Source organism: Lathamus discolor, chromosome Z (assembly GCF_037157495.1).
Source record: "Lathamus discolor isolate bLatDis1 chromosome Z, bLatDis1.hap1, whole genome shotgun sequence".
In the NCBI taxonomy this organism is placed as follows: Eukaryota; Metazoa; Chordata; class Aves; order Psittaciformes; family Psittacidae; genus Lathamus; species Lathamus discolor.
Window position 1 is genome coordinate 11,822,804 of NC_088909.1, and position 106,989 is coordinate 11,929,792.

At 39.5% G+C, this 106,989-nt stretch overlaps 3 protein-coding genes across 8 annotated transcripts; 1 reads left to right on the forward strand and 2 right to left on the reverse strand.

The window, feature by feature from the left end:
- The first annotated feature begins 18,616 nt into the window (after nt 1-18,616).
- GARRE1 (granule associated Rac and RHOG effector 1) lies at nt 18,617-81,852 on the forward strand. 4 transcript variants are annotated; one of them, XM_065662099.1, is made up of 16 exons: nt 18,659-18,699; nt 34,930-35,046; nt 38,158-38,274; nt 49,266-50,604; nt 59,088-59,294; nt 61,466-61,606; nt 61,877-61,972; nt 62,090-62,251; nt 63,157-63,315; nt 67,773-67,870; nt 69,039-69,164; nt 69,661-70,652; nt 76,527-76,692; nt 77,364-77,498; nt 78,520-78,598; nt 79,142-81,852. In XM_065662099.1, the coding sequence occupies exons 4-16, from the start codon at nt 50,110-50,112 to the stop codon at nt 79,463-79,465; spliced, it is 3,180 nt and encodes a 1,059-aa protein (XP_065518171.1). In that variant the 5' UTR covers nt 18,659-18,699; nt 34,930-35,046; nt 38,158-38,274; nt 49,266-50,109; the 3' UTR covers nt 79,466-81,852. The 4 variants fall into 4 exon arrangements, with proteins under 4 accessions (XP_065518170.1, XP_065518173.1, XP_065518171.1 ...); XM_065662098.1 differs by lacking the exons at nt 34,930-35,046; nt 38,158-38,274 and having other exon boundaries at nt 18,617-18,699; XM_065662100.1 differs by lacking the exons at nt 18,659-18,699; nt 34,930-35,046; nt 38,158-38,274 and adding an exon at nt 20,608-20,626.
- Nucleotides 81,853-82,181: 329 nt separating this feature from the next.
- SS18L2 (SS18 like 2) lies at nt 82,182-84,129 on the reverse strand. Its single transcript, XM_065662102.1, has 3 exons — nt 84,011-84,129; nt 83,807-83,883; nt 82,182-83,035 (listed from the first exon to the last, which is right to left on the reverse strand). The coding sequence occupies exons 1-3, from the start codon at nt 84,077-84,079 to the stop codon at nt 82,948-82,950; spliced, it is 234 nt and encodes a 77-aa protein (XP_065518174.1). The 5' UTR covers nt 84,080-84,129; the 3' UTR covers nt 82,182-82,947.
- Nucleotides 84,130-84,301: 172 nt separating this feature from the next.
- LSM14A (LSM14A mRNA processing body assembly factor) lies at nt 84,302-106,666 on the reverse strand. 3 transcript variants are annotated; one of them, XM_065662110.1, is made up of 10 exons: nt 106,383-106,666; nt 96,926-97,089; nt 95,422-95,554; nt 94,178-94,300; nt 92,211-92,387; nt 91,814-91,876; nt 90,634-90,813; nt 88,931-89,102; nt 87,084-87,312; nt 84,302-86,093 (listed from the first exon to the last, which is right to left on the reverse strand). In XM_065662110.1, exons 1-10 carry the CDS (start codon nt 106,501-106,503, stop codon nt 86,070-86,072), a joined length of 1,386 nt encoding a protein of 461 aa, XP_065518182.1. In that variant the 5' UTR covers nt 106,504-106,666; the 3' UTR covers nt 84,302-86,069. The 3 variants fall into 3 exon arrangements, with proteins under 3 accessions (XP_065518182.1, XP_065518180.1, XP_065518181.1); XM_065662108.1 differs by having other exon boundaries at nt 94,178-94,297; nt 106,383-106,588; XM_065662109.1 differs by lacking the exon at nt 91,814-91,876 and having other exon boundaries at nt 106,383-106,588.
- Between the last annotated feature and the right edge of the window lie 323 nt (nt 106,667-106,989).

Consider the following 106,989-nt stretch of genomic DNA (forward strand, 5'->3'; position numbering starts at 1 on the left):
TTCAATTTTCATGTGAAATTTGAATCCTATGTTCTTATGCAGCACAACTGCCCAACTGTACCTCAGTCCAAGTTTCACCACAGCTCTCTTCAATTTTGTTTCCCCCTTGCTGTCATTTTTTATCATAGTCCTTGCACTATTTGATTTGTCTCCAATCCCTCCAGATGTTAAACCTTGAAGATCTTCAATTTTATTTGATCCAAACCCAAAGTCAGCAGGATTTTGCTGGTTTAACATCCCAGATCAACAAGCATTCTTCTCATACTTAAATATATCTGTGAAAGAATGTATAGGCTCAAGTAATCAATACCATAATCAATAACGTATTAATTCTAGTTCACAGTACTGACAAACTATGAATGTAACATCACTGCCTTCCTACTGATTCCACTTTCTGAAGTGCTGATTTTATTACCTGTGATTAATGTGCTTGTTGATTACATAATGTAAATTCCATTTACTTTCTTTTGTAACACTTTATTCTAAAATTTTGAGATGTTCTTTCTCATTTAATTAACCTTCAAGTTTATAAATTACCTGCCATTCATATTTTCTTTTCATAGATTCCTTTGGTGCCAACACTTCCTTCTTCTTTCCCTAGGATACACACCTCAGAGAGTTTTAGAGTTCAAACTATTCTTGTAGCAGATTATGCAAATTTATGACACATAAGAAAGGTTTCCAGGCCAAAGTCCTAATTCTAATCTTCAAAGACCACAGGATGGGTCTGTAGCTGTTCTAGGAGTTGCTTGTCTCTCCATAAGCTGTGCAACAGCTGACCACTACATTACAGGGACAGTAAGGCCTTGTCTACACTGAAAAGACCAACTGATTTCATTGTAGAGGGCAGGAGGAGGATTTGGACCTGGAAGTTCAATAGTTAAGACAGCTGTTTCTTTGACAGCTGATAGCTGTCATACCAATTTCCCTCAAGATTAATTTTAAGGCAGCTCTAATGTAGATGGAAGTGATGATGTAGAATCAAAGCAAACCCATAAACTAATGGAAGACAGATAGTATGAACATAGCGGTGCTTTAGCTCTTGCAAAATAGACGTCTTAAACACATTCTTATTCCAAAAAGGCCAAAGGCTATCATAGCGAGGGATGACACCCTTTGGGGCTGAGAAAGGGCATTTTAGTAATGGATATTCTGTAATTAACGGAGATAAATTTTGTGACTGATAGGAAAAATGGTGGATTTACCATTTTACAAATGCCAGTCTCTATTAACAACAGCTGCACAATGACCTACTTATAAAAAAGACAAGTGAAAATTCCATTTTGGAAGACAGCTGCATAGAAATTAATATTTCCAAATGAATGTGGAGAGCCTAAATACTACTGCCTCAGGCACTTATGCCAGAAAGGTTAAGTGGCACATTTAATAGATAATCTCTATGATTAATTTATCAGAAAGAACCAAGTGGCTAATTTCCCCTAATTGAAATTTTCTGGCATGATAAAAAAATTTCATATATAATTCCACCTCCACTTAAGTCCATTGTACTAACCTATTTTGTTATGTAAAAGCAAACAAAACTACAGACTTCTGTTTTCTGCTAATGAAACAAACTACATGAGTGACCACAGAGAAAGCAGCAGAATGGATTCTTCTGAATAATAATAGGACCAGACTTACAGATCCAGTAGTATGTTTCAAATACAAGCAAGAAGCCAGATTTGCAGAGAGCTTCACAAGCAAGTTTCACCAAGCTTTTGGTTTTAGGAGTAGGAGAAACCCAAATGCACACTCACTACATGAACTGGTTGGAACAGGGCTCACTCAGATCAGCAAAGAAACATACTTTTTTTGAGACTGGAGGAGGCTTTGGGAAAAAAAAACATATAACAACCTAAGGCCAGGACTGACTGTCAATGTAGCAATTCTGAAATATTTGACCTGATTGTTTATACCTACATTTTAAAGTATTTCTAATAAACTAAGTGCTCTAAATTTTTAAGAAAAGGGCAGTTTGCAAGGAGAAGTAATCTTTTTACTCAGACTGTGATAGTCAGATACAAACACACAGAGCAAACTTTACGGTAAGGATAGACAGGAAGAAATTGCTCTGAATTAACTTTGATAGGTAAATTAGTTAAAAAATTTGAGGGAGGAAAAAAAGCATACCTGGCATCTGCAACAGTGGAGGAAACTTGCAAGGAGAGAAGTAATGCGGGTCTTATCCAGAACAGCAGTTACATGTTTCCTTTGGGCCATGAAGTAGCATGTGTGTGGAAAATATTGATATATGGTCAATGTCAATGTCTCCATTATATCCATGTTTTTTCTGCCCTGTCATTTTTGTTCCTGGGTTTGTCTTCTCAGAATACTTTTAAAGACTTTTCTGATGGTCAGGACAGCAACCACAGGTGGTGATTGTTTAAGGCTCCTACTGCTAATTCTTTCTATGTTTTATTGCTTGTCTATTTGAATTCATTAATGTCTGTAGTAATTTTTTGGTTTATTTATTTGCATGGTTCAGTTCATATAGTCCTCATAAGGGCTTTTGGTTCATCTTTGGCTTAGATAAAACAAAAGTTTAGAATCTGCATGTTTAGAAAACATGGATATTGATGGATCTTGAGCAGAGGTATCAGCTCTTGAACCCAGCATACAGGTGCATGGCACTTCTGAAACTTGCTGCAGAGCATCTCAGCTTGGCAGCACTGGAAAAGCAAACCTCTACATGATTCTCTAAGGGCTTCCTAATGAGTTGCTGGAACTGGAACTCCATATGCTTGATTCCAGATCTCACACCATATCTTTTGCACTAAAAAGTATTGCTGTTGAATAGATTTATGATACACAAACATTTCTTGGCTAGAAAGTAGAGCTGTGTTTTTAATACGCTTTTTATCTGTCACAGGTTTTACAGGTTTTAAAACTCATGCAGAGAAATTTTGCAGATTCCACTTCCTTCTCTTCCCTCCTTGGAGGCATGGGGAAGAATCTTAAATTATCCTGCTACAGACCTGCCTGGTCTTCACAGAATTAGGCCTGGGTAGTAGCGTCAGATGCAGAAGAGGGCCTGAACAGTCTGGATCAGAGCTGGGAGCCAGAGGCCCCCTGTCCTGTCCTGTCTAGCCACTTCCCCAGCAATGCAGCAGTACAGCGCAAATGCCCTGCCAAGGACGCGCAGCTTCTTGGCAGAAGAAAACAGAAATAATCTACAGCAAGTCAGTGTGGCAGTTAATCGACCAAGGCTCGGTAGCAGTTCTCCTGAAGCTTTCCTAGGCAGTTACCAACAGATGGCAGTACTGCACTGAGGAATCGGTATCTGTATGCGGGTGTATGGACTTCCTTTCCCCTGCCCTTCCCAAGGAATTTCAGAATGGTTACTACCTTGTTTTAAACTTCTCTCATTCCTCGCAGTGTTCAAGGCCAGGCTGGAGGGGCTTTGAGCAATCTGGTCTAGTGGAAGGTGTCCCTGCCCGTGGCAGGGCTCTGGAACTAGATGAGCTTTAAGGCCCCTTCCAACCCAAACCACTCTATGATTCTATAATTTCTTCTAAAACGTAATTATGTGAGCCAAAATCCCGATAACACTGTCAAGATAAGAACATCAACTGTACTATGGTGGGAAAGGGAAAAATATTTCCAATTATGTCAGAGGCCTGGTCCATAATAGAGGTATTTTCTCTAAGTTTCTTATTACTGGTAGCTTTCCATCTATGAAAAAGGGAGCCAGCAGTATAAATGAGCATTAAACCACTGTATTTTAATTAATTGGCATTCTAAAAAGAGTAATGGCAATAAGTCTGAAACACAGGTAGGAAATGGTCTATCTCAGAGACACAAAAATTGTCAAACTAGAGCTTTTTTATATTGGAATTATATTAAGAATTTTACTAAGTAAAATAATAGTTCTGTGTAATTTAATATATTTATTACTGATCTGGAAAGAAAGCAAATATCTGAAAAGGGAGCAACAAAATCTGTAGAGGACAAGTTCTTTATATTAAGTTTAGAGAAGACTAGAAAGAATTTCAAAAGACCCAATTAGTCAACATTATATAGACAGACTAATGGCATGCAACATTCACTTTTGGTAACTACGAAGTATTGTACTATGGAAGCAAAGAAAAGGAGTTATTTATATCATTCACAGCATTCTAAAAAAGCGTATCAGCTTAGAAAACGGGCTGAGGTCATGTTTAGCAGTGGCCAAAACAAGTAAATGAAACGTTGGGATGCATAAGAAAAGTGATAATGAGTAGGTTGAAGAATGTTAGAGAAACCGGTATTGATATCTTCATCTAGAAGGAAGTGTAATGATGCAGTCTGCAAAGATCTTGATAAAGGATACTGCACAGCTAGATGAAATTAAAAGAAGAATGAGAAGAATGAACTGGACCAGTGAAAGGGCAAACTGAAAGAAGCTTAGTTTTTTACCCTTAAAATGAATCAGGCCTAAAAGGCCTGTGATAAAAACCCCATAAAAATTACAGATTACAGAAAAGATAGATTTTGAACTTCAGTCCTTGCTATGGAAATTTGTTGTGAAATGCAAAAATAACAATAAAATATGCATTTAAATATATTACAAAACCTCTTGCTAAGCGAAATCACAGAGACTAACAATTTCGTGAGATTCAGTGGTTAAATTGTTACCAATAATAACTCAAAAGTAGATTTTTTTGAATAAAAATTTGTGGGAAGTATATAAAGATTCCATGCTTCAGGTTTTTAACATTCAAAACAGATTTAATAGTAAGTTGAGATCTCGTATGTGTATCAGATTATTATTATGGGTCTTCTACAACTTTCTCCAAATCATCTGCTGATGGCTTCTGCTGGAAACCATACATTAGGCTAAGTGTACATTAGCTGAACAATTCCTATACCTACACAGTACAAAATTTCTGCAGTGATGATGTTTTTTAATTATACTGAAATCACAAAGAGATTTCAAGCCTGTGCAGAGATGCATTTCAGTAGACCTAACAGTGGCTTCCCAATTTTCACATTATTTACCCTAGCAGGCTACTTTCTGGGAAGAAGGAAGGGAAGGGAAAGGGAAAGGAAAAGGAAAAGGGAGAGGGAAGGGAAAGTGTATACCTAAGTGATGCAAACCTTTACTTTCTTGCAGAACAGCCAGCAATGTCTGTGTTCTTTCCTTGAATATGCAACTGCTTCAAATCCTTAACAATACTACCTGGCTTCTTAGCTATCATATTCGGACTCCTCAGCATCCAACACAAAGCTTCAGGCTGCATTAACATGCTGCTTTGGGTATGACTGAAGTTGTACACAGTCTCTCCCAAAATTGTTCTTGCTCCTTTTGGGCTAACTTGATGGAAGACCCATGGAGATGAATACTGCATAAGCAGTTAACATCTCTGTAAAAACCTGCTAGGGAATACACATGGAAAAGAACCCCAATCTCATCCTTTCTGAAGAGCCTAGTATTTCCATGCTTCAGTTATCAGCCCATAAAATGACTGTAATGCTAATGCTTTACATGAATGGTAACTAGTTAATTAACATTTCTTAAAGTCCTGAAACCTCAGATTAATAGTACTCTGGAGTATAAAGACATAATATTATTTCATTGAGCATTTGTCATTTAAAAAGCTCTATGTCTAAAGCTTTAATCAAACTGTATGATGGCAGCAATTTCCTTTTTGTCACATTTGGGTCTCTTGTCTCTGCTAAGATGCATGTGTAATTAAACTATGCACTTCTTTTGAGAGGAGCACTTGGTCCTACTGTTTATATGATCACAGAAGCCAAACTTAACAGTAGAATCCTACGCTTGAGAGAGGTGCGTAGTTGTTTTAAGAGTTATTTTTAGAAGATACGTTTTCTGAATGAACAAATTGTGACACTATGTAGCTTCTGTTAGCATAGAAAAACGTCTCCTCTTCAGATAACTATTGTTTTGTAAAAGCTACCAAGTCACAGTGTCTCAGTTCTAACAAAAACTGCTATTTTTTGTTGCATAAAACAATTAATGGCTACCAGATTTAAATATGTTTTGGTAGCATAGGAATAAATTAATCTTGGGTACAATTCCTCTATACGCAATGGATTTTAACAAGGCAGGAAATAAATTTATAATACTACAAAAATCAAGGGTATTCTTAGAATAATGAGCAAAGAGCTATAAATCTTCAGTAATGTCCACGGCTACAGAAAAGCTATCAGAGGCTTTAGCAGTGGCCAAGAACACTTGAATAGTACAAAAAAAAAAAAAAAAACAAAACACTTCAGATACATGTCTGTGTAGCTTGAGGCTGAAATTTCATGGTCATTTGGCAACTGTGCCATAAACATTAATAAAAGAACACAGCTTACTTCAATGGCCGCAGAAAGCGGGCCCCATGCAATAGTTTTATTAAGCTGCAGGTGACACTGTAGAGCATCTAACTGCTTGGACTCCAGTGTCTATGCAAAAATATTTTCCAAAAGACCTCTGGGGAAACAAACAAACAAAAAGACAACAAATAGCAGAAGATTGTTACTCAAGCCTCATCATGTGCTTTAGCACATAGCATCAAGAACATTCCTGCATGTACAGCACAAGCAGCAACGCAGGCTGAGGGCACAGCTGCTTTTAAAAGGAGTGGGACTGCTCCTTTTAAAAGCAGCTGAGATTTCTCCTCCATCAGAAAGACTGCGTGATGATGGCCTGCAATTGCTCAGGTTCCACACAGCTGGTTGTGCTAACACAAGCAGATCTGAGCACACATATTCTTTTTGTATATTCTGTGAAGCCAACTGTATGCAGAAAGGTTTTTCTGCCTTTCTTGTGTAATCAATACTGACAGGTAAATTCCTTCTGACATTACATGTAAACTTCACCCAGTCTCTCACAGTTCAGAGTTTCTTTCCCTTTACAAGCAAAGAAGCTGAAATTGGATAATTACTCTGAACAGCAATGGTGCCTCCTCTGATTTTTATATATTCTGTTTACAATTTCAGTAAAGATCTATTTACTAGTTGTCAGCCTGCTCCATTTAAAAGTTACTATTTCTGACTTCAATATGAAAATTAATAAAAATTCAGGAAGTATAATTAATAATTCTGCTAATGAAGTGATGGTCAGGAAGTTTACTCTTTCATAACTGTATTAGTGGTCACATTAGCTGCCAGACATACTGGCAGGAAAAAATACTCATCTAAAAAGAAAGCAAGCAGATATAATTTTTTTTTCCTCATGGAAGGGTAGTAAAGTTGTTAAATTATATATCCCTTTTTGATTATATTCACAGGGAAAGCATTTGCCAAGTTCTCAGAGGAAATCATTGTGCCAGCCTGGTTCGCACGTCTGTGATCAGCCATCCTTGTCTCTTGTTTTTGTAAGGTGAGCCCATCAGTTAGGTAAAATATGGCGCCACTCGAAATACTGGGAAATTAAAGTTGATGTTAGCAGAAGTATGTCAGTTCCCATAACTATTACTTTTTCAAGTAATTGTATTTATTATACTCTGTGTTAGCATTAAATAGTATTCTTATAATGTGCAATTACATAAATATTACACATTGTATTTATTTTGCACATATACCATACAATAGAGAGGAAAGGTCTTAAAACATACTATTTAGAGAAAATGGTATGTATTTCCATATTAAAAATACTTTTAGCAATGGAAATTGTTTAATACAGACATTTAAGTTACTTTGGTTTCTAGAAAAATAAATTTTTTGCAGTCATAGGGTCTGATCTACTCCTGTTAATACAAGATTGCTGCTCATACTAAAAGCCACAGAACCAAGCTCTTAAAATAAATTATTTTAAAACATGGTTACTACTTTAAATGTTCATCATAGTTGCAGTGAATTGCATATATATCTGACACCTAGGAATGTGCAGTATCAAGTAAGAAGCGACTTTAACTGTTTTGGTCACGTGTGTATTAATTCAAAGTTCTAGCAAATTCTCTGAATATGATCTTTTTATTGTAAATCAAGTCCTGAATGGGAAGCAAACACAGCTTTATAGTACCATTCACATGGAATTTTTGGCAGCTGACCCACTGAAGTGGAGTTTTGAGACTTGTGCTTTGCATTGCTATCATTTCTGCCACTAGTTTCCTTCCTCCCCTCTTAGTGAGGCTCCTGCTGGGAATGTAACACACATCACTGGAGTAGGCAGTGATGTGCCAGCCTGCATCTGCTACAAAGCAGCCTAAAAATAAATCCCAATTGGACAATGCCATTTGGTGTAGAGCAGCACATAGTCTAATAATGTAAACCAGGCTGTCAGCAAAGATAAATGATTGTTCAGCTACATGCAAAACAAATCTCAGGGTCTTAAAAAAAAGTCAGAAACAATCCTTTGATATTCATTTATAACCGTAATCTCTCAAGATTTATTGTTATTGCAATTTAATGAATTTGCATCAGTGAAAGCATAATAAGAATGTCTCATCAAAATTTACTATTAATATTTTAAGAAATCAGCCCATTTTGCAGCTTGTTTCAGTTTAAGGAAGTTCTCTGGGAATGCAGATTTTGTTTTAGAAGATGTCTGCCCTTCAGGCTGACATTTTTTCCTGTGCAAACCAGATAAGCCCGATTCTTTTGCTGGTATCTCTTTTAAAATCCCAGTTCCGTAGATGGAATCCTTTCAAGAGGACCCACATGTTAATGTTGTTCTTTTTACAAATTGTTTGAAATACCTGCCTGTGGTTTTGTTTTTTTTTTTTTTTTTTGCTTGTGTGTATTATCAGACTCCTTGAGTTTAAAAGAGTATGATCATGCAGAAAGCGCAAATTACTACAATCCAAATAATTGCAGACACTTACAGATACAACTTTGTACCTCATCCTTCTTGCTACCATTCAATTCTGCCAGGGGGAAACATCTCCAGATCTTTCAATTTTTGAGGTTTTCAAATTCCTATTGTACTGGATTTTGAGGCTATTTACAATTATTATTCTTATTAATTCATAAATTGCTGACCTTGAAACAAATGCCCACATTTATTTTATGTAAAATGGGACTGCAGTTAGACACAGATTTGAATAATACTAACTGCAGATCCTGGGCCTTCACCTGGTAAATGGATCTCACTGCAGGATCAGCACTGTGATTTTTAAAGTTAAGTAAAAACATGACCAAAACTAACAAGCCTTAAATATCTTCTGTTATTGCTACTATAGTTACAGCTGGAAATCCCCAAATTACATGTATGCCACTGTACAGCTGGAGGAATGATCTTTACAAAGATATCTGTTTATGTATTTTCAGAAAAATTATTACAAACTCTTAAAAACATAGGGTATAAAACCACTACAGTTTGAAATTCATTCTTATTATGTACTGTGCTGGTCTGCCAATTCCACATGCACAAAAAACCACAAGAGTGTCCCAAAGTATTTTGAGCTTAATTTTCTCAGCAAACAACCATTCATAGAACTGAGATGAAGCAAAACATGAACTTGCAATCAGAAGGCCAAAATTAGCAACTCTGAGAGTTATTTAATCCATATGAGGAGAAAAACACAACTCCTGACAGGGACAAATATGCCTAATCCTCAAATCCTGCTTTTCTGTAACCATGATTGGGCTCACCCTGCATACATAGCCAAGAGTTTGTCAGTTGGCACAGGGGTCATGCTCACATGTTTGTGGGTAATTACCCCAGGAAACAGCAAATCATGTTATCTCAACAAGTCTACAGATTACTTGTTTTCTAGAAACAATATTGAGTAGATTGGGCAATAGAGAGACATATTGTACATTTTAATTTTTAAGAGCACAATAATAGAAGGTTATCAATACTTTTACGATTATTATCTGACACAGTTTCTATGACACGACAGAATTGTCTGCAAATTTGTACGGAAGAGAAAATATTTGGATCTGCATTGTGTCCCCAGCTCAGAATGCTATTTATAAGCCCCAATACTAATGCAGTTTATTTACCATCTTCTTCTATTTGTAGCCTTTGTTATGGTGAAAACCAAATATGACAAATCAACTCTGCATATTTTTATCATATCAATCTTTGTAAAACCAGGTAATTTATTTATTTGTCATAATATCTGTAGTAACAATTAAAGATCGGACAAATATGTGTGTGTACCTGTGCATATACATGAGCATTTCTTTGCATGTTTTAAGGTTGTCTTTGAGCTGGATAAACCCCAATTACAGCTAGCATTAGTAAAATACCAAAAATGATGGGCTTATCATTCTGTATTACCTTTATTTCATATTAAGGTAGCATGTATTTAGCTTTGTTAGAGGAGGCTATGCATAAGGTACTTTACTGTGATAAATTCACAATAGGTTCCCTTACTAATTAGTTCCTTTACTAATTAGATTTTTTTTTTTTATTTCCTATACAACTATGCATTTCAATCTCTTTTCTTCTCCTTTTTCTTTTATGTTAAACCAAACATCTGTCAGCTACATCACCATGTCTGAAATATTCTCCCATTAAAAAGGAAGAAGCGTATACTCTGTATCATATTCTTTATTGCCTTCTCATTTTCTAACTCTTGCAATGACAAAGATCCTTGAGAAGTATACACAGTGTATGACACTCAATACCACTATCAAAGGTTAACTTTGAAAGATCTGAATCATATCACATTATTTCCTCACTTTAGCTCTTGGAATTCGAAAGAAAACTAACGTATGCAAAATCCAACAACAGAAAACAACTGCTGTATAGAATTTGTATGGCATACAGATTGCTTTATTACTCCCTTATTTTCTAATAGCTGTTGTCTTGATGTTGTATGCCTAAAGGGATCTAAAGGATATATATTTGGGTTACAGTATCTTAATCCAACAGTGTGAAATAAATTTAAAAAAAAAAAAAAGCACCTGTAGGTACTGTTTATCTGCTTTGAATTACTTAGCAGGGCACACACAATGCTGAAAACTTTCTTTCCTGTAAACTTCAATTGTTGCTACCACAGGGCTCTTGTCTCAGTCCATTGTGCTGACATACAACAACTCACACAAGAGTTGTATACTGCATATGTGCACTTCTTGTGGGACTGATGTTTTGTTTCCTACCTCTCACACAAGGGAGAACTGTGATCTGATAGTTTGATACATACCTGCTAGCTTTTTATACCTCCTTTACAGTACTGCAATTGATTAGATGTCATACAAAAGAGCTGGGAACCAGAGCTATCAATTTCAACAAGGCTATACCAAATTTATATTAAGGAGAGATGAACTGGGACCTTTGGAGCCAAGTGACAGTAGAAAGGTTTGCATGTGCCTCTTAAAACACGGAAGACATAGTAATTGACAGAGCGGATGCTAAGTGCATCTTTAACTTGCCTGTTCAGACATAAAGGGCATCTATCTGCTTTAGATGCCCTGGCACATTTGGAAGATGGTGAAGGATGTAAAATTATTGTGAAATGCCTGAGAAATAACAAATAGCAAACAAATACCCAGTGGAGGAATTCCTGGGCTGTGAAAAAGGCAACAGTAGAGTGAACCTTAAATGTTCTGAGACCTGCTCCTGCATCCCTGGCATGTGTCCAGCAGTGTGGAATGTTTTCATCTAATAACTCAGCCACTTGTGTATCATTTTGACTAAGGAAGCTTAAAAAGCAAGCAAACAAATAAATCATCACTGCCCACTGTACCATCAACTTTAGTTTAGTGATGAGGAGAGCGAGCTGCTCAAACCTGATGTTAGGTTTCTTAAGGAAAACCAGGCTCAGGAGGTGCACCACAATGCAAGCAAACTTGGCAGCAGTTACAGAGAAAGTCTGAAAGCACCAGAAGCTGACTAAACAAATCAAGAACCTGAAACCAGCTACTGATGTCAGCTACTCTGGCTTTCCTGTTGGAGCCAGAGGAAAATGGTACTCAGCCAATCAAGCATTGCTAGCTGCACTGGTCCTCGGAAAACAAACGAGACTGAGTTGCCAAGTTTTAGTAGATAAGTCGCACTCTTCTCTGTCAACATCCTGAAGGACAGACAGGTGGCCAAAGCTCCATTGTGGCCAGAGACTAGCTCATAGGCATCTCACATTTCATGATGTCACCAGGAGACCTGAACTGGTTTGGACAGGACACTCAAAAGAGGCTCTGTATTGAGGGGTTTAGCAGGAGTCATTTATGAAGGATGCTTTGTCAGTCTCTTATTTTGTTGTTCCTGAGAAATGCCTTCCTCTAAGTGGATTGCTTAAATCCCAGTCCCAGTTGTGGCATTTCAGTACTTCTGTAAGTACTTAAGAAACTATAGAGAAAAGACTGGTTCATTTGCATGCCATGCCTGCATCAGATCACAGCATTATCTACTACACTTTTCTGTATGTTATGAAGTAATTTAGTTTCACACATGAGATACTGTCTCACATGTTCCTGTTATCCTTCTGTTCAACCTACTTTCATAATTCCACATTCTCCATTACAACATTACTCCTTATTGGGCAGTTTTCCATGATACAAAATAATCCATATAGGCAAAAGGTAATAACAGTACCACTAAGGCAGTGAAATTCAGTTGCCTTTGTTACAGTGCCCTAACAGAAACTAAGGCAATGCAATAGCATTCGGTCTCCTGATCAGTCCCCCTGTGACAATCCAGTGCTGCAAGAACTACCACATAGAAATTCTTTAAAACTACCATTTAGGCTTCTTTCTAGACCACTTCAAATATTTATATATATATACCTTTATAAACATTTTTATATGTTATTTATATGAACATAGAATCATAGAATAGTAATGGTTGGAAAGGACCTTAAGATCATCTAGTTCCAACCCCCCTGCCATGGGCAGGGACAACTCACACTAAACCATGTCACCCAAGGCTCTGTCCAACCTGGCCTTGAACATCACCAGGATGGAGCATTCACAACTTCCTTGGGCAACCCATTCCAGTGCCTCACCACCCTAACAGTAACGAATTTCTTCCTTATATCCAATCTAAACTTCCCCAAGTTTTAACTTGTTACCCCTTGTCCTATCACTACAGTCCCTAATGAAGAGTCCCTCCCCAGCATCCTTATAGGCCCCCGTCAGGTACTGGGAGGCTGCTATGACTTAAATAATTCAGAAGTCATCATTCATACAGTAACATATTTAGTATAGACCATTAAAATAAGAATCGTATGTGCAATGTAAGACACTAAAAAAGTCAAATCCTGTTATCCAAAATACACATAACGCCTTATCGCAATCAGTCATACAAGGTCAAACAAACAAAACATTATCTGGCAGGTGGCCTCTAATGTCAAACATTTAGTACATGGGATACTATTTTTTTATATCTGTTTATGTTCTAGAATTATAAATTTTGTTTCATTTCTTTAATAGTGTTTAGACTCTATGATACTAGAAGCCCTAAATACCCTATTTAATAAATTGGGTCAAGTATGTAGAATTATGTTTTACTCTTAGTCACAACCTTACAATGAAATACAGTTAAACACCATATTTATTTCTAAGTAGAAAAAAAATCAAACAAAAAACAACCCAAAAAAACAAACCAAAACCAACAGAAACCGGTCTGGTTCTCATTCACACATTTACAACGTATCTGTTTTATAACAATTGTCTCAGATTCAGTTTTACAAAATGTCAACAACAGTTCTTTGTGTCTCACAAATATTCTCTCATTACCTCCATGTGTGCTGCATACTTTGAACACTTATAAGCCAGCTGCTAATGGCTAACTAATAATGCATTCATAGTCACTTGCTTCTCATCAGAATAATTTTTTTTCTTTATAAAAACCTCTCCAGTATTTATATGGCCATACAAACTATTTTACCACAGCTAGCTGAGAAGTACATTTTTGTGGTTTTGCAAACCAATTCCTTTTTTTGAAAGTTTTCAAGAAAACAAGCAAAATAAGATCCCAGACATCTGAATCACCAGACATTCAAAAAACATTATACATGTGTTTGAGTAGTTGACTTCCTAAAGCAAAAATATGAAACGCCAATGACCATTTTGTGCATGCAGTTGGGAAAAGTCCATTCCTGTGCCCATCTAGCTGGTTAAAATAGAATTTATTTCAGAGACTACTCCTCCCCTTCAGCACAACTGGAAGAGAGTTTCTTAGGCAGAACAGCAATTTAAAAACAAACACATCTTCTCCTTCATCTCTGGACTAGGGACACTGACCTTAGAAATATGCAAAATTCTTCCACTGCCTGTAAACAAAATGGACTGCAGGCAGTCATGATCATGTGTTACTCTTACAAAACATTCTTACTCATTAGCTACTTTTTCGAAAGGTTATTTCCTGTCAATCAAGTGATAAGTTCTGCTTATAATAATGGTGATGACATCAGACCTGGAGAAGAGAAGATTAGTATGGGGAGTCTAAATATATAAAGCAGAAGGTCATGGGACACATCCAACGTCAACTGAAGTTAATGGCCTCCATTCACTTTGATCAAAACTGGACTGATCCATGTAGGATTAAGAGATTTATATATATATGTGTGTGTATGTATATGTATTTATTTTCCTTATAGCTAGTATCATTGGATTGCAGCCTTGGATTTTTTAAGGTGAGCTGTATCTTTGATTTGTCTGACAAGAAGAGGTGATTGTCCCTGTTCTCATTTTTAGGTGGCTGTATATAGTCAGTCATGTTCACTCTTTCCAAAGCTGGAGTTACTCCATGGAGGTAATGGGCAAGAATTTTTCGAATCAGCAGGTTTGGGGCTCTAACCTTGTATTTCTTTTGCCATTTGGTAGTATTTACAAAGAAGCTGGGAGAGAGGCCAGTACTCATTTTAAGCCTCAGGTTTGACACAATGGTCAGTCAATGTACTGAGGGGTATAAAGCATAGGTCAGCAGCTTTCCTGTCAGGCAGCAAATAACTAAATTTCACTTGTCTGAGATAGGATTTTAGTTGTCCAGGGCTGCAGGACAGAAGAACTGTTTTCACCCTGACAGCTGGAATGGATGATCTGTGAAATGTATTTTTAGAAGTCTTATTTGTCTACGTGTATGCTTGCATTGTCAAACACGCAGCCAGCAAGAGGGAGTTAGGCTACAAGCCACGAGGACTGTGACATACTGTACAAACTGTATAACATAGCTAGATCTAAAGCTGCATTTTTGTTACTTCTCACCCTCCAACTGCAAATATACAGTCCAAATATTAATGCAACACTACTGCTGTTCTTCCTGTAGTTCAACATCCCATCGCTACAGCATTTGCACTAGTTAGTACCCACAAAGGGGAAATCGCTGCTAGTACAATAGGACATTAATGATCAAACCTGTTTTCGAAAATCACTCCAGTTTTTCCCACATTTCCTTTCCCTAAACATATCTCTATCTGACTAACAGAAACAACAACCTCTTGTAGATTAGCTTTTTCCTTTAACAGGACAACGCACTCTTGAGGGGTTTTATTACTAACATTCATCCTCCTAATCTTATCCCACACCTTGCTGATACGCATTTCCTTATTAACATTTGCACATGGCTATTGTGCCAGTGCTGCTTTTTTTCCAAGCTAATGATTTCTTCCTCCTACAGCCCATGACATCAAGTTCCAGTCATAATACATTTCAAAGCTGGTTTCCTCTCTCTCTAAACAACACTGGTACATTTTTTGTTTAAACAGTGCATGGGTTTCCTTCCCCTCCTATTCAACAGAAGTCATGGAAAGCACTTTTCACGTACACCTAACATTACTATGAAAATCATAACTGAATACCTCTAGTCTATGCTGATTTACATATGGTTTTATTAAATAATCATACCACCACCTTTCAAAAATATTTAGAATTCACAAAATAAAAAATCACTGTTGAGTATAAACACAGCATTGTAAGCATTCAGAAAAACAATTCTAATGTCACAATAGCTATACTATATATTTTCTTGTCCTTAAGAGTTTCCTCTTTATTCTGCATTGATTATGCACTTCTACTGTACTGAATGTTTTCATACCCTGTTCATATTAAAAAGTGTGAACTTCTTACTTATTTCTCAGTCTGTCTTAAATATTAGCTTTAAGGCTAGGATTCTTACTAATCTTCTGTGCCTTTATGCTCCTAATCTATAAACTTCATCTGTAATAAAATTCAAATGAAATGTGTTATCTTTAGAGGCAGAATGTGTTAAAAGTTGTTACACAGCACTGTAAAAAATTATGGCATGTAAATAAACCAGGCAAGTCAAATAAAAAAATATGCTTATTGTGTGTAACTCCACTGAAAGTGATAACAGAACCAAATTCTGCACAGATCCATGGAATACAATTAAATCACTAGGATAACAAAATAGGGAACAGATTTAGAGACCTCCTGATTGTGTGAAAGGGTATGTTTGTGTATTGCATTGTATTGAACTGCAAGACTAGGTCTGTAGAACAAATTTCTGCCTGTGAATACAGTACGCTTTAGTCAGCGTGGCTTGTGTAGTTTTGGGATCTATTGGTAAAACTGCATGTTGGTAAAACACCTAGCTTTGTTAGAAAAAGTTCTGCTGGCTGGCCATCAGCTAGTGCAACGTAATTTGTCATCAATTCATTAGCAGGAGATTGCTGTGATCCCTTGAGCACCGTATCATGCCCTGCATATGACCAAGAACCACAAGGTATGCAGCTTGGAGAGCAGAAGGGTTTCTGCAGGTGGGAAATGTGCATGGCTCACCAGAGATTCTAGATTTCTTTTTGGACAGGCCTGGACTGGACATGCAGCAAGACTCATGTGTGAGTGGTAATGTTTGCTTTAGTTACTCCTAATGGTTTGCTATGACTGTTCCAGACACTGCTCTGTGCTGCCATGTGATGCAACCTTTGCACAAGAGCAAGACCTCAGTTCCTGGATATCTGCTTGCAGGTAAGAAGCTCCAGACTAGCCACCCTGCTTCCTAAGGACAGGAAATGTAAATACCCCTAAGAAGACATATCTACATAGATGTGTTAATCTCTCTCCATTCCTTGAAAAAAACCAAACAAATAAATTAAAAGAAGGCATTTTGTGAGCTTTTTTGGTCTTCTTTCAAGGTGTAGCCTCAGTATCTGGCCTGGGAGGAAGGACAATCCATCCCAGTATTTTAATTTCTCTTTCCCTTCCTCTCCAGTTCCTTCTGACTTCCTCTAGACTCAAGTTCTTTCGCTTCATACCTGTACTTCCTTCCCATAAAAAACCTGTTGAAACCTTGTTGGAGTCTTTTTAATCTTTTTTTTAAGTCCATCTTTCATCTACCATTTAATTAAAAACATAAAAGAAAGAAAAAAAAATCAAAAGAATCAAAAAGGCACCTTCTCCAGCCCTTTATCGCACTCTGCCAGTACAAAAAATACTCAGATATCCCTCTATCTTGAGGGAGCCAACAATATGGCAGCCTTCTGTTCGGTCGTGTCTTTCCAAGTATTTCCTAGGTATCTCTTAATTACAGGACTAACTTTACTAGGATGAGACATGCTTAGCACACATGCAAGAATCAGAAAAGTTTGGAGGGAACACACTGATAAGAAGCCCAGTCTGCCAGCCACCATCTGTTATGAGAAGGAAACAAAGCCACAGATTGCTCCTAGGCAGCTCCCCGCAGACACTACTTGAGAACTATTTGTAGTTCGTGGCCAGAAGGTGTCCAAAAAATTGACAATTTCACTTCTTCCCACGGAGTTTTCTGATTAGCAACACAGAAAGTGGTGGAAATTACTATTATTTCCACTTTATTAGTACCAGATCCAAGTGTGTAGGTTTGGGTTTTTTTTTGTGGGCGAATTAGAGCCAGACAAATGGATGCTTAGCCCTGCTGACAAAATTTTTGATTACTTACATTGCAAAAATTTTTAACTACTCTCCTACTATTACACATTACCTTATTTTATAACTTCTACCAGACATTTCTGTACGTTATTAAATTCTTATTCCATTTAAAACGTAAGATTATAAATAAGCCATAACAATAAAAAATATTCACTTTCTCCTAAGACAAGATTAACATAAGACTATTCCAATGGAAATGTAATTTGAAAATGCATCGTACTGTGCAGCAAACTTTTCTGCATAAAATAAGCCCAAGAAATAATAATAAACCAGTGTAAACACAGCAAAGCCATCATAGACTAGGCCTGTTTCTGAGCAATTCCCAAAGCCGGCAGCACCATGAAAATCATGTCCGAAGGATCAGTCTGAGATAGTTGTGCATTTTACCTAATTCCCACATAAGTCCATTTAAAAGCAGTGTTGAATTCCGCAGTTTCTCCAGCCAGTGATTTTGAAGGGAAGAGGAATATCGCACTTCGCAGGTGCCACTGGCGATCTCCATCAGAAATTAGGCCACTGACTAAGGACGCTGCACCTGACCACAGAACAACCGAATGAGAAACCTCGTTATTTTAAGCAGATATTAAATATCCACGGATTACTTTTCTTCCGTCCCCACTTCTCCCCCGCCCCGCCGTGCCGTGCCGCACCCTCACTCCCCTGCGCCCCTCACAGCCGGGGCCCGTCCCCGGCGGTCCCTGTCACCCCTCGACGGGACAACCCCGCCTCCCGCCTCGCCTCCTTTCGTCCCCTTACGCCACCCGCGGCCCCGGCGGCCCCCCCGCCCCAGGGATCCCGGCGCCGGCCCCGCCCGCTTCCACTCCCACCGCCCCCCGCCCTCCCCTCGCCCCTCCGCCGGCAGCCGCCCGCCCTCTCCCGCCTTCCCCTTCCCGCTGTCACTCGCGGCTCCGCCCGCCCCCTCTCCCGGCCCCTCCCCGGCGCCCGGCGGAGGAGCCACCGTTTCCGGAGTACACAGAGCGGGGCTGGCCGCGCGGCGGGGGCTGTCGCGGGCAGGTGAGTGAACGCCGCTCCCGAACCCCTGCTCCCGCGGCGGGGGCGGCCTCCCCCTGACCCCGCCGACAGGGCTTGTCCCCGGCCGCAGCCCCGCAGCCCGGCCGGCAGGGCCCTGGCGGTGCGAGGCACCCGGGCTGGCATGGAGGGCACTGCCGCCGCTCCTCCCTCCCCGGGCGCCGAGAGGCTCGGGGCGCGGAGGAGAGCGGCCGGCGCCCTGCGGCCGCTCGGGGCAGCGCCCCCAGGGCCGCGGCTGGGGGCACCGGCAGGGGCTGGGAGGAGCCGCCGGCGGCGCCTGCGGGGAGCCCCGGCCGAGGGGAGGGCGGCGGCGGTGCCCCGGGGCGCGGCCCGGTGCTTGTCGCGGCGCTCCCTCAGCGGGGCCGGGCTGGCCTTGTGGCGGCGGGGGCAACCGCGGAGCGGGCGCTGGCCCGGGGCGGTGGCGAGGCTGCAGCCACCCCCCCCCCCCGCCGCGGACCTCTCCCGTTCCCGCCGCCGTGACCCGAGTGCGGGCAGCCCCGGGAGCGCGGCTGGGACTGCGCCTGCGGGAATTCCTGGGCACCTTCCTGCTGCACAGTGACCGCGGCCTCCCGGGGCGCTCGGCCCGCCGCGAGAGACCCCGCCGCGGGGGCCTCGCCTCCGGGCGGCGCGGCGCTGTCCGGCCCGCGCGGTGAGGCGGCCCCGCTGTCCGTGCGGGCTTCCCGGGCGGGGCCGGCCGGACCTGCCCTTCGGGAGGGCTGCAGCGTCGGGCTCCCGAAGGCACAGCTCGCCGCGGTGCCCGCGGTGGGCTTTCTTCGCGTCCCGCGGCCCGGAGGCCTGTGGGCAGGAGTGTCTCCTCCTTGGCCACTGCAGTGGGTTGCTCTTGCACGGGTGTTTCACCTGATGTTGACTGGGAGTGCTGTTTGTTGTTGTCTGGCCTTATGTTTAATGTGTTGTATCCTCACGGTAACTGCAAGCACAAGAGGGTAGCTCGTTTTGGACTGTAGCTGAAAACTTCACTACTATACCTTCTCTTTTCCCTGCTTGAGGGGTTTTATCGTTTGAGTGGGGCAGGTGTATGTATTCATCAGGTGGACGTTGGCTTAGAAATTTGAAGGGAGTTAAAAGATCTCATTTGTTTTATGTGAGAGTATAAACCTTGTTGCAGGTATAAATCAGCCCCTGTTATTGGGTTTAGAGAGGAACAGATGTCAGGTGTCTTGAAGAGCAGCATACATCAGGTGTATGTAGTCGCAGTTCACTGCTTGGCTTTTAAAGAGTCCCTCAGCCTTGTGGCTCCAGAGGCATATGCAACTGGCAGAAGGTCGAGGCTTGGTTCCCAAAGTGGCGCAGCATCTTGTAACTGCTTGTGTGGCTGTTGAATAATCTCAGGTCAAGATGTCAGGGAAAATGTTGCTGTCAGTTTTCTCAGCTCAGTGCTGTCTTGCAAAGGGGCAGTGGTGCTCTTGAGGAACTGTTGTTTTCTATGGGCAAAGGGTGGTTGAAGCTCCTGAGGAATGCTTCCCTTCACTCACCTCTCTGAGGTATGCAGGTTTTGGTATGCAGCTCATGGGATTAGGAGTGTTAGCCTGTCTTAGTATGTTCACAGGTGCTATTTGTGTATCATGGAATCAACTCAATTTTGTGCTTGGCTGGACTCTTCTACTGGGAAACATTTCTACAGGAGATAAGCTGGACACTTCTTTTGTAAAGATTTTCTGGTTTTCCAGCTCAAGACTTGTACAAGGTTTTGTTTTCTTCTTTTATTTTCTGTTCTTTACTTTCCCTCCTGGAAGGAAGGACTTCATCTAATCTGTGGTTGTGAACATGTGTTTCAGGTCAACGTATGTGTTTCTGCAGCTTTGTGAAACCTTTTGGAAGTCAGGAACTGTGTAGGAAGCAGCGTGGAGCCACTGCTGTCCATGCATCTGGTGGTACTGCTTCCTAAGTCAGTGTAAGGCATAAATCCTGTTGGTTTCTCATTCTGAAACACGAGTTACTATGAGGTGTTAGGAAACTAGAAATTATGTATATAGGGAATATTTTTCTAGTCAAAAGTCTCCTCTGAGACTCTGAAATAAATAGTCCTTCATAGAAAGTAATGTGAAAATACTTGCTACACATGTTTAGAAGATGGGTCTAGGTTTCTTCCACTTCTTGGGCATCAACTTCTCCACTTCTTGCTAGTTATTACTTTTCAACACCTTTTCCTCAGTGTACAAATGACAGCCAGTTTTATTTTACAGCAAAAGAGCTGTATTTTTGCTGTGCTATAAGTGAGCTTCCCTTTACACCTTGAATTGACTATAGTTTTAAGTGCTGCCACTTGTCTTCTGTTACTCAAAACAAGATTATCAAGAGAAATTGTGCTGCTGCTTTTGTTTATATAGTAGTACTGTAATGGGAAAAGACTTTGTTCTTGGAACAATGAATACTGGTACACCAGAAATCCTGCTAATGATAGTGATTAATGGGTGCTGCTGAAAATAGCTATCACTGCTGATATGACTAATTGTGCTGTATGAAAAGAGCTCCTTTATTCTCAGTAATCTCAAGGTGTTTCTACAGTTTTGGAGAAATGCCTGATCTGTGCAGACAGATAAATGCACAGTGAAATGCGGAACTTGCAGTGAAGTATGGCAGTTCTTTAAGGGCTTGCTGCTGTGCTGCAAAACCACTTGGGGCTGAAAATGAAGAATATTTTCTTGTGGTTACTGTAGGTAGATAGAATATTATTACTGGAATTGGATGTTAGCCAGACCAACACCCTACGTGTTGCAAACAATGCCAGGGTATTGTTAGTAGCTACAGAAGGGGTTTTATATCATACATGAAAGATGACATTTCCAGCAGCATGGGTAACCTCATCACAAAACATTGTGCTGGGGGTGGCTCAGAGGGCAACTGACTCTGCTAGGACTGATAAAACCTACAGTATAATAGCGCTGGTCTTCCTAGAGCTTGGTGATATGTCTGGATTAGTGTTTCTTAACCTTCACTGGCCTTTGAGTAGCAACAGTGTATTAGTAACATGCTATAGATGGTCTTGCAGATCTAAACCATAGAAGGTGCTGTTTCTTGATATCTGTAAAAGTCTGAAGTTCTGCCTGGTAGGATGAAAAAATATTTTGAAAGTTAAGCAGAATTTGTTAAAGATGGGTTCCAAATTGACTTAGAAGGAGTTAGTAACTGTGTTTAGTTGTGCCTCTCTCTTGGCCATGAGTTTCTTCTCTTCTGCTGTTTGTGTACCTCATGATAATTTTATGGCAGGAGGGGTGTAGGTATTCATCCCTTCTGCCCCCAGATAAATTATTAAGGGATGTGGGAAGTAGAAGGCATTCATTTAACAAATCCTGTTTTGCGGGTTGATTGCTGATTTGGTCTGACACAGTCCCAGTCTCCTAGTGTTCTGTGAATAAACAATTTTGGTTCAGTCCTCGAATTTTGCAAAAACAGTAATTAAAAAAAAAATGATTTCTTTTTTTTTTCTATGAAACTTCAAAAAGATGATGTTGGTGTTAATGAGGTGTGTATCCACTTTGAAGTGCTTCTGACATTATGTGACAATTTATTTTGAGAACTGTGGTCTTGAAATAGCCAATCTTGTCTTACTTTGCTGTAATTAATGAAAATTAGTGTTTTGATAAGATAGCATTTGGGGGATTGATCTTTCTGGTTCTATTAAGGTTGTAAACTTTGCATCAGGTGCAGTGATCTGGGTTGGAGTAGCCTTGGAGTACAAGAGAAAGAGGAGGGGGTGTGGGAAACAGCAGAATAGAGGGTCTAGAAATGCTGGTTAACTTTGAATAATGAAGAACAGCTGGAAAGGGGAATGTGAAGTACTCCAGGTGTGACAGGGGGATTGTGAGATGACTATGTGTGGAGGTCAGTATGGGTGTACGTGGGAGGCTTTAAGTATGTTCAAGAGCCTTTATAGCAAGTCAGACATTTTTCCAGCTGTTGTATCGCGTACCATCAGAAATACCTTGGCTTCAGTCTAATGATAACATGTGATAGCTTAGCAGGGCAAGAACCTATCACAAGTTTTTACTGAAACAAATCAAGTTTGATGTGGGGTGTTCTAGGGCTTTGTTTTGAAGAGCTGTTTTCATAAAGGAAATAAATGCTCTCCCTTCTAAGTAAAGACTTTCTGAGGAAAGTCCTCATAGGAGAACATGGTAGCACTAGTAAATAGAATTTTTGCTGTATTTGCTGAAAAGCAAAACAAAATATTTAAAAAGTTTTTGCTGCAAGGCGGCCATCTGGTCTTTAAAATAAATTTTTACCTTGTGTGTTTTTACTCTAGGGTCACATCAGAGAAAATAATTCTTTAGGAAAAAATCTTTACAATACAATTATGACCAATTCCTGCTTATGTTCATAATAAAATCTTCATCTTAAAATGACTATTGCATGTTCTTTCTTTAAGGCTACCTAGATTTTCACTGTCTTGCAACAGAGCTGTACTACTTCTTTGTTGTCTTTTTTTCCTAATAGTTTTCTGCTTTCCTAATAGTTTTCTGCTTTTTCAAGTGGTTAGGGTTTTTTTTGTCCATGGGACTCTTTGGTTGGTTTTATCTAGTCACGTTTCAGTGGGGTACTTGTCAGATGCTGAAGTCTTCTGGTAGGCATTTCTGACAATAGCACTGCAAAAGATAGGTTATTTGGAAAACTTCTACAGGGAGATCCATGTACCACCTTGTCAGCCGCCTCTTCTCAAGTTTAGACGTTCTGGTTTTGTTCTGTCCTGACACCACTTGTGTGTTGGTTAGAAAGTTAAAAGAGAATGTGTCAGCTGGTTGTTTAATAACAGTATTTTAGGTGCAATTCTTGTTTAGTTGTACACTCAAAGTTGACATTTAATGGCACCATCCAATTACAGAAAATTCCTCACATTCTTTGTGCAGTGTACTCTGCAATCCAGGAATTGAACAGTACTTCTCAGTTAAAACAGGAAGGAAGGACTGTAGTGGTCCTTTCCTCTACTTCTCCACAGGCATCCATGGTGTGATTCCTTCATGTGAGAGTTGTCTACTAATGAAATCTATCTTCAGTCCTGACAGTAATAGTGTTTTCAGTTTCCCAAGTAGGTTACCTCATTGTGATAATTTGCTGTGCTTGTGAGTTTCTGGATGGTATTGGGAATTCCTCTGGATTTAGGGGTAAAAGTAAGCATGTCCACACAGTCCGTCTGATACCAGGATATTCAGAGAAATATTTCTAGGGTGTTTTTTTTTTTTGCTGTTTATGAAAGTTGGTCTTCCTGCTTTTTTGTACAGATTACAGAATCTGTAATCAAGTGATTATAGATTTTCTGTAATCCAGAACTATGCATATTCCCAGGATCACTATACATTTTATTTTTTTTTTTCCGGCCTTTGTTCTAACAATTGGCATTCCCTTCCAGCACTCCATACAGTTTTCGTCAGCACATAAGTCTGATGACTGTGTGTGCCTTAGAAAAACAGTTTGGGTCCAACCACAAGAGCTTCCCTGGAGAAAGATAAAGCACCTGATTATCTACAGGTCACATTCCAGAAAAATCTGGAGATCTTGTAAGTGCTGCTTCCTCAGGGTCTAACTACAAAATAGTATTTTCAAATGTTCCTTAAAAATACTTGAAGTTGACAGTTTCATCCTGAAGAAGCTAGACATTCTTTTTCTGTGGCCCAGCATATAACAGAAATGCTGAAATCCAGTGAAAGCTGTAGTGACTGGAAAGGACAGACCCAGGAATACTCTTCTTGTTGTTAAAAGACTTTTCTTGTGTGTGCATCCTCACAGCTTGAGTAAAAGACCAAGTATCAGAGGGCAAAGGTCACTTTGGGTAAACGTAACTCTATGCCAGCCTCCAAAAGATGTGAGGAATGTAACTTCTTTTTATTGAGTATTTCAAAATTTTTCTCAGAATCCTATTTGCAAGTCTTGGGCCAGATTGTAGTATCTAGAAGGGGAAAGAGTGCATGGAGGAAAAGGCTACCTAAAAAATTCATTCTTTCAGATCTGTATGTTCTTCTGCATGCATCTTGTAGGGTAACTTCAATGTAGAGTGAATCTGTCATCTCCACATGCTCATAAAAAAAATCATGTTTGTCAGATGAAGATAAAAATGAATGCAATTTTTCAGCATTTGTTAAAGGCACCTGTGTTTAGTCCAAGATGGAAGGGTTCTGAGGATAAGAGATTTTTTTGGTGGGAGGGAAGAATAGCAATATGGCCTGCTGTTGAGTGGACTGCACTTTATTGTCCAAGCAGCAGTTGAAGGCCAGGTGTTGTAGAATAGTGTTAACTAAAACTGTGCAAATATGTTGTTACAGAATCCAGTTTCATCAGCGCATGTTTCACGGCTCCAGAATAAACTTTATTTAGCCTCTTCCCAAAGACATAGTTAGATACTGGGATTCTTTTTGGCTGAGCAGCACAGGTTGCAAATATTTAAATAATAAGGTAATAAGATATACCCTTTTTTTTTTTCATTAGATGGACATTTACAAGCAGATAATGTCATTGAGAATTATAATATGGTGCTGAAAAATAGGTCTGCTAAATATGCATGTATTATTTAGAAAAAATAATATCTTTATTAAATAAAAAACAAAAAATGAAAAAAAAAAAAAACCCCAAACAGTAAGATTTGTTAGTGATTGGAATTTTGGTTTAGTGAGTTTGGGGTAGTGCAGATGAAGTCATCAAGACTGCCAAGTGCCACTGTTGCCATCAGGAAAATGGAGGTTTAAGTGGGTACTTGTACATTCTTTACCTGCAGAGAACAAATTGTAGGTGTACTTAGCTAACGCAGAGTGGAGGTGAGCTGAACTGTTTATCTGCCAATGTAGGTACACAAGTTATGATACAAGCAAGACTAAGGTTTTGGTAGTATGATAACTTGCAGTTCTGTTTTAGCTCTTTTTTTGAAGAGAAGTTGCTGAAGTTCATGTATACAAGGGCTGGGTAGCTTAAGTAAAAAATGTATTTCCTAAATTAAAAATAAAGTGTAAGTGGCTTATTTTTCTTGAGAGACTTATGTGCTGATGAAAGCTGTATGGGGTTCTCGAAGGAAATGCCAATTGTTAGAACAAAGCCGTGGGGAAAAAAGCATGTATGGTGATCCTGGGAATCTGCATGGTTCTGTATTAAAATAATGTTGCAAGAATCCTTACTCAAAGAGCTTCCAGAATTTTTGTCAATCTTGTGTTGCTGTTGGGAAAAGAATGGAAACATTTTCTCTCTAGCAATCCTATTAGATCTCATAATGAACTTCTTTGTCTAAACACTGCAATAATTTGCAGGGCAGTGGATTGTGACGTTGAATTCAGCACTTTGACCTTGTTTCAGGTCCAAAAACCAGTGAGTTTTGGGGAAGTTGTCTTGTTACAGCTTTGGTAATTGGTGAAATTTGTATAAAATCTGGCCATGAGTTTAACTTGGGTTTGTTCACAAGTTGTTTTTAGTAAAGATATATTACAATTTCAAGTTATAAGCCCTAATTTAAATGTTCGTACAATATTTGTTCTTAAATAATAACTTAGGTTATGGGACAGCAGATGGTCTAAGTGGACAGTCTTTGGTCAAGTGCACTTACTACTTTATCCATGTGGAAAGGTAGGTACATCTGACCTTTGCTGTTTTGAAAATAATCTGTTTCATGGTTTCGTGGTCAGAAATCTATCTGCTCTGCAGATGCTGCTGGACATGCAATCTGTTGAAAACCACTAATGATACATTTTTTGTTTTTATATAGGAATGTTACATTTTTGTGGTGATGGATTGGTATGATAGAGTAAATCTGTAGTTGACACACAAGATTTAGGGAAATGTTTTTTGGGAAAAGTGCATTTTCTTCCTTTGAAGACACAGCAGGAAAGGAGATTGCTTGTGGTTTTGGTGTTTTCTTCTTTTTTTTTCTTTTTCCTTTTTTTAAAATTTTTTTTGTTTTATTTCAGTTTCTGGAGCAGTTGGGTTTTAGGAGCTCTGATTAGGATTGTCTGATGCAGTCAGACAAATGAATAACAGACCGTGATGTGCCTTTTAATTATGTTTTCCCTGAACATGTGTTTAAAGGTTCTAGCTCTTCTTTTCACTCTGCCTTCTCCTTCTGTATCACAGTGACCATGAGGGCTGCAGAGGTCCTTTTCAAATCATAGATGCTGTCAGAATGGGTTTTTGTCACCGAATCTATTTACGTTCTTGCTGGTCAGATGTCAGGGAGTTACTACTCCAAAACCTTTAACGTTGTCTTTGATTCTGGCTGCTTTTCTAAAGAGTATGCTTTAATCAGACGCATCGTTGGACTGAATGCTGGGTGTATTGAATTGCTGTGGCTTACAGATAACATTGTTCATGCATGAATAGTTCTTCTGGCTTTAAAGGAACAATATATTAAGCTTAACTTGTCTTAAAACAGCTGCACAGAGTTTGTTGCTTGTGCAGTACATTGACATGTGGGGGGTTTGTCATAATTTAGTGTGTTTTGAAACTAAACTTCTCAGGTCAGGCTCTGAGGAAATACCTGTAGATGAGCATGTTGCTGTTGGTCTTTCCAGAATCGCCTGTCCTTACCCTCTTATTGTTTTGTGTTTTATTATGTACTGCTCCGTCCCTTACACTAGGAGGATTATTGATGGAAAATGTCTGTCTAGCCTCTGCAGTCTCTTGTATTTCAACATTATTTTGCTGTGTGTTTGTTCCCCTTGAACGGCCCTCATGGCCCTCAACTTTGTGCATTGTGGGAGATGGAGAAGACTACTGCAAATACAACTGTTAAAATTTGACTTGATGTTAAGTTGTGGTTTGTTTGTTCTTTTTCCTGAGACATTGACATTTTTACGGGCTTTTTTTAGCTTCACAGTGCAGCCAGTGGATGCTTTTCTCTGTCTGATGCAGTATATTGTTACCGATAACTTTAGTTGCATCCTGAAACAGGCGAAAATTATGTAGTTGTGACTTTCTGCTGAAGAATTGCATCTGTATTTCATTCTGAAATTGTTTTAGCAGTTTGTTTTAAAAAATTCTTGTGGTTTTAGAGAAATAATATATTATCGTCTTTTCATAATGCTATCTGATTATACATATTCTGGAACATGAGTTCCTCATCTCTACTGCATTGTTTGTTTTTCACTGCACAGTAAATCATACATCAAGAAAAACAAGGGTAAATATAGTTTATGGAAATTTTCTATGCTACATAATTACGCTGTTTTTCCTATAACTTAAGGTTTTGTAGGTGATACAGTCCTCAATTACAAGAGTAGATGGGAAGGTATGCTGTACTTGTTATGAAATGCTGTATTTTGATCCAGTTGCTCAGTGTGTTGAGGAATAAATTATAGTATGAATGCAGGGCATCTTGCACACTATGTCCGTGTGAAATATTTTTCTCTCAAGTGCATTCTAATGTAAGCAAAGTTAAACTGGTGTAATTTGAAACAGTAGACTTGGGGCAAATATTACACAACAAGCTATGTGTGAATATTGACTATAGGGCTTGGTAGCATTCAAAAAACCTGATAGTGCCTCGAAGCACTGTTGAGGTAGTGGATTTCTTATTTCTTATTTAGCTGTCTCTAAAGGTTTGTGTTGTGAGGGTATGTTTTTCTTCTTTCTTTACATTATATCATTGACTTAGAACCTATAGTTCATTGGCTTTCACTTGCTGTCTGCCAGCAACAGTGTAAGGTATTTTGGCCAAGAGATACTGTTGTGAGGGACAGCACTCTATAGTCCAAGTCTGGTGATTTCAGAAGACCCACTTAATATTGTGGAAAAAAAACAGGGAATAACAATTGCAGCTGTAGAATATACTCCAGAGAGGGGAAGCATTTGACATGTTGACTTACATATACCAATATGTGTCCTCAAATGCAAAGTACCCTTGCCTTAACTGTTGTGTATTCCAGCACTCATAGGGCATTCTATATCTTCTAGATAAGAAGTAATACCTTGAAATTGGTGCTTTGTAGTTGATGTGGAAGGAAGAATTGATTTTCATTTTCACTGATGACTTCTTTTGTTCTAAAACTGATTTCCTCCATATAGAAGATACTGCTTCAGCTTGGGCTGGTGGTAAGCAGTAGGTTGTGTGGCAGGTACTTGTAGCTTCCTTGCACTGACACTGGAATGCCTTTCCTTCTGCTTTCTTCTTTTCTTGTTTATTGTCTTTTCTCTATTCAAAGGCTTTGGTTTCTTCTTAAATACCTTCATAATGAAGATTAAGGTAAGAAACATAGCAAAGCAGCTACTCATAGTCATGAATGCAATGAGTAATCATTAATAGTGCTCAATGTAATATTTTAAAATTAACAAATAATTAGGTAAAAAACCTTTTCATTTACCATGTGTGCCGGATTTGAGATTGTTATTCATAAAATAGCCAGATTTTTACAGTGTTGGCATGTGGTAAAAATCTAGATGCCACATGATTTTTCACTGATGTTTTTTCTAAAGTAGCTATGATCTAGGAGCATAATAGTATATATTTTCTTGAGTAGTTGTCTTCTCAGAGCTTACTAGTATAGATTGCTTAATATAACATTGAAATTGTTTTTATTAGTAATGAATGAGTGCAACTTCTGACCAATAACAATCCATTGTCCAAATTATGGACAAAAAAATATCTACATAAATGGAGTTTATGTGTTTCAACTTCAGAGGCAAAGCATGCCAGCATAATCACCTGAAAAGTATGAAAAGCAGTCCATGGAATAATGTTCTATTTGGGACAGAGGATAATACGTTAGCTGTAAGAGGGGATGAGACTCCATTTTACAAGTGGCTGTACTGTTTAGAACAATTTGCTGATATGCATATTGTAACTCAAAAAGCTGTAGGATGCCTTACTAATAGTGTGTGAGAGCCCTAAAATACAGTTTAATCTAATATTTGAATATCATTATATTGATTTACTGTAAAGAAAACCCATCAGTTTCATTGCCAAGCCCACGATTATCTAACTTTATTATGCTGGTGAATTCAGTCACTCTCCTCTTCTCCCTGTAATTGTTTTCATTCTTTTACTGCTTTTGTTCTGCTTTACACTTAGTTCACCTTTAAAACTCTCCTTTTTGCATGTATTACACCGTAAGGATTGGAATGTTACCTGAAAGATGGGGACAGGAATCTGCCATGCTGAAAAAGTGAAAGATGTCCTATTGTTACAAACTTATTTTGGTATGTGTGTCAGTGGCCATGCTGCTGACATGGCACAGTGTCACAGTGCTGACACAGTGTTGTGCACTGTTAGAACTCTTCTGCTGCACATCAATACATGAGTGGTAGTTGAGGGTAAAAATCCCTTGATGTATCAAATAATACTCGTGATTGTGGTTAGTCCCAGTTCTGACTTTAGAACTCACTGTTCCTAATAATAAAAGCAGAAAGTGGTGTGGTCTGCTCCAGCTGCGCAGTGTTACCGGACACTTTGAAGGAAGGTAACTATTTTATTTATTTCTAGAATGGAAATTTTGAGAAAATGACTCATTGAAATTCAACTCCTTTAATAAAGGAAAACATAAATCCTGTAATATGCATGTAACAGGTATTGCTAGGTGTATGCAGGAAATACATGTTTGGAATTACTTGCGGATAAACCCAAACATATATATACCTTAGTAAGTAGTAAGGATACATGTCTAATACTGTGGTTTTTAAGTCTGCTGGCATGAATTGAAAAGTGGGAAAAAGAAATTGAAAATAGGATCAGTGTTAATGAGTTGAAGGCAAGAAAGTAAGATATGTTTTCAGTGTTCAAAAGTTGCAGGTAAATACAAACTTAATATTATAACAATTTTTTTGAAAAGAAGATGCAGAAAATGAACACAGCATGCCTGTGTTTATTCATTGTAGTGTTCCCTGAGAGATTCCTACATATACATATTGTAGGTTTATGCAGAATATCGAAATTGCAGTTGCCTAATGGAGTAAGTCTGGAAGTAAAGTAAGATCCTTACAAGCCTTGGAAGGAATATTAGTAGTAGTAGGAACAGAGTTTTCTGGGTTTTGTCTGTGTATTACTTTGAAGAACAGGAATGGTACAATCCTTCCGTTGTGTTTGATTGTGCAGTAGTGATTGGTTCTTTCTGCTGCCATCAGTAATTCAGGAGCACAGTACATGGTTTAAGGTTTTTGTCAGAGCTTGCCTAATGGGAAAAAAATGTGGAAGAATATGTATTATCAGTAGCTGGAGAACATGGCATAAGATTACAGTGGAAGCTTGAGCCTGAGATCTTAAGGTCTAGCAGCAGGGTTCTTTCCAAACAGTTAATTGTTCTGTGGGGGGTCTGTTACTGTGGTGTATATCTTAAAGCAGATGCAATTTTTTGCCTTTGTAAAAATTTCACACACCTTCTCCAGATGTGTGTGAGGAATAGTTTCCATAATACTGGTTATGGAGTAAGAGCAGGCATTGAGTTTTGCCCAAAAGCAGTCACAGCTGCTATGTGATGCTTCCACTGGGGTTGGAAGAACTTGAAAGTAGTGAGGATGTAGGAATGTCTTAGGTAAGATCTGTGTTCAAATAGAAGATTCCTGGCTGTGGTTCTTGAGGTGTTGAATTGCCATGCTTCGTTTCTCACACGAAGGTGGGTTTCACAGTAGGCTGCAGGCTCCCCTGGCTTGGAAGCTGCATGAGGGCTCAGTCAGATGTGTGGAGGCAGTTTATGGCAGGTAGCAGAGGGTCAGAAGGCACATGTTGTCAATTTGGCCACTAATTTTATCTTAAATGTAAAGTTTACAAGGTCTTGTTAATATTCTTGTATATCATGTTGATATAGTTAATATTTAAAATGGAATTGTTAAATTATTTTTCTTTAAATTAAGAGCTATATTGTTAAATACCAAACAAAACAATTGCCCAGTTTGATCAGCATTCGTTTCTTTACATTTCAGTACTGACAGCAGTAGTAGCAGCAGCATTGCTGTTAGCACTAGGATGACTTCCCCTGGTGATACTGGAGGGCTGTAAGTGGAAGGCATTATTTTACAGAAATCCTTCTCAGAATTTCTTTTCAGAAATTTTTAACGAATTGCTATATTTTTGTAAGCTTAGATTTTTTTTCAGATGCTCATTGAGTAATTTGAATGTTTCATGTAAACTATCATGCTAGAACGGTTGTTTAAACTCAGTAGAATGTTTGCTGCATGCTTTATCCAAAATTAAGGCACAAATTAGCATGCATCTCCAGCCTTCGGCTGTACTCCAGAAGCCCTTTCTCTATGAAGTAAGGATTTCAAAATGGTGTCAACTGTGGATTTACTTTGGTACGTACTTGATTTACAGCCTGATTTACTTGAAGATGTCCCTGCCCATGGGAGGGTGTTGGACTAGATGACCTTTGAAGGTCCCTTCCAACCCAAACGAGTCTATGATTCTGTGAGTCATTCTTTATAACTAATGAAGAATATTCTTACATAACTAAAACCACCTATACTGTGTTGCTGCAAATTTATGAAAGATGGGAGTGGAAACAATTTTGAAAAGTAAAGACCTTAACGCTGTCCTCAGTAAGGACTTTAGAATTGCGACTGTAACTTTCATACTGAAGGCAGAGACTGTGGGAAAACATTTTAAAAATTATATTTACATCAACAATTACATTAGTTCTTCAATTATGTATTTCATGGACACCACAGTAATAAAATGCTAAATAAATATAATATTTTGAAAGAGTTGGGTTGTTGGACAGTGGTTGTGTGATACTGGTTTTCCATTTGAATAACAGTATGCTTTTGAAAACACACTTGCAAATATTTTCCTAGTGCTGTGATGAATTTTTGTGGTTGTCATTCATTGACATGAGAATCTTAGTGAGGTTTTCTTGAGGTGTTTCTAGTCCTCATTCCGGGCTGGGATGGAGGCGCTTTCAAACATTGATTCTTAAGACTCAGTGAAGTTACCTTTCAAAATATGGAGCATCTTTTTTTTTGCTGAGGGAAAGGCAGTCCTGACATTTCTGTTGGCAATGTAAATTTTTATTTTCTAAAGTAAAGCAAGCAAGCATTGTTACTTGTAGCCACCCTAGGAATGAATCTCATGTTGGGCTGCTGCTGATTGTATGGCTCATGTTAAGCCAACTTTTGCTTCATAATATAAATTGATTTGATAAGTATATTGATGAGATGACTCTTCAGGGTTTCTGTATTTATTGTTTTCTAGTCACTTCAAAATCTGTCTCTGCTACCTTAAAAAATTCTTACATTTGTTTTTCTCTAGTCTGATTTATGTTCACTTACCTACTTTAATTCCTAATTACTAAAGGCTGTCCTCCCACTTGCACTATTCAATTTCTGTGGACCTACCAATAAATTCAATTGATACCCTGCTGAGAACAGGATGGAAGCTGAAGGAGTGGGAGAGAGAAACTAGAACAAGCTAAGGGTATTTGCTAGAACTGCCTGTGCAGACCAGTGTGAAACAAGCTGTATTTATTGTAAAATATGTTTATAAGATGTATATAAATTCAACAAAATGTAACAATGTCTATCTTCAAGGGTTGTTACTCCTTTCCTAATTTTTACTGGTGGGCTTCAGTTGTCCCATAACTGATTATATCTAAAATATAGTTAGAAAGTAATTCTGTGGAGTATTAGCGGATATTTCTTTGCTACTAGCATCCTAGTCTGACTAATTTTTTTACTGATCAACAGAAAGTCCTGTCAGTATAGTTGGTCTTGTTTTGAAAGTCTTAACTACTAGCTTGGTGTAAGCGTTATAAATATTTTGGTATGTGGGTACAATATAATTCCCTTTTTTATTCTTTTGGCTTTTTTAAATTTTGCATGTAAGCGAAGGCACTCACTGATGCACAGTGGCCAAATCAGTACCTCTCTGGAGGGTAAGCACGCAGCCAGCGAACAGTGACAGTTGTTCCTCCACCGTCCCGTGTTTTCTGGGACTGAAATAGCCTGTTTGGGGTAGGCAGATGAGTGTGGCTCATGGCACTGCAGACGTGTACTTGTAACTGCGCAGTTCTGACAGGGCATGGCTGTGTCAGGCTGCAGCCTCCTGACTTGGGAGGCACTGTGGAAACTTCTTGTTTTTCAGCACTTTGGAGACAGAAAAATATTCTTTCATTCTTCAGGAGCTGTTCTGTATAAAAGTGCTTTTGTGGGAGAAAATGTGCATAGAGAAATGTTTTGCTGTAGCAACTGTATAAATTGTGTACAATTGATAAAAATATGAGACTTATGGATAGTGCTAATTAATGAAAAGTACGAATTTTGCCATTGTGACCTAGATAGACATCTGGTTGACTCAGCCACTTCTATTTTGGTTTGTTTAGTTTAAGAAATGTTACAGAATTGATGGCAAAGAAACAACATATCTTCTTGTTGCGAAAAACCAAACAAGTTTAAGCAAATTCCTTATCATAAATAGATGGTGTCAGATGAGAAGGCATCTTTTGTAGTAAACCCCTGTAATCTGTAAGACTTGTCCACAGATGTCCGCAGATACTCTCCAAGTATCAATAATTGCTCGAAGTTAATGCTTTGCTTTGCAAACTGCCCTGATACACAGATCTGTTGTATTTTAAGGTCTTTATCTAAACCTTCTAACAAACAGAGCTTTTTCATTGCAGTGGAGTACTGACAGTAGTGTTGAAAACCCCTTTCTCAAAGAAGGCTTTTAAAACCTATGTTGCGTAAATACGTCTCTAATGCTCTTAAAAGTGTTGCAAAATTGTCCTCAACAAGAAACATATGGTTAGAAATTATGACATACTCTGTGCTATCCTGACTATAGGAAGCAGAGTCTGCAACATGGAGGATATATAATTTAAAAAATTGGGATAAGGGTCGTGAATTGTATGCTAGAAATAGAAGATAAGATTAGAGGTTATGTTTCAGGCATGGAGCTGTCTCGGGGGGGGGGGGTGGGGGGACAGAACAAGGTTACTTCAAGGTTTGGAGCCTGGTTGGGGGATGGGGGGAAGGGAGGTAAATCCAACAGTGGCTAAAAATGGTACCTGTGTGTGTTTGTAGTAGTACATAAAGTAGAAATTGCCTTGATCCTTAGTGTTGTATATTGTAGCCTTACCGTCACCATCACTTGCTGGTGCCAGATTAGTCATGGGCAGTGCTTGTACCAGTGGAGTGGTCCTGGCTGTCAGCATGCCCTCTGCACAAACAGTCCTAGTGGCTAAAAGGTCACTTTTCCTGAATTTAATACTTAAGACATGTATTTGAAAGGGGTCTGGCCAGATCTGCAGTAGATTCATCAGCTAGTATTGAAACATTGCTTAAATGTGTTTGGCATCTTTGCAGGGTCGTATGGCTTGCAGAACTTCACTGTGTCGCAATTTCTGCAGCAGAAAGCTTTGTCAACATAAGTTACTGGGAAGGAGTGTCAGCATGGTTTAAATCACCTAAGCATCATTTAATGTAAGCCTAGTCTTTCATGTTAATAATAATTTTTACGGATAATTAACACATCAAAAAATAGCACTTAAAATTTTAAGTGTTTCTTTCTAGTCTTCATTTGTGAACAAAATTCAGCTGTGTTAATGAATACTGTGAGGTATCATTGAATGAGCTTAATTAGGTATGAGTTAGGATCTTCAACAGGTGCATACATGTGAATATGGACAGTTGGCACTACATGCTTTGGGGAGATCACACGTACGTTTTCATAAAGATCTAACAAATAATGAAAGTCTAAGCTTAACTCTCCAGGTTGCTTCTAGATGTTTGATTTTTTACTGAATAGATTAATTCATAGAATCATAGAATAGTTAGGGTTGGAAAGGACCTTAAGATCATCAAGTTGCAACCCTCCTGTCATGGGCAGGGACACCTCACACTAAGCCATCCCACCCAAGGCTCTGTCCAGCACAGCCTTGAACACCACCAGGGATGGAGCATTCACAACTTCCTTGGGCAGCCCATTCCAGTGCCTCACCATCCTCACAGTAAAGAACTTCCTCCTTAGATCTAGCCTAAACTTCCCCTGTTTAAGTTTGAGCCTGTTACCTGTTGTCCTACCATTACAGTCCCTAATGAAGAGTCCTTCCCCAGCATCCCTATAGCCCCACTTCAGATACTGGAAAGCTGGTCTAAGGTCTCCACGCAGCCTTCTCTTCTCCAAGCTGAACAGCCCCAACTTTCTCAGCCTATCTTCATACAGGAGGTGCTTTGGTCCCCTGATCATCCTCGTGGCCCTCCTCTGGACTTGTTCCAGCAGTTCCATGTCCTTTTTATGTTGAGGACACCAGAACTGCATGCAATACTCCAAGTGAGGTCTCACGAGAGCAGAGTAGAGAGGCAGGATCACCTTCTTTAACCTGCTGGTCACGCTTCTTTTGATGCAGCCCAGGATACGGTTGGCTTTCTGGGCTGCGAGCGCACAATGAAGCTGGCTCATGTTCATTTTCCCATTGACCAGCACCCCCAGGTCCTTCTCTGCAGGGCTGCTCTCAATCTCTGCTTTGCCCAACATGTAACTGTGCCTGGGATTGCTCTGACCCAGGTGTAGGACCTTGCACTTGTCGTGGTTGAACTTCATAAGGTTGGCATCAGCCCACCTCACAAGCGTGTCAAGGTCACTCTGGATGGCCTCCCTTCCCTCCAGCGCATCAACCGAACCACGCAGCTTGGCATCATGGGCAAACTTGCTGAGGGCGCACTCAATCCCACTGCCAATTACATCGTTTTAATTTTTTATGGATTAAAACATTACATCTGTTTATCTTTCAAGATGTTATAGTATTATTATACCAGCATAAATATGCCATTGTATCCTTTGCAAATTTCTTGCACAGCTCAGTGACCTGAGTGACCTGGTGACAAATCACGCTCATGATTGAGGGCTTAGTTGTTTACATAAAACAATCAGTACTTCTACATTCAGGATGTGGTAAGGTGATCTGAGTGCGCTTCATATGTTTCAAATTAGAGTTCATAATTATTTAACAATAATTTTGTTGGGAAATATTTTGAGCGTTTTTGTTTAATAATTTTAACCAAAGAACGATTTGCTTTTTTTAAAGGAAAAATCACATTACACCAGTCAGATCACATCAGTATTTATATGAACATCAGTTTGACTGTTGTATGCCTTTCCATGCCATATACTTAATGTAGCAGCTTAAAGCCGGAAGCTAGAAAGGCTGTGTGTGCTGCTGAGGCGTGCCGGCAGAATTCCATCTATGCATTTGTTAGCAAGTAGCTCTTGTGTGAAGTTATTTATATTCTTTAGTAGCATCTTCACTACATATAAAAAATGTTTTCCAAGCATGTAAACCTATTTGTGTTGAAAGAACTAAAACATTGATAAGAATGTTAACTCTGGTTTTCAAAGATGCAGGAAAACAGTAGTCTGTTTAAAATGCGAAAATCTTTGTTTTTCTGTATAAAAGGAAAATAATCAAGCTAGCCTTCTGAGGAAGAACGTATAAAATGCAAAACCCAAGTTAACTAGTTACTTTTAAGCCCAGAAGTTTCTTAGAGCTGTGTCAGTGTTAAGGAGTGGATGGAGAAGACCTAAAATTGCTCTAGTGTTCTTCAGCCTTCAGTCTGCAGCTTTTTAAGTTGACATGTGGCCTATTTTGACATTTACATTGTGTGGATAAAAGGCAACAAATTATTGCGTGGACTGAAATAGAAAGCAGGATTACTGAAGCAGCTAATGGAAGGTACTAGATGTTGGAGTCTCAAAGGGGTAAATTGTTGCCATTGTGGTGAAGGTGGGTGGCACCCAGAGGCTTGCTGAAGTAGGGCAAGAGGAAAATCCTTTTGCCTCTGGTGCATAACTTGTATTAGCACCAGTTGTTAATAGCATTTGCAGAAGATTGACCAACTTGGGTAAGGATTTTTTTAGTTGTCTGGTGTGTAAAGCAAACAGAACAACTAAGTGAGTGCTAAGCTTGAAGGAGGAAATGTTAACAGGTGTCAAGATTGGGCTATATTTGGGGGTTGGAACAAGGTTATCTTTAAGGTTCCCTCTGACCCAAACCATTATAACTTTCCCCCTGCTTTGATTTATATTAAAGATTTTTAAACTGAAAGGGTGCTACATTGGATGTTACAATTAATCATGTCATGACCCCACCTATACAGGATGAGTTAGTCCTATTTGAAAAATCTCATCTTTATTTAAGACTTACAAATTCTGGTCTTAATGAGGAGGGGAACACTGTGCCCAAGACACACAAACAGCTGGTTTTTATTTGAAAAAATGAGGAAAGGTAATATAGTATACATGCTACTGCTTCTACTATTTTAATCTTTATGATCTAAAAGTACTTGTCACCACTGTTCCTTCATCAGCTACAGAAATTAGTTCTACGTAATCTTACTAGAAAACAAAGATTTTTTTAGAAATGAAGCATTTTGACAGTTCCAAGAGTGTCCCGTTGCAAAAATCTAGTTCAAGAATGGTTTTTAGAATTAGTTAAAACTTTTCAGCTACTACTATTTATGAAATTGCTATTTACAGTAGTATTATATGATGCTTTTGGAGTATTATGTTTGCACTGATGTTTGGTTTTGTTACAGGAGGGAGACTGTTATTCACACTGGATTGCTCTGCTTTATTCATATCCTGTGACAGTGAATCAGATATTTCTGTCTATATACAGACTGAATTGCCAGCCAACTTTGAGCCCAAATATGGTAAACATAATTAAGTTCATTTGCTGTAAAAATACATTCTCCTTAGTTTAACATTTTCATGATTACAGTTTTCTGATAATTCCATAATTTTCAACATGAGAGGGATATGAAAGGCCTAATCATCATGTCCTTCTTCAGTATAGAATATAGTTTGTTTTCCTGGGCAAAACTCCAGCTGTTCAGTGATGAATCCACTGCTGCTCAAATACAGTAAGCCCATAAACTGTTTGGAAAGCCTGTTCTCAGAGTGCAGAAATTGTGGTATGAGGACATGAACCTCTGTATTACCTAGATGACAAAAAAGCTCATGGCTGCACTGTTGTGAGAGAGTAAGTGCATGTGCTGATGTCTGTTTTCCTGATAGGTACTTCTTTTTCCTATTTTTGGAAATAAAATCTGTGTCATTGAAGAATACGTAATGCTTTTCAAGTAGGAGACTTTCAATTAATGAGTTGTGGGAGAAGGCAGACATTAAAAAGCCAAAGCTTCTATGGCGTATGAATGTTTGTAAATACTGGATTATGTTTTAACTTCAGTCCCGAAGACATAGTATGCTAATACACTTTTAAATATGAAAAGGTGAATCATTTACATGTGGAAATACATGCTAATAATAGCCACTGCATTTATATGAGTGGGCTAGGACTAGCATATTTAATTCAACTAAGAAAACACATTTGCAGGGCTTTTTCTTTCTCTTTTTTTTTGGTGTAGTCTAGTGTCAAGAGAATGTTGTAGATGTATTCTGTGACAACTGTTGAGAATTCAGAAGCAGCATAGTAATTTGGGAACGGAAAGATTGGTGGTGTTGAGTTACTGCAAATGTTTTGAAAGCTTTCATCATCTTTGCTCCAAACAGGCTAAAAAAACCCAAAGGATGAAAAATCAGTGAAAGGCTTTGCAGGATTTTCTGTAGATCATCTGTCTTACGTTTCTAGGACTCCAAACTTACTTACTATGAAGAGCTTTAAATGTGTAGATGATTATAATTTTCACAGCCTTGAAATACTACTTTTGTCTGACACTACTGTGTGTACTGAGTCTACTCTGAGTTCGGGTTTTCTTTTTAAAGTTGCTTGCATCACAAACTCAGTTAATGCAGTGTAGAAATTTGGTTTAGGGATATTTATTCCAGTGGGAAAATTCAAATGTATATATGCTAATAAGTGTGAGTACTGTGGCATTTATGGAATGTAGCATCTATGTTTGCAAGAGCAGCAACATGGCTGGAAGGCTTCTCTAAAAGTTAACAGCTGATTTATCAATGAGTAAATGCTCCTGTTTCCGGAGCACTTGTAAACAGTATGCCACTGTGATATACTGCTTTCGATGATCACAAGTTAGCGTGAATAAGGAGTGAAAGTGGCCATGCTGATTCAAACTTCAAAATTGATCCAACTCAACGTTCTTTATCCAGTGGAGGTTATAAACAGATGCTAGGGATAGGCAAGCAGGATGAATCTGTGGGCTACGCTCATTTAAAACTGTCTTCAGCATTTTGCTGCATATAGGATTTCCTGAGCCTATGCTTAGGCTGTTTAGTAAGCCGAATGAACCCTTCTGTAAGAAAGAGTGATAAGGAGACCAGAACTGCATGCTAAATTTGAAATGTAGGTAAACCATGGATTTATGCAGTGGCATAATTATGTCTGGTTTTCCGTGCTGCCGTGCCCTTCCAAATACCTTAGCTAATAATTTGTAACGTCAGATTTAGTCTTCTGACTACCATTCAGCATCAGGCTGACATTTTAGCAAAACCAGTCAGTTGTAACACCAAGATCATCTTCCTGAGTGGAAATGATCAGGCCAGAGCCCATAATTTTGTATGTGAGGCTAGGATTGTTTTTCAGTGTATGAGTTGATAAATTTAACCGTAACGAATCAAGTCTCTTATTTTAGTCCCTCGTCCTGTAAAGTTATGCCACTCTGTGTGTGTGTGTGTATATATATACACTTATATGTATTAGTTCATGTGGTATGTCGTGACTGAATGCTGTAGTATTTGACTTGGGCTCTTACTCCCACTTGTCTTTCCAAGTCTTGTTTAATATATGATTTGTCTGGGGCAATGACAAGTTCCTCAGAAGACCCTCACTTTTGAAAGAAGATGTACTGATGATGACATTTATAGAATGTCCTTCAGTTACCTCTCTGAGTACTTTGCCAAAGGCTGGGAATTATTTGCATTTTTCTATGTGCAGAATCTTTTTATGCAGTATTTGAGTCCATAGACAAATCATTTTAAGCCAGTGGAAATAAAGCTCTACATAGAGCCCTCTGCTTGGTTTCTTCATCTACACTGACTCAGCAGTAACGAAGCTCTTCAAAGGAATTTCTTAAACCTCTTCAGCAAATTTAAGTGGAAATTTTTAGCACGCATATTAAAACATGTATTAAAAACCTTTCTTCCCAGTGGATGATACTGAGAAATACATACTGCATTTGCTTATGCTGGAAAGCTGCAATTCATGATTTAACAAGGAGATTTAATTTGCACCTGAGTATGTGAGGGGTACGACTAATTTTACTGGAATTAATCATATGCTTAAGTCCATTCCTGAAGTGAGCACAAAGGTTTAAGATGCTTGCTGTAAGATTACAGGATTGAATGATTGGGGGTGTGTGTGTGGGTGTGTTTGGTTGTTTTTGTTGTTGTTCTTTGTTATACCATGTTCCTCCCTACATGAAAGCTCATCTTGTGCAGAAACATGGGAAATCTTTATCTTTGTAGCTATTACAGCGTGGGTTTTTTGGGGTTATTTTTTTTTTTTATTGAGAAGTTTTAACAAAGAAATACCTTCCTAGACTCTTTGTGCTTACAGTATTTAAAAGTGAAACACTAATGAGTGACAGGTAATAGTCTAGCATAGGTAACTTCCACTGTAACTTAGAAGGACTTCAAGTGCACATGTGATGTGCTGGGTGGGTTTTGCAAGGAAAGACTTGGGAGGGAGCTCGTGGAGAGGAATTACCTCAAGTGGCCAATTGGACCATGATGCACAAACCTGACCAAGTAATATTCCTGTTCCACATATGGTTTAATTGAGTATTTCTCTAGTTCAGCCTTTTTTTCTTGCCTTCCCTTTAGCAGGAAATTACATGTGGCTGAGAAAGTTAGCAACTATTCCTATAAATGGCCTGATTCTCAGGAGCTGTCTATCCCTTCTATGAAACCATGCCTTCAGTTCTTCACTTGGTTTTGAAGAACAGTGTATTTCTTGCAGTGGCTGGCTTCCAGCATGAGCAGGCAGCTCTTCCCAAGCAGTCTGCAGGTAGTGGCCACAAAGAATTCTGTAGGTTATCTATTCTGAGAGGCAGAGCTGTGCCTCTTCTGCAGAAAGTTTGTGCTGTTCATGATCACTCTCGCTGTGGTCCCACGAGCCTTTTCTTCATCTCACAATGTTTTTCATCTTGGTTGAGAACAAGAGAGAGTGTGCTAGTGACTGACGTTAAGTGCACCTTTTTGGGAGATGGGAGATGGAGTCTTGAGTCTTCTGGCTGACAGTCCCATTGCATGGGAATTTCTCAGGCTTTGCGCAAATGCCTTGTTAGGCTACAGTATCAAAAGAATGGACATCTATTTTCATTTCCTTCAACTCACTTTCAAAAGGGGACTGATCCTGCTTTCAAAATAGATAACATAAGCACCTATTGCCAGGCGAGGATTGCAACAGTGATCCTGATCTGACACAGGCATCTATTTTTGACATTCAGGGAGGCACTCAAGTCTGAAAGAAGGTCTGGTTTAACACATTCCTTTCACCAGGTTTTCCTTTTGCTGTAATGTCTTACTTCTGAGACTTGAGTTAGTACTGTTTGGTGTGTTGCATGTTTTACTTCAAGTAAGATATAGAAGTCTCCTGTTGCATTGTAGGTTTTGCAATGAAAAAATCCAGCTCAGTACACTGACAACCATGAACATGATTCAGAGATACTTACCTTCCATGTGTGCTTCAGAGGGGGTGTAGTTACACAGTTCCGGGCTATGGACTCTTTTGGGGAATGTTAAAGGCTGGAAGTGAGGTAGTGTAGTGCTGAGTTGCAAAAACCTTCAGTCCTTACATATCTCCAGAAATTTGGTATTCTTCATCCTTTACCAGTTCTCTCTGTTTCAAAGTGGTTTTCACAACAGAGTCTTTAGTGACTTGTTTTTTTGAGGCAGGGCATGCTTGTCATTTAGGACATACAGCCTAGATGTTTCTCTAGAGTATTTTTTCAGTGTAAGTGCAAAAGACACAAATTGGCACAAATAAATTAATAGTTTTGTTTTAAGGCAGGTCATTTTGAAGGGAAGAAAAGTCTAGACAAAGACATAAATTAGTTAAGAAACCGTCTTAGGTAAGTATTTCACCAGTGAAATTGGTCTTTGAGTTAATGAAACCAAGTTGCTGGAGCTTTCCACTTAGGTTTAATGAATCTTTATGCTTCTGTTTGTCATTGCTTCAGTGGTGAATGAGATCACTTTCTGCATTAATAAGTTGTTCTGCTTAGATTTATATATATTTAAATGGGATGCTCAACTTGATTCTAGTTAAACTGCGTGAATTCTGTAGTCTCTGCAGAGTATGTGGGGTGAGCTGTGGTCTCCAGCTAGTGGGTGGAAAGACACTGAATAAGGTTTGATACTGTGGCTGTTAACATGCACCTACCCCTGGAATAGCCGTAAGAGCAGGCCAGAGCATGTGGTGAGCTGGTATTAGGAAGGAGAAACCCTGGCAAGAGGATGTTTCTAGCAGGAGCTTCACGGCTTCAGGAGGGTTTGGCTTGCCTACTTTTTTTGTTTTATTTTGTATCTTTCCTGCAACTGTTCTGGGCAAGCAGCCAGAAAGGAATCCCAGTAAGCAATTCATGAGCTAACAAGAACTAAAATGGTATTGGTAAACCAGGCTGTTTCTGTCTCTCTTGCCTTTTCTCCCACTGTCTTCCTCTAATAGGAGATTTTTATAATTTCGATGACTAAAAACCAAACGACCCTTCCCTAAAACCTCCCAAACTATACAGGAGATACGCAGCTGTTCTAGTGGCTACAGCCCATCCTGTTAGGAAGGCCTTGAAAAACGAGGCTGGTTTTCCTTTCTGGCTCTGTAGCCTGAGTTCGGGCATCTGACCAGAAGCCATTGGGGTTTGGGGTGTTGTCTGCCCCTCGGATGAGCTCCCAGGACTGTGTCCTGTCCTCCTGGTGCTCCCAGGCTGTTGGTTTCTTGGCGTGTGCCTGCATCCTGACAGCTGTGTGCAGTGAGTCCTGGGAAACAGTAAGCCTCATTTGCCCTGATGGTGAAGGAAACAATATTTGTCAGCTCCTATAAAAGCACTTGCATGCTTTTAAGTATTTCTGATGTGTTGGTAAGAAATTACAGGTGCAAAATTACTTAGCTGATGTCAGAGATTAATGCATATTTTCTGCCAGTCAGCGTTACTTGGAGTTGGCTGTTCTTGTCTACTGAAAAGTGTAATTTTTCAGAACATAGTTTCAACTCTTGTATTATTCTGAAGACTTTTGTGTCCAAGATAAAAATGAAAACAAATTTGAAAAGCCCCCACACTTAATTTTATGCATTTTCTCTTTATGGATGGATAGCATTTATTGTACAGTTGTCATTCTTACAACAATATTAATAGTATGTGGTATATTAATTGAGAGTGTTGGAGATGTAGTGGAAGTCAGAATTTAATTTCTCAGGTTGAGATTTGTTACTGAAATCCTAATAGTTTTCATATTGATCTCTGGCATGGAGATTGCAATTCCAATTTCTAGTATTTTTGAATTGATAAGTTTGTAAATGCTAAACATTCTCTAGAGCTGTAGATATAATCCATCTGAAGTTTGGGATAGTGTAAAATGAATCAACTCCCAGTTAATAGAATACTGTATTGATGTCTGTCTGAAAATTCGCCTCTGTAAGTAACTGGGACTGTTTTACTGGGTTTTTTTAACCTGTTTATTTATGAAGATCCTGAGAAGTTTGTTTGGAGGAGTTTCCACCATCTGTCTTAGTTCACTTGTATTCTTACAGTTAGTAGCCTAGAAGACAAGAAGGAAACAACCTCTTACATAACACACAGCCTGTGGCTCTTCCTTCCAGATGAAGATTATTTTAATGGCTCACTGATGCCTGGAGCTCACTGGAACAGTCTGCAAGGTCCCTATCTGGGACTAACTTTCCATTTCTCCTGTTTACTGTCTCTGTGCTTTCGTGTAGATTGTTGGTTTGAAACCTTTTTATGGTTAGTCCTCTTGATGCTGCCTTCTCCACAGTCCCTTGGTGTTGTCTCTTCTGTCCTTGCTGCCATCATGTTGCCAGTGTGGGGCTCCAGGTGAGCACAACAGCAGAGCCTGTTGTGTGGTACGATGCCAAATGTCAGTCCCAGCCAGCGGTACCTGCTTTAGGCTGCTGTGTTTCTTTGGCCAGAATGTTGGTATTGCATTGTGAGGTGTCAGTGGAGAAACTGATGTTGCTTGGGCTTTGGCTGGTAACTTTTTTTCGTTCTTAGTCAGCTCGTGATGGGGACAGTGGGAGACTGGTCTTCAGGAACCTGCGTGTGGGCTTCCCCATCCGTTCTGCTCCCAGTTTGCTGTTTATATGTCAAAGTCTGGGATGTTTTTATTTTGTTAGGGTATCCACGTTTGTACTTTGGCTGGCCCGGCCAGGTGATGGATGTGATGTACACACTAGTGACAGCAGAGCTTGAAGATAACTTTTGGATTTGCACAAGATTTGTGTAACTGAATGTGGGAGGGAACTGGTGTGTTCTCGACAGGAGGCCCGTGGCTCTAGCAGCCTGCTGGCCTTTTGGCCTCGCAGCAGGCTTTGTTTGTTCAGGCTTTTTCCTGGTAAGCAATCTGGCTGTTCTGGGTTGTTTCTTTTGGAGTTACTTTTTTTGGACATTAATTGAGTTTAGTTGCTCTCATGTTTGATTGTTTTACATGAATGGTGGTTCATCCTGGAATCTGTTTCTCATGAAATTAAAACTGGCATACAGTACCTGGAAATGTTACTTTAAAAAAGATTTTTCTTGAGTATTTTGGATCATCTTACTCATTTCTGTTATATTGCAAGTTCACTGAAAAGACAACAGGATTCACAAAGAATACCTTTGGGATCAGAACCCTTTTTAAAGCATGAAAAATTGGGTTTTTTCTATCAAGTCAATTTTAGCTGGTGTGACCTACAAAGCATTCATGTAGATGGTAAATGAAGCTGGCTGAAAGAATTTGACAGTATGGGTAATTGTGTAACTAAACTAGCTAGTGATAGACTTGTACATTTTACTCACTACTTCCTGTGCTCAATTTCCTGTGTCTATTCAGGAAGAAAGTTGCATCCTCTGCTAGCTGGGTAATCCCAAAAGTCCTGGGTGGGGGTTAGACCCATTTTTGCTGGTACAAAACAGAAACTGAGAGGTGCCAAATTCCATTTGTCTGAAAGTCTTCTGTGTTAATGTATGTCTCTTGCAGTCAGTGAAGTTGGAGAAAATGCTTTTGATTTTTCTGGAAAGTTTCTAAGCAAAAATTTTTGGATGTTACATTTAAAAACCAGTAGAGAATTTGGTTCATTTACGCACTTACTTTCGTGCAATTTCTGTTTCCTCTGTGCAAATGTTGCCATTTTTTAGAGCAACTCATGGAGGCGTCTTCTTGACTCTCTGTGGAAGTTCAATAGTAGCAGTTAACTGGCACTAACTCCTTAAAGTGAGAACATAAACAATGTGCTGAGCTTTTTCAGTAGCATTTTACAACTTTCAACAGGGTAGTGTTCAGTGTGGAGCTTGTTTTTATACTAAATGTTCTATTTATAATGTTTAATAGTACATGAGCAACACTGCTTTGGCCTTGATTACATACAGGAAGGAATAAAATTTATTAGTGGCATGCTGACTTTTTTGGGGACTCTGTACTTGTTTTCTGTGAATATTTCTGTTTTCTGCAAGTACGTACAAGCTGAAGGTTTATATTTTGGACTGATAACATGCTCTTGTATCACTAGAATGAAACATTAGTATTTGTTTTTTCTAATATGATGAGTTACATTAGCATAAAGTTTATGTAGTTACAATATGGAGCCCTCACTTTTAATCCATGCACTGAGAGCAGTGGGGGAACCTGTAGCATTGGGGGAGGGAGGGGAAAGCATGGCAACGTTCTCTGTGTCACTTTATCAGGAAAAGATGCAAAAGGAAGAATATTTGTTCTGTACATAGCATGTCAGAGATCTCATTATAGAAAGTTTAAGACGTGTAACATTACCTGCGCGCCTAGCATTAAGAATTGCAGCTTTCCTCTCTTTAGGCAAGTATTTCTTTAAATGCTGAAGGTATAAGCTGTCCTCTTGAGCTTTTGTGTTCACTTTATTACAAGGGAATATTGAAGAATTTGATAAGTACCTGCAGGTCTGACTATGAAATTATCTAGAAGCAAAACACAATGATTTATCACATTATTTTTATAGCTGTAGAAAATACGAAAACACCTTTTTTTTCCTATTCATTGCATTCATGTTCTTTAAGGATGTAGCAGTTTTATGCATTGTCTAAATACCAGACCATTTCAGATGATTTGTTCAGTGTCTTAGTTTGATCCTGAAAGACTTTGTGTGTGGTAAGAAGCACCAAATTGTAGTGTCTCTCTAATATGCTTGTCTAATTCAGTGCTTCATAACTTGAAAGCCCCTTCTTCTTAGCTTTTTCTACTTTCGGCACTAATTAACATTTAGGTGTTACATTATCATTTCTTAAATTCTTTTGCAATATTAAGTTCATGTCTACTTAGAGAAAAAAATCACCAATTTACTTACACAATGCATATAAATTAACTGACTTTTGTTCTGTCTACATTTATATGCAGTCAAGAAACCAATTTATTTATGCTTTTCCCTGTAAGGTATTATAGTTTGTAAGGAAGGAGAAGAATATTTTCAGCTGTGCATATGATATCAAGACTTCCAAGAAAATTCTACTTTTGATGGGATTTTTACATTTTGACACATTCAGTGTGAATACTGAGAGAAGTATAAAGTAGTTGGGACAGAAAGTGATCAAGAGTATTTTAATAAGGGATGCTGACATGTGTATGGGAATTTCTGCTGGGATTTATATGTTTATTGAGTTTAAAAAAGTGGAAATACAAAAGAATATTTTCTTTAGATCTCAGAAGCAGAACCATCTGCAGCAGCGACTTCCTGAAAAACTTGTCTGTTTTTTTAGTGGGTGGGAGACCATCAGCTCTATATGCTATTCTGTACTGCTGTGTCTTGCCTACTTCTTCTTTATCTGTGGGATTTTTGTGTCATATGTATGTCAAAACACATCATGAGAATGAATTAATGTCTTATTTGTTCAGACAGGTGGAAATAACAAATTTTGGCTAAAAATCTTTAGTCCCCTAATATTTTGACCAAATATAATAGCTAAAATCTTTAGTCACCTAGTATTTTGAAATAAAGAAAATCTTTAGTCCCCTAATATTTTGACCCCCAAATATAATAGCTAAAGGAACATTTTGTTGTTGAATTAAAGGGCTCATTTCTGTTTTATTTAGATTATCTTTTAAATGCTGTGGGGAAAAAAAAAATATTAGGAATTATTGTTTGATATTAGCCTTGTGTGTTGCAATTACTGCAGTAAGGAGAAGATGTCCTTATTTGATCAAATCAAGTTATGTGTATGTGTAGGAGAAGGAGAGAGTGGCCTGTAGTGTGATTAATAGCTAGGACTAGACACACTGATTTAACAAATTGTATTTCTGTACATTATATTTCCCTTTTAATAATGTCCTGACGTTGTTAATCAGTGTCTTTTGCAGTCGGAAGAAATAGAATGTTCCTCTCTCAAAGCAAGGAATGCTGTAGGAAGCTAAAGCTACCTGTTCAGGACAGTAGTATGGGATTTGCCATCTGAACCTAGCTGGTGGGATAAGAGGTAATGAGGTCAGTGCAGTTCCAGCTGTCACAGAAGAAAGGCAGATGATGGTGATGGGATTAAGTAACAAAGTATAAACTCATAGTACATTTAAAAAAAATCTTGTCAGACTTGTGTGTATAAATATATTGTATGTTTATATAAAATGTTTATATAAAGACACATAGATGAGCTTCTGGGGTAACTCCGACCAGTGTATGGGTATGTGACTCCAACCTGTAAACACGATCATGAGATACCAAGCCCTGTCCAGTTAAGACCTGTGTTTGGCTAAAGGGAAGGGCTTAAAAATCTTCATGCCCTTTTCCAGAAGCTCCAGTTCCTCCAGCCTGCCCTTGAATGTCTCCTGCTGCAAACTAACCCTTTCTCACTGGTCAGGCTCTGTTCACCTTCCTACAGATACCTTCAAGAAAACACTGTTGGCTCATTAGCTGTACCATCAGTTTGCTAGTAGGAGCAGGGCAGCATTTCCTTCCTACTTTATATCTGAGTGAGCGTGTTATTTAGGCCAATCTGTTAGGCAGGTCTGCCTCATGTAATATCTTGGTATGATAGATGTTGTACTGAGAAAAAAAATAAGGACCTGTATCTGTTGATTTACTAAATTATTAAAGTGGATGCAAGCATCGGATTTATGCAATAAACTATGGTGCATGAAAAAAGGTTTAATTGACTTCAGTCTTTAATTATTTAAAAAGGATGAGGTTAGAAAATGTGATCAGCTCTCCCTGCACTCTGCATTAATAGCCTTCCATTGTTCTTAACTGTATAATGGTTGCACTGGGGATTAGCTTTATAGCTAATAGTCTCAAGCTTGACAGTCTTAAGTTTTTAGTCTTAAGTTTGACAGTCTAGAATGGGGGGATAAATAAGAAAATAGTCAGCAGGTTGGGTTTAGCAGGATGACACCGTGTAACTGCCTTTTAGACTGTCAGTACAACTCTCCCTCCCTTTTGGTCTTGTGTGTAGTTGACATTGTATGCATAGAGAGGCATACCAGGACACTGCAGGAGTTAATCTTAAACCTTCTCATTGCTCCATAACATTTTAAACTTTTTTTTTTTTTTCCTTTACAGGAAATGACCTAGAGGCCTTACAAATACATTTGTGCATTTTTGTTCTGAGTCTCCAATTGAGGGCAAATGCAGTCTGGAAGCACCACTTCTTAGTGTTACAACGGAAACAACTACCTCAACAAACAAAGAAAGGGAAAGAAGGCTTGCAATAATAAACACTCTTATTTTTAATAGCTTACACTTGCAAAGTCTTCTGTAAACAGTGGATTATTATTTTTTCCCCCTCCAGTATTAATGAGACACTACAAGTAAATCAGTTTGGCAGACTGGATCTGTCAAGACGTTTGAAGATATTTGATCTGCTGACGTAAGGATTTATTTTTTTTTTCAAGGAGGGAGCCTCTGCACTGCTTTCAGAATCGCTGTTGATCGGTGGTTTGCTCCACTTTCCCTGATACTACTAACAGGAAAATCATATTAAGCTATTGCTTCTAAAACTGTTATTTGCATTGACAAAAATAACATCTGTAGACTTAACAGCAAGTGATGACAATATGCTCGTGAAGAAATTGTAGGCGGTAGTTTCTCTGCTCCAGCATTGCTTTTCTGTGTGCAGAGTGGAAAACCTAACAGGGGACAGAGCATTATTAAGATACATCGGCTTGCTTTTTGACTACAGTTTTAACTGCAGCAGGGCTGCACTGAATGCTGAAAATACGAAGTCAGCAAATCTGCTGCCTTTCTCACTGCTGATACAGATTATACGGAAGCTTGCCTTTTTGAAATGCCTTTTGTGAAACCTACGTACACAGTCCTCCACTGTTACTGTACATAACTATATATTTGGGGAAGGAATTTGACAAGTGATTGTTAATTCAAGGAATCTTTGGACAAGCACTCACTTATGTATTGCTGTAGTGCACAAGAAAGCAAAATGGACTATAAGCGGCGCTTTTTGCTTGGCGGGTCCAAGCAAAAAGTGCAGCAACACCAGCAGTATCAAATGCCTGAGCTAGGCAGGACCCTGAGCGCACCGCTGGCATCTACATCCCCAGCATCCCCCTTGGTCTCCTCAGCTGCTGCAGGCAGCTGCAGCCACCCTGTGTCCCATACGACTCCAATTGCAGACATCCAGCAGGGAATCTCCAAATACCTGGATGCACTCAATGTGTTTTGCCGTACAAGCACTTTCCTTACAGACCTTTTCAGCAGTGTATTTAGGAACTCGCATTATTCTAAGGCAGCTATGCAACTGAAAGACGTGCAGGAACATGTCATGGAAGCAGCAAGTCGACTCACAGCAGCAATAAAACCAGAAATAGCAAAAATGCTGATGGAACTGAGTGCAGGAGCTGCAAACTTTAAAGATCAAAAAGAGTTCAGCCTACAAGACATTGAGGTAAGTTACCTTGGGGGATACTGTTTTGCGTGTGAATTTATATAATTCCTTCTTAGTTGGATGTCTCTGCAAAATCACTTCTACACCAAAAGTTCCCTCTGCTTTGCTTTGTACTTGTGGATTGTGCTGGTAAAAAGAGAAACTCCATTTCCTGTGTTTTCTTTAAAGTAGTAAGTCATTTGCAGTGCCTAACTTCCAGCTATGTTGAGTTAGGTATTTAATAGGTATTTCTGCGTAAGAACTTGAAGTCTATTTAAAGATTTCATGAAATAAGAAACACGAGGTGCAATTATATTGTATCACCTATACATTTCTAAATGGCAATCTTCTATATGATTTAATCTTAAAACCAGCAATCCAACAACCTCTTTATTCTTGGGGGAGACTATGCTTTGTTTAAAAATAATAATGCAAAACAAGAACAAAAACCCCCAACCAACCAAACCAGTACCCTGCCCCTCAAAACCAGCTAGATAGAAGTTTTAAACAGTTTTCGGTTTTATGTTAGCTAATATTTCTAACAGTATTAAGCCATCATATTCTAAATCAACCTGTACTTTCCTTAGTGTTTTCTGTTCTAAGAGGAAACCTGAACACTGGGAGCGGCATATTGTCATCAGTGTTTGTGTAAAACTGCGTATTACGTGACTAGTGATTGAAATTGGTGTGAAATCATGTTTTATCACTCTTCGAAGCATTTTAGTATTTTTGAGCTGTTGTGCTTAGAAGAAAAATACCATGCTAGACTGAGACATTTGACATTTTGTGTTGTTAAAAATTTGTCCTGACTTTGCTATAATTTCCATACATTGGCAGCGAGTGCCCAACAGCCAGAATTTGGAGAGTCTGAAGTTAAAAGAGGATCCCCAACTCTCATTGTGCCTGGCTGGGTATTTCTCCTGTAGTAAATGTCTTAACTCCGTAACAAGCAGTGTTAGTGACAGTCACAGAGGAATCCATGGTGTTTTAAGTAGTTTCTCATGTTTTGACATATTTCTTTACTTTACAGCAGTTGTTGCAAAGTTATTCCTACAGAACTTCATCCTGAGTGGAAAACTGATTTTTGAGTTCTCCTATTTTTTATGTAGATTTCAGGTAACTTTGTAAGGATAAATGTTATATACACAACGTATATCTGCTTTCTTTAACTGCACAACTTATGAAGTAGTTAAGTAGAGTATTATTTGTAGTACATAATTGTAGTGAGAAATACGGCTGCTTTCAGTGTTTTATACTTAGTGTAGAGTGAATTAAGATTTGCTGTTTATTTGTTATAGTTGTCTTCTGTGGACTGATATTTTTGAAGGCAATCTAATAACATCACTATTTTTAGATATAGTATCTGTATACTACTTTTATAACTCAGTCAAGCAATTCTAGGTACTAATTTGGACCTTGCCCCACACACTGCATGGAGGGTGCTTCTTCGGCAGGGAGTTCACCAGCAAACCAAACCATTGTTTGCTTAAGTTGGCTGTGTGTCCTGCCAGCTTAAAGCAAAGATAGAGAAACTTGCTTTAGTCCCTGCTTCACCTGTATAGACCTAACCCGTAGTCCTGAGCAACATGTACACCTGCCATGCTCTTCTCAACAGGCAGCTCTGTGGTAGGCAGAAAAGTAAAGAGAATGCAGGCAAAACCAGCTGGATTGCTTGGTTCTGGTTTTCGGCATATCTTGTAGAAATTGATCATTTGTCATTGTACTTTTACCACAGAATCCCAGACTGGTTTGGGTTGGAAGGGCCCTTAAAGCTCATCCAGTTCCAACCCCCTGTCACAGGCAGGGACACCTTCCACTAGACCAGGTTGCTCCAAGCCCTGTCCAGCCTGGCCTTGGACACTGCCAGGGATGGGACAGCCATGGCTTCTCTGGGGACCCTGTGCCAGCGCTTCACTACCCTCACAGGGAAGAACTTCTGCCTGATGTCTAATCTAAATCTCCTGTCTATCAGCTTAAAGCTGTTCCCTCGTGTCCTGTCCCTACAGGTACTTGTAAAAAGTCCCACTCCAGCGTTCTTGTAAGCCCCCTTTAGATATTGGAAGGCTCTGCATCTTGCATATAGCTTTTTTAAAAAAAGAACCCAAGATTCACAGGAATTTTTGTGTAGTGAGGCAAGTACTATGATCTGCTTTTGCTTCAGGACCAGCAAAATTCAAGGTTTTGACACTGACTCAAGTGGTGGTTTTGTAAATCAGCCAGGGAGCATGGTTTAGATGACTTAAATATATGGGCAAGCTAGTTGGGTGATTGTTCCCAGGAAGCCGTTATCAGTGCTCACTGTCAAAAAGGACCTTGGCAGGTCAGTGTAGAGAATATGTTTTAAGTTTGTAGATGACTTGGAAAGCATATGGTACAAGTATACTGGAAGACTGGCTGAATTAAAAATAATCTTGAATTGAGCAAATGAGTTTTCAGTTTGGGTTAGAATTCAGAGGGGAAAATGTAATGTTACAATGTTTGAAAAGACATTTTCAGCCTCAGAAGTGAAGCCCCCTGGGAAGCCATTCTGAAGAACTGTTCTATGGCTTGTGGTAGTCGTGTTGAGTAGGAGTCAGTATTGTGTGGTTGCAAATAATACATCAGTGTTGTTGATACTGTGCAAAGAGGCAGTTGTGCATGTAACATGACTGTAACCTGCAAGAACCATGAAAGAAACATTCAACTCTCTTCACTGGTTATTATGGCCTTAAACACAGCAGTGCCCCCATGTACCACTGTTGCAGTAGTTAGGGAAATAGTGAGCAACTGGAGAGACACCAGAGAATAACAAGAGCAATCAGACATCCATGAAATAGGACTTCAGAGGACAAATTGAAAGGACTGACCCTACAGAAAGAGAAGACATAACAAGGAAAATCAGAATTGTTCAGGTACGTAAGAAGATGCAAGAAGATGTGGTATTGTTTTGTTGTTCATGTCCACTTAAGGTGGAGCAAGAAGTAATGAATTTACATTTCAGAAAGCAAGATTCATATTAGATGCTGTGGAAATACTTTGTAGTGTTAGTGAAGCACTGACGTGGATTTGTACAAAGGGTAAGGAGCCTACATCATGCATAACTTACAGAACAGGTTAAACCTGCATCTAACAAAACTAACCTAGGTGAAATTGCTCCTTGCTTGGGACAGTAGGGTGACCTTCGAGAGCCTCTCCCGCTCTGTGTTTCTGTGATTTGAAGACTGAGCTATTTATGCTGAAATTTTAATTTAAGAAAGTGTGGCTTAGGATTGTTTCCCGGTATCTGTAGAAAATTTAACATTTTTTGAAACTATCACCAGGATTAAAAAGTTCACAATGGAAACAGAAAAACATGAAGGGCTTGCCTGATTTCATCAGAGTCCACTGACCAGGGAAACTGAGGGCAGAAGAGTGTGACAGCCAGTGTAACTGTTTCTTTAGGAAATACAAGGGGGAAATAAAGTAATATCTGAAGTTGCTTTTGTAACATCTGTAGTGAAAGAACTTACAACTCAGAGATTTGAGTGATTGAGTGACAGTTGAAAGTCTGAGTGGCAGCTCAGTGATATCCTGTGAAGAGGTACTCCAGACCCACGTATTTGAGGGATTGAGTCTGGTATTACAGAAACAGTGGGAGGTGAGTTGTACTTCGTGGTATGGTGAGAGGACAGAACCCCAGATTCCTGAAGAGGACATGGGAGCAAGGCTTTTTCTATGAGTGAGACCAGCTAAGGAAGACATATTTTTCCTAAGCCTGCCTCATCAAAGCCAGTATGTCTTGAGGAAGAAAGAGAAAAAATAAGCAGAGCAGGTTTGTCTTTAGAAATTTATCAGAGAGCTATAGCTTTTTATAGTGCCACACAGACATAGTTTTTATCTAATGTAGTGGGCTTTAGCCCCAAGGGCAGGCAGATCAAGAAAACTTCAGGTTTTGATGAACACACTTGGATTTGGACTACAAAAAAGGTGGTGCAGCCTGGACTGTAGTAGCAGTGGATGAGGGTTTTAATTAATTTACTGGGTTTTAGCAGAACAAAGCTTGTTAGTTCAGAGTTGTCTGCCAGGATGTGCAAGACGATGACTTCTCTTGATCAAAGTGTTGGTAACAGATGGAGTTTTCCAAGGTTTCCTAATTTCAGAAATGTAAATGCTGAGTTTTGTTTTCTGCCTTTCATTTGCTCTTTCAAAAAATTTGAATTCTCAGGTGTTTTGTGCTTACATAGGTGAGAAACAGCTTGGAAATCAAGGGGAAAAAGTGTGCATTTTATGTTAAGTTTGCCAGCTCTGTTGTAAGCTGGAAGACTGCAGTAAAACTGCACTCCTGTTAATAAAAGTGCTAAAGGAAATCCGGGGGGGGAGGGGGGAAATTAAAACTGGAAAAAAGTCTGTGAATTTCCTCATCTTTTGTGAAGTTTTGCAGCAGCCTCAGTACTACAAAATGTGAAGAATGAATATTGGTTTAGCTCATGGAGCTTGTGTGTTGTCTTAGAAGGGGTAGTAATGACAGAGATGTACATGCTGCCTTCCTAAACAAAAGGGAAATGTGAATGGGCACAGGATGTTTATTTGGATACTTGTCTTTGTACTAAACAGTTATATTTTTTTGGCTTTTATCTGTATAGTAAATGAAGATTTTTGATCAAGAAGCTTATGGGACAAAAATGTCTAAGTAAATACAAAATTTAGGCTGTCTTTAGCAAACATTGTAAAGCACATTTTTAAATACATTTTTTAAAATTAGTATTATCTTTGCTGTTATTTGCAGGGATTGGCTTCAGACTTTCCCAAGTTGAGAAACTATCAGTAGCAAAAAGCTGCTTCAAATCAGCACAAAATGCTATGGCTTGCTGCAGTGCTGTTGTCCTCTTGTCTTGCTCTGCAGTCTCATGGTCTGCTCTTAGATCTGTTAGCATTGTCTTTAGAAATGCTTCGTACTACATTTTAATGGCTTTTTATTTTTAAAATGCTTAACACTGAAATGCTTTTTTGCTAAATCATAGTTAGCATTTTAGTAGCTGTCAATATCAGATTATCACTACTGATTGACTGTTAGCAGAAATGAATCTGTCGGGTTGCCCATGTGTGCTAATACCATAGCTGTAATTCTGCTGGAATCTAGTTTGTCTTGTAGGTACCACTTCTTTAATGAGCAGGACTGTGTCTTCCCTTGGAGGTGTTTTGGTCATGAGATCACTCTTGCAAACTGCAGGGCACTGCTGCATAGTAAAAATGAATAATATTCTTCCCACTTTCAGTAATATGTGGGAAAGGGTGCAATTTCATCATCTGGTACACTAGTTTGACTCATACCTCCTTGTTAGCTTCATTATGTTGCTATTTTAAGCTGACTCTTCAGTGGGTGGATGGGTTGTGCACAGGCTTATCGTTACCCAAGCCATTAAGAACTCTGTTAAGGGAAAAGGAGGTAGTAGGAAACCACTGAAAAGTGTGTTGTGGTGTTTTGTTTTTTTGAGTGTTTTATTTCTTTAGGGAAATAGGCCCCCCCCCCCTCCCCCCAGTAAAAAAATTCTGCTATGTAACATGGTACTTGGAACTGCAGGTCAGCGTTTGTATGAAGTATGGAAGGCTGACACTGATTGTTAACTTTATTAGTGGCAGTGTTCTTTTTTTAAAGAAGCTGTTGTGTAAGATTTGTTTGCCAGGGAATTTGCATAACATCACTGCTTAGAAATGAATTCTGGTGATTTTGTATGTGCACTTTGTCCAGCAAAGTACTCCAAAGTTGACTGTGTGCCCCCATTACAAGAATGGTATAGGACAGATTAACCTAACAGTGCATCTCTACCAGATGCTCCTGTTTGTCAGTAACCAGTTTGATTAAACTCATCACCTGTTTCAGAGACAAGGAATTCTGAAGTGAGACCTCCCCAAAAAGTCCCATTGCTTCCAACTGCCTAAACAGGAAGACAGATTTCCTTTAGGTAAGGCTATTCCCTACTGAGATACATAGCTGTCCTGCCTGGTAATGTTAAGGAAGTCAAGATGCTAGAGCTGTATTTCTTGGGACAAAAAGCTTGCAAGCTGAAGACCTCATTGTATGTGCAATATAAATTATTCCAAGAAATGGCTTAAGATAGCACATCACTACCAAGAAGTTATTAGTTGACACCTGTAATGATTTCACTTTGTCTTTGATTACTGTGTAGTCTCTTAGTCTCTAGGTTTTTTGTTTGTTCTTACTATGGTTTAAAGTAGGAGAGTTAAACAGTTCTGCTTGCAAAAGTAGGAAAAAATAACCTTGCAAAAAGAGATGGTGGTGTCTCCATCTGTGGAAAAAACACATCCATATGCTAATACTGTTCTGCAGGCTTTGCAACAGAGATTTAGTATATTGCTTTACACACTTTGGTAACTGCTGGCCAACCCTGGCTGTATTTGTTAAACTGTGGTGGTTGTACTTCTTTCTCCAGTTAAGACAGTTTCAGCTCTTCGGAAGAAAACCCTCAAGAAGTGAACTTTAAAGCAAAGTAAGTTTGGCATCTGCAGTGAGCATTTAATAGTGCAAAAATCCTCCACCACTTGGATTTGATTTAAGCAGTTAAAACCAACCTTTCCCATTTCTGAGGAAGACTGACATAGATTATTTTTTCTTTAACAAAATAGGAGTTCAGTTAAGCAGATGTTACTCTTTATCTTTACTGTTTAACTTTGTAAATTATACTAGGAATGTTGTGTGCTACCACTTAAAAAAACTAAATAATTTGTTTATTTTGAGCATTATTCCCAGGCAGGGGAAACTTTAACCTCTGTACCTTAAATATTCTTTGAAACTTAATCGTCTTGAAATTCGTAATGAGTCCTAGTTTCTTCTTCCCCTGAGAACTGCATTCTTCGTACACAGAAATACTCAGGTCACCAGTTTTCTTATAAGTATTTCTAACCTTGTAGCCAGGAAAGTTGTAGGCTTTTTTTCATTTTATCGTTTGCTGACTGCTTTTTTAATAAGGCAAACTCCTTTCAGAGGTCAGTCAAAATACTAAAAATGTTTAATTTCATGCCTTGTACAAAGAAGGGAAATGATTGAAACAGAATGGAATGTCAAAAGGAGTCCGGATGCAATGGAAAATAGCATTGCCACCACTGGTTCTTCTGAAGTAGATAGTTAATGCATATAACTGTTTGTGTGACTACAGAGTCTTGCCAGAAAGATCATTGTGTCTGAATATTTTTATTCCAGAAGAATGTAGCTGAAAATAAGCCCGATGATTTATTTGCTCCAAGGCATAATGGCTTTGTACATTATCTATGTATTTTATGATTTATTCCTAAAATGGAATTAAAGTCTTCTTTTAATCAGTCAAATATACATTTTAAACCACTTTGTGTGACAAACTCCAAAAAAGAAAAAAAAAACCCACTCTGAATAGCTTTTAAATACTTTCTACAGTAATTTGGAAAATACTTGCTTCTTTGCTGCATTGTAGCTGTGCTTTGTGGTAAGCTTTGGTTTGCTTAGAAGACCGTGACCCTGAAGGTAGATGGAGCGCTCCTGTTTGTGCTGCTTTGCTTTCCAGGTTGTCTTGCTGGATAGCTACACTCTTGTCTGGTCTTCCATGTGTTGTGACTGTGCCTAAATACTCAAGTTGTGTGATCTGATTTGTTTGTAGTAACTGAGGCATATTTTTGTCTTTGGTCATAATTCTGATTAGCACTGGTATGACCGAGGGAGATAAATGGGGATGGAAAAGTGCAGGGGACAGTGGTCTGGGATGCAGAGGTGGGACCCTCTTCCCCAGCACAATGCTGGTGCTGCCGTCAGCCCAGTGAGTATAGGGAGGCATCAGCAGCCCTTTGCTTCCCTGCTTTTGCTCGAGCTTTCCAAGTGAGTACTCCATGACCCATTTCAGCTAAGTATTCTGAAGAGAAGATTTGTGCCAGCATTAGCAGTTCCTGTCAGACAATGCGAGCAACAGGGCTGCAACTTTGTGCATTCTGCAGTCACTGTTACATTCTAAAAATGGCACTGTGTTGTCGCTGCATTATGTGGCAAAATGTTTTCATGCTAATTGCTGTTTATTGCTCTGCTTGGAAAATAAACTACTGGATTAAACTTCTCTGATTTTAATGATACTGTTTTAAAATTATTCAGGCTTTTGCTTTGGGTTTCTTAGCATAAATTCAGTAAGGTCTATGTGCAAGTGGGTTTTGCTGTTGACTTTGTCCTTGTGATAATGTACTGCTCCCCTTTTCGTATTGTTTCATGTGCTTGGTATTGCTAAGTAACTGAACAAGTTTTTCATTCTTCAAATAACTGTAACTTGAGTGCAGAAAAATGACATGGGATCAGTGTGATCACCCTTTAATTTGTAGAAACCAATGTTTGCTTGCTGATTACCTCAGTCTAAGTAAATGGTTAAATATCAAGTGTTACTTACGATCTGAAGTGTTATTTTAATAGAAAAAAAAAAAAAGATCTGGGTACCCCAGACACTGAGCAAAGGAAGAAGAGAAACTTTCATGAAATCCTCTACTTTCTTGAAAAGGGTTTGTTTCTTCTCCCCCAGGTACTTGGGCGATGTTTCTTGACGGTGATGCAAGTCCACTTTCAGTTCCTATCACAAGCTTTGCAGAAGGTCCAGCCAGTGGCACACTCTTGCTTTGCTGAAGCTGTAGCCCAGGAGAGAAGGAATGTTAGTGGGGCTGGAACCTCAAATATAAGCCCCACAAATGAGCTAGAAGATGCAATAAGATCATGGAGAGGAGCAGCAGAGGTATGGAGGTCTTGCTGTAGTTACGTAATATTTAGTGAAATGGCAGTTACATTTAGTGAAACCTAAATTTGGGCTGGATGCCCTAATAAAGGAAGGAAGTATCTGATATTTAAGACATGCTATAGTGCAGTTAGTTTTACCTATATGCTGATTATACCCATATGCTGTTTTACCTATATGCTGATATATTTCTGCCCTGTGTAAAGTTTTCTTTGTGATATATAGGGAGTATATAAGGAGTGCACAGTGGAAGCAGCTTTTTTTTAGTAATGAATTAACAGCGTTCAAGTGTGGTTTGGCAGAAGTGGTAAAATGTTTGAAAAAACAGCAGAAAACCTTAATGAAAAATAATTTAGATTATGTCTAAAGCTTTTCTGCTTTCCATTGCACTGTTGAATCCACAGGCTGATAGATCAGAATGGCTTCAGACACTGCATGCACATTTTTGTTAAATTCAGGTAACTTGGAGCATGTGCTTTTGAAGCCCAATTTGGCGGCACACGCAGGCTTTTTATAGTCGTCTTGACTGGAAATCTTGTCAAGGTTTCCATTTATCAACCTGGAATGTGCAAGGTATATGAAAGCAAACAAGTTTCTTTTAGAAGTATGAATGCAGAGAAATTGTTTGTAATTTTTACTGCAGCATAAACTTTTTTCGTTGGGTAAAATAAGGATTTGGGGGTGCTTTAGGTGTAATACAGATAATTGTAACAGTCTAATCCTGGCATAGCTGTACTCCTTTTGCATTAAAAATAGGGGTTTTTTATGTTTAATATACTTAGTTCCTTAAAACTCGTACAATTTGTAGAAATGCCCTGCCATTGCTATCAAGTTTATTTAAAATGTGGTTAAAATTAAACTTGGGTCTGCAGAATCTTGAGTCCTTAACTTTCCCTTGTACCTCCTTGACAGCCCTCTCCAGCTATTTCTGTTAATAAAACCTGTATTTCGAAATAGAGTTTAATGCAAGTATTACACTAATCAAATCCTTCATTAAACATGCATGGAGAGGAGAAGAGAAAAATACAAATTCTTCCTAGTTCCTAGAATAAAAATAGAAGAAACTTCTCAATTTTTATGGTTGCCTAAAATAACTGCTCTGAAGTATTTGGGGGGGGGGGGGGGGGGGGTGTTTAGGATAGCTTAAGAAAAATCTGCGCTCTCTCATAATTTAGACAGGCTAATATACAAGTTATTTTGATAGACGGGAGAATTGAAATACTGAAATATTTCCAAATTTTAACTTTGTGGAGGAAGGCAATCCATTATTTCCTTATAAAACCAGTTTCCTTGACAGGAAATACACTGCTGTTTCAGAATAAAGTTTAAGACAAAAAGTTTTGTCAGTGGCATGAAACTGTTTTCCCTTTTAAGATTTTTTGACTTGGAAAATGCGGTAATTCTGTATGTATCAATGAGGTGAGCAATGACCATTGGCTGTAGCACCAAAAATCCCCAATTTCAGCATCCTGCTTTAGAGCAAGACTCCTTCATAGTCTGAAAAATAAGCTTTTTCCAAGGCCTTAAATGCAGTTGCGATCGGGGTTTTTTTTTTTTGTTTTACCCTGCTCAGTTGTGTATTATTTTACAGTTAAAACTAGATATGTGGCTTTTCATATTTTTTATTTTTAAAAATCATACTACATAAAACTATTCTCCTGCTGTGCTGAGTTGGTCTTACTCTTTTGTGGCTCTTCTCAAATCACACCACAGTAATCAACCTCAATTTTATAAAATGTATCCTCTGTACACAGGAGTGTTTGTCCACATGGTTAAATATATTTTCTGTGTCAAGTAATGCCCTTTATGTTGAAGTTGTAGGTCTCTCCTTTGGTAATGACAGTCATCATGTGGCCTGTGTAACAGGATCCTTAGTCTTAAGAGGGAGCTGAAATGGTAACAGCAAACAATGAATTAAGTCGATAGTCAACACCTATATGCCATACAAATTATGTGAGATTTGTACTTTCAAAGTAGCAGTAGAGATTTAATAAATTATAATAAATAATCTCCTCTCGATCCTTCCCACCAGGTGCTGCTTCTCAACTCCTTTATAATGTTCTAAACGCTGTGGGTTTGTTTGGGTTTTTTTCTCTTCTTTAAAATTTAATTAAGCTTGACCTGGTTTAATGTTGAACCTCTTTACCCTGGATTTTTATTTTGCATTACAGGCCACATCTCGACTCCGAGAAAGAGGCTGTGATGGATGTTTGGCAGGAATTGAAGTTCAGCAACTTTTCTGCTCACAGAGTGTGGCAATCCCTGAACATCAGCTCAAAGAGCTAAACATGAAAATTGACAGTGCTTTGCAGGTAGTTTTTAAAGACTGCAGCTTTCATGTGCATGTAGTACAGTCTGTGGGCCAAGGAATGAAATAGGGAATGACTGTCTTACTTCAGAAATATGTACCACAGGCAGCCATGAGGTATTTGAGAATTATAGTATTGGAATCTTTATGGTAAATGTGTGTATGCTGTAGAACTAAGTAGGGTAACTCCATGTAACAATTCTTATATATGTATCCAGACGTGATGACTGCTTGCGTACTTGCTGTGCTATCTCAACTTTTTGTTTAATGCCAGGCTTATAAAGTGGCTTTGGAGAGCTTAGGCCATTGTGAATATGCAATGAAGGCTGGCTTTCACTTGAACCCAAAAGCTATTGAAGCAAGTCTTCAGGTAAGATCTGCTAAACCTGGTCTTTTGTTCATCCCTCTTCACCTTGAAAACAGCTATTTCATGTTAAGATTTTTCTAATGTCTTAATTTCTTCTAATGGATCTGTTTTGTACTCCAGGGCTGTTGCAGTGAAGCTGAAGCCCAGCAAACAGGAAGGAGACAGACTCCACCTCAGCCCATTCAGTGTGAACTGCCCACTGTACCTGTTCAGATAGGATCACATTTTCTGAAAGGAATATCCTTTAATGAGTCTGCAGCAGAAAACCTGAAGCTGAAAACGGTAATAACAGAGTAAAGGGTTTAAAAAATAGTGAATTCCTTAACCTTCAGAGAACAACTGCAGTAGTAGTTCAGTGCCAAACTTGTATTTAAAAGTGCGTATTTTTAGCCTGACTTCCTGTAGAAACAAGATCTTGATAACATTGTAGGTCTACGCCTGCTTCTGGTGACATTTAGTCACCTGGAAAAATTCAGTTCTATCTGAGAGCAGCAAAGAAATCTAGGAGGCACTGAAGCTTTGGGAAAATAGATGGGCTAGGCATCAAGAAGTGGAGGTGAGCGTGAGCTCGTGCAGGTGGCTCAACCAGGTGGTGCGCTTGACAGCACTTATCTTCTTAGGTGCCAGAATAAGTACTAGGCCCAGCCTAGTACTAGGGGAGATACTTAAAGCGTTTGTACCAAAGCTCCTCTTAATGTCTTCTTACAGACTTTAACCAATTGCTAAAAATAATTGAAAATTGTGGAAAAGTTAACAGTATTTTCAGTGTGAAGGAATGGAAAAGATGTCCATTCAGGAGTAATTTGGGCAATATGAATCAGCATTTTCACTTTTTTTTTTTTTCAGGATAAGACCAGTTCCTATTTCCTGAAAGAGTTGAAACAATCCATGCTCAAAACACTGCTTTTCTGTTGTCTTTGCAGTGCTTTTTAATTAAACTGTTCTGCAAGTTAAGCAAAAAACCCTGTTTTATTATTTTGGAGGAGTGTTGTGTTCCCAGTAGCAGGGATGATCTTGTATATTTCTGTTCTGCAGTTGAGGTTTTCTAGTTGTACAAGACTGCTCAGGGGTAACAGATGTTACAGTTGTCTGAAAAGCATTTAGAACAATGCTAAATGCATGTGCAAGCATTGGTGGTAACATTTCTGAATTGTGTATTTAGTATGACAAAATGTTTATTTTTTCAGCACACAATGCTGCAGTTGATTAAGGAAGCTGGATGCCATAATGGACTTACACCACGGGATGACTCTCCTGTTACTGAAGTACTAAATCAGGTTTGCCCTTCCACTTGGCGAGGAGCCTGCAAAACTGCTGTACAGTTGTTGTTTGGCCAAGCTGGACTGGTAAGTGACTATGAATAGGCTTAGCAAAAAAAGGCTACGTCCTGAAGAGAAACTGGGTATTTTAAAGAGTCTGGAAATTAATTTCCAGGGTCTTACTTTGTGTTTCTCCATTTTTAATGCTGCAGCTAACTTGATTTATGAGCAAAGTGTATCCTTGTAGAACGCAAGTTCATCTGTAGCTGATAGGAACAGAAGAATGTACTGTGTACTTTGTACTCTCTGTTACTAGATAGAATGCAAGAATGAAACTTCTAATACGTAGTGAAATAGAAAGATTTTCAAATCTATGGATGACCATGTTAAAAATAAATACCCTTCCTCCCCTTTTCCCTCTCCACTTTTCTCAGATTAGCTTTAAAAACTGCAGTTATTTTCCATTTCCTCTCTGCTTTGAATGGAACCTGGGTTTCCTGCCTGGCATAAACTAGGAAGTCCTCTGCCCCACGTAATGCTACCTTGCATATCCAAAAGAGCCTAGAGCAATTAAACACCTTGCTAATGACAAAACCCTTGGATTTCAGAGTGTTTAAACAGGTGCTTAACATAGGTGCTTGGAACATACTCTATAAGAAAATGCATTTGTGCTCCCCTAACTAATTACTGAAATCTCTGCATTTAATAAAGTGTCATTCATGACACAGATTTTTTTGGGCTAATGTGAGTTTTCATTTGACTGGACAAAATGGGGGCATGAATGCAATCTGATAAGAAGAAAATGCAAGGTACACCATAGCCTATGACAGTTTCTGTCAAGTATTCTTTGAACCGTCTTTAACCTACAATAACCTAAATGCTTCTTGTTGATTCATATCTGCATTCTTTGTTCAAGGTGATGGCAAGCCATCAGGACTTTGTAATTAATTGTCATTTCTGGTGAAAGGATCAATATCGCTACATATTTAGTAAATATCACATTTTTCAAACAAATCACACAGCTGATTATGTGACTTTGACCTTCTACCTCATTCATTAAGCCACACGTGTTCTGGTACTATTGACAAGGTCTTCAATAATGGTGAATGATAAATTGTAAGTTGTGAATTTGTCAGGTGTTTCTACTTTAGCGTTCCTTTGATACTAGATATTATTATCTGTTAGAGGAGCAGGTTCAAATCATAGTGGAATTCAAGTGTCTTTTCATGTAAAGAAAGCCTAAAATCAAAAGTACAGACAGCCAGTATCGAACAGCAGTGCATCTGCTTTCAATCCTGACTTCACTGTGATACAGGGATTGAGGGACAGGAGATAGTAGTGCATTAACCACTCTGTGTAAGGAAGCTTTACAGGAGGCGTAAGAAGGTGATATCTTTGCAGGGAAAGAAAGCAGTTGTGGAATAGTAGGATAGATCAAATTTCTACTGAGGTGTTTTCAAGGAAAGTGTATTAAATATTAAAAAGTACAAGAACTAAAAAGAAGGCTATGGTTAAGTGGGATTGTGTCTTCACCTTACCATTGTTTTGTGCTAGAATGCTGGGAGCCAGCAGCAAGGGATGGAAAATGAGGTTAAGAAAGGAACTGTTTCTCAGCAGCCCTATGGGAGTGTGCTGTAACTCAAGAGTTCTTGGCTCCTAAGTGTCTAGATGAGGAATGCCTTGGAGGATGCTGTACCTCCCGTCATTTCCTTTCCAGGGGGTTTCAGTGTTGTGCACACCCAGGTTCTGCCCTGATGAGATCTGGGGAGTGGCCCGAGGCACGTTTGGACTCAGGATTCTGAAAATGTCTTGATGTCCTCCAGTCTAGACATAACTAGTTAGACCTGCTGGTAATTAAAGCAGTGACATTCTTCAGCTTTATCATAACATTTAGAGAGTCGTCAGCATAAAACTTACTTACACATTCTCCCAAATGACAGTGCTAATATACGGAATATTACTTGTGTTGAATCATGGATGTGTCCAAAGCTTTTTCCATGAACCTCAGGTTCTGAAAGTAGCAGGTCTTTATCTTCAAAGACACAGTAATGAGCTATCTGCATGACGAAATACTTGACAGCCTTCTGTCTTTCGTTCATTCTCATTTTGCTTTGTTACAGTCTGGAAGGTGTGAGGGTTGAGGTTTTTCTTTATAAACTGTGTGCTGTAATTTTTTATGAGGTTCAGTTATGGTTCTATGTAGCCTCATGCAATGGTGAGAAATTACGATTTGTTTCTCTAAAGCATTCTTTAGGTGGAAATGAGACAGGAAGCACCTGTAAATCAAGAACAATAGATGTCTGATGCACAGGAAGCTATCCTCTAAGCGCCCACCAGGCGAGGAGGGAGAACGTGTTTATTTTAAGTTTATTTTGTGTAGAACTCGGATAAGTGAATCATGGGACAGAGTTGTGTAGCCTTTGCTTTATAGCTTTTAGAAACTAAGCTGTCTGTACTAGTTCAGAATTGTGTGTAAATTTGTCATTCAAATGCCAAATTTAAAAGAGAACATTACTTGACAGTCTTTATCTTTAGTCTGTCTTGCAATGTGCCTTTTAAGAACAAACTCATTAAGAGTGGAAGGCACAGTGAGATGTGACTTAGTTTGCTTGGTTATTTTAGGCTTCCGGTTTTTAACATAAGAAATAATTTCTTTCCAAGTGCAGTTGTTACCTTAGCAATATATATTAAGACTTAAATTTTCAGATTTGGGTCAGCTGAAGAAACCTCCATGTTTTAATAAGTGATGTGTATTAAAATAGTTGAATTCAGAGGATGAGTAGAAATAAAATTTTGAATTGGCATCATGCAGAGTCATGAAGAGAAGGTTTAATTGAATCTCTGGTCATCCTTTTTTTGTGCTAGTACATCTTTCTGTGCATAAAAACATGCATTGCAAAGCCCTAAATCTTGTAATAATGTTTAAATCCCAGATGTTGTAACTCTGATCAAATGTTGAGAGATGTAAAGCTTTTAAAAGCAAAAAAAGAATGGGGGGAGTGAGATGGGATAGAAGGACGATGACACCCCAGCAAAGCCCAGACATTGAGCACTGCCAGGCCACCAGAAGCTGATTTATGTCTGCTAAATCAGAATTTTAGTTCTGACTTACAGGTCTGAGATTCAGACAGGATTTTTTCTTGGGAGTTGAGAACAATCACTCTTAAGGTAATCTCTTGGTACCCCAATTATAATTGCAGTATAGCTGAATTGCAGATTACCAAATTACCTGAAATTAAGATGGCACAAATACAGGGAGAAAAAGAAATGGAGTTGCCCTGTTATTAAATGAGGTATTTTCATGAGTGGGTAATAGCATGGCTCTTTGTCACTGTGCTTCGACATGTTTTACAAGTCTGAATAAACTTACACAAATGCTTAGAGTCAACTGAAGGAAAATTAAGGCCTTATGCTAAAGTACCTTAAAGGTGGGAAGTAATTATGTTCAAGTGTCATTGGATGGCTTTGTCAAAGCAAGAAAAGAGACTCTAAGCATTATTCATACTTCACATTTCCTCATAACCAGTAGTAGACAACCAGTTAGGAGCAGAACCAGTGTAGGATGATCGCAGAAGAGCCAGTAATATCCCTTTAGGCTTATTTATACCAGAGGACTTCAGCCATTTCAAGGATAAATAGTACAGCTAATCTGCTAGTCACTGGAGCAAGAACTGCTGATGGCTGCCAAGAAGCTGCTGGTTCAGCATGACCAAAATAGGAGATTATGGAAATGATCAAAAAGGCCGACCTGTGCAGACTGGACAAAACCAGAAAGCACGAACCAAATATGGAACTTACCATCACTGGTTTTAAAGTTTAAATGAATCTGAAGTGAACCTTTTCCTCCTCCATTCCATAAAAAGAAAGGTTAATGACAGAAGGTTGATTTTTCAAGACTTCTATCTTCCATATATCTTCCTGATGTCGTACAGAAGGCTCAGAATTCCACAAATTGAACAGTCACTTTTCTTCCCTTTATATAATAGGGAATTAATAATAGTACAGTTCTATTAGATAGAATAGGCAGATGTTGGTGTGGAATTTTATAACCTTAAAAGGGAAGAGGGGCTCTTAACAATGGTGAGCTATGTGAAGAGTTTCAGAGTCTATACTACTTGTCTATATCATAACATGCACTGAAGTTTAATTATTTAAAATATTTTGATAAATAGGTGTTGGGGAGCTGTTAAAGTACTAATAGTGCCAAACCTCTCAAATGTAGGGGCTGTTACATGAAGCCACTGATGACTACTAGCTGTTTAGGTAAAGCAGTTGGTAACTACGTTGTGATGCATAACTATAGTATGCAATTGAGAATAATTAAGTCCTTGAAATACAGGTTACTGTATCAAACTCTTTTTTTTTAATTTACTTTTTAAAATAGAAATAAACTTACGATAATTGTGCGATTTGTTTTTATCTGGTTATGTTTTACACCTGTAGCATGGCACATAGCTGGGATTATTGCATCTTGACTACAGTGGTGATAAAGTATCTTGAACTAATTTTTAAAATATTTTTTTTTTTTTTATTTTATTTGCTAGGTGGTTGTGGACACAGCTCAGATTGAAAATAAAGAAGCTTACGCTCCTCAGATAAGTTTAGAAGGATCCAGAATTGTGGTGCAAGTACCATCAACTTGGTAAATAAAAATACTGTATTGCAGATTATACTGTTAGCTATGACTAAAATATGTAGGGGGAAACATTGCAGTACGAGTGGAAGAGAGAATACTAGGCAATTATAGCATATCTTCCTGAAGTTCCTTTATCTGGAGCTGAGTACAGTTCCTGACAGACTGACAGTTGTACTTTTGATGTCTTTGTACTTGTGCTGCCTCCGGAGGCAACGAAGAGGGGCAGTGCTGGGGCGCTCAGACATTCTTACAAAGAAGAAATAAAAACTTGATGATGGAGGTTTAAAAAATAAAAAATAATAATCCAGTAGTATTCCTGTTATGCTTCTTCCCAGCAGGTCCTCACAGCTCTTGCCTCAGGAAGACCAGGAATTAGATGAGTTTAGTATGAGAGCTTTAGTTCTTTTTTCACTGGGCTGTTCTTTAAGCACTGTCATGAACTGCAGAACTCTGTGGTCCAAGAGACTCTATCCCTGCCAGTTTAGCTGACTGCCTAGGGAAGAACTGTAGGATTAATCTGCAGTTTAGGTGAGGATTTCTTCCCTTTTGAAACAATGATTTGGATTTAGAACACTTCCTTTCTCTCTTACTTCGGAGTTCCCAGGGTTAGGAATTTCAGTACAAAACAGTTCATTCATCTGAATCTGTAGTGAGAGCCTGTTACCAGTGGTACCAGTGGTATGTCCAGAAGCACGAATCAACTGGTAGTCTGTTTATACAAATACATCTTTAATTTCTCTATAGACTGGCACTTCTTTGTTCTCTTCATGTAAATTGCTGTACTATGAAAGAACTAAAATCATGTGGAGTGCCTGAGCCAGGCTTTGTGTGCTCTGGAAGAGCTCCTCCTGCTGACACACGGTGAGAGTGGCTCTGTGCTCCTCTGTGCCCAAATTATGCCTGCTCAGCTAAAGAGCTCATCATTAATCATGATTTTAAAATAAATTATGCAACTCTTACAGTTAGATTAGCTGTATCTTCAACAGTAGAAAGAAACAGAGGCTGCGGGCATAGTCTTTAGGAACCCTCAGGCATCCATACATTGTGCTGCTTTTATTAGTTGGACCTCTGTAGCGCAGCAATTGGCCTTTTAGTATCTGACTAGTATGGTAAAATTGTCTAATGAAAAAAATCCCTAAAATTTTAATTTTTAAGTTAAACTTAATGATTACAGGTGTTTGAAAGAAGATCCAGCAACAATGTCTCTGCTACAGAGGAGTCTGGATCCAGAGAAGACTTTGGGGCTAGTAGATGTGCTCTACACTGCTGTGTTTGACATACACAGGTGGAAGGAAGGAAGGTATATCTCCTCCTGAGCCTTATGCTTTCATGTTCTAGTGTCCTAGTTTAAACAAAGCCATCATTGTTGAAAGATTTGTACTGATGTATTTAATACTGTTCATCAGGAGGGGACAACAGTAGTCAAACTGAGTGCAGAAAATTGGTAATCTACATAGGTGCCTTGAGGGTACGTACAGAGATACAGCAGTCTTCTTGAAATCAAACCAGCAACTTATCCAAGTGTACAAAATATTTGTTTCTGTCTTATGGAAATACTTGATTTTTATTTAATTAGTCACCTTTTACATCTTGAAGCACAATTAAAATTTCTTAATGCGAGTAGTTAATGCTATTGCAAATACTAGTAATAATTTGCATTGTTACCATAAGAAATAATTGGTGAACTCAGCAATCTTTGGTTTTGTTTCTTCCACTAGCTACACCCAAATACACATTTTCCTCTGAAGTACTAACTCAGTTGTGTGAGTGGTTTGATATACATGTTTTTGATGCAGGGAGCAAGCTTTGCCTTGTATTCAGATCCAGCTACAGCGTGAAATCTCAGACTTTGGGAATCAAGTTGACATGCCATCCGGAAATGGAAGCAAATCTTCAGGTGGTCTGCAAAAGACATTCTCAAAACTGACTTCACGGTTTACAAAAAAAACATCCTGCGCCAGTACAAGTCATACTGGAAGTTACTCAATCCCCAATACGCCTTCCAAAAATGTCTTTATAAGTTCCAACTCAGAGGAGAAAGCTAAAATGCCCGCTAACATAGATGCAAGGTTACAAAGCATCTTGAACATTGGTAACTTTCCTAGGACTGCAGATCCACTGCAGTCAGTTCAAAGCACAGATAACCAGCTAGTGAATGGGTTTCTAGTTGAAAGACGGGACAACTTCTTCAAGCCGGATGATGGCAAGGATGACAAAGGCATGAATTTACCAACTGACCAAGAAATGCAGGATGTCATAGATTTCTTGTCTGGTTTTAACATGGGCAAATCCCAGCAGACTTCTCCAATGGTGAAAAGAAGGAACTCTGCTGCATCTTCTACAGCAGCAGAACAAAAATCAGGAACAGTACAACAGCAGCCGCAGTCTGTCGCTCACACACCACTGCATCCTTCCCAGCAAGGCTTGTCACAGCAACAGCAGCCACAAAAGCAGCAGCAGCAGCAAATGCAGTATTACCAACACTTGCTTCAACCTATTGGACCACAGCAGCGTGTACCTGCCAAATGGCTAACTAATTCTTCACAGCAGCCAGCCCAAGCTGTTGGAGCTGGATTGTCTCATATCAACCAGTGGAACAATCCTGGTTTTTCAGATTTAAGCTCTGATTTATACAGTTTGGGTCTTGTGAGCAGCTATATGGACAATATGATGTCAGAGATGTTAGGACAGAAACCACAAGGACCTAGAAACAACACATGGCCAAATCGTGACCAAACTGATGGAGTGTTTGGGATGCTGGGAGAAATCCTACCTTTTGACCCTGCAGGTATGTGCCTTTTCCTTTATCTATGTATTTATGTATGTAGTTGTTTGTTTGTTTGTTTATTTATTTATTTATTTAAGGATTCTTTCACAAAGAATACTGTTAAATATTGCTAGCAATAACTGTTATTTCCTAGAGCTAGTCACGAAATGTGAAGGTGCTGATGAGGCCAGCAGGTATTTATGTGTATGTGTTCTTAGATGGACTAAAGTACGAGAAACTCATTGATAAGTAAGAACGGAAACAAATTCCTTGTTTCTTGTCCCAACTGTAGTAGTTCTAACCTTTTCTGTATGGACCATATCAGAGTACTGAAACAGATACTTAGAGATGATGTTCCTCCTGTTAATAATTTGTGAAATTGTTTAAAACTCAGCTCTTGAACTTGCATATTTTACATTTACCCAGAATGATTCTTAGTGGTCTTTACCAGTCCTGCAGTCTGGAGATTAAACAGGATTGCGTCTTTCACATATCCCCACATTTCCCCTCCATTACTATGCAGTTCCATGGGAGTCCTGCTGGTTCCTGTTCCACAGCTGTGACTGCAGTGAGAAGCTTGGATGCCAAAGTGTTAGACTTTGAAAGAGCAATTGCAGTGTGGTTTGCCAGATGTGTCTGAACCACCAATAAAGTGTAAATCTAGAGGGATTACTGTCAAAAGATGAAGTGAGATAAAAGATGAAGTGAGATAAAATTTTATAGCCATAAGCAAATAGCTAAAGACTATGAAATTGACTGTAGAGCCTAACAGGAGATTAATGAATTCTTCTGATAGTAGTACTAAGAACAACTTACAAATCCACTATCTCATAATTTCTGTTGGTGTGGAACGTCACTATAGAAACCGGTATGCATTTAGGAAAACTGCCTGGAGGGAGGCAGCACTCACACCAACAGGAAAACCTGTTATCAAACCACAGAATAGGCTTCCTGTGCCCCTTTGCATGTGCATGTGTGTGAGGACTGTGGAGGCATCTTGGAACTCAATTTTGATAGTTACTTTGTCAAGTTAGTTGATAAATTACTGGAGTTTCATCATGGTTTAAGCCCAGCCCGTAACTCAGAACCACGCAGGTTCTGAGTTTCCACACAAGGAAGTAACAGGGAGGGAGAATGTAAAACTAAAAATGGAAGGGAAAAAAACCCCAACACAGTAAATGCAAATGATGCACAGTACAATTGCTCACCACCCTCTGGCCGATACCCAGCCCAACCCGAGCAGTGATCTCGGCCTTCTGGGTGACCCCCTGTTTCTATACTGGGCAAGACATGCTGTGGTATGGAATACCACTTTGGCTAGTTTGGGTCAGGTGTCCTGTCTCTAATTCCTCCTGGCTTCTTGTGCCCCTCCTCCCTGGTAGAGAATGAGACTGAAAAGTCCTTGATCGGGGTAAGCATCACTTAGCAACAACTGAAAACATCAGTGTGTTATCAGTGTTGTTCTCTGACTAAAGCTGAAACACAGCACTGCACCAGCTGCTAAGAAAGAGAAAAATAACACAGCTGAACTCAGGACACTATCTACCCCTTATTCCATACCATTCATGTTATGCTCAGGTCACACATTTTTCAATATACTATTGCTTTTTGTCTTTTTACATACACACACGTACACAAAGAGACAGATGCACCTTAGTCTATGGACCATCCCTATAAAGTTCACTGAGATATCTGGTCCATGATGTTAGGCTCCATCTGTTTTAAGAGTCTTTCAGTGTTCCGGGCAGTGGCATGGGGCACAGCGTATGTTTCCAGCCATCCAGTGGTTGCTTCCACCATGGTAAGCTCATGGCGCTTGCCTTGGCGGGTTGGTGGGAGTGTGATATATGCCAGGCCTCCCCATAGGTGTACTTCAGCCTTCGTCCTCCATACCAAGGAGGCTTTAACTTCTTTGCTTGTTTAATTGCAGCACATGTTTTACAGTCATGAATACCCTGGGCAGTAGTGTCCATTGTTAAGTCCGCCCCTCCATCATGAGCCCATCTCTATGTTGCATCTCTGCCCTGAGGCCTGAAGTGTCATGGGCCCACCAGGCTCAGAACAATTCACCTCTATGTTACCAGTCTAAGTCCACCCAAGCCACTTCAATCTTAGCAGCTTTACCCACTTGTTGGTTGTTCTGGTGTTCCTCAGTGGCCCGACTCTTGGGCACCTGTGCATCTACGTGGCGTACCTTCACCACCAGGCTCTGCACCCGGGCAGCGATATCTTGCCACAGTGCAGCAGCCCAGATGGGTTTACCTCTGCGTTGCCAGTTGTGCTGCTTCCACTGCTGCAACCACCCCCACAGGGCATTTGCCACCATCCATGAGTCAGTGTAGAGATAAAGTACTGGCCACTTTTCTCCTTCAGCAATGTCCAGGGCCAGCTGGATGGCTTTCACCTCGGCAAACTGATTCGATTCACCCTCTCCTGCAGCAGCTTCTGCAGCTTGTCACTGAGGGCTGCGTACGGCTGCCTTCCATCTCCGTTGCTTTCCCCCAATACGACAGGACCCATCAGTAAACTAGGCATACTGCTTTTCACTTTCTGACAGTTTGTTATATGGTGAGGCCTCTCCAGCACGCATCACCTCCTCCTCTGGTGACATTCCAAAATCCTTGCCCTCTGGCCAGTCCATGGTGACTTCTAGAATGCCTGGACGACTGGGATCTCCTGTTCGAGCTCGCTGTGTAGTTAGTGCAGCCCACTTACTCCATGTAGCATCAGTTGCATGATGTGTAGAGGAGACCCTGCCTTTGAACATCCAGCCCAGCACGGGCAACCGGGGTGCCAGGAGGAGCTGTGCTTCAGTGGCAATACCTTCCGAAGCAGCTTGAACCCCTTCATAGGCTGCCAGTATCTCTTTCTCAGCTGGGGTACAGCTGGCCTCAGATCCTTTGTATCCTCGACCCCAGAAGTCGAGGGGTCGACCTCGAGTCCCCCTGGAGCTTTGTGCCAGGGGCTCCAGGCAGGACCATTCTCCCCAGCTGTGGTGTAGAGCACATTTTTCACATCTGGCCCGGTCCGGCCTGGTCCAGGGGCCACTGCATGAACTGTCTCGCGTTTAATTTGCTCAAAGGCTGGTTGTTGCTCAGGACCCATTTAAAATCATTCTTCTTCCGGGTCACGTGATAGAGAGGGCTTACAATCGCACTGTAATTTGGGATGCGCATTCTCCAGAGCCCCACAGCACCCAAGAAAGCTTGCGTTTCTTTCCGATTAGTTGGTGGAGACATTGCTGTTATCTTGTTGATCACATCTGTGGGGATCTGGCGACGTCCATCCTGCCATTTTATTCCCACCCCTGGGGCAGTCGGTTCTGAGGGTACTGGATGCCCTCCAAGTAAAAGCGAACTGTGGCGTACACTCTGCTGCCAAAGGAATGGAGAAAAATGCATTGGCAATATCAGTCGTGCCGTACCACTTGGCTGCCTTTGACTCCAGCTCATACTGAAGTTCTGCCATGTCCAGTACGGCAGCACTCAGTGGTGGTGTCAGTTCATTCAGGCCACGATAGTCTACTGTTAAGTCTCCAGTCTTCGTTAGACTTCCGCACTGGCCCTATGGGGCTATTAAAGGGTGAGCAGATCCTACTGATCATTCCTTGGCTCTCCAGTCTACGGATCAGCTGATGGATGGGAATCAGGGAGTCAGATATTGCCGCCGGTGCACTGTTGTGGTCGCGATTGGCACTTGTGGGGTTGCTGAAGGTCAAAGAACAACAACAGAAGGATCCTCTGAGAGACCAGGCAAGGTGGACAGCTGCTCAATTACCTCTGTCTCCAAAGCAGCAATACCAAAACCCCATCGGTACCCTTTTGGGTCTTTGAAGTACCCTCTCCCACTTAGCAACAACTAAAACATCAGTGTGTTATTAGCGTTGTTCTTAGATTAAAGCTGAAACACAGCACTGCACCAGCTACTGAAGATTAAAAATAACTGTTCCAGCTGCACCCAGGACAAGTTTATAAAGCAAAAATAGGCAGTGTAGTTGTGTTATCAAAAGCTTCATAACAATTTCAAGTCTGAAATAGCGTCATCTTATTTAAATGTACTTACGCTGTATACTTAAGGAAGATTACAACGTTTAAGGATAAAATTATTTTCACCAAGTGCCAAATACATGTATAGAAAGAACTGGCATTTCTAGCATTTTGAATCCGCTATGTTTCTGTGTTGTTTTTCTTTTGACTTTCATAAAGCTACTTGTTCCATTGGATGGATATGGTGAATACCAAGTACTTTGAAAGTGGTAGTTTGGAAGGGTGACTTACTCAAGTTGATAAATGGTGCTGTCTATGAAGACATACATTCCTACAGTAGAAGTGATAAGTAGACAGTATTTTCCACAGGTCTGGGGTTTAAAAAGCCAAACAAAAACTTCCAATCAAGTAGACTTTTCCATTGGAGATACAACTTTCCTTCATGTAACCTGCCAAGTTGAGCTGTGATGTAGGCGTTTTCGATTTAAGCTGTAGTTAGTGCAGCACAGAAAGCTTTAAAACACAAAACACTTGTTCATTTCCAGACTTTATTGGGACTTTGTACATTTCTCATTTGAAACAAATGGCACTACTTTTTTGATACTTTTAGAGCCTGAAAATGGTGTTTCTTTTCAGGTGCAAATCTGATAATAACGAAATTTAGAAATTGATGGCCTTTCATGTCAAAGGCTTTTGGCAGTGACCAGAAATGTTCTGCAGTACTTTTATAATTTGTGTGAATATTTGGTTTTGACAGCTGTCAGATAGCTCTGTCCCTTCCTTGCTCACATAACAAAGAATGTGTAGAATCAAAGTTATTTTCTTCACTGTCATTTGAATTTGCACCCAACAGATCACTGTGGGGCTGTTTTCTGAATGTGCTAGGTGAAAATGAGGAAACTTTTCTCCTGAATGCTGAATTTGGTGTAGGGAAGCCATTACATGAAAGACAGATTTTCTGCTTCGAGCTCTGCATGCCTGGTGAATGTTCTTCAGTCTCCACTCTTAATTTAAAAGTGAGAACAGCAAGCTAACAGCTCTGCACTTCCTGCTGTAATTACTGTGCATGTAGTCTAGACATTTTCCATAGATCCAGTCAGATTGCAAAGTTTTCCCTCAGGGGAGGAGTGGGGGGAAAGGCAAAAAGAAAAAGAAGCTGTGGAAACTCAATTACACTGACTCACAACAGCATTCTTTTTAATACAGCAATTACTGGCTGTGATCAGTTGAGCATTTAAACCACTTTGGGATTAAGGCTTTTGCTGTCTGCTGAAGATCATGCTGATCACTTGTCAGATGCTTGGGACACATAAAGCCTTTTAAGAATGGAGGAATTTTTAAGAATTACTGCTTTTTTCTCTGTACACATCAGTCTTCCTCTGAAATATCTTGCAGGTCAGGATCAGAATGGTGTTCAAGTTGCTGTCTAGTCTTTGTAGGAAGGAGGCAATTTGTGGGCTGTATGTTCTAATATGTTCAATCTGAGATTGATTTCTCAGAGTAAGCAGGGTCACAGCATAGCTGGAAATCATATTGCAGTCTGGAGTCAACTACAGTAACTGGTATGTTCCTTCTCTCTGAGCTTGGGTAGATGTTCAGGCTGTAATTACATCAGCATCTGCTGATGGGATGTTGCACCTTTCAGTGTATGGACATGATCATAGCAATGAATGCTATTTCCCTGATGGAAGGCAAGGGGCAGGTGTACTTCCATGTGAGATTATTCAGTATGTATAGATGTGTCTTTGCTCCATAAAGAGGTATCAACTCTTGTGTGGCGTTTGTTATCTGTGAGGGAATTATTTTCTGTTGGTGGGATATGGTCAGGCCTAAAGGATTAAATGAGGGAGATAACTGCAGTAGAAATAGTTGAATGTCAGCAACTGATTTCTTGGTTTCTTTTGTTCAGTTGGCTCTGACCCAGAATTTGCCCGCTATGTTGCTGGGGTCAACCAGGCTATGCAACAGAAAAGGCAAGCACAGCATGTCCGTCGCCCAAGCAACACACGTAGCAACTGGCCTCTACCTGATGATCCTCATAAAACCTGGCCCTTTCCGGAGTATTTCACAGAAGGGTAAGATTTGGAAGGTTACGCATTTCTATTGTATGTGAGTCTGTTTTACTCACCAACTTGGCAGAATGTGGGATTGTTGAGTGTTCTTAACAATTACTGCTGCATCTGTAAAAGCTGCACTGCATTGAGTGAGAAATCTGAGCCCTTCCTGCTTTGCTGATACAAGGCACTGACATTTGTTTGATGTCTCCTTTACAGTGGAATGTATACTGACTTTGACTTGAACAGAGGAAATAAGGAATTTATAGCACAGATTTATTCAGAATTGTCTTATTTCAGCATTTTGAAAACCTTTGAGACCTAGTTTTGATGGAAAGTGATGCTGTTGAAGTTGTATTACCTGACTGAATTCAGCATTCCAGATTCTAGCCACTCAGGCTTGCTGTACTATACGGCAGGTACCTTACAGCAAGTACATTAGTAGTTCTTAATCTCTTCTATTTATCACAACACAAGCATTTTAAGATTCTCTGTCCATTTGTCCTCACTTGGAAGTGAGAGTTATTTGTATTACGAATATAATTTTACAGATTTTACATTTTACGAAGTACTGAAATGCCTTTGTGCTGTGAGGTATCACCAGTGACTAAGATTCAGCATAACTTTGCAGGGCTTACACTCTGGAGCAGGCACTACAAATACAAAGGCTAACAGAACTCTTTGTCTTGCAGTGATGTAACAAATAGTTGGTCTGGTACTCAAGGAGACTCGGCCAGCTCAAGTGATGAGACCTCTTCAGCTAATGGAGACAGTTTGTTCTCCATGTTCTCAGGGCCAGACCTTGTTGCTGCTGTAAAGCAGAGAAGGTGAGCAAAATGAACATAAATATGCATGGCTTCATAAGAGTTCTTTTTGTGATAATTTCATTTCAGTAGCCACACAAAGGGAATCCCTACTAATTAGATGAAGATAGAGCAATGTCCGTGTGTGTACTACACTGATGATACTGGTCAGTGTGTACAGTGTATCTGACTTTAATGCTCCCATATTGCATTATATTAGTAGCTGTCTCCTTATACAAACCAGCACCTGTGCAAATAGCCAGTTGTTAGCTGAAATTCAGCATGTCTAGAAAAGAACAGACACTTTCCTTCTTACAAGAGAATCTACTTTGGGTGGATGCCAGTTCTTTCTGAACTACTGAGGCATTAGAGGTCATCTTTGAACTGGCTTTCCAAACTGAGTACAGTTTAGAATAAACATGCATACCCCAACTCAAAACAACCAAAACCCAAAACCAAGCAGATTTTGCAGAATGCACATGTGAAGGACTTCTATTTGATATTAGGTATTAGGTCACAGATTTAAACCAAAGGTAGAACACTTGTTCTTCAGTAAATTCACTATGCTTCAGCAGATGTTTCACTTGCTCAGCTGTTTCTTTTGTCCTGTCTGTAAAGTTATTTCAGAAAAAATACATTAAAAAAAGGCAAACCAAATAAAAAAAAAAAACAAACCCACAAAACACAAGAGCAGATAGAAGAAAAAAGGCAATTTATTTCTTACTGTCAGATCTCTTCAAAGTGGGCAAAAGCCTAGCGCATATTCCTTTCACCTTTAGAAATACGTGTACGTGTTGCTGAAGCTGTAGCTGAAAGAACTACTGCACTGTCAAGCCTCTGACAGTGTTCAGTAATGAATTTCTGCTTTGCTTCTCCTACCTGTACTGAGCAGACATGAAACAAGACTAAATGTCAGTACACATTCTAGATTGTCAGGGATGACAGAATGAAGCTGCAGAATGGTATGTGCCAGTGGCAGATTAATGGGGATGACTCATTTAAAAGGTAAAATAATAAGGTAAAATGTTACTGTCTTTCTGGCCAGAAAACACAGTAGTGGCGAACAGGAACCTAGCACACTACCGTCACCACCTCTTCTTTCTGCAGCAGATGACCGTAACCAGGTAAGCTAAGAATGGCTTTGCTTAGTCATTTTTTCCATTTGCATTTAGGGATCGTTCACACTAGGAGGACAACTAGAATAGCATCTGTATCTCCAGGTAGCTTAGCTAAAATCCAGACCATCAGCACAGAATCAGTACTAGATGCTTTTATCAAAGTTACCAGGTTTAAATACTAACAATTCAAGTTAAGCTAAGAGGGAACACAGTCAATTCTGTTTGTGCAGAGAAAACTGAAGTACCACTAGATGTATTACCTGTCTTGCTAGAAATTTTGACTTGCAACAGGACTAATACGTGTAAAGCAAATGTGAAGTAAATAAAAAGGTTTTTCAATAGGGAGGTACTTTAAGAATCGGGAGTGCTATATCTATGTATCAGTTCTGCTTTCAAACATAACTTTATCTTCTGAAAATGTGTGAAGGAGGGGTTGGTAGTGTGATGTGTTAAGTATTGTCACAAAGTGTTTTGTTATTGGAAAAAAAACAAGCAAAAAAAAAAAAACAAACACCCCAAACCAAAACCCAACTAATGTTGTTTTCTCAGGATAATAAGACCAAGACCTGGCCTCCTAAGGCACCCTGGCAGCATACAGCCTCTGTCACGAACACGCTACCTGGTCAAAGTACATCTTTGTATCCCATGAGCAGCCCTGTCAGCCAGTGGAGCGACACGATGCAGATCCTGCAGTCACCCATGTGGGCAGCAGCCAACGACTGTGCTCCAGCAGCAGGACTTTCCTCTAACTTTGCCTATGCTCAGCAGCAGCAGCAATCACAACAGGCTTCCCAGCACAAACAGATGAATAAGGGCTTTAAATCTTTCCCAGTGAAGCACGAACGCAGACCATCTTACCTGCATCAGTACTGACTGCTTCTCTTGTTGGGAAATGCGGCACAGGGCCAAACATAAATTACCTGTACTTTGTTTCACAAGTGTGTATTGGCTATATCCTGTTTATCTCATTAAATATGGAACAGAGGGGGTTTGGGTGAGATATGCAAACTCTTGAATTCTGATTTACAGTGCTGAGCAAACATGGCCAATATGTTTGCTTGATGTATATGAAGCAGCCCAAAACTGTGATGTAGAAATGCTTTAAAAAATGTGTATATTGCCTTTATTTTCAAAATTTACGTTTTTTTTTTTTTTTTAAGAACTGCTGAAGGACTACCATACAAGAAACACTGTATTTTATAGCTATTTTTCATATAGATTTATAGTTAAACATCTTACTGAAACACATTGAGTATGTTGAAGCAAATATATAGTGGTCACTCTGCTCAACACTGTGTTTAAATTTATAACAGCCAAGCTGTAAAGCCTTTTTATTCTCCGTAAATGGCCTGTGGGCAGCTCTCTTTAAATGAAGTGCGGCAGCTTTGTGTGTGCCACACAAGTGTGTTCACGGTGAGCCTGTTGCAGAAACATTGTGAAATGGAGTTTTGTGGTAGTTTCCTTACTCTTAAGTAAAGATCCGCAACAGAACCACTCAAGCTTGTGTCACAAATGTTACCTGAGCTGCTTAAAGTAGATGGCATCTGTGTGGATAATAAGACACTGGTTTCCAAACAGATACAGTTTCTTACTGCTTCATTTCGCCAAAGGCATATCCACACAGTGCTTGTTAAGCGTGCGAAAGTATAGCTGAAAAGACTACTTGCATATATTTAAAGTCTTATTTCAGATGCTACAGTTGATTAAAAATTGTGAGCTGGCTCAGAAGATACCTAAACTGAAACGTGGGGTAGCAGTTAGTTAAAAAAACATTATTTTTTTTTAAGGGATAAAGTAATTATTTGCAGTCAATATGTGCCATTAAGTGAACCTGTGGAATTAGGAATGATCTTCCAACCAAAGTGGATCCGTGAGAGTGACTGGTGCTTAAAAATTGAAGAACAATGGTAAATATATGTATAGCTATCCCACTGTATATTAATTGAGATTACAGAAGATTCTTTATATAGTTAGAGCTTATTTAAATTTTCATATTTCATCTTTGAAAGAGTCTAAAAACCACAATATTTTCTGGTATAAGAGTTTTGACAGTATTAATCTTATTTTTGTATTTTTCTTAAGTCATATCATTCTAATACGTTAACTACTAGTAAAATGGATTATTAGTTCTAACAACATAATTTTTCAATGAAGATAAAGCACATTTGTTGGTTTTGGTTTTACAAACTAAGTACATCTATATCTAAAGATACCAAAAAAATAAATACATTATATAAAGTATACACAACACTAAAACTATTAAACATGTGGGTATTTAAAACCCATCCACCTTTTCTGTTTGTTCGGTGACGGGCTGTATTTGCAGGCCCTGATTGTTACCTTTTGTGCTGTTTGAGGATGCCAATGTTGCCTGTATTTATGATATTGTCACCATGTTTTCTGAAAGTTCATACTTACCATGTTTACAAAGATTTGTTTGCTGTACATAGACTTTTTACAGTAATGTGCTTTGCACAATCAGTGTGGCTTCTGTCTGTAAATTGTTTATGGTCTGTACTACTATGATTTTGAAAACCCTCTGCTGAAAATGTTAGTGGTTATTTAACTTGATGAATGGGTTTTGAGTTTCCTAAACCTTCTCATTTAGAGCTAATATTAAACCCTAAATTTGGTTGTACTTACTGGTTATTCATACTAAGACCAAAATGGAAGTTAATGAAAACATGTAGTTTTGAAATTTTTCTAACAAGTGCCAAAATTATTGCTATAGTTTTTGCAGTTTGTTCATAATGACAAATGCTGGCAAGTTTCTGGACCTACAGAAGTGAATTGCGAAAACAAAGCAAGTCTTGTCTGCATTTTGACCACGTAGGTGCTACTCTGTCCTTTGCTTCCATCATTCTGAACACTGGTAATTTTAAGAATTGTTGCACTTGGCAAATGAGTCTTGCCATTAAACTTCAGTTACACTGCCAAGTGCAAGGGTTTGGTGCTTAGTTAACTTACCCTTATTGCAGTGCTTCTTGTGAATAGCTAATGCTTCTGAACTGGAACTGTACATTTTGTATTTTAAAGCTTCTGTAAAAGTAAACTATTTGCTTTATTAAAGATATACATTTAATAGGTCATACCTGTTCAAAATATGCACCTTGCTGAAAATGAGCAGCACCTTAAACTGTAATTTTGGTTTGTAAACAAAGATCTTATTTCATTAACATGGGATTATTTAACAGTTTGAAAATTGTCAACTGCCTACTTACTGACTCATCATATAAAAATGAACTTTATGCACTGTACAATTTGAAGCATCTTTAAGGCTGCCTTTTCAAGTGGAATGCACTGACGAACATGATACAGAAAATGCCTTTGCAGTGTCTTTGGATAAGCAGTGCTGATGAACATTAACATACTGTGTTACTTGAGCTTTTAGGAATCAGAGTAAACAACTTTGATGGTAGTGAGCAAATTGTAAACTCCCCCCAGCTAAGTCTGTTAGTTTAGCTTATGTCTATCATGCCACTGAAATACAGTATCTATCTGAGGTGTGCAAGCTGTGCTCTTTCTGGGTGAGAGTACCCAAGAGTACAGCAGACCATAAATGCTGACAAACACGCAGGAAGCGTACAAGTCCACTGTGATTATGCAAGAATTTACTTGTTTACAGAGTCTACAGTACAGAGCATTTCAAGCAAAAAGGAAAAGCCTTGACACAACTAGGGCAAACACACAGCCTTCTCTCACTGGAATAAAGGCTCTATTTCTCCCTTGCACCCCACTGCCACATTATGCAACAGTCTTACCCTTCCTAGAGACATTAACATTTCTGCTTCATGACATCGCTGAGCTGCTCCTTTGTTAATGTGTTACATGAATTCAGAAATACATTATCATTTACAAATAACATCTTTAATTTATTAAGTAAGTTCTTACAGTACAAGGTACAAAACAGTCTTCTGCCTGCATCTATGGCAATAGATGACTGGCTGTGTTGCGTTGGAGGTAGAAATTATCCAGTTAAATACTTCCCTGTTATTGTACAATTTTCATCATGAGAGCCTCTGCTTCATGAGATTGCATAGGGCCTCCAAAGGCCCCTGTGTAGCACTGCCCTGACAACCCGGCTATGTTCAGTAGTACACTACACGTAGTTTTTCAGAGGGGAAACAAAACAGGACTATGACAATGATCACCCTTAGGAAGTTCCGGTTACAGAAAGAGGGAAGAAGCTAGCCTAATACTACATTAAAAGCTACATTCACATTTTCAACATAAATGTATGGATGACTTTTTACCTGCCTGTCAAGACCACACCTTCTCAGCTCAAAAGCAGGACTCTAAACTAAGTAGTTCTACAAAGGGTTAAGGCATCCCTGCTTGTGTCCAGGTACGTGCAGTCACTCTGTGGTCTTCTGTGTGCTGGGTGGTGTCGCATCAGCAATTGTAGCTAAATAAATGAGGTTTCTGTGCAGGATGTGCTGGTACCTATGAGATAAAAACAAATCTGGGAAACGTGTTCTTTTCTAGCAAACTACCCACACTTCAACAGTCACCTCTGTAATCTGATCAAGATTGGCTCTTAGGAAAAGAAACAGCAAACTATGAAAGTAACAACAAAAAATGAGGGCAAGCACCTCCATAACCAGTTCTTGTTCTAAAGCCCAGAATGCTGCACTGAACTGCACTGTGTAACCAGGTGTTTGCTACAAGCCGACTCTGACAGCAAACGCCTACATTAAGTTCTTTCTGTGGTCAATCGTGAACGGATGCGCAACTCCAGGAGCAGCCCAGGGGCAGGAGATGGCCGAGCTCCACTGCTGGGCAGGCCTGACTGCAGCCAGCACAAAAGCCGGCTGGGCGCTGCCAACCTGCTCCTTCTGGAGGTCCCCTGCAAACTCCGGCAGAGCGGGGCTGCTGCGCAGGCGCAAGCTGACAGCGCTCGCTACCTGCAGATACCACTGGGAGTACTGCGCACGCCGCGGGGCGCGGAGGAGCCCGACCGAACAGCGCCGGTATCGGGTTCACTCTGTGCAGCAGTTTCGCTTCAGGGCTCCGTGACAGCAACTTCTGGGAAGCCTCCCGGGCAGCACAACCGCACTTCACTAACACAGGAAGGCTCTGGGGAGCGGGAGCCGTTTCGCTCCCGTCAGGAACGTGCGGCCCGCGAAGCCCTCGGGGCTCGGGCCGTCCCCGAGGAGGCCGGGACGGGGCTGTACCAGCGCCCGCGCGGCGCCCGCGGCGTCTCGGCTCACTTACTGCACGCAGTCGGTGGCCCGGCCCTTGCTCTGGTACTCCACGATGCACCGGATCAGCTGGTCGTTCTCCTCCAGCAGCTAGGGCACAGGAGCGCGCCGTCACCGCGCGCCGAGGCTCGCTGCCGCCCCACAGCCGAGGCCGGCAGGGCCGGCCCCTCCGCGGCCGACTCGGGAGGGCCTTGCGGCCGCCGCGGCCCGCACTCACCCGCTGCAGCGTCTCCTGGTTCACCTCCGTCTTGCCGCGCAGCCGCTCCGGCACAAACGCCACCGACATGGCCCCGCCGCCGCCTCGCCCGGGGGCTGACGGGAACGGGCGGCCGGCCCCGGCCCCGCCCCCCGCCGGCTCCCATTGGCTCCCAGGGGCCGTCACGCACGGCCCCGCCTTCCCCGCGCGCCTGGTCACGTCCGCGGCGCGGGGACAGGGCGGGCCTGTCCCGGGTTGTCCCTCCAGCCCGCGCCGCCCGCCGCTCCCCCCGCGGAGCAAATGACGTCGAGAGGCGGCTTCAGGGAACGTTTATTGGCGAGAACAGACAGCGGAACAAAGGAACATCCCCGCGGGAAGGGCCGGACCGCAGCACCCCCTTCCCAGCACAGCGCGCCCGTATTTACACCTCGTGTTTAAATAAGCCCGGGCCACATCCTGCAGTACAGAGTTATTGCAACAGCACAGCACCGGCTCTGCGGTCCAGCATCCCCTACGGCTGCTCACACTCATTACCTGTGGATCCCAAAAGGCGGTGCTGTTAACATGCAAAAAACATTACTCAACAGTATTATCTAACTTCTACGTGACCTTAATAAGGAAAGCAATTACAAAATATTTCCCTGTAGTGCTATACAAAAGTTACAAAATTAAGGTTCTATCACCACTTTTAAATATCCCAATTTTCCAACAGTGCAGTTTTCCACCTTTATCACCACTGAGCGTTTTGAAGTTTAAGAAGAAAAATAAAATGAAATCTGCAAATTAGAACAAAAGGTTTTAATCTTTGGATCCCTTTATTTCTGTGGCCTTCATACACACAGACACAAATGACCGGGTTTCTATTCCAGCACATTAAAATGTCATAACTAGCCGCTCGTAATTGGCAGAGTCCATTCTATGTCAGCTGTGACTTCACAGTCTTACAACCAGGGTCATAATGTCTCCAAGCTATGGCCTAGCAAAATGCAAACAACTTCAAACACTAAGAATTCTTTAAATTGCTTATGTCTACAGGTATTACAACAAAGTTAACAGCTCAAGAATTAATGAATGGAGACATGTATCAGACCCAGGCACTCCAGGAAATCACAAACTTACATGCCTGGTCCATCATTAGAAAAGAAAGTTAATATTTATCACTAAGTAAATTAACTCAAATTTGACACACTAAAGTTTTCTGTTCTCCTTATTTTAAACTATCTCCTTTAATTTGGTCAAATCCTGTGATATGCCAGAAACTAAAAAATATATCCTTGCAAGAAAAGTGTATCCAGTTCTGTGTGATGGAAGAATATTTTAAAGTCTTCCATCCAAATACAAAAATCAAACATTTAAGCCCAAAAAGCTGCAAAAAAAACCAAACAACTAATTCAGCGTTCTTCAGCATATCAACTTTTGCAATAACACAGTATGTTTGCTGACTTAAAAATGTTTATTCTTTAAAAAATTAGTTGCTTTTTATACAGCTATACAAAGTTCATGATGTTTCTTTGGCAATGGGATATAATGGAATTTTACAACTATATAAAAAGATTCCTTTGCCTAAGAAACAGTATTTACTGTGTGTACATACTTGACTGACAAAGCAAGTTACCTACTGTCCAGCACTCTAGTTGATAAAAGTACAACTATCTCAAAAGGGATATTACAGGATTTCCAAAAAAAAACCTTCAGTGGGTCAAAACACTCACAGTATCGACGGCCTTCTGCATACAATTGTTCTTACAACTTGAAGCAATTATCAAATACAGTTTAGTAATAAGAAAAAATCCTTTCAGTGATGAAAAAATACTTGAACTCCATCGAAGTACTGCTTTATAATTAACTATACATAAGAAATTACTCATCCTTCTTTCTCAAATATATTTACTGCTCACTGTTTTCAAAGATGGCCATTTTTCATTAAGTAACTGCATTACACCCCTTTGAAATTAAATAGTTAAATCCCAGTGCTGGTGACAAGTATACAGCAAATTAACTTCATTCTTTGCAGAGACTGAAACTAATTCTCTGGATCAAGAAGATCTAGACGTTCACCCGGTTTCGGCTTTCCTGTAGACTATGCAGCAACCTTGTTGTCTTTCTAGAGGGAACAACAGTGTAAGATTAAAATTAAATCTGCAAAGCTAACAAACCCCCCTAAACAAAACAAACAAACAAAAAAAAAACCCACAAAAACAACTACAAAAATATAATCACAAATTAATCTGGACAACAGCATTAGGCCAAGATGCACTATGATGGCTCCTTCCCATCCTCGCAACAGGAAAAGAGACCTCCCTGTGCGAGCAGGGTTAGTGTCTGGTCAATGCTCCCCCACTTGGCACATGCTGAAGCAGCTCGTCACTTGGACGTGGCACAAATCCTATGTCTTTACACCACCTCCCACTTATCTGGAAGGCTGTGAAATTCTTTCACACAGAAATTCTGATTTTCTACCCCTCATTTCAATTCATGCTCAGCTACCAAAAATGTCTTTAAATCACAGGACTAATCGTTGCAAACCAACAAAGGCGTAACTGAGGGACAGTCAGACATTCTTAGCCACAGGAAAAGGCTCCCCCCCACCTTGTTTTTATTAAAAAATATTTAAATTTTCAGACATAAAGTAACTGCTTATGCAGTAAACCACTAGAGAAAGTTTGTGTGCCAGTCAGAGTTGTAAAAGCCTACAATTCCCCAATCTACAATCCCCTACAATTCAGCCAATCCAATTAATTACATTTGTTACTGATTTTTTAACAGGGTGCCAGTATTACTGATGCTCCTTCACAAGCCAATGTTCCAGTTGCACACACACATCTGATGCAAAGAAAAACGGCTTGCACTAAAATTGTTGTAAGATTTTGGTTTTCCAAGTAGCTGAACTCTGCTGACTGAGATCATATGTATGATCCACAACCTTTCATACAGAACTGAATTCACACAGTTTCCAATACACACTGGAAAATTTACTTGCAAAGTATTATTCAAAAAAATCCTAGTTCAACATAAAATCTAACAGCAGGAGGTTTTTCACTACTAGTTTCCAGGAACAGTGGATCAGGTCACAATAACATTAAATATATTTTACCCTGTATTCAAAGTCAGCAAATTCCCTGCCTCCACGACCTCCTCTGAATCCACCACGGAATCCTCGGGGGGCAGTGAAGCCACCTCTTCCACCTCCTCGTCCTCTTCCACCTCGGAAACCAATCGCCCCTCTGCCTCTGTACCCTCCACGGCCACGATTGGGACGCAGTGGAATCCCAAAGGTCTCTGCATTTAGTCTTCTTTCCTCAGCCCAGGTGGGTCGCCGCTCTCTGTCACACAAAAGAAACAAGGATCACTGTAAAACACACTTCAGAAAGAAGATTGCCTGGCTTAGTCAGGCTCACCAAAAAGCCGGTAAAATGAAAAATGACACATTAATCCCACTTTAAATCTTCACTATCCCTTCTGCAAGAATCTAGGTGTCTGCCACAATTCATTTCTCTCAACAAAAAGAGATATGTTACAGTACCACTAATTATATAATAATGCTGTAAGAGTTTCCCATATAGAAGGACACAGTCTGTATCCTCTGCATATAACATCACATAATTAAATAAATCTTAAGCTATATGCAATTTAAAACAAGACACAGAAAATACAAGTTTGCAGTTACAGATGTTATTTTATCTAGCTGTCAGTACATGTTCTGCTGACAGGCAGAGTACACAACAAAACAGCATGTTATACACTAGCTGTATACAGTTTACTAAACAAGTACACTAACATGAATAGGGTCTGTATCTCTATATATACAGTAAATAAGTACAATAAAGCAAATCAGATATATACGTATCTGATTTGCTTTATATATTTATATATATATATATATATATATATATATACACACGTATATACACACATAAGTAGAAAGGAAAATTAGCAATCGATCAAGTCATTACTCCATAGAGAGAGCAAAGATTAAGAAAAAATAAATGACCGATCATCATCCAGGCCCACATTTTCAGCTGGGAAGCCCCGCTGCAGCCAGTGCCAGGAGTTTCAGGTAACTGGGAAAATTCCTATGCAGTGTGTCCACCCATAGGGGAGGCTCTGTATTTGGCCACAAGAGGGTACTGCTTTTACAGCCTTTCAAAAACAGCCGGCTTTATGCCAGATCTCTAATTGTTTACTTGTGGGGCCATGCGGTTTCTCATTATCTCACTTGTCCACCCTGAGAGTGCTGGCCAGCCACACCGGGGTAGCCAAGTATGAAGGTCATAGAACAGCTGCACATCTATGTTTTCCTGCCTCTTTGTTACAAACAGTAACAATAAACACATATACTCTACCAAATACACTTTGACAAAACATACTCCCTTACATCTCTCAGTTGCTAGAGGGAATCAACTCTCAGCTAGGTTCCCATCCATTACATCTCAACACCTCTCCACCCTATCGTTCAATATAGGTCAGCAATCCGTACCATCTTGTCTAATAAGAAAGACAACAGCAAAAGACAAGCTCTAACATTCCTGAAATGCTGTCTTCCCATTCAAACACCAAGACTTGCCAAGACAGTTATGTGATCTACTTAGAAGTCATTACCAAAGCAGTTGTAACTAATTTAACTAAAGCAGTAATTTAGTAGGAAAATAACACAAATCACAACACCTACTTCAGCAAATCTGTAAAAGAGATTCTGGAGTACGCACACTAAGTTCCAGAAGCATAGTTTAAAAAAAAATTAAAATATTTTATTATTGCACTGGACTTGCCCACAAAGAAATTTTGTGCTTGGCATTCCTATTTTATTTTTTGCCTAATGCATGTGGAAATAAGCTTTACTCATTTTCAAACCAGAGTTGACTTTAATGAATAGTGCTGACACTAACTTGCAACAAAACCAGGCATTAAGTAGACTAACAAGTTTCCCCTCACAGTTCATACCTATTGTCATCACAGGAGATGTTATCAAAGAAGGATTTGGTTTTGTCATAGTAGCAGTTGGGGCCAAGTGGATCTTCCTCATCCGCATTCCCTTCACTATTTTGGGTATCAACACCTGAGTCACCTTTGTCTTCTCCATTTACAGGCTTCTCTGGTTTCTCAAGTTTATCTTCTGGAAAATAAACAGAAGCTTTCCAGACTATCACACTAAAAAAACCAGCAGTATTAACTTATTCCCAGAGAGACAGAAACTATACTGAATGCTCAAAAATACACACCCCTCCCTCCAAAATTTAATGGGAAAGTCAAATAATCTGCCACATAAATTAGGATGTTTTGCTGCTACTGTCTGGAGGTTTGATATCCTCTATATTCTCTGTAGGGTTAATTAAAAAAAAAAAAACAACCAAACAAACAATCCCCAACACAAAAAGAAACCTGCATTTGATAGCCATCTATTTTCTACCATCCTAGCTACCTCTTTTCCAAACATAAAAGCCTCACTCAGTCATTCCTCATAAAAGCCGTTCATGTTTTTCTCATCTCTGTTGCCCATTTCCTTTGTGTTCCAGCTTTGCCATTACTCCTTTGAGACACACGGCCAGCACTCACGATATGTTATGAACTGACTTTGTATCTGCTTCCTAATAATGCCTGAAGTTCAGCTTACTTTTCTGAATGGCACTGAAAAGGAAGCTGGTAATTCAGCAGAACTACCTATTAAAGTCTCATTCCTAAATGGTTACAAATTTACATCTCATAATGCTACGTATAAAATTCAGATAGCCAGCTCAACCTTTCCACAATACATGCACAAAATCAACACTCTGTCTCATGAAATATTTCTATAGCTCTTTATTGTTTGCTTTCCCTTTCTTTTTTCCTATTCTGAATAATAAAAAATACTGCATCAACAGCAAACTGTCAACTCATTTCTCGTTTAAAAATTATCCAGAAAGAGGTAAGCATCACAGAACAAATCCTACAGGACTCCACTGGTGGCTTTTCTTGACACTGAAATCTGACCACTTATTCCCACCTTTTGTTTCCTGCTTTTTAGAAGTCATCTACTGAAACGGGGAACTCCGTATTTTAACCTGTAACAATTTTGTCCAAAAATAGAAGCAGCAGTGTATCAAACAGGTGGCTGGTCACAAGAGAATGAGGTAATTAAAACAGAAGCCTGCTAGGAAAAATAAAGACAAACATGCTGGCAATATGGATTCAAACTACTCTTGCTTCCTTGGAAAAAGGTAAAAGCGAAAGAAATGGAAGAAACTTTCTTAAATTGAAACTGTTCTGGATCCTCCAACAAAGATTTCAAACTCATGTTTTTATGACTGCTTTAGTCTATTAATAACTGGAAACACAAATGCAGGGTTTTCTCTTACTGCATCTTTCCCAGAATTCAAAAGTAAATACTGTTGGGACTTCTGCTCAAGTAATCTAAATTTTTAATTAACAGACTTGTTAGCACATGATGTATGATATTTGGTAGTTAAAACGCCTTCAAAACTCAAATACTGACACAATCATTTAATTAAGTAAGATGATTCCAATTTGCTTGTTCATTGATTTTTCTTTTTAAGAACTGCAAACAAGACTTAATAGGATATGCCTTTTATAAACTGTTCTTCAAGACAGGATTAAAACAGCAAGACACAGGTTTTCCCATGATTAAATATAAAGCAAAAATTGTTTACCTTTTAGTTTAAGTTTATTATGAAATTCTCTATCAATTTCCTCCTTATTGAACTGTGCATTTGCACTTTCAAAGTCAAAGTCCTTCTCAAACTTCATTGGACCATCCCTCCTAATACCAAATCTTCCTCGACCGCCTCTGTGACCTCCACGGCCTCTCCGTGCTGCAGGTCCACCGGGAACTGAAAAGAGGGAAATTGCATTTTGTTTTGTGAACTTGTTTTTCTTTGAGGGTGGTGGTGATGGATGGGTTTTTTGGGTGGAGTTTTTTGGTTTGCTTTTTAATTCCTGGGGTAACAGGTTGGGACTTCATGCATCCTCTTCCTGCACTTCCGTTGTTAGAAGTCCTGTTGGAGCAGCTTGTAATTTGTAAATTCACTTACAGTAATTATGCCAGTGACACACAAAGCATAATGGTACTGCACTTGGTACTGAAATGACTTTCTAGAAGTCATAAAGCTTTCGGAAAAAGAGTTAAGATGTTAGTGGCTTTTCAGTCCATCGTTTTTATAGAAAGGTGACAGGTTTTATTTTATGCTATTGTGTTTCTAAATACATGCATACTGCTTGGTTTTGCATTTTTATTCAAATTCCTTAGTATGGAGCAATCATAGAATCATAGAATAGTTAGGGTTGGAAAGGACCTCAAGATCATCTAGTTCCAACCCCCCTGCCATGGACAGGGACACCTCACACTGAACCATCCCACACAAGGCTTCATCCAACCTGGCCTTGAACACCGCCAGGGATGGAGCACTCACAACCTCCCTGGGCAACCGATTCCAGTGTCTCACCACCCTAACAGGAAAGAATTTCCTCCTTCTATCCAATTTAAACTTCCCCTGTTTAAGTTTTAACCCGTTACCCCTTGTCCTGTCACTACAGTCCAGAAGATTGCTCTTTATAAAGAATGCTCTTTAAAGCATTCTCCATAAAGTTGACTTTTTGTGCTTGTATGATTCTGATCCCAGTGCAAAGTTACTGTTACCCACTAGAAACAATTACATGAAGTAATTCTAAATACATAAATTCTTTACTAATGTAATCTGAACTGCAAGATCTCTGGCTGTTTACAAAGTCCTAACACTTCGCAAACTACAGAGAATGATGTATTTCAGCAGACTTTAAAAAAACTTGACAAAGTCTGGAAACATGACAGCTATTTCTCAAAACAAGATTTACCAATTTGTCGTTTGTTTTCATTTCTGAGTTCATTTTCTGATCTTGAAACCTTGTGTGCTTCAGCTAAAGTTGGAAATAAAAAAGTTATTTGTTTATCCAATTAGGTATCTTTGATCATACTTCTGTCTATAGTTACGAAGTTCATATTTCAAAAAAAATTCCAAACCTAAAAGAAAAGTAAACCAGAATTTCAACTCATAAAAGGGAAAAAATAAAAAAAAAAAAAGGACATTCTGAATATATGCTTTAACTTCAAAAAGAAATACATATTATCTAGGTTTCTGCTAGTCAACCAATCAGAAATGGACAGCAAGAAAATTCCTAAATGTTACCCTTAAAAAGAGAACTTCATATGTGTATGGAAAAAAAAAGCCATTTAAAAATTATTTGAAGCTACCTCGTCTGTGCTCCTGATTCTCTAACGATTTTTGGCTAGCAGACACCAAAGGTCTGGCTGGTACAGGACTCCTCCTCCCAACTGGCGCTGGAGTAGGCAAGTGGGCTGAAGCTGTTTGTACTGCTTGCTCCATGGAGGGGCTCCTTCTCAAGTGCTCCATCTGAGGGCTTGAACGACCTGGGACAAAACCAGAACAAAACCAAAACCCAACGACTTATTTCTCATCTACAAATTTGACTTACTGGTCTCAAGCAATCTAGACTTACACGTTTATCTGCCTTACCAGTCAAGACAGCTGTGTCCAAAGAAACAGGTATTTCTGTACCCTCAGATTCACTAAGCTAGAATGAAGACTATTTAGCCATTTCCCTTTCCCCAGCCTAAAAGAAAAAAAAAAAAAGGGTAGGACAACCCATCCATGATGTAAATTTAGCTGTGGAATTACAGTTTTTGATCGACTGGAGGTAAAAATACTCTTTCTGCTTCTCTGGAAAGCCAAGTGGAAAGTGACTTCTCCTAAACGCAGAGATGTAGTTACGATACTGAAATTTCATTTCATCTAGCACACTCTGTTGTATGACCACGACAATGTAAATGAATGGTGATGGCTAGGTGCCACAAAGTGCTGTTCATACATTTCAATTTGCAGCCACGAGTGACTGGAACCAGAAGAGTGTTTAGAATGGAGACGTTTGATCCAGTCAGACAAGTTTATGACAGCATACAGGTAAAGCTACTAAGAAATTAGAATGAGATTCAAAACCCAGTAAGTAAAAGAGCAATGCTATATCCTATTAAAAAAAAAAAAAAAAAAAGCTTAACAAAAGAAGAAACCACCACAATAAAACCAACAAAACAAGAACCCACCACACCCAACAAACCAAGGACACAGAATCTATGAAGATGACAAATATTTTAAAAGCAAACACATGAAGATGAAAACTTGTTGGTGCCCCCCAGGAGATTTGGTGTCAGAACAGTAAGTCCAAGGATCATATGTGTTTCAATTTCACCTACAGACACCCAAGGAACTCTTTCAACACAGAAAGAGTAAATGCTGAGCATACTTCCCCCCCACTTTCCATTAATGCAACACACACCTAGAACCTATTTTTGTTAATCCCCTCAACTAACCCTAGAAAATAGTCCTAGCTGGTATACAAATCTCAGGTAGAAGTCAGGAAAAGCCCTGTTTGCTGCAACTGTTTTGCATTTTAACATGACTGTATAAACTTAGAAACAGCATTAGGAATATATCTTAGAATACACTTTTACAAGCAGCAAAGAAGAGTGAAGAGCAGGAAATAATGTCATTCAGATTTTGAGGAGCAATCAACAAATCTGCATGAAAAGTGAGGGTGAAGGTGGTCAACATTTAGTTTCTTTTTTCTTTGCCACTCAAAAAGCATAGAGAAGTTCCCTTTTGCTTCTACTTTCTTTTTCCAGTATTACACAAACTACCCATACATTCTACTACTATTAAACTGACTCAATTGTCATTTCACTTTCTCTACAGGCAATCAGGTCTGTTGTTAGTACTACTCATCTAGATATAGATTAAGAAAAAAATACCTCTAAGAATAAACACTTTTAAAATGTAGGCTGAAGGACTTCACCATTCAGTCAGTATGAAGTACCTTGAGTTTTGTCCTGTCAGCAATAAAACTAGATATTGAGTTTCCATATGCGCCTATTAGCAAACAGTATTCAATGGAACTAAGTCCTGTTGTTCAATACAGATGCTTTAAGGACAGCAACAGATACATTGCTAACAGTTACCTATGCAGCCCACCAAGATAGGAAAACACTTTTAAAGAGGAAGTGCAAAGCTTCTGAGTGCTTTCTGGTTTTATTATCAAGTGTTTCGTGTCAGGATTCAGTTATTTGGTTAGCATTTATGGCAACCATGTAAGTTACGGAGGCACAGTTGGTCAAAAAAGATCAAACAGTTATTAAGAAAGATCTACCTTGAGACATCTGTGTTTTTAGTGATCTTGCATCTGTTGTAAATCCAGAACCAACTGTAGTGCTTTGGGACATGCTAGTGCTGGCTGAAGACTCTGTTCCAAAAGACGTTAAAGAACCTCCTGCTTTGAAAGAAACAATACAGTTGTAAAACTTGGTTTAGACTTTTTTCTGGGGGGGTTCTGGTTTATTTTGCTTCAAATTAGCACTACATGATTAGTGAAGTCATATTAGGCAGTTATGCTAGAATACACATAAATCTGCCCTTCCCTACGCTTTTAAGAATAATGTGATACATGTATTCTTTCACAGTTATTAAGACTGTAATATTTTGATCTAACCCCCCCAAAAAAAAACCCAAAATACCACCAAAAATAAAACAAAAAACCCCACAACAAACCACACAAAAGAAAAAAATCACTGCTAACTTTTATGTCACAACTATTAACACAGCACAGTCAGAACAGCATCCTACAGAATAAACAAACTGTACTGGCATATGTTTCCACTTGACATATTTTAAACAAAATGTGACTACCACATCTTATTAACTGATATCAAGTTATGTCCAGCTCTACAGCCTTCCTTTCACATGGCTAACATTTTCAGCACCAGGAGTAATGCTGATGCCACAGCATTTACACAAATGTAAGTTCCTATGTGAAAAACTAAAATGTGGAATAAAAAAAAAAAAAAAAAAAAGAGAGGAAGCTGGTTGAAAGTTGGTTGGCGAGTTTCCAAAAGCATCTGAAAAGAGCATTTAACCAATGCAGCTCACAAATACTTTAAGCATGTACTTCATGCCAGGCTACCATCTTCTGAATAGCTGGAGGACTGTGTTGACACATGTATTGCTGAACAATCCAAACCCTTTGTTAAGGCCCACACTACCTCGTCAACCTGGAATACAGCTATAGAGGTTTTGTGGAGGAGCTGCCTACCTCTTGTGAAATAAAATGAACATATGATGAATACAATGAATATATACAAAATAGAATGCATTAATGCATACAGGAACCCTTTTGAGATAGGGTACTTAATTTTCAATCATCATTGCTTTGATTTGAGCTGCAAAGACTATGAAAGACACCACTTTTGAGATCAGTTGTAGGACTGATACAGACTGAAGACCTTGGATCTGCCTTTAGAGTAAGAAAGACATAGATTAAATCGTAAGCACTGATTATTGTCTATGCATACATAACTTCACTTACAGAAAAACACCAAATAATCAAAAGCAACATACCAACTCCAACGGTGCCAAACTGCTGCCCCACCAGCGGGCTTGGACTAAACTGACTGTATGCAGGCATTCTGCCAAAAGGACCATAGGACCCCACATTCTGGAATGAGGATGCAGTCGAAGATCCTAATGAAGACTAAAGACAAAATACACAAAATACACTTGCAGAAACTCATGTTTACGCAAAAAAGAAATAGTTCTGCAAGGCAAGAAATGCAGATACTCTAATATTATCTTTTAAATTTACCCTACCACTGCTGTGGCTAGTATGTACACAAGATCTCAACATTCACAAAGGTGTTTCTTTTAATAGCAAGAATTTAACCACTTTAACAAAACTGAAGACAGAACAACAAAATAATTTACACACATTACTCTGTATGAAAACTCATCACAGACGACAGTTGGCAGAAAACATTTTCACAAGTATTACAGTTCAGAAAGTACTTTTACCTTTCCAAGATCACAAACTTGTGAAAACAGTACTACAAAATTCTGCAATCTTTTCCCTGAAACCTCAGATACTGGACTCCACATGTATAAGCTTTTGTCATCAAATCTGGAAAATGTTTTATCTTTTTCCCTACAGTTTCAAATACTAGATGAATAACAAAAGACTCAAGCATACTGGAGAAAGGCAGTCCCTTACTATTACTTGGCTTAGCAGTAATGCTATTTCACAGCTCTCAACCACCACTGACAGAATGAGTTGTACCACATTTATCAAAAGAGCTCAGAGGATTGCCAAGAGTACTTTGTATCAAGAATTTTATCTTATGGAGTAGTTAAACATCAGAAATGTAAACACTTACAGAATTACTAAGCTCCATTTGAACCAGGAACTTCCATCTTACTCTCAGAGATGATTTTTAAGACACCCCAGAAACACAATCAACAAGCCAAAAAATTTCAGTGATCAAAAATATCCCTGTCAGTCCATTTACTATGAAATAATGGATTATTTAACCTTGAAGACTTCAAGATGTAAGCTGCTTTCTCTTTAAGCAACCAAGTATTCCTTTTTCAGGTAACTGCCCTTTTGTATGAAGCCTTTTCAAAAACACATTGCTAGATGAGTCATCAAAAAAAGATGAACATGAACAAAGAAAACAAAACAAACAGAAGAAATCACTAATGATTTTGAAAGGTTTCAGCTTCTATTCCATTTGACTTACACCAAGTTTGACTTTTCAAGAAGTCTTGCATACATGTCCTCCTAATTCCAGTACCTTTCAAAAAAGACATCAAGGTCTATTAAAAGTCATTACTTGTTTTGGAAAAACTGACAGCCTTGGTATCCAGTGCATTGTGCTAGAGTTAGATTTCAGCCTTGACTTTCATAATTAAAAGACATGACTCAGAAGAAAATCCTTCCACAGTTCTTTACCTTGGGCTGTGATCTTTACAGCAACAAACATTTTATTCTTTAAACACTCAGCTAGAAAGCACTTAAAGCTAACAGATTATAACTTCAGGAACAAACATCTAAAAATATGCTTTGACTTACTTGAACAATAGCAGGGTCCTGTGGCAAAGAACACTGGGGCTTTGGTGGCTCACAGACAGTCAGGTCTTTAATGTCACTGCCACGGAATATAATATACTCAAAGACTTCATCACGAGGTGGTATAGGTCTATCAGTTGGTCTATCTTCTGTACCAAAGGAGCGAACTGCAAAATTGGGAAGGCAAGAAAAATACAAACATCTTGCATTTAACAAAAAGGTTTCAAATATACTATGGATACCAACAGCTTTAAAGAAAAAGAAAAAAATTTTTGTTCAAAAAAAAAAAAAACCAGCCCCCCAAAAAAACACCCAACAAAAAAAAAACCAAATAAGCAGCATATCCTTTGTTGTTATCAGTTGTTCAGACTTAAAATAAGTTACTTGATCTTACAAATTTCAGCTGAAAATGAAGCAGAATGACACCTATTTTTTCACTGAGACATCATTTATGCTATCACTCACATTGAGTATTTTGACTTGTTTATAAGGGGAAACAACAAAGCAGTTTTTTGCAAACATCTTCTGGACATTACAACAATAGGAACACCAATGAAGTCTGATAAGTCATTCCTGTGAATCAAGGACTACAGGAGTTTGCATTCATATTCTGTACTTGCAAATCAGGAAAAAAATATGCTAATACTTCTAGAAACTCAACTATTAAAAATTACCTAAAGCAAAGTATTTCTCAATAGACTCCATGACTGAATCAAGACTTGGGGGTGCTGGTCGATGAGAAAATGAACATGAGCCGGCAGTGTGCGCTCGCAGCCCAGAAAGCCAACCGTATCCTGGGCTACATCAAAAGGAGCATGACCAAGAGGTCGAAGGAGGTGATCCTGCCCCTCTACTCTGCTCTTGTGAGGCCTCACCTGGAGTATTGTGGGCATTTCTGGGGTCCTCAACATAAAAAGGACATGGAACTGCTGGAACAAGTCCAGAGGAGGGCCACGAGGATGATCAGGGGACTGGAGCACCTCCCGTATGAAGACAGGCTGAGGAAGTTGGGGCTGTTCAGCCTGGAGAAGAGAAGGCTGCGTGGGGACCTAATAGCAGCCTTCCAGTATCTGAAGGGGGCCTATGAGGATGCTGGGGAGGGACTCTTTGTCAGGGACTGTAGTGACAGGACAAGGGGTAACGGGTTCAAACTTAAACAGGGGAAGTTTAAATTGGATAGAAGGAGGAAATTCTTTCCTGTTAGGGTGGTGAGACACTGGAATCGGTTGCCCAGGGAGGTTGTGAGTGCTCCATCCCTGGCGGTGTTCAAGGCCAGGTTGGATGAAGCCTTGTGTGGGATGGTTTAGTGTGAGGTGTCCCTGTCCATGGCAGGGGGGTTGGAACTAGATGATCTTGAGGTCCTTTCCAACCCTAACTATTCTATGATTCTATGATTTGAAAATTAGGAATTCTGTAGTAGGTATATGCAATTTTCAGTACGAAAAAGGAATTGTTCAGGGTGTAAGTTTCTCACAATCTCTGCCAAATTAAGTAAATTCACTGGGCCCCAACCATCTTCTTAAGTGGGCCTGCATAGGGTGCAACATACCAAGACATTAAATTTACTTATAAGTATTTAGCTGAATTCCAACAGTTTTCACACTGCATAGGGATTAAGGCCATCATGCTTCTGCCTTTGCACTACATAAAATCACTAGCACTGTGTATGGATAACTTAAGTTTACTTTCACCACCCTCTCAAAGACTTTTCCTCACCTTAAGACTGTCAACTCTATGTGAAAATAAAGTGAAACAAACAAAATTTGAAGAGCTATGTTTTCAAATGCTAGAATTTTGTAACCAAAAACTGAACAATTGAAACCAGAGAAGAAAAAACGAAATCATGACAATCACATTCTACTGAACCTCAACTTGCAGAAGCTTCAATAATCCCTCACAACTATCTTTCCTCTAAACTTAACAGGTTTTTGTTTGCTTTGTAAGGTACTACAGGTTATGCTGAGAAAATACCTGTATTTTGCTTTAATTCACCAGAATTTGTTTTCCCTCCATTTTCAAATGCATCAACAACTTGAAGACATCACTAGGCACTTATCTGCAGCCATAAAACCATTAGTCAAGAAAAGCAGAGTTTCCTGTAGAGCTGTATAAAGCAATACCAAGTCATTTCTGAGGCTGTGCCAACTATCTTCCATCATTGTTGCTTCTTCTACTACTGCATAAACAGTAGAGTATTAAAAATCTCTGAGAAACATAATTCAGAGGTAAAAGGATCAATTCCACATTACAATGAAAAGTAACATTAAGTGGTTACAATTATTTTGTTCATACTTATATCATTGCTGAGCTTGATTTAATCAAGTTTTCTTTTTCTGTGCATCTCAAAATCTGTTCTGAATGGTAGTAAAAAAAAAAAAGTGCTGTAAAAAGGCATATACTTTTAAGTGATTTTCCATTTTTGTTATAAGTCTGACTTTTCTTCTTCCTCTACAGAAAAAAGGATATCCGAAGCTGAAGAATTTCCAAAAGTTAGTTCAAAGTAATACACAATAGCTTAACAATGTTATCAACTGGTCATGTACATTACTGTTGCAAAACTTTTACTCATCAGGCTTCTTCTATTTCACTGTGCTGACCAAGGATCCACCTTCACTTTCTCACCATCCTATACTTTATTTATTAGATAACTAATAAATTAACTTGGTCCTTCATTTTGCCTGCTGTCTTGACAAGTAAAACCAAAGTTAATTTTGTGTTGGTTCTCTCTACCCCACACTGAAATGGTTGCTCAGGTAGCCATTTTGTCTACAAAGGTGCACAAGAATGGCCACAGTGTCATCACTAAGTGTCCTGGGTTCAGCAGTAGCAGTCATTTTTCTCCTTCTTAGTAGCTGCTGCAGTGCTGTGGTTTTGACTTTCAGCCTGGGAACAACGCTGATAACACTGATGTCTTCAGTTGTTCCTCAGTAATGTTTTCTCTGACAAAGGACTTTCCAAGTCTCATGCTCTGCCAGGGAGGAGGAGAAGCCAGCAGGAAGCAGAGACAGGACACCTGACCCAAACTAACCAGAAAGGTATTCCATACCACAGCATGTCATGCCCAGTTATGGGGGGCATTTACCCTCATAAGCTGGGGGCAGTCACCCGGAAGGAATAGATCACTGCTTGGGTTGGGCTGGATATCGGCCAGCAGGTGGTGAGCAGTTGTATTCTCTCCCCTTGTTATTTCCCTTACCATCGTTATTACTGGTGGTAGCAGCAGTGGTTTGTGTTATACCTTAGTTACTAGACTCTTCTTATCTCAACCCTTGGGAGTTACATTCTTTCAATTCTCCTCCTCATCCCTCCCAGAGCGGGGGAAGGAAGAAGGGGAGTGAGGGAGCAACTGTGTGGTTCTGAGTTACCAGATGGACATAGCTACTGAACTATTTAGCTTCCTAGCTAAAGTGAATGAACTAAGCAGTAGCAATCCCACAAAAAACAGTAGTAAATTAGAGACTACATCTCACATTTACATACAGATAAGAATTTGATGAACTACAGAAATCTGTTTTGAAAGTACTTAAGTCAAAGCTATGCTGCATGGATACATATTTTATTATTAATACTAACATCACATGATGCTTACAGAACAGTTTTAAGAACTGTCAATTACCTTTCTCCATTCCAAACCTTTTTTTTTCCTTAAAAACTGAAACACCTAACTTTCATCTAATCACACCTTAAAAGACGTAAAGGATTGTAACGTGGCGTAAAAAAGAATTTGTCTGTCTCCCTATCACAAAATCATGAAAACATCAAAAGGAAGTATTTTCAATTAAAAAAAAAACGGAATTAATTTTTAAGACATTCAGCTGTCTATGCAACTACATCAAGTCACTGATACAGTCATCAAAGGTTTTGCAGTGAAACACATCAACAGTTGCTACTAGGAGTTTGGATTTTTTTTCTCTACCCTTCCCCTGCCCCCAAACCAGACTTGTTTTAGTGCAACTTTCTGCAAAATACAAAGACAATTTCATCTAATAAGGACCCACACTAGTAGAGTGGGGTAAGCAAACTCCTATCTCGCGTTCAATCTCCCCTCTCATCCCAAAGCAACAAAAATAATCACCTCCAAGTCTAATTTCATTCTAAAACAAGGAACAAGAACTGCACAGGCAGCAATCTAGGAATGCAGTTTAGGACAAGGACTACTTCATGATTTTACACAGTCACTCCCAACTAGGTTCCTCAGATAGTATTATAACATAGAAGACTTGAATGTTACTTTTAGTATTTTGAAAAGGGATAGCTATCTTTACAGTTTCTTCCTAGCTTGGATCAGGATTTAACATAATCTGAGCTCATCAAAGAAAAAGCCCAATATTAAAGGTATTTTAGAAGGAAGCAGAAAGCAAACAGAAAGAAAACCCACAGTTCTGCATAATCAGAAATACTAAGTTGCCAGAGTATGGAAAACACAAGGTATTGGATCATAACAGTCTAAGAGCTCTATCCAGCTCTGTCTCTTAGGGAATTCACTCAGATGACATTCTTCCTCCAGAACCAGGTACAGTGGTCCATATATAGTAAAACATTTAAGAGTGACAGGAAATTAAAATAAGCATGTTAAAGATAACATAGTCTTGTAACACCTCCCAGAACTATGGTAAACCCATTTAATCTTACCCTGTCAATTTAAGTGTGGTGAGGTTTTTTGCTGGTTTGGGATTTTTTGTGTGTGCACATTTTCTTTTTCTTTTTTGTTTGTTTTCTGTATTTGGGGATTTTTTCCTTTGGCATTGGGGGGTTTTCTTGTCTTTTGGGGGGGGGGGGCAAGGAGGTTGTTTTGTTTGGTTGTTTAAATGAGCTAACCTGACTTAGGAACTTTCAAACGAAAAGGCAACCATAACAAGTTAAAAGCAAATGTATTTTTTTTGTCAGTTTAAATACACACAATTAAGTAGCTAGCTGGAAAGAAACTAACACCAATGAGCCTGACAAGATTCATGTATGTAACATTATGCCCAAGAAGTTCCACTAACTTTGTATTAAAGTGCTGAGGGCAAATTACTGAAGAGATTTTGACTGACTTCAGTGTTACTACTATAGTATATTTTAACAGGTATTACTGTATTATACTACTACAGTATCCAAGGAAAACACTGCAACTATCTCTACCAGTTAACAGAAATGACAGCCTGTTGATTAACACAGAAAAATACACTGTTAATCAGAAGCCAAGATATACATTCTACTAGCAAGAGGACTCTCTTCCCATACAATGTGAATTGTTGTAAACAGTTCAGTCCCTGTACACGACACTGAGACAATCTTACCAGCTTTACTTCGTATTAAACATACACACGTGGAAACCAGTTTTTCCCCACTAATGCACCCATGAGAAGCTTGACAACTAAAATTTGACCACTTCCATGAGAACAAGTAATTTCAATTGCCATCTCTCTTCAAAACATCATATCCCTTTCTCTGTAAGCATGCTTAGATGCCTGCACACCACATTACAGGAAACATATTAATGCAAAGCAGCCAGCTTGTGACAGGCTCATACCTTCAGAACAATTAATTCAGTCTGTACTGCCTTACTGGTAGAAGTGGTAAGCTAAGAGGAAGATGGATAGAAGGGAAGCAGCCAGGAGTGCGCTTTGACAAGGCGAATTTTACTGCTGTAACACACTATGCACAGGGTTGGTTTGGTACATGTTCCCTAAACCTCAAGACATGGAGGGATCATGTCATTAACTGGCTAAAAAATAACTTCATTAAAAACTTGATATAAATTTTAACCCTCTCCTTTCCTGTTCCCACCCCTGAACTATAAGAAATGCTCAAGTCTCCAGAAGAATTTAACTGTCTAAATTTCTGAGTCTTTTCCCCAATTAATACTGTGTAAAAGTCTAAAAGAAAGCAATTTTTCTCTTTCAAGTGTCATTACACTATGGAAAAAGCTATCACAGATGGTTAAAAATGCAAGAAATTTAACTACTACTTATATTACTGGAAGCTATTTAATTAATATCTATTATTGTTAATGACAGGGTTTCCAAATGCAAGTCTCAATGGTCCAATAACTGGTAGCTGAAAACTGATGCATTGTATCAAAGAGACAGGAAATAATTTTCTCTTATACCCACATGCCTACGGATTCAATTCTGCTGTTAGAGAATAAAGCCTTTTCTGACCCAATATGGTTGTTCTTACACAGCTTATCAACATTAAAATCTCTAAATCAGTGCCTTGAACTAGAGAGACATTATGTGTTATTAGCACAACAGATCACATTTAGGGTTTAATGCTGCAGTATGTAAGATCAAGATTATTCTGTAACTCCCCCAGGCAGGGCAGCAATCACTCTACAGCAACAATATTTTACTCGAAACCATGGCTTGCAAACACTCTACTCTTAAATTGATTAGACTTGATGTTGACAAACTTAACCATGAGTTGGAAGTATGAACTAAGAGGACATCCCAAGTTAATTTAACTTGAAACTTCAGAGTAAGAGTGGATAGGTTTTGGTTCCAAACACTAGCTCTGAAAAGCTGGCCATCCCCCCCAAAAAGTATACACCAAGAATACATAAAAACCTCAAATACTTGTACACCTTGCTTAACATTTGGAATCTGACAATGGGAATTTTCCCTGTTATTTAAATAACACACTTTCACACTTTGTGAAAGACTGCACTGCTTTCACTTATCAGAGTCCATTAGGACAAAAATGCTATTATTTAAACACTTGCTGTCTTCCTCTAATTTGCAAGAGGGGCCACAACTTTTGCTAGCAAAAGGATCACAGCTTTCTAAACAAAATGCTGATTAGAGAACTGTAAGAGATTGCCCCTCAGTAGGTGAAGACTACCATCAGTATACCCTGTTAAGCAACCCAAAAGTATCATTTCTGTCCAAAACCCCAGAAGATTTAAGCTAAATGAAGCAATTCCATATGTACAACTTTATAAGATCAATCTCAGACTTCAGTTTAGCCCACGGAAGTCCTACTGTTAGGCAAATCTGTAGTTACTCAAGAACAAGTTCTACCTCTACTTTTGCAGTTCCTGTCACAAAATGTCAGTCATTTCAGTTAGGAAATAAATAGTGATAAGAGGAGACCCTGCACTCGAGCCAGGTAACAGTCACATGAACCCAGCTACCTAGCAGATCAATTGAAAGCACTGAGTCACGTTTGGGGGCTTTTCTTGTCTCTTTCTGGCAGAAAGTTTTGGTATCTGTGGTAAAGATCCATGGTGAAGAGTTCTGGTTCAACATCTGGACTCAACACAGCAAGAAGAGATAACTGTTACCTGATCAACATACTTATAGCTACAGACAGTTCAGAAGTAAGATCTGCTTTTTTCACGTAAGGATCTGGCCATAATTAACCACACTTGCCACCTTATTTATGAAGCTATCAAAGCGCATTCATGTGACCTAAACCTTCATTTATTCAGAACCTTCAGTACCCCAGAGCTGAACATCTTATTCATAAGCATGGTGAATTGTTTTGCAGTCCGATTTGGTTGTTATCAGCTTCCAGATTAAACTCAAGGTTTTTGGGTCTACGTGACCTAGAAACACTGGTTTATTCTCTTCTGAATCATGACACTATTACAAAACACACATTCTTCAGCTAACTCGTCTAAGTTTTATTAAAGCAGACCTAATGGTTTACATTTACATTTCTGATGAGAGCTATAGGAATAGAGTAGATCAGATTTCTAACTGCAGTTCTATCTATCCTAAATACGTGCACTTTGGCAGATATGTCATTATATGGCTTAACCACTCTTGAGAAGTCATGCAGAATTGACTTGGTCATTAGTACAACTGTCTAATTTAATGCAAGGCTATCACAGGTTTCTCAAGGATGAGATTCTTCTAAGTGCTTTTGTACAAACCTTAACAATCACAGCATGCAACTGGAATTTCTAACACTGCTCAGGCTTTTTCTCATGTAAATACTAGCTGTGGTTTTAAAACAGATAATTCCATTAAGTTTATTATTGCAATGAACTACGCAATCCTGGGACCAAACCAACTATAAGGTGTTTCAAAGCATTTTGAAAGTAAAAATTTACAGACCAAAGCAATCTATTCTTTGAATAATACCTGTTGGTGAGGAGAGGGGGAATAAGAGGACAAGGCACACAAACAAGAATTACCACAAAGGCCAGTGCGAGATGAAAGCTAACGAACTGCTACACAGCATCAACTCCACAGCCCAACTATCATACACACAAGACTATGCAAAACGTAACAGACTGTCGTTACGCTGAACTGCTAAACCTATCATACCAAGCAGTAACAGGTTCAAAATACTCTCAGTCCCAAGTATTTAGTTTACACAAAGCAATTTTCTCCCTTACCTGATGAGTGGATAAAGTCTCTGCTTTTACATATGCATTTAGACTATTAGCAAGACTTTACAGAGTCAAGAAGTGTAAAGTAAAATACCAGTGAGTTTTGCAGAATCTATTATAAAGAAATTGTTAAAAATTCTGACAATTTTTTACCTTAATACTACACATTCACTGCCATGGCTAATAAACTTGTGTTGAGTGCACGCTGTCATGCACAAGAAACAGCAAAGTCCTTCGATGCCCAGTTTCTAAGATCCTCTTCTCTTTTTTACTTCCCAGTTTGACTCTCTTCTCAGCAGACACATCTTCCTAACTTTCTTATACATATATACACATACATTCTCTGGACAATACATTCTCATGCCAGTACTTAATTTCGATTTATACAGTGCCATACAGCTACTTCCGAAAAGTAGAGTTCACAATCAGCCTTTGTTGATAGCCTAACACTCACAGGATCCCCTTTAGACCCCAGCCGCCTCCTAGCCCAGGATGCGTAACAGTTCAGTCAAATGCGGCCGTATACCCTGAAACCCTTACGACGCAAAGAAATTCTCTTTCCCGCCTCCCCTTCCTACTCCCTTTTACGCACTTACTCTGACCCACTTCCACCGCGAAGGGCTCTTTTACTCTGTTCAGGAATCCTATGAGCAGCCCCTAAAGAAGTAATGTTCTTGGCTCTCTTTCGCGGCGGTCCCTCGGCAGCCGCTCTGAGGCTTCCATACCACTCCCTGAAGCCATCGGAGCAGCCCGCGCAGCGGGAGCCCGGGCCTCCGCAGCGCGGTCCCGCCGCTGCTCCCAACCCCTCACTCACTTCCACCACTGCCAGAAAGCGCCGCGCGTCGCTCCAGCCCCGCCGCAGATTATCCGTGCCGGCGGACGGCGGGAGGACGCTCCTCCGGCCGAAACTACGCGGACTCTGACTAAAGCTCTGCGAAGACCCTCACAGCTGCTACTGGTCCCTTGCAGGCTGCAGGCCGCCGCTCGCACTTTCCCATCGGCACCCCACAACCGACAACTCCGCCGCGGTTTCAGGTTCTTGCTCGATCCCGACAGGGCCTGTGATCCCGCTCCCCTCCCGCCCTCTCCCTAAGGGGTTGCCGGGCCGCCAGGTCCTGCACTCCACCAGGTCCTTACCCTTGGCTAGCGCCACAGTGGAGTTTTCGGTGTCGATGGTATACAAGATCCCTTCATAGCGGATCTCGGCCTTAGAGATAAGGCTGATCTTGCTCCCGATGTACGGTGTCCCCCCACTCATGGTGCTGGCTTCTCGGTCAGGGACAGCCCCCTCCCTTCCTTTTGAAGCCGGCCACAAACAACTAAGCAAGCTCGGCTCAGAGTCGTAATAGGCGCTCAACTCCTCCTGTTTCGAGCCCGACCTTCCGTCGATCCTCCAGCGACAGCTTTCCCTGCGCAGACTCCCTCAGCACACCCCGCACCAAAAGCTCCCTGAAGCTCCCAACATGGCCGCCGCCTTCATCTTCCCTCAGAGCCACCCCCCTTCTCTTCAGCCACGAAATGGATGCCGGGAGCTGATATGATCTCGCGAGAGTTGCCCGCCGGAGTGGGGCGGGGGCTGCTGAGGCGGAGGTGCGGCTATTTATGCCGCCCGGGAAATTAATTCTGTGGTATCGGAGCCTTGAGTGCTTGGTGGGTGCTCACGTGTGGAGTGTGGCTTTCCAGGAGGCCGGGCTCGGCCGTGCTTCATACTGCTTGCCGTGCTTGGCTCTGCTGGGCTAGGGCT

Bases quoted from the DNA above. Each gene is read 5' to 3' on its own strand.
- SS18L2 (XM_065662102.1), bottom strand. From the start codon at position 84,079: ATGTCGGTGGCGTTTGTGCCGGAGCGGCTGCGCGGCAAGACGGAGGTG. The intron at 83,884-84,010 runs GTGAGTGCGGGC...CCTGTGCCCTAG, and splicing joins ACCAGGAGACGCTGCAGCGG to CTGCTGGAGGAGAACGACCA. The intron at 83,036-83,806 runs GTAAGTGAGCCG...TTTATCTCATAG, and splicing joins CGGGCCACCGACTGCGTGCA to GTACCAGCACATCCTGCACA.
- LSM14A (XM_065662110.1), bottom strand. From the start codon at position 106,503: ATGAGTGGGGGGACACCGTACATCGGGAGCAAGATCAGCCTTATCTCT. The intron at 92,388-94,177 runs GTAGATCTTTCT...GTTTTGTCCCAG, and splicing joins AAAAACACAGATGTCTCAAG to GTCGTTCAAGCCCTCAGATG. The intron at 91,877-92,210 runs GTAGCTTCAAAT...TTCCAACTTTAG, and splicing joins GAATCAGGAGCACAGACGAG to CTGAAGCACACAAGGTTTCA.
- GARRE1 (XM_065662098.1), top strand. From the start codon at position 50,110: ATGTATTGCTGTAGTGCACAAGAAAGCAAAATGGACTATAAGCGGCGC. The intron at 67,871-69,038 runs GTAAATAAAAAT...TAATGATTACAG, and splicing joins GTGCAAGTACCATCAACTTG to GTGTTTGAAAGAAGATCCAG. The intron at 78,599-79,141 runs GTAAGCTAAGAA...TTGTTTTCTCAG, and splicing joins CAGCAGATGACCGTAACCAG to GATAATAAGACCAAGACCTG.